Here is a 144,179-nt window from a genome sequence, read left to right as displayed (position 1 = left end):
ATCTGTATTCTGAGTTGATACACAGTTTAAATTTCTCGGAAATGTATTAGATTACTGTATGCTTAAATCCTGTAGAAACTAACTGCAGTTATGCTTCTCACTGCTCATGCTTACATCAAATTTAGACCTCTAAATTCTCTTTCATGCTTTAGGCCATTCATACTTGGAGTGAATACTTTGAAGGGTATCAGCATTAACTTCTTATAAGCATTTAAGTAACTGCCTTCAAGAACTTGCAAGCTATAGTACACAACTGGAAATGTGTCTCTTAGTAAAACTTAGGGACTCGTTTTTTGCAGCCAGTGAGAGTCTCTGAGTACACAAGTCATAATGCCATGCTGCTAGAGTTGCATTTTGTCAAATTCCCCTACGGCCAAGTCGACTTTGCTTTTTAGATCCATGAATTGTTGTGCAAGACAGATAATTTCAAATGATATTTTGTATATTCATCCAGATTTGATTTATCTCACATTTTAGTGCCAGCTCATGTTACATTCAACAGTTTATATCTTCCTAGGGAAATCCCCAGTTTTAAATTTATCGATACTAAAGGTTAGAAAGTCAAGTTTATGCATTTCATGCACCATGCTCAGTTTAAGCAAACAACGTGATAGTTGGCCTGCTTGCAAAAGTCACCCTTTCTTTATTACTATACTTTTGATTGAATATCTATTGTTTGTTCTCAAACAGTTCCATTTTTGTTCGGAGTTCCATTCTAACTTATTTTAAGCATAGGCTGCAAGGGAGACTGGTGCGCTTCAAGCTGCAAAGAATAAATTAGAGAAGCAAGTTGAAGAATTAACTTGGAGACTACAACTGGAGAAACGCATGAGGGTAAATTCTTTATCTTAAGATGCTGCTGTGCCCTATTCTTAAACCATAAAGGATTTATCATCTAGAACACACAATGCACTAGAGGAACTCAATCTTGAAATAATGCTGTATGATGGACTTGGTGAAAGCTTTTAAGTGTTTGAGCATGAATCTAATACTGTAAATCCTCATATGAGTCCATGTTGATCTGTTAAGCTGAGGACGGAAAAAACAAACTTTTTAACTAGAGTCATGTTTTTCAAAGAAAAGCTTCGGAGCAGGAATAGGTACATCATACATGCAATTCTATAATCATATTTGACGAAGGAAACACAAACAAAACCACTGCTGATTGGAATCACATATAGACTCCCTATTTAGTTGAACTGGTAGCATGAAGTAAAATGGACCACAATTTATTGATGGGCCTAGTTGACTAGAAGTATTTGCTTCTGTCAAAGTGGAATAGGAATATAAGAAAATGGTACAAGAATAAGCTAATTCCGTCTCTACCACTGTATGCTTTTAAGTGTCTGCCTTCCAGTTTAAACAATATAATTTTGTTTTTGTAGGCTGACATGGAAGAAGCAAAAACACAAGAAAATGCAAAACTGCAATCAGCTTTGCAAGAAGTTCAACTACAGTTCAAGGAAACACAAGAAATGTTTGTCAAAGAACGTGAAACTACAAAAAGGGCGGCAGAGGAAGTTCCTATTATGCAGGAAGTTCCTGTTGTTGATCATGAAATGATGAACAAACTTAGTGTTGAAAATGAGAAACTAAAGGTAGGTTTGTTGAAACAAGGGAGTTTCAAGTGTAAACGACTTTCTTGTATTCACAGGAGCTACTTGCACTCAGCTCTTGATGCTCCTTTTTGTTTTTGATTTCAGTCTTTGGTAAGCTCTCTAGAACAGAAGATTGATGAGACAGAAAAAAAGTACGAAGAGACAAGCAAACTTAGTGAGGAGAGGTTGAGGCAGGTGTTGGATGCAGAGTCTATAATTGTTCAGTTGAAGACTACTATGCAAAGGTTTAATGAGCTTATGTCATAACTCATAAGTAGCTTGAATGGATAATCTTATGGCAATTTTATTTTTATACAGATTGGCTCGTGAGTATAATTCAATGTAATTCATTTCTACTCATTGCATTTTCTGGTTATAGGTTCCAGGAAAGGAATTTTGATTTGGAATCTGAGAACCAGATTCTTCAGCAATCTCTGTTAGCCCCTGCCAAGCAGGTTTCAGATCATTCACCTAGTCTGTCTTCCAAGGTATTTGCCTTTAAAATTCAATTATTTATTAGTTTCTTTCCTTCCCTCTTTCCCTTTGACAAATTCTGCCTATCACATTGACACTATTATGTAGGTGCAGATAGAAGAAAATGGCTACCACCTCAAAGAAGAAACTAGAACCAATGTAAGATACTCTTTTCTTGTCATCCTGCAACATCATGTGAAGTACAGGTGACAAATAGGCAGGTTTGATCAAACTTGGGTAGGTCAAATCTATAAACGGAGCACTATACAACCAACATAATAGTTTGGTTGGGTCAAATACAACAACAACAGCAGCATACCCTGTGAAATCTCACAAATGCTGGGGAGGGTAGAGTGTACGCAGACCTTACCCCTACCTCATGGAGGTAGAGAGTGTGTTTCCAGAAGATCCTTAGCTCAAGTGCAGCAAAACCAAATTGCATCAAATAATTGGTCATAATCCATCCAGCCTAACATGACCCAACCTTTTCTCCTTTTTATTTTGGCTTTTCAGAAAAAGTGTGTAAAATCTTATATACTCCCTCCATTTCAAAAAGAGTGGTCTGGTTTGACTTGGCACGGAGTTTAAGAAATTAAAGAAGACTTTTGAATCTTGTGGTCCTAAATTAAAGTTATGTCAAATGTACAAAATTGCCCTTAATCTTGTGGTCTTAAACATGCCACGTGGAAAGCAAAAAGTAAAATGTTACCAAAAAAGGAAAGAGGTCATTCTTTTTGAAACTGACTAAAAAGGAAAGGAGGTCATTCTTTGTGAAACGGAGGGAGTAATTATTAGCTCAAGTCTTCCAAATTTACTTAATTGTTAATTCTCAATCTCCAAACTTGATTTCGTATGCTCGGGTTTGTGTTGCATTTTGACCTGTTGCGTTACACTATTTTGATCCATTTTGACTCAATAGTTGGATGAGTCATTCTGTTGCGATCCTTGGGTCAAATAAAAAAGTATCATACTTCAACACGTTTGAATTAGGGCGGGTTGAGTGGATTACTAGAAAATGGCTTGATTTTTCCACACTAATGTTTGGTAGTTGTCAAATTTCAATTCATGCTCCATGCTTATGAGATGATTGACTTTTGCAGGATCCACCAGGTTCAACACCTGCTAAAAAAGTTGAAACCCCTAATAGCAAGTCAAGGAAACCTCCTATTGACCGACAACGTGTATGTACTTCCCTGGCGAACCTTTTGTGTCAAATTTCTTATTGTTTGGTGGAGAAACATTTTATAAACTGATATCTTGGTGAACCATGCTGCAGGAAGACATTGGTGCACTCATTGACTGTGTGATGAAGGATGTTGGATTCAGTCAAAGCAAGCCTGTTGCAGCTTTTACCATCTACAAATGTCTTCTTCACTGGAAATCTTTTGAAGCAGAAAAGACTAGCGTGTTTGATCGTTTAGTGCAGATGATTGGTTCTGCCATTGAGGTAACTAAATAGAGAATTGCAACTATTGACTTTGAAACAGTGATAGAAACAAAGCAGTAAAATGTGTTTACCCAGTTATATTGAAATTTGAAACTAAGATGGAAAATAGCTCAAAGCTTCAACAGAATTTCATTAGCTATTCCTGATTTCACTCAACTACCTGCTGTCAGCATTTGATAAAAAATCAAATAATCGACTTGCTTCCATCTTTGATTGTCGCATAGCATTTATATAAATTATTGTTGGGAGAGTGTCACTATGATATTCATCAATAAGGCTAGCAGAGTTATTACTTATTCCGAAGAAAAAAGATTTATCAGTGTTATAATCTCATTATCATATTATTTGCACCAAAACATTTGGATTAGTTTTAGTTATTTATAGCAGTTCGATACTCTTTTTGATGTGATTGATATTTCATTGGTGTGATGGAAAATCATATGATAACATGTCAAGAAAAATCATTTAGTGGGTTCTCAAGAAGCAAGAAATTCATACCAACTATATGAAGGATATGTACAAAGGAGCATCACGGTCTAAATAGTTGGTGATAGAGGAGGATTCTGTAAAAATGGGTTTACACCAAGGATCTACCTTGAGCCTGTTACTTACTTGGTGATGGATAATTCTATGGTGCATGCTTATTGCTAAGGATGGAGTGTTAACTGGCAAAAACAGCGAGAAAGTCAACCAGAAATTAGAATTATGGAGAATCACTTAGTAAGGGTTTAGGATAAATAGAACTAAAACAAAGTATATCTCGCTGCAAGTGTAGCCCCCATAAGAAGAATGAAGGTGAAGTGAGATTTGACACAACTATGGTGCCTACATTAAAATAATTAAGACTGCAAGAATTTCAACTCCTTACGTTAATAACTGTGAATACCATTATAACCTGCATTGTTACTAAAGCATATATGAGGAATGTTGTCTGTGTCATTCTGCTGCTTTGTGATGAAATCTTATAATCTTCAAAAATGACTCCTAAGGTGATAAGAAGACAGAAACGCGATTAATTTCTTAAATTTGGAGGTTCATGTTTCAGTAGACTTAATACAAACTAGAATATGATGAGAAGTCTTCTAATTGCAGAATCAAGATAGTGATGACCACATGGCATACTGGCTGTCAAATACCTCAACATTGTTATTGTTAATCCAAAAAAGCCTGAAGCCAGACAGTGCAGTTGGTGCGACTCCTACCCGTAAACCACAGCCTGCAACATCCCTGTTTGGGAGAATGACATTGGTATGAGAACTTTTCATGTTGAGTTAGTTCTTCTTTAAAACTGATTTAGAGTACTAAAATCGTAGCTATAGTAGTTTTGCTCCCATGCATGTACTAACTGATTTTGCTGTTATTGTTTTCAGGGATTTCGCTCGTCCTCTTCTGACATCAATCTTGCTGGAGTAGTGCACCAGGTTCAAGCAAAATACCCAGCTCTGCTTTTCAAACAGCAGCTTACAGCATATGTTGAGAAAATGTATGGAATTATTCGTGATAACTTGAAGAAGGAGTTAGGGTCACTTCTTTCCTTATGTATCCAGGTATGTTGAATTTTACAAACTGCAATCCACCGTCTTCAATAAAAAAGGCCTTCCTGCATTTCTTCATGTTTCTTCTTGCTTTGTGCTTCTAAAACTTCAGGATGGCTCTAAGATGATATTGCACAAATAGAAATTTACAAATCTTTTCAACTTAATTTTACTTCTTGATTAACTTTTTTGCATGATTGTCAATATTCTCCTCTAAGCAGAACCCTGGTAATTTAACAATTATTACATGATGCCAAATAAATGCACTCATCGAAGGAAGAAATAGTTCTTCAATTTTGTGGTTTAGTCTACAAGCATAATAACATGACTAAACCTTAATCCCCACTAGTTATCACTGATATTGATATTTGTTTCCATTTTATTCTAATTTTTCCCCTTCGTCCACATACATTTCGACAGGAAAAAGCATCACACAGAAGTGTAAAATTCTGAATAATTTAATAAATTTGAATTTTTGAAAATTGTGAAAGTTATATTAAAATGAAAATAGTGGGGAGAGTACAAAATTTTCCTCTTATACAGGTGAATTTGTTTTATGTGTTTAAAATGTTTCCCTTCTACTGTTTAATGGGATAATATTGACGGGCACATCGTTTTATAGCATTTCAATTTTTTTTGTAAATTTTCTTCACTTCTATCTTTTTTTCGCCTGTTTTTAATTGTTTCTTATGATATATTTCAATTTATCACTGTGTTTTGCTTTTCCTTCTAAATTTTTTGTACTGTGGAGCAAGGTGGACATTCTTTTGTCTATTAAAGCCTTCAGCTTTTCGCATAATAATATATGATATGTTGAAAATTCAGGCACCAAGGACCTCCAAAGGAAGTGTGCTAAAGTCTGGTCGATCCTTTGGCAAAGATTATTCAATAAATCACTGGCGAGGGATAATTGAATGCCTTGATTCTCTTCTCTGTACTTTGAAAGAAAACTTTGTAAGGCCTCACAGACCTTTTCCTGTTTCACTATCTTTCTAGTTATAAGGAAAGCTAATATTTGCTGCCTTCCATTCTCAGATGCCTCCGATTCTTGTTCAGAAGATATTTAGTCAAGCCTTTTCATACATGAATGTACAGCTCTTTAACAGGTGACCGGGTTTTTTTTATCTAAGTTGTCTTTAGTTCTTTGTCAGTTTAAGCTTTCTAATCTCATTTAAATTATGCAATCATAGTTTTCTTCTTCGCCGGGAGTGTTGTACATTCAGTAATGCAGAATATGTTAAATCTGGCTTGGCTGAGCTAGAGCTGTGGTGCTCCCAAGCAAAGGAAGAGGTAATTTATGGTTCACTGTTATCACCTAAATGAAATTTTTTGGATCTAATTCCTTTTTTTTTCCATTTATTCCTGGCTTGCAGTATGCTGGCTCATCCTGGGATGAACTCAGACATATACGACAAGTTGTTGGATTCTTGGTAATGTTAATATATTTCAATCTTTCTTTTAATATTTTTTCTTCCAGTATCATTGATTAGAAGTAGCCACATAACTTACCACAAACCAAGTTTTCAACGCTGACCTATGCTGAAAGAGTAGGACATGGGCCAATTTGCATATCCGCGCTGCAAGGTTATTAAATGCTAGATTTTAAGAACCCTTACATATTCATTTATCTCTTAACATATATTACATGGATATTGACTTCCTCAACGTGTTGCCTCACTATTATTTGATTCTGGTAGTCTAAGCTGTTCTGGTTCCGTCAATCTATCTAAATGTGCCATCTGTATTTCCTTTATCCTTTTTTATTTTTGGGAAGTTTTCTTTTAATCTCAGATGAAAGTGTTTGAGCAAGTAGATATGGTTTATTGTGTAAGAAAAAAGTTCTGAGACATCGTGTCTGGAAATGAATTAGTAGTAAGCGGGACTGCTGAAGTTTCCCTGAGTTTTTTGGTTAGTTACTAATTTCTTGTGCTTCAATATAAGCATTATGGCTATTATGACTTGGCTGTTGCAAGATAATTGTTGCTTTTCCTTTTTTCTTTAGAACTTGCTTATGTCTATTACTATACATATGCAGTGCGATCCACAATTGATATGGAGTTTTCTGTTAATTGTTACTCTTTTGCAGGTTATACATCAGAAGTACAGAATTTCGTATGATGATATCACTAATGATTTGTGTCCTGTAAGTCAATTTTCTCCAACAACATTAGCTCTGAGTCCAGTGTTGTGAAATGCATTTGTAGAAGTATTAAAATTTAAGATCTTCACCATTTTGCAATTTAGATATGAAGAGTTCTTTGTCAAAACTTTCTTCTCTACCAGTCCAGGACAGAACTTGGTTTATCAATTTATCTTTTCTGGTTTCCATTTCATCGAGCATAAACCATATCACCTTCCTTAAAATGTGAAATTCTGGTTTTACAGGTTCTCAGTGTCCAGCAACTTTACAGAGTATGTACTCTTTACTGGGATGACAAATACAATACACGAAGTGTCTCCCCAGATGTAAGTTATGCGTGGCTGATGGTATTTTTCCGATTGAAGTCCTACCTGTGCAGGTTCATATCAGTCATAGTTGAATGTTGAGGGAATTTCTTTTGTCCTGACAGGTCATATCTAACATGAGGGTACTTATGACAGAGGACTCGAACGATGCCAAGAGCAACTCTTTTTTGTTAGATGATAACCCAAGGTGAGAAACTATTCAATGTTTAGAAAAGTTATGTCATCCTCTGCCAAATTTGGCACAAGCAATTTTCTTGGATGCTTCTATCATGATTTTGCCTTATATTATGTCGTTAGAAATATAACCTGGAAGCTTTCTTTATGTACAATGTGGGTTTTGTAAGTGTGCTCTTTATTACACAAAAGCATAAATGAAGCATAAAGGAACTTCTCATATTCCTCATTCTTTTCCTATTGTGCTCGGACTCTTCAAAAATGTCACCACGTGCGTGTCAAATCCTCCATAAGTAGTGCATTCTTGGAGGATCCACCACGGGAACGGCATCATTTTTTGAGAGAGTTCTTTTGTATTGCCTTAAAACATCCACCAGTTCCTTATCAAAAAAAACATCCACCAGTTCCCTTCATTCAAGATTATCAGAGAAAATCATAATGGGAGCCCTCCATACTTCGCCATCACCCGTAACACCATTTCCGGGATAACTCCATTGTCCAGGGTTGTGAAGTCTCTCTATAACACAAGAATATGATCCTTGCACATTGAACACCAACTTATACAATCCAATTTGTCCTCCTTTAACTGTTTGCTGTAAGGGTTGCATTCTATGTGGTACATGATTTGATGGAAATAGCTTTATTCGGCATTTTTGTCTTTCACACTCTCTTCTGCCTGTCTTCATGTCTACCCTCTTCAGTAAGCAATCTCAATAAGATCTCACCGTGAATATACTTGTACCCAGCCATCTTGATATATTTCTATCCTCTGGATTTTCGGATCCACTTCCACCCATGATAACTCTCTGGATCATATTTCCCAGGATAAACCTCAGGTGCTTCTTGTGATTAAGATAGCCATGGTTGCAATAATATCATCTGTAAAGCTTACACCCGTGGACACACCTACTTTAAGATTGTATCTCCACACCAAAAATCCAACCAAAAATTGTACCTCTAATTCCCGGCATGAAGCCAATGAAGTGGAGTCCTCTTTCCTTATAATCCCTTCCCATGCGCTTACTACATGCCTATCATATTCATATCTCCATAATCATGTCCCAGTCATGCTATACTCTCTCTGCTCCATTTTATATGACACTCTGTTTGAAAAAATGGCATGTTTCTATATTAGGAAATTTTTAACTTTGAACGTCAAAACTTTCCCGTCCTCTTGCTTTATGATGAAAGGCCACAAAGCATTGCTTTCGGATTTTCCAGAGAAAAGAGGGATTGAACAGTTTTCCCAAAACAAAGGATTGATTGAATTATCTTATTTAGGACAATTCATGGTTAGTCAGAAAAACAAATCTAATGGATTTACCTAGGTTAGTTTATGGGCTTATCGGTCAGAGCAAGCACAACACTCGTACTCCTAATTACATGCTTTTATAGTCAGAGAAATGTCGTGACATCCTTAAGACCGTAAGTTGTAAGGGTAATTTTGGCATATGCCTGAAGTCTGTCTTTCTTTCTTAAACTCCATCTATAATCAAACTTCACCATATAAAATGAGAAACGGAATCTATTCTCCGTATCCTAACCCTTCATCCCTTATAGCGGGGTTTGTTATTTTCTTTCACTCCTCCATGTTCTTATTTCTGTTCCCCTATTTTCCTTCTTATGGAAGATCTCTCATCATTTTCTCTTATTCGCGTTTACTTCTGTGGGCATACAAAAAATTAACAAAAACAAAAAGTACTAGAAGTTCCCTATAATTTCTACTGGCATATAAACGTTAACCAGTCTAAAGGACTCCTAAAAACATGACCTAAAGTAAACGTGCTAACATGTCTGAGTTGATTCAAGAAGCTAATTCTAACAAGTGCATCTTTTCAACTGCAGCATCCCATTCTCAATTGAAGAAGTTTCAAATTCACTTCAAGTCAAGGATTTCGCAGATGTCAAACCTGCAACCAAACTTCTTGAGAATCCAGCCTTCCAATTTTTACATGAGTGAGGCCTAGGAACACCAACATTTTCTCGTGTTTGCATGAAATATTATTGTACCATCCTCGACAGTCATCCTCGATTTCTTGTACATTCATCTTTTCCTAGTTCATTTTTTTTACCAATATATCTTTATGTAATATAATTTTCTTGTGTATAGTTATAATTCATAGCAAAAGGTGTAGTGTGTAAGCAATTGAGCTTTGTATCCTATCCAATTTTGGTGGGGGCAAAGAACAGCACCAATTTTTTTGTACTTTTTTTTGAGAAATTAGGACAAAAGCATATTGGTTATATTGAATGGTGTAAATGTTTTGTGTATTCTATCCAATTTATATTTGTAATGAAAGAGGTAGCTATGGGGTATTGTTCTGAAGATTTCTGAGAACAAAACACCACCGAAAGCACTATTCGTTTGGCCAGAAATGGTCTTGTATCGTGTCTCACCATAATTTCCTGAATGATATGTCGTGTGAGATTGTTCGTTCATCTTCGTTCAAGAGTTTATGAAAGTATGTCCGTTACCTTTGTCTAATGAGTGCCTTCTGTACCAATATTCTGCCCTCGTCGTCTTTGATGTACTTCACTTGATCTAAGTTTCCGACCTTCCTCTCTATTCACAACCTCGTTCAAATCCTTCCAAAAAGTTAAAAGCCATTTTTACCTTTTTCCTTATTATAAATTATATAATAATAAATATATATATTTATATAATATTCTTTATTATAAATAGTGTATTAAATATCAAAATATTTTGTCAAAATCTTTAAAGCAATAATTGATGATTCTAATTCTATAAAAATGATTAATTATTATATTATCTTACTACTCTCTGTCAAACAATACTTGTCCATTATGAATTTTGCACATTTCTTAAGTAACTATTACTATATCATTCTTTGAATATAATAAATACAATGTCTTAAATAATAGAGAAATGACTATAATTAATGATAAAAAGTAAATTATCCATTGATTTAAAGTAGATAAGTATTGTTCTGACATCTCACAATAATATCGTGGACAACTATCGTTAGGCAGAAGAGTTAAAAAAAAGAAGGTAATTTTACAAAGAAAGTTGTGTTGATTCCATCTTTTTTTCTTGGTTAAGCGCAGGGGAATTCTGATTTAAGCTTTGATTTGTAGATTCTTGTGCCTCTTATTGTTGCTAGGGTTTAATATTCTTCAACATTGAATTTGAATTTTTGGTATAGAGTGCATGTGATTTTAGGTCTTTTTGGTATAGAGTGAATAGGCTAAAAAAATCTTAATTTATCACCATTTTGCGAGTTTTATACCTAAACGAGTTTATTGACCCAAGTCTTGTGATACTATTTGGTAGTTATGAGGTTCTGATTAAGAGTTAGCTGATATCAGAAGAGCAGATTGATACAACTTTATTAAAGAACGTTGTTGATGTATTTGTTGGAATTGGAAGGGGCAAAATAATGGAGTATAATGTGAATGACTTTGAAGATGCAATGCTTAGAGATTCTCGAAAAGTTTGCAAATTGGATCGTGGAAGATTCTTATTCAGATTATATATTGAAGATTCCACTCATTTTTATAATTTTCTCCGTAAAAATTATAATTTTTATAGTATTGAAGTGCTGATATGTGTGTTCTTGCACAGGCTGTAATTAAGTTCAGGCTCATTCTGCCAGATGATACCATAATACAACCGTCATCTTTTATATCAACATTTCACTATGACGGCCATTTTTTGGAGCTGATTATCAAATTATGTTCTCTATTAACAATATTTCGCTATAGCAGCCAAAATATATCGTTTGGCTGTAATGGGTTTAACGCATAACACAGGCAGATGTCTGCATTACTCCCTTTGATGTTAAATTCTTCGACAGTAAAACATTGGCAAGGTAAAATTTACTTCGTCTCTACCCAGTTTTACATTTCATATTGAGATGCTAATAGTCTTGTTGTTATCTAAACCTCTGGCTCTCCAACATAATTTTACTATGTTGTACTCAATATTTTGAACACTTAGTCTTTTTAGTGTTGTCAAAGGTGTGCTTAAGCCCTGAGACAAGGCTCAAAACGTATTGAGCACTCCACCTCACTTTATGTGCGCTTCAGTGTTGTCATCAAGGTTCTAAGGCATTCTTTTCCTTGCCAATGAGCTTCTTCTGAAGAGGTGGCACTAAACATAATGAGTGATCTTAGGTGTATTTATGCGCATAATAACTAATTTACCCCATATATCTAGCCAAGTTCAAGAGCAAATTTCTCTTTTGAATTGCATTTCAATTTATTGTGTTTCCTCTAACCAAGATGATTAGGTGTCTGCAGGGTGATAAGCAAGCAAAGGAGCTAAAAAAATGAAAGCATCCAAGATGTTGGAAAATAGAAGTCGAAGTTGCTAAGGAGAAATGACCAAGAAGCTGGAAAAATACACTACGAGGGAGCACCTCCACGTCGCGGAGTTGAAGCCAGAATGTGGACAACGAATTTCACAAAATAGTGGAATGCACGATGGAAGCGCATCGCGGAGTTGGCTCAAGCTATTCGAAATGTGCAGCGAGGGAACAGGTCCGCGACGCGGACCTGGACTCCAGATTTGCACCACGTGTTTTATTTCAGACTATTCCAGATTTGCATCACGTGTTTTATTTCAGACTATAAATAGTCCAGCTGTATTATTTTATCATTATTCAGTTTTTGAAAAACGGGAGAACACGATTTGGGCGATTTTGCGGACTATCTCTAGGGCTTTTCTTCTACTCTTTCACTTTGGTAAACACTTTTATGATCCTTGAACATTATTTGATGATGATTTATTCTATAAGTAGTTAAATTCCCTTATTCTAGGGTTGTAGCTGCGATTAATGGCATAATAGTATTTATTTCTAGCATGAGATGGGTTTTCTTATGATTTATGCTTGCATTCTTGTTTAACTATTTTGATGATTGATCAACATTAAAATAAACTCATTGTCTGCTCTTGAACTCGGAAGACGAATAGAGGGATAGACCAAGGAATGTGAGAAACGTGTTCATTCTAGGGTAAAACTTAGAGTGTTTCGTATATAGGATAGGATTATACCGATATGCCTCATTTGGTTAATGTACAAGATGATAGCTTAATGCTCCGCTATTGGTTCATGTCTATCCCCGCTCATCGATGTAGTTAGGTTGTCAGTGGTGGTAGGCGATTAGAGGTCGGGAGACCATGATCGTAAATTTAACCTTGTGAATCAATAATGAGGTTAACCTGTCAAATGCTAGGATAAGTTATTATTGTGTTTGAAATCAGTGCATGCTACAACCCTGGAATATTTCCCAAATTGTGAAATCCCCTTTTTTGTAACCGATTTAATTGTTAGTAATTAATAATTACAACTGTTTAACTTAGTTGATATAAACAAATTCCTGAACTCGTCTGTCGCATAAATAAATTTATTTTAATTACAATAAAGTTAGTATTTGTTGATTTGAAGTCCTTTGGGTTCGATAATCCGGCTCGAAAGAGTCGTTATACTACTTGAGTGACCACGTACACTTGCGTGTGCTTCTGGACGCAACAATGAGCCTCTTCCAATTCCAACAAATACATCTTTAATAAAGATATCGATTGAATGTATGAAAATATTTCATATAAATTGCTGAGAGGGATGTGGAAGATGAAAAAAATCTTTAAAATGAGTTAACGTGACACAATGAGTTCATAGTAATCCAGAGGTTTTGTGAACACTCAATATATTAGGTATGAAACTTGCGAAATAGTTTACATGTGTACAGTCACATGAATCTCATTGGAAGAACTTTTGGAGCGTGATGTTCATATAGCATGTCTTATTCATCCGGGATGTATTTTTATATGAGTTCAAGGTGGTTTTGTGAACACCCGATATATTAGGTGTGAAACTTGCAAAACAATGATAATTTAAATTTTGTATATGAGGAAATCGAAATTGTAATAAAAGATTTCTTCTTTTTGCTTTAGCTAGTGTGCATTGATGATGTTTTTCTTCTTTATCATTGAAAGTTGATTGACACTATATGTTCAGATGATTATTAATTGAGAAGTTTTTTTTAATATATAATCATGGCGTTTAGGCCAACTAAGATGGTTTGCACATGTGAAGAGGAGGTGCGCGGATGCATCAATTAGGAGGTGTGAGAGGTTGGTTGTAACAACTAACAAGTTTTAGGGGAGGTAGAGGTAGGCCGAACTAGAACTGGGGGAGATGATTAGACAAGACATGACACATCTTTAGCTTATTGTGGACATGGCCCTAGATAGCAAGGTGTGGAGGCCGAGGATTAGGGTAGAAGGTAGTAGGTAGCTGAGTGTTATCCCACATAAACTTTTATGTGGGAGAGGCAGGGGCTCAGTCTTCTCTTCTCCGTATTTAGTAATTTTAGTTAATAGTCGCATAGCATCTTATTCTTCAATTTTCACAACATGTTGCTTCTTTTGCTTTGGGTATCTAGTCATTGCGATGCTGATATTATGCTTTCAATCCTGCTTTGATTACATTTTTAAAGTCGAGGTCTATCGGAAACAACCTTCTCTACCTCACAAAGGTAGGAGTAAGGTTTCCATACATCCTACCCTCCCCAGACCCCACTTGTGGGATAATATATTGTTGGTTTTGTTGGTTTTTGGGCCAACTCATGTGCACCTCAATTAATATCACGTGGTACCTCTGTCCACCAAGGGTTCAACCAGCATTGAGTGCTACGGGTAACTTTGTCCACAAGGCTTGGACAGAGGGGAAGAAATCACCTAGTTTTTTGCCTTTCCTGAGATTTGAACGACCTCATGGCTCTCAATAATCCACTTTATTGCAACTCTTGGATGCTGGGAAGTTGCTGCTTTTTGCTGTCACCTGCGTACATTCGATGCTATTTTTCTTGAAAGTCGAATTGGCATTGCTATTAGTAGTTGGCATGGAATTGCTTTTTTCCTCTATTAGTGCTTGTAATATGGTGTGTGATTATATGTGTGGTTTTTTATTTGTCATTTTCAGATTGCGATAAAATGCCTGCTTCCATAATTGAAATGAACCTGAAGAATATAATTGAGTTTGAGGAAGGATGGCATTTTATACAGGAGGCAATCGAAAAAGTGAAGAGAGTTCTGGAAGGACAGACAGAACCATTCAGGGTTGACGAATGCATGATGTTATACACGTATCCTTAACATTTGTTGTTCTTGAAGTTTGTCTTAATAAATGAAATATTATTTGTTTGGCCTGTACACACTGTATTGTATTGGTAATCTTTAAAACGTGGTAAACCTGCACTCTTGTCGTGGGAGGAAGCAGAAGCGTATTCAAGATTTTAGTAGCTTTTTACATATATATAAAATCCGTGTTGAAAGTCTTGGAGCCGAAAGGTTACATCTTCCCCCAGGATGAAGCTTCTCCTTAATTTGAAGAGTAGACTTATATATAATATGTGTTCACAGAAACCTCCTTACAGTTACGCTTCGCAGCTGTATGATAAGTACAAGGAAGCACTTGATGAATACATCAATTCTACGGTAAGAAGCATTAACTTTCTCTCTTATAGTCTATGTTGTTCAGATTCTTCAAAAAAACTCATTGTGTGCATGTTGGATCCTCCAAAAGTAGTGCATTTTTGAAGGATTCAACATGAATGCTACAGTATTTTTGGAGAGTCCGAGCAACATATCTTATCATAATCGCTGTTCAATTTTATTGAATTTATTCTAGTTGCTTTGCTAATCGCTGTTCAATTTTGCAATCTGTGTTTGTATTCTTTATTAGGTTCTGCCTGCTTTAAGAGAGAAGCAGGATGCTGAGTTTATGTTGAGGGAGCTTGTGAAGAGATGGGAGAATTATAAACGTATGCTCAGGTGGCTCTTTATATTCTTCCATTATCTTTCACGGTATATTGACCGAAGATTGCTACCTACACTGAACGATGTTGGTCTGACATGCTTCGACAATTTGGTTTGTTTCTTGCCAATCCTAACTTTGGATAAGAATTCATCATATCATTGTTGTGTGGTTAACTTAATTCTGTTTTTTTGTTGACAATAGGTTTATAAGGAGTTGAGCAGTAAAGCTATAAATGCTGTTATTATGTTGGCAAGTATCATATCTCTTATTTTTAGTTTTCATTTTTCCCGAGTCTTGTGATACTATATGCTAGTTATGAGGGTCTGATTTAAGAGTTTGCTTGTGTCAGATTGATAAAGAACGCGAGGGTGAGCAGATTGATAGAGCTTTATTGAAGAATGTTCTTGGTATATTTGCTGAAATTGGAAGGGGGGAAATGGAGTATTATGTGAGTGACTTTGGAGATGCAATGCTTAGAGATACTGCAGCTTATTATTCTCGGAAAGCTTCAAGTTGGATTGTGGAAGATTCTTATTCGGACTATATGTTGAAGGTACAACTCATTGGTTATTGCTTTAAATTGCCAGAGTAAATTGTGATACCCATGCTTTGCTAACACAGGTGGAAGAGTGCTTGAAGAAAGAGAAGGATAGAGTGTCTCATTATCTCCACGTTAGTACCGAGAAAAAACTTCTGGAGGTCAGACCTTCTTTATGTTGAAAATCTTCCTTTAGTTGGATTTGTTTTCGATGCTGAGACCAAATTTGTGCTGCAGAAAGTGAAACACGAATTGTTGGTTGTGTATACCAATCAGTTACTTGAGAAGGAGCATTCTGAATCCCGTGCTTTGCTCAGAGATGAAAAGGTATTGGTTACTTGTTTTGCTTTTCACTATTAGTTTTCTGGTAGTTCTGATTAAATGCTATTTGTTGCTCTCTCTCTCTCTCTTTGGCCTTCCGGCTTGATACGAACCAGATTGTGCAGAAATAGAAAGAAACCCTAAGTTCTAAGAGCAAGAAATAAAAGATAGAAGATAGACACTAGTACGGAACTAATAGACAATAATGACTAAATGACAACCCTCAAGAGGAATGCAAGCAAGCTACCCCATCAAGATTGACTAGGGGTAAATACACAGAACAGGCACAACGACACAATTATCAGGGGCGGCGCTCTACCACTGAGCTAATAGCCCGTCGTGCGAGATGGGGCCCGCTATGCCAAAAGCGAGAGAAACCCCATCCCTCTATTTCATTTTTCCGCCCCCTGTCGCCACACGGGGGAACATAGGGACGTAAAAAAGGGGGTCCTATCAACTTGTTCCGACCTAGGATAATAAGTTCATGAGCTGTCTTATTTCACCGTCGAGAAAGGAAAGAAGACTTTCATCTCTAAGTTTAACTCAAACGTAGCTCCCTTCTTAGTAGACCTAAGAGGTCTATAGAAAATGTGCCCCAAAGTGGCAACTGAACAATGCAAATAGGGCAAAGTACTCTGCCCGCGATGGCATACAGATAGCATGTGACATTCTCGGTCCATATGCAATGCTGATGATGAGAATCCGGATAGACTGTCTTGTATAGTATATGGACTGTATGTGGATTTTCAGGTCCGTATGCAGCACCATGGATGCATGACCAGGCTTGCTAGTGTTTCAGGTTTCCTTTTGCTCCCAAGTAAAGGTTCCCCGGTATGGATCATATGAGACCTTCACGGACCGGGTTTGGCTCCATTATGTCCGTGACCGTCTCTTCCACCTCTCCTCAGCTCCGAGTATTCTTTTAGGTGGCGCCTTGTACTTCCATTTCAGCATGTTGGCCTTCATCCCTTCCTTCCAAGCACCTTCTAAGTCTCCAAGGTTGCGGCTTGAAGTGAAGTCCTTGAGCTCCTTACCTCGGCAGCTCGGCTTGGTGTGCAAGTACTCGAGGCATTGAAGGCATTCCAGCAAGAGCTCTTACTCTAATAGAACTAGGACCGTCAACTCCAACTATCCTTATAGATAGGAGAAAGTCACCCCCTCTCCTTAGAGTCAAGTGGTTTTCACTCCTTCAAATCCATTAAATTGGGAGGCCTAATGAGTGACAATGGTTCACAGTCCGACTGCTAATTCAAGCTACCTTTCAAAGAGATTTCGCATCTACTTATTTCGGGATGAAGACATGCCAGCCTTACGATCTTGGGAAGTATCGCGGCTAATCTCTTTTGTTCGCTCAGGTAGAGGATTTATCTCTAGTATATAGACTTCTCTGCAGAATTCCGAATGAATTGGAACCTGTCGCTAATATGTTTAAACAAGTACTTCTATTTTCTATGACAACAAAAGGATTAGTTTTTTTCTTTGGCGTAACATACGCGGACTATACATATTCTGCAGTATGTCACTGCTGAAGAGATGGACATGCTCACTTAGTAGAATGGATTATTGCACAATTACACAAAGGCAAAAAACGCAAAAAAGCTCTAAGGTCCGTGGGGCTTTAAGTGCAAAGTGCAAATAAAACTAGGACTTTAATGAAAAAAGTCGCAAAGGGAGAAAAAAATACAAATATATATGTTTAGTTCAAGACTAATAATTATAAACATGAATTACAAATATATGACCAATTTTTTTTTTTTTTTTTTGATAAAGTGAAATATCAATTGTTTAGTGTCACCTCTTCAGAAGGAGCTCATTGGCAAGGAAAAGTTTGCCTTAGAACCTTGAGGACAACACTGAAGTGCACATAAAGTGACGCGAAGCGCTCAACACGTTTTGAACCTCGCTTCAGGGCTTAAACGCGCCTTTGACTACACTAGTTGTTGTTGTTGTATCTTCTTTATGACTGGGTAATAGGTAGATTTGTGGAGCTATTGCAGATGATTGATGGTTTCAAATGCACCACTTCAGAGGATGACACTTTTAGATGGAAACATGATAAGGATGGCAAGTTCGTTGTAGGTAGAATTTATAGGAAAGACGTATCCAGGACGCTACCATAGTTTTGTATGGCTCCTACTAAAGTTAAATGCTTTGCTGGTTAGTAATCAGGAAGGCTTGCCTCGCTCATGAGATCCTACCAGATGCATTCTACGCAGTGAGGCTAGAGAGACAAATAACCATCAGTTTCTCCATTTTAGCGAAATATTTTGGTGTTAAAGAACATTGTATAGAAAATGCAGAACAATTAGTAGGTCTTTTAGGATTACTGTAATTTATCTCTTCTTTTTGCTTGTTACTAATAATCTTATAGTTATAAAGTATTGATATGTGTGTGTTCTTGCACAGGCTGAAAGTTCGGGATCGTTGTGCCAGATGATACCATAATGCAACTGTCATCCTCTCTTTCAGCATTGCCCTATGAAGGACAGATGTTTTATGTTGTGTTATGTTATATGTTTGCTATAACAATGTTTCGCTGTTAGAAGCCAATATTTCTCTATAACAATATTTCGCTATTTTTCATGACTCTGTAGATGGATGTGTAATGTGGATGTCTGCACTTCTTCCTTTTTTTAAATGCTTCAATAGTAACAATGCTTTAAGTAAAATTTACTTGGCCTGTCCAGTTTTACATTTCCTATTGAGATTCTGATAGTCTTGTGGTTTAAATAAAGAATGATAAACAGGTTGATTACATAATGCATTCAATTAACTCTTCTTGGGATATCTATACAAATAGCTGGACGCTGGTTATTTTTTCTAGTCGGTATATATATATATACATATATATATATATATATATATATATATATACTTGAATAGGAAAACAAGTGGACACACCCACAAGGAAACTCATCTCGAAACCAGCGAGTTGCCTAAACCCTACCTTGTTGTCTTGCTTGCTTTCGGATAAGAAAGACCCGTCACTTTTACCTACCTTCCTAGCTTTAGTTGCCTTAAGGCCTGCCTTTCTTTCAGAACCTTGTTACTTTTAAGTTGTCTTTTTGCCTGAGGCTTTCGGACAAGAAAATACTTGCTCCAGTAGGTTAGTAAGCTACCTCTTCTGCTTTCAGGCAAGGGTAGCTCCGAAGGGAGTATATATATGATCTGGTTATTTTTTCTAGTCCATGTTCACATATATCTTCTGCAAGTACAAATTCATTAAGCCTATGAGTCCATGTCCAAATATGTCATCAAACATATACGACTCCATTTTGCCTTTGAGTCCATGCCCTAATATATCATTGACAAGTATGATTTCATGGCTCTGTTATGCTTTTTGTTAGTCCTACGGGCGGAGCAACGTGGTTGTCAGGCTGTCTAATTGGACATCTTTTGTCGGAAAAAAATGTCATAATACCAGTAAAATGATACATGAAGTGATTAAATAACATATTCTGAATACCCTTAACACAACAAGCTATTGTAGCCTAGTGATTTCAGACACCTTGAATTAATGAGCCAGCGTTTGCATGTTCAAATCTCACTAGATATTAGTTCATATTTCCAATGCTAATTACTAAGTCATTGTCAGAATACTTTTTATTTCGACATATAATATTACTAAGTTGCACTACTTATTTATAATGATATATCAATGTTTTTTTTATTGCATTTCCTTGATAATATGGTATCATTGTTTGAATGACTAGCTTGAATACTTTATTGAGATAATGGTTAAAAGCATATTTGAAGAATTATTTTTTTTAGTTTCATACTTGAACTATTAGGTGTTTGCATTTCCATTTGAATTATCACCAACTATGTATCAAAACACATCTAGAAGTTGACTAGATCAAGTGTTTGAATACAATTGGCAACTTAATTTGTCCATAAACTTTCGTGCACATAGCGGTTTACTCATTAATTCGAGGTGTGTTTAGATAATAACTGATGATAGTTCAAGTAGGTAACGCAAACACATGATAGTTCAAGTAGGAAAACTCGCAAAAAGGTGATATGTCAGGTGTGTTTTTTATCACTCTCTTAATTTTTATTTTTTAAAATCCAATTAATTCCTTTAATTATCCGTGTAGAGTGACATTTGACACCATTTTTAAACAAAAAAAAGTGTATACCACACACCATCATGTACTAGCCAAGGTGTGTTTTAATAAAAGTTGATGATAGTTTAGGTAGGAAACACAAACACCTAGTAGTTTAGATAGAAAACTCAAAAAAATATGATACTTCAGCTCTGTATTTGACCTTGGTATAAAGAAAAAAAAAGTAATATTAAACATGTATAATCAAGTTGTGTTTAATATTTGGGATATTTTGCAAACTCCATAGTGATAAGCTGTAATTGTTGAAAAAAATGTAATTGTACTTTGTGCCAGCCCATGAGATTTTCACATGATCAAATTATGGTTTGAATTTTGGTCCATTACTGGACCACTACTCACTAATTTCACAACAAGAATTTTGGATTACAGGCCCAGTGTACAAATCAAATATTAATGAAGAGTTAAAATATTTAGTGGATGACTCATACCACTTGCCAATTTATTTTTGTTTTGGAAATTTCCTTGTTCATATTAGAATCAACTTTACACAAATTAGATGCGGATTCAAGATATTTAGTTGATATAAAACATGGGAAAATTATCTAATTATATAAGCATTTCTACTGTATTTACTAAATCTCTTTATAGTTTGAAATAATTGCATATTGGTCTTACTAATTAATAATTTCACACCAGATTTCAAATCTTAGATTCATGTGTTTTTGCCACTAAATTCACTCTGAAATAGAGATACATAAGGAGAAAGGTGAGTGAGCGAGGGAGAGAGGCGAGCAAGAGAGTGTGTATTTTAGATACATGTGAATCATACTTGATACATGTATTAGGGACTGACATGCAGATACATAAGAGAGGCGAGCGAGAGAGTTATAGATACATGTGAATCTACTTGGATACAATGTATCTAAAATAAATTACACCCAATTTTGACTTCATATATCTGAGATACATGTATCTTGATGTGCCAAATACATGTATATATGAGAACCGAATTCTGGCACGAATGGTAATTTCAAAAACTCAAGGGAAGGTACGTAATTAGATCCTAAACTAGTGGAATTTGTGTCGTAACATAGATAGACACCTAAACTTGGCCTCAGCTGGCAACTAAATACCTCAATTTTGTGTTGAAAATGCATATCTAGAAGCCTTAACTTGGTTTAAGTTGGCCCCCACAAACACACCAACTTTGAGAATGAACTCACTTAAAGGTATCTAGATGTGCATTTTCAAAGATAAGGTGTCTATGAGACGCACCTATGTCGAGTTGAAGTGTCTAGATGGTCACAATGAAAGTTGGGGTGTTCAACTCTCGATGGAGGCCAAGTTAAAGTGTCTATCTATATATTATGTCTTGTATATTTATGTGTTTCTACATTAATCTCAAGTTAGTATAGTAATAACCAGACGAACGGATTGAATTCCGTGATAAATATTCTTATACATTAATCAAAAATTTCAATACAAATATGTGGTCTAGGGCAAATGTTAATTAATTCACATGACAATATCAATAAGCATTGCACTAGATCTGCCCTCTCACACATATCATCATGTCATAAAAAAGGCTAGTAGGAGAAGCTTCGATGAAGACAAGGACAAGGACAAATATCTTGTATGAGCATATCAAGTGAAATGTATGTTATATATATAATTGAATAATTTTAATCAAGTGATGAAATGGTAAATATTAAATTTGAACTAGATCAAATTAATTGGTATGTGTACATTTAATTTCAAGCTAAATTGAGTTTCTTTTACCTAAGGATATTCAACAAGTGAAAATCCCCATTTAAAGTGTTTATGTCATGGGAAACTTATATAGCTTGATATAATCCTTATAGTTTGTTTTGATATATGAGCAAAATTCATAAAGAGGTCCAAGTTGGTTGTTGAGTAGAGTACGGCTAACTGAGAGTCCTTGCCCTTTCGGTTTGCTGGTAGAATGGGCATAAATAGCCTTTTTTGGCCAGGAAACTATCTAATCTTGTTTTGGATCTTGGTGAGTGTTGACCAATCTAAATGAGGAAATTAGTGAGTAAAAATCAAATTCGAACATCTCGAACTCATGAAGAAGTAAATGACAATAAAGAAAGTGTGTGTGCATTTCTCACGCGATTTTGACCATTGACATGATGGGTTGTGAGTTGTCAATATATTAATACTATTATTCATAAGTTTAAAATTTTTGAATTCGTTTTTGTCTCTAAATGAAAAAATACATGATAATAGAAGCATGTCGATACCAAAATTGTCAAAGCATGCAACCAATCAAAATAGGCTAACACTTGGCACTTTTATTTATGGTCCTAACCTTGTGAATTTCACCTGACTAAGTCAAATAAATGTCCTGTAAATGGTCCTTTCTCTTAGTTTGAACAATGCTAATAAGGTCCCCTCCCATTTCCCATATACATACTTTCACAAGGTTTTATATTCTTGTTTTTTTTTTACTAGGTGACAATAGAAAGAATCATATGTTCATATTTATGAAACCAAGTTACATGCCCATCATCACTAACTTTGCAATTTAATTTATCAATATTTTATTCAAAGTCAAATCTAAAATTTTAGTGTTAAACTTTTGTGTCGATGTAGATTCAGAATTTTAAGAAGATAAGTACAATACTATATGTTCAAACGCTCTTGCTTAATGCATGAGCTTCCATTGCCTCACTTTTTAACTCTCCTTGTGTCCTTCCACAAGGTTGTCAAAAAGAGTGAAAGGGGTAGCTATCATGGTGGAGTCGTTTCGGTTATATGCCACGAGGTTTGTATGGACAAAGGGAAAATGAATCATCGTCGCTTTTGAGCACAACAAGCTCTCTATCATCTATCTTATTGTATTCTATCCTCTTGTATTGTACTCTATGTCACATCAAATAAAAAAGACGCATTATTTTATCCATCTATTTAAGAACTATTACAAAAATGTTGAGTTTAATTGAATCATTGGACTATATGTTATATCCTCCACTACTATTGGTTTAATTATATGAAATTTGCGGGATTTTAAAAGAATAAACTAAAGAAGAAAGAAAAAATACGCAATTAAAATCAAGAGTGGATGGTAAAAATGGCTAATTCAATGATAAACTTGATAGATGATCTGATAGTGCAAAAATCTTTTTAATTTTCAAGTATCCAACTATAAAACAACAAAAATGTTGTCCCCATCATAGTCAACTAAGTTACATCAATATAGATTTATTTGACATACTCCAAAAAAAGAATCACCCCACCCCATTTATAGCATATAATTTTTTTAAATTTTTTTTATTCAGTCTTAAGATTTTTGTCTATTTTTGGCAGCTAAGGGATGAAGATGATAAGACTCAATCTCAAGAAACCCCAAGTTAGTCACTTTCCATGAGTAATTATGGCATTGGACTGATGCACAAAATGCCCAAAAATCTATCCATTTTGGTAGTTCTTTTATACGCGTGATAAGATGCAATGTCTTAATATTAAGTTTGAAATTAAACTTATATTGTATTTGGTTGATACAATATAAATTTTATTTCAAATTCAATTCTGAATATTTTACCTTATTCCATTAAACTTAGAATCATTTTATCTCACCTTTTAAATGAGATAAATTAATCCTAAAATAATTTAATTCGCAAATCAAATAATATTTTATTTTACAAATGCAAATTTATCACGTTCAAAGTTTGTGGTCATTTCTTGACACTCTTTAAGGAATGGTCCATCAAAATATATAATTATTTTAGGAGAAAGACTCACCTATCTCTTAGATTAAAGATTGATTGTGACCACTGGATTAAAAGTAAGAGTTTATGTTTTGTGTACTAATAATATGCAACTGACTTATAATAACATCACATTTGATATATAACCTAGAAAATAAAGTAATAATATGTTATAATCGATCAATATATACAAAACGTATTTTATATACTATCTGTATTTATAACTTAAATTACCACCTTTCTCAGCATGACTACCTATCTCACATCCCTTATAGAGTAGAAATGAATTAAAATCTAAATGTTTGATTACCTTTTTGTAGTTAATCGCGGGTTGGTTTGGAAAAAAAAACTTAGGTTAACACAGAGATAGATTCAAGATTTGAATATACAAATTTGAATTGTAAATTTTTATGCGATTTATTGGTTCTAAATTTTATCATTGCTCAATTTGATAAATTAAATTCGAAATCTATAATGTACTTATTTATAAGTTTGTGAACATATGATGATTTGAGTTAAAATTATTGGGTCTTACTGAATCTGTAACTTATATACCCTACAACCGACTATGATTCAATGAAAAAAGGATTGAGATTTTGTTAAAGATTGTTTTTTTTAGGAACAATCCGAAATGAAATAAAGGCCTTTTTAGGAATAGAATATCATATTCTTGATCTGAGGATCTATTGGAAGCAACATCTTTATTAATTATTATTTTAAATTCTTAAAGCGATAATTATTTTGGGACTGAGAGAGTATATCTTAAGACATAAATGAGGATAAAATAGTCAAAAACTCCTCTTAATTAATACTTCCTCTGTTCCAAATACTTGTCATACTTTTCCTTGTGAGAATAAAACGATATGAACTTTGATCAATACTTTAAGGCGTATTTTTTCATCATATTGAAATGAAAAATATTGTAATTTATAGCACTTCTTATATAGTTATTGAATATCAAAATTTTATTTTTAAAATATCAAATTAATCTTATTTAATTTAGCATTGAAAATCAGTCAAATTGACTTCAGAAAAGCGAAATGTGACAATTATTTTATAACGGATAAAATATTTCTTAAAAAGAGTGTAAAAGAAAAACATGACAGATAATCTGAGATGGGAGAGTAATAAATTATTTTCAACTTGGGAAAGCTAAAATTAATATTCATGCAGTTAAAGTGCTAAAACATGGGTTTAGAGAATTATAGTTAAATCATTAAACTAAAGTTTCAACTATAAATCATACATTAATAGTGGACTAAAAATAGCATTAGTGCTATGCATGATTACGGCAAGCATCATGCTTCTAATTAACATGGGATAACCATTTGACTAATCATGACCTCTAACAACTAATTTCAACTCAAAATCATACACTAATTAATAGTAGATAAAATAGCATTTTAGTGCTATATACAAGGCAGGTTAATTATATTATGGCAAGTACCATGCTTCTAATATAACATGGGATCACCATTTTACTAATTAATACTCATCAGTTCATTTTTATCTATCACGTTTTATTTTACGAGAGCTAATTTAATGCATTTTTGAAATTAAATTAGTTTAATATTTTAAATTTAGATATTTGAGAATTATACTAAAAGTATTATAATACATTGCAATCCTTCTCATATTAATATGATGATAAAAAAACATCTTAAATGTTAGTCAAGGTCCATACATTTTAACTCTCGAAAATCAAAACGTGACAGGTAAAAGTGAATGAAAGGTCTGAACTGGATCATTGTTTAGTCTAAGAGTTTAAATTGGCAATTTTTTTTAATTTTTTTTTCTTATTTACTCTATTTTAAAAATATTATCAATTCATTCATTATAAGTGGTCAAATTTGACTGCATCGCTCTTTAAGGTTACATGATTCTTTCAAATATGTATGCACTTGTAACTGATAGCTTGAAATGTACACAAAATATTACCTTTTACTGAAATAATTTGTAGTTGTTACAAAAAGTAAATAAAAATTGAATCAATTATTACAAGAGATTAATTTACAAATAATTTTTCCAAAATCATATCAAAAAACTACAAATGAATATTTTTCCAAAATCACATTCTCCTTGATAAAAAAATTTAAAAAAATTCTCAGAAATAATTAAAGAAATATATTTTTATTATTTTGTTATTTACTGTTTAGTGTTCATATTAAAATTTAATTAGTTTAAATTTGTATCGCATAAGATTCAAATAAATAAAAATGCTTCTAAATAAGATATTTTTATAACAGAGAGTTGAATTCGAAATTTCTGATAAAATGGAGGAATCCAATAAAGAGATATTCTTGTATTACCACATGCTATGCCTTCTTTTCTTTATTCTTTTAACCCTATTTAATAAAGTAATTTCCACTTGGGAAGATAAAACTAATATTAATGCAATAATTTAAGTGCTAAAATATGGAAAGAGTTTAGGGGGGTGGCACCTAGGCTTTAGAGAATTAATTATTTTTAAATTACTGAACTAAATTTCAACTAAAAATCATACACTAATAAATTATTCCACCATATATATAGAGAGATCATTTAATTATTATAGTATTAGTTCTGTTGTACATGCCAAGTACCATGCTTCTAATTAACATGGAACAACATTTGACTAATTATAATCTCTTACAACTATTTTATCATGAATAGTTAATACCAAAAAAATAATTAACAACAGATAATTTTATAACTAAACGACAAAATTCATCACTAAATAGGTTTCCTCATGAATAATTATTACGAGAAAAATAAGAATTAACATAGATGAATTTTAAAGCTAAATAGTAAATCAATCATTTGATCAATTTTCCACATTAACAGATAGTAATAAAAAAATAAAAATCAATGACAAACAAATTAAGGTACTGTCACGATCCAACCCACCGGGCTGTGCGGGCACCTACGTACTACCACCTAAGTAGGAGAATCCTCATATTCCAACAACTTAAAACATGTGGAAAGTTAAATAAACGGAAATAACATATACTAACGAAATTCTTAATTAAAAACCTTTAAAACAATTTCGAGTTAAGACTTGTAAAGTAATTAACACTCCCAATGATCTAGTCTAAACAGCTACAAGAGCTACTAAGAGTACAACTGGACATGATAAATAAAAGACACAGCTCCCACCATGCGGAAGGAAGAATAGAAGCTGCTGGAGAATTTCTTCGTCTTCACCTAATGAAACCTCACCGATCCTGCAACCAAACTATGTCAAAAGACATAGCAAGAGTAGTATCAGTACAAACACACGTACTGGTAGGCCTCATCGGTCAACCCGACGCCCACCGCATAATATAAGAAACCAACTAGTAAGGCCATGCAATAAAACCACTCGCTTCTCCACCTTTACCCTCTCTTAAAATACTTTCAATGTACACCAGTACTCTGATTACTAACCACCTTCTCAATCAACTTACTTACCAGGTTCTTGATCATGGCCTAATCGTTCTAACACATTAGCAAATCCCCAATTTCACCCACAAACATTCCAACTAACCGCTCACTTTGTACCTTTACTTCCTCGTCATATTACTCAACCATGGTCACATAGTACACTACATCAAAATTCCTTACCACTAAACCCAATCTCTTTCCCCAAGGTGAAGTCCACCTAAGCATATTTCATCACATACACTACCTCTACTTCCCGCCATTACGACACACGAACAACTCTTACTATCCATTTCTCGCCCTTTGAACACTTTACCCTTCCACTATACCCAACAAAAATCATTGTCTACCCTCAGTTAATCCCATGATACATGAACCAATTCATTCATGTTACTTCAACACCACAACCCACACACCCTAGGATACACCCAGACATTCACGCGGATATTACCCAAGCGCAAGACACGTTCATATCTTTTTCACAAATCGCCTCATAGTTTATTTAACTCTCTTATCGATTTCTAGTCAGGACCTTCTTTTCTCAACGAGTTCTACAATACTCGTGCATTTACAACTTGCATAATTTAAACCATTTGGCTAACACATTGCACATAATAAGTTTCAGACACACATTTATAGTACACGTAATCACATCACATTCAAACAAGTTCAACTTTACATTCATAGTTAATTCGGGGAACAAGTAGCACACATTCACATATTTCAAGTTACAACTCACAGAGAAGTCCAAATTATTAGCTAGTTCACTCCATGGATGATCATTAACCGATCATTCATGTATTTATATCGCCCCTAAGGCCAGATACCAATTGGAACCTTCTCAGTTCTAATTCATCTTGCTTGTGTTCCTTCAATCGTGACCATGACGTCTGGTCCACTTTGTTGAGATACCGATTGGAATCGGGAGATACCAATTGGACTCAACTAATACCACAAGTGACACTTCGCACGAAAGGAGAGAATGAGTGGAACAATTTTCTAGAATGCTTCCTAGCCTCTTGAAGATTATATGTGGACGTCAACACACTAATCTGCATGAGCCTAGTCCACATTTCGCTCTTATACGGGGAGACCGGTAACTTGGCTCTGATACCAATTTGTCACGATTCAACCTATCGGGCCATACGGGTACCTACGTACTACCACCTAAGTAGGAGAACCCTCATATCCTAACAACTTAAAGCATGCGGAAAATTAAATAAACGGAAATAACATATACTAACGAAATTCTTAATTAAAAACCTTTAAAAACAATTTCGAGTTAAGACTTGTAAAGTAATTAACACTCTCAAAGATCTAGTCTAAACAGGTACAAGAGCTACTAAGAGTACAACTGGACATGATAAATAAAAGACAGCTCACACAATGCGGAAAGAAGAATAGAAGTTGTTGGTGAATTTCTTCGTCTTCACCTAATAAAACCTCACCGATCCTACAACTAGACTATGTCAAAAGACATAGCAAGAGTAGTATTAGTACAAACACACGTACTGGTAGGCATCATCGGTCAACCCGACGCCCACTGCATAATATAAGAAACCAACTAGTAAGGTCATGTAATAAAACCACTCGCTTCACCACATTTTCCCTCTCTTAAAATATTTCCAATTTACACCAGTACTCTGATTACTAACCACCTTCTCAATCAACTTACTTGCCAGGTTCTTGATCATGGCCTAATCATTCTAACACATTAGCAAATCCCTAATTTCACCCACAAGCATTCCTACTAACCGCTCATTTCGTACCCTTACTTCCTCGTCACATTACTCAACCATGGTCACATAGTACACTACATCAAACTTCTTCCCGCCATTACGACACACGAATAACTCTTACTATCCATTTCTCTCCCTTTGAACATTTTACCCTTCCACTATACCCAACAAGTTTGCTTAACACACAGAACAATCAAATATAAGTCGTCATAACCTATACCCACTAAGTGCAACATATATAAGTCAACACCACCATATAATCATATGCATATATCAGACATGTACAATATTATCAACATTTACGAACAACGAACATCTTCATATTTCTCAAGTTACACAATTATGCAAATAATTGGTCCTCTCATGGAACCCAAACCCAAATAGTTTGCATACCGGAACATAGTATCTGATCCAATGATTATGTTGAAATGTGGCAACCGATCCAATGATTATGCCGGAACGTGGCAACTGATCCCATAATTATGCCAGAACGTGGCAACAAATCCAAGTTAGGTATGCCGAAACATGGCAACTGATTCATTCAACACACCACAATCACAAGTATATCCTCAAGATCATACATTTAAGTCATGATTTCATGGTAACCCTCATTCATCTATCTCATTTACAACAAGTGTGATCAATAATGCAACATTCATATACGTACATGTATCATAATGAAGCAAGAACAAACATACATCACACAATCATAGAATCACAACCATTACCTATAATGGATTATTCATCAATGCACATGATGCAAACCCTAATTCGACCATACTCAGCCCTAATTTGTCGTCTAAGGCTTCTTTCTAGAGTTTAAATCATAAATCATTCGGTGCACGAAGGCCTACGCATAAACTTCTACCATCGATTTACATATATTACGCAGTGAGCACAAATTTAAACTACTCAATTTATAAAACCTAGCCTACCTGGGTGCCAAGCAGCTGCACGGAGGTTTGGTCTTTGATTTTTGTTTCCAGAATTCGTGACGGTGATCTTGACCGAAAATTCGCAATCCATCGACATCTTTGCGCTAGAAATCTCTCTCTCTCTTCTTCCCAAGCTTGCATCAGCTTTTTGGGGGTTTCTAAGGTATTTTACGACTAATTTAGGTATTTTAGGAAGAAGGAGAAAATAGAATTTCGCGTTATTTACGTTCTGCCTCGCCTACCCCGCTATGGCGCCAACTTACCCCACCCTGGCGCCGCCGCCCTAGCGGCAACAGGCCCGCTCTGGCGGGACAATGGCCCAAATTTTTTCCAGAGTTTTGTTTCTCCTAAATAACGACGGTTCGGGTCGTTACAGGTAGTTAAACGGCAAAATTCATTGTTAATTTGGTTTCCTCATTAAAAGTTATTTTACAAGATAAGTTTTAATTCCACCATATATATGAGATAGGTCATGTCATCATTATAATATAAATGATGAAATAAATAATTTTCAGACAAAATAATCATGCATTTTATTTTGGCGAAATGGTCTGGTGGACCCTTGTACTTGTATGTGTTTGTATTGTGAACCCTTCTACTTACTCATTTGTCATCTGAACCCCTGAACTCATCAAAACGCAATATTTTAAACACATTTTTTTAGTTGGCATCCTATGTGGCAATTACTACTAAAGAGCGTGTGACACACACCTATTAGGAGCGTGAGACCCTTTGAAAAGGGTCTGACAGTCACATTAGGGCTTTGTAAAGCCATCATCTTCCTATTTGCATTTAACACCATTGTTGGACAAAATTTGAGGTTTTCTTGGCCTCTTTTTCGATCTTTTTCCCAAAAATTTCTTCTCTATCGTATCTTGTTATTATACGGCTCTCTTTTTCTATGAAAAACACCATGGAAGCATAACACTACTACCGAAATATCTTACACTAACATTAGGCACAAAAATGCAAAATCCCCAAAGAATTTCAACAAAGTCAATGTAATTGATTAAAACCCCAAAACCAAACAAAGACACAAATAGAGATCAAATCCAAACTAAATAACAAATAAAATTGGAAAACCTACCTAGATAAGTTGAAAATCAAACAAAAAAACTACAAATAATTTTTGACATTGACCCCTTGTTTCAGTTCCAAACCAAACCCAAACTTATTGCCTTCTTCTCGTCCTCCTCACCTTCTCCGACCAAACTACCTTCATTATCACCATTTCCGACAAGCTTCAACCAACAACTATAAATGAGAACCAACAACAACAACAACAACAAAAAACCCAAACTAACTCTGCCAATAAGTCTCGACTTTCACAACACCGCCAGTTGTGAACAACTAGAAACAATCAGACCACCCAATAGACCCCCACTTTTCCTTAGCGCCACCGGTCACCACCAAAACCCCAATCCAACATAACCCAAAATCAACTCCGAACTCCAACGAGATTGCGAACAACCAGAAATCGTGCCAACATTTTTTACTTCAATGGAAAGAGTAGAAGAGGTTGGAAAAAGGTAAAGGGTAAGGAAGATAAGAAAAAGTTGAAATGAGAGTTGGGGATGGAGATGCAGATGGCAATGGCAAAGAGAAATAAAAATTGGAAAGAGAAAGTGTAGGTATATTAATCAAATATAATAAAAGGAAAAATGACATGGAGTGACCATATATACATGTGTCATTTTATAATCATACGTGTCATTTTATAATTATTTTTAAAATTACGTGGCAGGTGTTTGTGATTACACACACAGTTGAGTGGTAAAAAACGTGTTTAAAATATTGCGTTTTGATGAGTTCAGGGGTTCAAATGACAAAGGAACAAGTAGAAGGGTTCACAATACAAACACATACAAGTACAAAGGTCTACCAGACCATTTCGCCTTTTATTTTTAAAATTATTATTCCTTATCCCTGGTACGAAACTATAGTTAATTTTGTCAAGCTTTTTCTTGTTAAAGTAGTCATGCAAAGGTTGGATGATCTGGAATTTATGTGTTGGCAATGATGACTAGGAATTTAATAGTAAATCATTGATTAAATTAAAATAATGTAATTAAATTTGCATATAGAGTGAGAGAATAATGATCGTGAACTTAAACCAACACCATAATATATAAATATGCTCTGGAATATTTCCATTTATATATATTTATATGAGGTGTGTCCGGTAGGACGGAAATTATTTTTTCAGAAATATCTTTTAATTTTTCATGTTTGTTTATAAGAAATTTGATTATTTTTTTTTAAGGAAAATAAATTTCTTAAATATGAAAAAAATGGCTTTTTTAGTGAAAATATAAAAATAAGTTTCCACAAATAATATTCCACCTATTATGTCTTCCTCATTTTTCAACACAATTTATCTTCACCTCATCTCTGTAACCCCACGCTCTTTTCAATCTACCACTACTCTTACCTCCACCCAATCTCCGATAATATTTGTTTAGATTAAATACATATATTTTCTTTTACTTGCGTACTATGCGTACACATGAAAAAAGTAATAAATTTATTTATTTTTCTGAAAATTATTTTTTATCAAATTGAACACATTCTTAATTAAAGACAAATTCAAAATTTAAATTTTAAGAGTTCAACCTTCTCAAAATTTTAATATTGAGTTAATTATATTTTAAAATAATGTTCATAATGATTATATTTATATTTTTTGATAAATTTTTATTATTAATTTATATTTCCTATAAAAAATTATGAGTTCAATTGAATCAGAACCATGATACATGCATTCTCACCTGCCCTTAGCCTATGATTATATTGACTAAAGGGGAGGTTGTAAGACCAACGAGAAGACATTGATTTGTAGGGTTACCTACTTAATGATTATATGATTAATTAATCATATAATCTTTTATTTTTCAATTAAAAAAGATAATTTAATGATTAATTAATTAGGATAAATAGCTTTATTTGGCCAATTTTTTAAAGGCTAAAGGTACTTTTTCTTCTTTAAAAGAATTTTTTTTAAAAAGAAATATTGAAATATTTGGCTAATAGTTTGTTTTGTTTTGAGAAGCAGCTTTCTATTGTTGGAAGAAGCTATAAATTATTTATTTTTCCCAAAAGCAGAGAAAAAAATAACTTTTTTCAAGAAAAAATATTATAAATGTATATTTATTAAAATATCTCTAACAACTGAGAAGGCGGAGAAGAAGATGTCGAATGTGATGGAGAATAAATTAATTTACACAATGATAAGTTTTGAATTTTAACTTCAACTTTTAACCTAATGATAATTTATTTAAATTTTACCACAATAGAGTATCACGTGAAATAAATTTTATATAAAAGAGAGAGTGTAGTATACACATGATCAAATATTAGTCGAGATGCGTTTCTCTAATCATTGAGTAATAGTTTAGGTAGCTAAAAAACTCATACTTCCAATAATTCATATATGAAACTCATAATAATAATTTAACTGTGTTTTTAATCGTTTTCTCTAAAAAATAATAATAATAATAATAATAATCTATCTATATATAATAGGAGAGGAAAAAGTGCCACATGTCAGCACCACAAAATTTCTAAATATAATAAATAATAATTTTATAAATATAATAAATAATAAATAACAATTTTAAAAACTAAACAAAATTTTAAAATAGTTTTTAAAATTCATGTACGTTACAAGCTGTTGATGTGGTCTCCTTTTGAAAAATAATAATAAATTGAATTTGTTTATTCCTTATAAAATGCAAATTAACTATTGTTTTCATGTTTTAATTTAATAAAACTTCTCACGTAATTTATTTTTATATTTTTAAAAATAGAATAGAAAAAGAATTACAAAGAAAAATCACTAAAATTATTACTAAAAAAAGTCAGAATAAATAAAAAATTTATTAATATTTTCCGTTTTAACAATTACAATAAATATTTGTAATCATTATCCATATCCTACAAATTAGTAACTGAATATGAAACTGTTCTATGATTAGCATTAAACTTAAATACAGTATATCAGTTCATACTAAACTGTTTTTCCTTCATTTTAAAACTCTCTTATGATGGTCAATCATTTAGCAACAAATAGATCTATCACTACGTTATATATTTAGTGTTTGATTGCAAGAACTTAAAGCTATTATGAAAAGAAAAGCGAAAAAGGTACATTTACAGTTAATTCTATTTTTGTTCTGTTTTAAAATTTTAAATTTTTAGCATTATATTCTCCAATATGAGAATTAGAATTACGATGACTATTCACATTCAAGAATTTGATACGGTCATCATCATCCTCCTCCTTATTTTTACATTCATGTAAGAATTTGTTTGAAAAATTTTCATATTACAATTTTATAGAACTTTTTTATTTTCTCTACTATAAACTATAATAAGTGCAAGGAGTTTTACTATTAAAATGGTACAACATACTTTGATTGCGGATAAGCTAGGTGAAGAATGAAAAAAAGGTTATATAATATTTTTAAAATGTTGATGTATATTGTATATTATTGAAATTTTTAAATAAAATTATTGTCCAGATTCTATAGAAAGTTTTTTCATAATATGATGTAACTTAATTTCCAACAATTTTGAATATCATATTAATTTCTACCTCCTGAAAAGTAAATGAATAAGAAAAATTTGTTTTTCTTAAATATTTTTTGATTGGATGAAATGTGATTATGTGTTTTACTTTGATTGTTTCTTTTGATTTTGTAGTTTTGTTGCTGCATTGCAAATCTTGCTAACGGGTTGGAGTTGTAAGTTCTTTAATTATTTTTTTATTGGTTTTTAAAAAGTAGAAAAATTCAGAAAAATATATATGTTATTTAATAATTAGTTAACAGTTAATGAATGTCTAAGTCCATTAATTTTTTCATAGCTTTAATTAGAAAAATAAATTACTATTTAATATCACATTAAACTTTCATTGTATCTTAATCATATTTTTTGTTTAATCTTATTCTCTCCGTTTTAAAAAAATTAAAATGATAATACAAATTTTGTTTTTTAAATCCGTATACAACACTACAAGCAATAACTTTTTTGGCATAACATCTACTAAGTGACTTATAATTTATTTATTTTTTCAAAATTTATGTAGGTACACAAAAATTTGGATATCAAGAATTAGACATTTGCTTTTGCCATATTTATACATAAAGAAGGGTACACACTCTTATTATACTATTTGTATAACAAATGCATGGGTGATCCAAGAGATTAATATATATAATCATTATTATTTATTTCATTTTTTAAATTCTTTAATTCAAATTCCACTCTCTACATTATTTTTAATGCTTGTGTCGTTGAATTCAAAAAGTAGAAATTCTATTGTTTAGAAGATCTTAGAGTATAAAAGCAATACAAGAGTTATGTATTCATAATTGTTTTTTGAGAATTTAACAAGTTTGTTACGTTATTAATTCATGTCTCTTTTTGTATAGATTTACAATCTTAGCATAAAAAAAATTAGTATGATCACAAATCTAATACAAAAATTTAGCAAATATGATTTTAGTTAATTAAAAAATACATGCAAATGATCTCAAATTTTTGTTGAAGTTATCTAAGATTCTATGTTATCTTGGTAGAGGTTAAAAGATAAACTATGGGATGTAACAGAATTAATGTAATGCATTTTGGGTAGAAATAGAATAGATGTAAACTCTATTTTTATGAAAATAAGAAACAATTATTATATGTACATTGTGAAATCATGAAATGCTCGGCTTTCTTTTGATTACACATATGTGTTCAAGGCTCATACCGACAAGAGGTTAAAGATGTCAAACCTTCAAAAATGCTTTGTCGGGAAGGTAAAGACTAAATAACCCCAATCTTTTATATGTATAGATTTTTTTCATATATATAAAATAAAAAATTAATCAATAAATTCCTAATTTTCATCATATGTTATAGTGATAGTAATTATTAAGCAATTTTAATTTATTTTTGACTTATGATAAGAGTACTAATTCTTTTGTAATAATTTTCACAAAATTTATCAAAATTAAATGCATTATAATAGAATATTCCTTGCAATTTTGATATATTGTAATGTTATTCATTGGTCAATTGAAAATTAACTATGCTATCATGACACTTAAAATATATAAAGTGCATAACACAAATATAATGTGATGCTATTTATTGATTAATTTATTTGACCAATAATATAAAGTTAATAAATAATATTAAAGAATTGAAATAATAGATAATGTGATAACGATATGCAAAAAATATTTTTGTATAATACTCAAAGGTTATTAATGTGATAACGATATGCAAAAAATATTTTTTTATAATATTCAAAAGTTATGAACATGACGTTACAAAAATATTACTTATTATAATTAGTAAATGATGAATTTAGAAAAACAAATTTTAAATAAGGATTATTCCATTCCAAGTGGCAGCCTAATACCAAGGCACTTGGTAGTTTTAGAACAAGACTAAAACAAAACAAAAAAATAAATAAATTTTATAATTAAAAATTCATTTAAAAATGTCATGACAAAAAAACAAAGAAGAAGAAAACGTTAATAAATGGATAGTTAAAATACATATGTAAAATTTAAAAAAAAGAAGAAGATATATATCGAGAAAAATAAACTAACCTAAATTATCCCTAAAATTTCTCACCCATTTACCTATATCTGAGTGTGTGAGAAAAATCAACATAAACGTTTTTGAATTATCTTTTTGCTTAAAAGAATAAATTTAAAATATTATGAAACTGTATTTTGCAAAATAGTGCCACATGTTATCATCAAGATAATTCTCAACTTTTCAGTTTGAATATTTTAAAAAAAAATTATCTTCAAAACAAATAATTTTATAAATAATTATGTAAAAATTTGTCAAATAAAATTGTAAAAAATACCAACCGGAAGTTATATATTATTAATAATTTGCAGATTTTCTAAAGAAAAAAATTTATTAATTAAAAAGATACTAAAAAATTTCATCAATTTTTTTAAAAAAAATCTACATCGATAATAATTTGAAAATTAAAATATATTAAACAAAAATAACGTTATGGACAAAAAATAATAATGTCAAACACAATTGATTTAATCAAAATAAAAGAAACAAAAGATATATTTCAAATTTTGTTTTGCATCTTTAATAGAAAAAATAGAACATTACTAAAAAAATGGACAATTTTAATTTTAATTTACGATACTTAAATCATAGGAGAAGACTTAAAAATTACTATTACTCTCAATTTTTTCATTTACTCTCTCTGCGGATAATTAAATTCTTACTCATATAATTCTCTATCTCAAATTTTTTGGTTTATATAATATGCATTATTTTATTTTTTGTAGTGCCTAAATTTTTCATATTTCTTGATACCAACTATGCATGTGAGGAGGTTGAACACAACATTTATTATATCGAAACGTGTGAATAATAAAATATAAAATTATTAATAAGTGAATAATAAAATTTATAAAATAATTTTAATTTTAAAATTATGATATTTAAAAATATTCGCGCAACACACGGATATGAATACTAGTAATAATAATAATAATGGTGGACAAACTTAGATCTTTTCATTTGGTAGGATGACAAATTTGATTTTTTTTTTCTTCTGAACTTTGTCAAAACTTTTAGGATTGAAATAAGCAGGTGTAATGCGGAAGCTAGCAAAGCAAACCTCGAAAGACCATGAGTAAGAAGACAAACGAGAAGCACACCAAAAAGAGACAGATTTAACGTGGTTCGGTCAATCGACCTACGTCCACAAAGGAGATGAGCAATCCACTATAAATATGAGAGTACAAAATATAGAGAGAAACAACCTCAAACAAATCACTCGGAATACAAGGAGGTACACAAAATTCTCCCCATAACCGCAACTCTCAAAACCTTAGGACTACATTGTGAATGCTAATTAAGTTAGAAGGAACAAACTTTTATTTATAATGTCCTAAAACCTTTCCTACAAAAAAAGGACTAGTCAAACTATTAAAACCTTTTCCTAAAAGGAAAACTTATTTATGGTAAGAAATCAGGGCAAATAAACCCTAACAAAAACAACTATTATTTGATAGTAGAAGAGTTTCATGCCACTTGTTTCTTGTCTTTACCATAAGGTTTTAATGAGAAACTTCACACCAACAAAACTACAAGAGGAAATATACATATATATAAATAGAAATTTTTGAAGTTAGTGAGGGAATGTATTTTGTACAAAATTCCAAATAAAAAACTTGTAGTACTTTAAATAGAACATGGTACTATGATCAAGTGGAACTTCAAAAAGTTTTTGGGTCTTATAGCTAATTATTAGATACCTAGGAATAGTTTTTTTTTGGATTAATAATTATAAACTTTCTGCTGAATAAAGAATGACAGAGTTGGCACCTAAAGCTTCTAAGAAACGCTAGACACAGGAGTTCGTGTTAGTACGGGGCAATTATATATTACATTTTAATCTCAATTTATCTGTTATAAATAAAATTTGGAGAGTTAATCAAATTGTTTATATAATTTTTTTAGATATTTAAATTGTTAATTATTGTAATTTATTGGTTTTTTAATGTAATTTTGAAGTAAAATATGTTACTCCTTCCTTTCGAATTTATGTGACATTAATAAAGTTTTGAAAGTCAATTAAATTTTTATATGTCTTTTAACTATTTTAAGTTGTCAAATTTTTAAATATATAACAGATTAATAAATAAATTAAAATGAAAAGTACAATTTTTTCAAAAATATCCTCGACTAGAAGCAGGTATATCAACGGACAACTGTCTGCTTCTAGCCGTTTCTATATAATAGCAATAATCCACTAAGTTACAAAAAAATAAAAAATATGGTAGATATTGACAGTATTAAGAACCTTAACATGATTAGTGCATTACATTAAATTTAGTTAGGATATAAAAAATAAAAAAAAGACCCTCAGCTTCTCATAATATGTACTCCCTCCGTTTCAAAACATATTTTCGTATTTTTCACTTACATACCTCTTAATAAAATATTAATTAAGAAGGATGTTTAACTATTACTTTATTACTATTTATGTTTTAAGAGGTTTTTTTTTATTAATTTTTTTTGTTCTATTTATGTGTTATAATTGACGCATTTATAGTCTTCAAAAATAATTACTATCACGAAAAAAAGGTATTTTGAAATATATACATTTTAATAAAAACGACAAATATTTTGAGATAAATTGGGACGGGAGTATAATTTTATATTTCTCCAACTTTATTTTGCGCGTGAACAAATTCATTATACATTTCATCAAAACCAAAACTTTTTCCTATTTAAATATTTATCCCTTTTTTATTATATTATTAGCTTCTTAAAATATTTAAGTTAACAATAGCCACTAAAAATATTCTGCCCAATTACGCGCTTGCTTCATATAGCCGATCCCAAAAAAGTTATGAAATTAAAAAATATTTATACAATTAAATCCTTTGTTTAATTTATATATTGCATTATATTTATTGGTGGCCTAGAATAAACGATACGTAATTATGTATAACAGATTCCGTTACATTCCTAGTGTGAAAAATCAGTGTATATAAAATTTGATAGTGTAAAATTTCTCTATATTTTTTATTAGTGCATATAATAATAATTTTTTATTTGAATATTTTTAGAGGGGAAGAAAATAATAATGCAAAAAGTAATAGCCCTGGCCTCCAAATGTTCAACTACCAAGCTGGCCAAAGATGGTTGGTGGGGATCAAGAATAGGGATTGGACGCGGGTGCAACATCGAGTTTATCCGAATTTAATTATTTTTTGATATAAAAAATAAATTTATGTATAAAAAAAAGTTAGAATTATAATAAACAGTATGTACGTCTTAAATATAGTGAATTCAATACTAGCTAGAAACCGTAATAATTGAATAAATTAATCGAATTTAAATTTCGAATACCGTCTCTTCATATATATGAATCATATCCCCATCAAATCATACATAAATATCAGTATAATGTTATCTCAGATCTTCTTTTTGATCTTCTATAATTTCTTGGGGTCCTCCTTTATTTTATTCATCACTTTTTTTTGGGTTTTAGGGTTTGGCCACTTATGGGTATAGAGCAAAGTTGGAAGAATGATGAATTGATGTGGTACTTTCTCTTCTCTTTTTTGGGGCTTTTCCGTTCGGTATCTGGTATCCGTATTAGAACTTGATTATTTTGGATTTGCGTTGTATAGGGCCCCACTTGGGGGGAAGCGTTCCCTACCAAGAATTTTTCCATACACAAGACTCGAACTCAAGCCTTCTGGTTAAGGAAGGAGCAGTCTCATCCGCTACGCCCTATGGTGATGTGATACTATCTCATTCCAAAGCCATCAGTATTATTTTGTAATGTTTAATAAAACCTAATAAGAAAGGCCAAAACCCTAGCTAGCTCTCGAATCCTGTCATGAAAAGAAGAGAAAGCTCCATAAAACCAAGCTCATGCACATGCACCCCCCTCTTTTTAGTTCTTTCCAATGAATTTGCATTTGAGAGGGACAAGTGGTGGGGGTCATGAAATAGGCGCATCGATTCAGAATTTCGGGAAGATAGATGAAATATTATACGAATATGCGAGTTCAAAATTTTAAAATTTTTATACGTTACTTTTGAAACTCATTGCAATTTAATTTGAAATTGTAGGTTCACAAATTGTTTTTGTTGAAATTTTAGTGATTTCTAACATGTATATGTATAGTTCATGTCGAAATAATGAAATTAATTAAACTCACATATAGACTGTTTGTTACATCATACACGGCTACTTCTAAAGATACTTGATTTGATTATATGAAATTATACGAATTACAAAAATTAGAATGGAGATTTCAACGCGTCACAATAGATTTCGAGTTTCAAGTTCTGAGAAGATAAAACCCCTCGACAAAAAAGCATTTTCTCTTACATGAATCTCGACAAGTGAGGCTTGCTCAAGTGGAAGATTTGAGTCACATTGATTTTTTTGACTATCATGGTTCTGCAATTTAATTCTTGTTTTTTTCTTTATTTGGTGTTATTGGACTAGATTGATGATTGTTTCATGTGTTGGTGTTTGGAGGCTTTATTTCAAATTTGAAATCATTTGAAGTAGCGATATAATGTGGCTTAATCGAAATTGAAATTACAAATTCAAAGAATATCATGTTGAACAACACAAATATAAATCATGTCAATCCAATTGGATTTGAATAACATAACAAGATAGGTCAAATGCAGATAACACAAAGTTATATTAATCTAACAAAATTTGGTGAACAATTGAAAACACGCATAAAATCATGTCAGTTCATAGAATTTTTGTGAGTTGTCCTACAAATTTGTCATGACCTACCAAACTTAAAAATATTTTAGTCTAAACATTTTCATTAAACTTGAAAAGGCCATTAATACATAAAAATCCATACAAAAATATCCCTTTTATGCAAATCACCTACAAACTCTACTTACTTGCGCATTTTTCAAATATGTTCTGAAACATGAGTTTTTTCCGATTGAAGGTATATTAAAAATAATATTTTTATCTTTTAAAAATAGAAATAAGATTTATATACAATTCATCTAACTTTTCAAATTTCACTTCACTGACGAAACTATACTGAGTATGATATTATTATATTATATCCACAAACTCTACTAATTGTCAAAGCTAACCATCTCCAATCCATCTCTATTTTACTCTCCATTCTCTATATTTGGAGAGTAAAATAGAGAATGGGCACTCCAACCCACCTCTATATCACTCTCTATTCTTCATATTTAGAGAGGTGAATTGTAGTTCTCCAAATTTGGAAAACTACTATTCACACTCTCTATTTCACTTTTTGATTATTTTATTATTATTTATATTACTTCTAATTAACATATTATTTTACATTTAATGTCATTAATTAAATATCTAATATTCACAATTATTTTTAAATGTAATATAATATTTTTAAAAATATATTATTTAATATATACTACTTTCATCCCGAATTAATAGTATTTTAATTTTTTCTAATTTTCATCAATAATATAATTTGATTTTATTATTAATTTTCACTAAATAGAATACACAAAATTAAAATGATAAGATGAAATTTTTAGTTTGAAAATACAATACATATTATGATGATTTAAATACAAGATAACAATACAATACATAACACAATAATTTAAATACAAGATAAAATACAATACATAATATAATAATTAATTCGCGATAAAACATGAATCATGCCGAAAAGATGTTGAACGTGCATTCGGAGTTTTGCAATTATTGCAAGACCGTCACGTTTTTGGAGAAAGGAAGTGCTACATGATATAATGACTACATGTATTATACTGCACAACATGATAATTGAGGATGAATGTGGTCCTAATGCACCAATTCAAGATGTCGTAGAGGCTCCAACTCCAACGGCATAAATGGGGGTAGATGAAAATCTCCGATTTGAACAATTTTTAGCTAGACATAAAAAAAAATTAAGGACAAAAAATGCTCATTTTAAACTCCTTAATGCATTAATAGAGCATTTATGGGTAATGGGAGCAACGTAATAATTTCAAAAATTGAGTATTTATGTAATTGTATTTCACGTTTATTTGAATTTGTCCATTAATTTGTATATTATATAATACTTTCTTGCAGTTTATGTTAATTTAAAATTTAGAATAAAATATAATTTTATATTAAATAAAAATTTTGAAAAAATATAATTTTATATCACATGAAAATTATATAAAGTAATTATTGGGAAAAAATAATGGATTTATATTATGAAATAAGAAAATAAAAATGAAATAGAAATAATAATATAATATTGAGGAGAGAGAAAAAGATTCATTTTTAAAAAGTAAAATAGAGAATAAGGTTGGAGTTGATTGTCTGAAAAAATAAAAAATTCTATATTTGAAGAGTAAAATAGGATGTAGGGTTGGAGATGCCCAAGAAAGATTTTTGGTATTTGTTTAAAGCAAATGTTAGGGAAGTAGAATGGATAGAGAAATAAAGTGGGGTCAATATACTTGGCAATCAAGGTGGTGTTAGCCATGGGTTTTCAGCTGGCAAGTATGGGCATATTTGTGGCTAAAAACTCAAGTTATTACTACCCTAGGGTAGCCCTAGGATGGGGTCCAATATAAAATATACTTTATTATCAATTATTTGTTATAACAGGTTAAAATAAAATGGATAGTATATAAATTATTTATACGGTCAGAATTTAAGTTGATAAAGAGAAGTCTTGAAATAACGATAAAGTATTATATGGTTTATAAGTTATGAGTTCAATTCAAACAATGAAATCAGTCATTGATGCAATATAAAATAGAATTAAATCGAACTAGCTACCTAAAATAAGGCATGCAATGTAAGATATACAATATTATCGGTAATTTGTTATAACAAGTTAAAATAATTTGATAATATACAAATTATTTATACCGTACTGTCAGAATTTAAGTTGATGGAGAGGAGTTTTGAAGCAGTGATAAAGTCTCATGCAATTTATAAGTTATGAATTTGAGTGATGAAATCAATCATCGATAACGTTCCTTTAAGATATGGCTCTTCCTTGGACTTTGCATGAACTTGTCATATTTCGTACATCGAACTATCTTTTTTACGAAATAAGCTAATCCAACTTAGAAATGATCTCCTATAGGCCCCAACTTATACATATTTGCTATGTCCAAGTCAGCTTTCTAGCTTGACCTTCTAAAGACTTTTTCATTATTCTTGAATATATATAAAAGTGGAGTATAGTGTACTTCTAATATTTTAGTATATGATACAAAAATAGTTTATTGAATTAATATTAATTTTGAAATAAAATAATAGTTGTCAGAGTTTAGCTTATGATTTGAGAAGGACCCCATTTGAAAAGGCATTAACTTCCCACCTTCTATCAAATGCCCCTGTCATATATCTCACTACCAAAACTTCTATTTAAACACCTTCCACCCTCTCTTTACTACATTCAAATCAAACTACTTCAATTCTTCTCTTCTCTCTCTTTACTACATTCACAACTTCAAATACACATTCACTTATTGATCTTGCTGCTACGATCCACTGATATTCAGTTCTTTACTATATCGTGTTCAAGTACTCATCCACCATCATTGCTCAATCAAATTTTGAATAAAAAAATACGTTCGTGTTCTGCTTTCAGAGTCAGCCCTCAACATTTTCACTAGAAAAAAAAAAAACCAAATTCCTCCTATTTCAAGTCATCAAACACTATCATTGCTTGATTAAAATCCAGAATAGCAGAAATAGGTTCGTGTGCTGCTTCCAAAGTCGATCACCAAATTTTCACAAGAAAATACCACTTCAAAAACAAACTTAAACCAACTTCCTCTTCTTTCAAGTCTTCACACCACTACCATTGCTCAATTAAAATTCAGAATAGCAAAAATAGGTTCGTGTTCTGCTTTCAAAGTCAGACATCGATTTTTTCCACTAGTCAAAACCATTTCAACAACAAACTCAAACAACCTTCCTCTTCTTTCAAGTCTTCATACACTACAATCACAAAAACACGCTCGTGTTCTGCTTTCAAAGTCTGTCGTCGAATTATGGTTAGCTTTAATGGTCAAGATTTGTTTTCTAGTAGATGTGTATGGGTAAATGGTCCTGTTATTGTAGGTGCAGGGCCATCAGGACTAGCTGTTGGTGCTTGTTTAAAAGAACAAGGTATCCCTTTTGTAATCTTGGAAAAATCAGATTGTATTGCATCTCTATGGCAAAAAAAAACTTACAATAGATTAAAACTACACCTCCCTAAACAATTTTGTCAATTACCCAAATTTCCATTTCCACAACACTATCCTGAGTACCCTACAAAGAAACAATTCATTGATTATCTTGAATCATATGCTAGAAAATTTGACATCAATCCAATGTTTAATGAGTGTGTTCAATTTGCAAAATATGACCAAATATGTAAATTGTGGAGGGTGAAAACTATTTCACCAAATGGATTAGAAGTTGAGTATATTTGTCAATGGCTTGTTGTGGCTACAGGGGAAAATGCTGAGAAAGTTGTGCCTAATATTGAAGGATTAAAAGAATTTGGAGGTGAAGTTATTCATGCTTGTGATTATAAGTCTGGTGAAAAGTTTAGTGGGAAGAAAGTTCTTGTTGTTGGTTGTGGAAATTCTGGCATGGAAGTTTCTCTTGATCTTAGCAATCATAATGCTCATCCATCATTGGTTTGTCGTAGCTCGGTAAGTTATACACACTGACAGTAGTATTAGTATTTTGGGTTAGTAATTCCACTTAATATGGACGATTTATCTCTAGTTATCTTTCAAGTGACTTGATAATGTAAAAGTCATTTTACACAGTATCTTTTATAACTGATAAAGTACAAGAATTTGCACACTATTAGGTCATACAAAAGATAGTAGTCATAAAAAGTGAGATTAGTTACCTAAAGGACGAGACAGATAACCTATTACAACATGTTAAAATATGTTAAATCCTTTTTGTATTTTCTTATAACAAACAATAAAGTTTGGATTCTAATGGAATTTTGTTCTTTTTTTCTTCTTCTTCAGGTTCATGTATTGCCAAGAGAAATTTTTGGGAAATCAATATTTGAATTGGCTATGTTTATGATGAAATGGTTACCATTGTGGCTAGTTGACAAAATTTTACTAATTTTGACATGGTTCATTCTTGGTAACATTGAGAAATATGGACTAAAAAGGCCAAAAATTGGTCCTTTGGAACTCAAAAATACACAAGGGAAAACTCCTGTTTTGGACATTGGTGCATTGGAAAAAATTAGATCAAGAAAAATCAATGTTGTCCCTGGAATCAAGAAGTTTTCATGTGGCACCGTTGAACTTGTCAATGGTGAAAAACTCGAAATTGATTCTGTTGTTCTTGCTACTGGTTATTGCAGCAATGTCCCTTTTTGGCTAAAGGTGAGAAAATGTTCTATTTTTCTCAATTTTTTTGGATTCTTCTTTTTTATTTAGGCTTAGTACCTCAATTAACATGTCCGTTCTCACCTTCACTTGGTCAAAACACGTCTTTTCATAAATTAAAAAGACCAAGTTAAACAGTGTGTGTTTGAGAATTTGTGGAAGTTAAGCGGTCATCACTAGAAAATCGTGCAAGTACGAGTGTCAAATTGAAAAATATTGAAACTTTTGGATGCTCCTTTTTATTTATGTTTAGGTTTAGTACTTGCACAAACTTCTAGTGTTGAACAGTTAACTTGATGGATTCTCAAACAGACACCTTAGCTAGGTCTAAACACATCGTCAATAAGACCAAGTTGTAGTGTTTGTTTGAAAATCAGTCAAGTTAAGGGGTCGGTACTAGAAAGTCGTGTAAGTACATGTGTCAAATTGACTTTGAACTTTTTATGAATGATTCTTGAATAGTTGACTGATATTATTTTGTAATTTTTTTTATATAGGAAAGTGAATTCTTTTCCAAAAATGGATTCCCAAAAGCACCATTTCCAAATAGTTGGAAAGGAAAATCTGGGCTATATGCAGTTGGTTTCACAAGGAGAGGGCTATCAGGTGCTTCTGCTGATGCTATCCAAATTGCACAAGATATTACCAAAGCTTACAATGAAGATATTATGCAAAAGAAGCAAAAAATCTCAACCTTGTGATTTAATTGAATCATATAGAGATTAATTTTGTGAAAAAATAGGTAGCATAGATAGATTAGCCCTCTCCAAAATCCCAAGTTTTGGTATAGTTTGGGAGTTTTTGTATTATAAGTTGTCAGATCCTCCAAAAGAAAAAAGGTTAGGTGAAAAGAAATTGCATAAGTTGTCAAGTCCCCCCCAAAAAGAAAACAAGTTCTTTTTTGGGGACGCGGTGTTTGGGTTGAGTTTCCCGAGCATGATGAGGTGGTCTAGTTTTTTTTATTTTCCCTTTTCACCCCTTTTTCAACTTTGACTTTAGTGTTCACTTATGTTGATATTTTTGTACATATTTGTACAATTACTACTGATTATTAATCAAAGTGACAAAGATATTTCTTTATTGTTCAAAGTAGCCTTGGTATGATTTGATTGTTCTGAATTTCATGTTTATCTTTAACTAATTTTGGTCTAATGATATTGAGGAGTGTAGCGCGTGATATGTGGATTTGACTGCACGTCATAGGTCTAAACTCTAACGTCGTAAATAATTTTTTTGTATTTAAATGAAAAAGAGTAGAAGGGCGGATCCATCACGTTTCATAATATATCTCATTGGCTCTCATGAATTTTTCGATTATATTGATTTTTTGTTAAAAATTGTACAATTGCTAGTTGATTAATCAAAGTGACAAAGATATTAGTTATTGTTCAAAGTAGCCTGGGTATGATTTGATTGTTCTAAATTTCATATTTATCCTTACTTATTAGCACTGGCCCTAAAACTTTGGTCTAATGATAGGAGTACACCTGATGTATGAATTATGCACACGTCGTACGTCTGAATGCTACCACAAATAAAATTTTGATATTTAAGTGAAAAAAATAAAAAGTGGTGGCAATTATCACGCCTAGTTTCAAAATACCTTGGGAATTTCTCAAATTATCAAAAAGAAATTAAATTAGCAATGATGTAGACCACAAAGATTGGGAGATACACTAGATAAGTCTCAAATATAAAAAAAAAATGAAAATTTTTTATTCACAAGTCATATTGGTGAAGCTTTGAATGAAATTCAGAAAAACTTGAATGAAGAAAATGACTCTTCAATTTGCTCACTTTATGTGCATAATTTTCAATGCAATAAATAGAATATGAATTGTATTACAAAAGGAATGTCCTATTTCAAGTTCTTTTCAATTAGTCATACTCAGTACAGTTATGAAGTTTTTGGATAGCAACTAGTCATCATTTCAACACCCTTTGACACATATATGCATTTACAAAAGAAGATTTTGTTGGATACCTTAGAAGGTGAATTCAGAATTTAAATCGGTTAGTGAAATAACACGAATACATTATTCAATTATTTGAGATAATTATAAGTGTGAACTTAATAAAGTATAATATTTTAAATATTTTTTAATCCATATATAGTTCAAGTAGAAAGAAAGAAGTATGTCGCTGCACATAATGATCAATATCGGCCCCATATCATGATTATGAAGTGTTACGATAATCATATTTTTTACATCGTCAATGGATAAGAGTTATGTGTTTTTTGAAAATTACTTTTAAGTATGGATCATGGTATATCCAAAATGATATGACGAAATTATGACAAGAACTTAATTATAAAGGAATAGTTGATCAGAATCAGTTTGAAAAGAAAAGAGTGAATTCATCAAATTTCTCCAATTTTCTTGAATTGTACCTATAGTCAAAATAGTTATGAACGAAGCAATGGTGTCGTTGTATTTTATTGTCATATTATTAGACAATGGCACGAAAAATAAATATATAGTTATTAAATGACACGATCATGTTTTCTAAAATTACTTTTGTATGCATCATGGCATATACAAAATGATATGACAAAATCGTGAAAAGAACATATATATGAAGTTAGTTGATTAGAGTTACTTCAAAAAGAAAAGAGTAAACAACTCATCAAATTTCTCTAATTTTCCTAAATTGTACCTATAGACGAAATACTTGACCCAAGAACAATGATGTCATTGTATCATATTGTCGTATTATCAGACAATGGGCGCAAAACATACATATATATTTTTAAATAACACGATAATATTTTTTACATCATCAATAGACAAAACTTAGTACACTATTTTTTTCTAAAATATTTCTGTATGCATCATGGCATAATGATGTGACAAAATTGTGAAAAGAACTTATAAGAAGTGAGTTGATCAGAGTTACTTTAAAAAGAAAAGAATTAACTCATCAAATTTCTCCAATTTTCTAGAATCGTACCTATAGTCGAAATAGTTGTATCATATTTTTGTATTATTAGACAGTGGCACGGGAAATATATATTAATAGATAGATATTTAATGGTATGATCATATTTTCTACATAGTCGATAGATAAAGCTTAGTATACTTTTTTCATTTTCTAAATTACTTCTATATGCATCATGGTATATCCAAAATGATATGAAAAAAATGTGAAAAGAACCTATAAAGGGATAGTTGATTAGAGTTACTTCGAAAATAAAACAAGTAAGTTTATCAAACTTCTTCAACTTTTTTTGAATTGTACCTACAGTCGAAGTCATTGTATCATATTGTCGTATTATTAGACAATGATACAAAAAATACTCATTTTTTTCCTTTCTAAAATTACTTTCGTATGGATCATGGCATATCCAAAATAATGTGATAAAATCATGAAAAGAACTTATATGGAGATAGTTGATCAGAATTACTTTGAAAAGAAAAGAGTAAGCTCATTGAATTTCTCCAACTTTAATTTCTTGAATTGTTCCTATAGTCAAAGTCGTTGTATGATATTGTTGTATAATTAGACAACGGCACGGAAAATACATATATAGTTATTAACTGACACGATCGTATTTTCTACATCATCAATAGATAAAACATAGTATACTTTTTTTCTTTCTAAAATAACTTTTGTATGGATCATGGCATATCCAAAATGATATGATAAAATCATGAAAATAACTAACAGAGGGATAGTTGATTAGCATTACTTCGAAAAGAAAAGAGTAAGCTCATCGAATTTCTCCAACTTTCTCAAATTGTACCTATAGTCAAAGTCGTATAATATTGTTCGTATATAGTTATTAAATGACACGGTGATGTTATCTACATCATCAATAGATAAAACTTAGGGTGTGTTTGGTATGAAGGAAAACATTTTCCGGAAAATGTTTTCCTTCATACCAAACACACCCTAAGTTTTATCTATTGATGATGTAGATAACATCACCGTGTCATTTAATAACTATATACGAACAATATTATACGACTTTGACTATAGGTACAATTTGAGAAAGTTGGAGAAATTCGATGAGCTTACTCTTTTCTTTTCGAAGTAATGCTAATCAACTATCCCTCTGTTAGTTATTTTCATGATTTTATCATATCATTTTGGATATGCCATGATCCATACAAAAGTTATTTTAGAAAGAAAAAAAGTATACTATGTTTTATCTATTGATGATGTAGAAAATACGATCGTGTCAGTTAATAACTATATATGTATTTTCCGTGCCGTTGTCTAATTATACAACAATATCATACAACGACTTTGACTATAGGAACAATTCAAGAAATTAAAGTTGGAGAAATTCAATGAGCTTACTCTTTTCTTTTCAAAGTAATTCTGATCAACTATCTCCATATAAGTTCTTTTCATGATTTTATCACATTATTTTGGATATGCCATGATCCATACGAAAGTAATTTTAGAAAGGAAAAAAATGAGTATTTTTTGTATCATTGTCTAATAATACGACAATATGATACAATGACTTCGACTGTAGGTACAATTCAAAAAAAGTTGAAGAAGTTTGATAAACTTACTTGTTTTATTTTCGAAGTAACTCTAATCAACTATCCCTTTATAGGTTCTTTTCACATTTTTTTCATATCATTTTGGATATACCATGATGCATATAGAAGTAATTTAGAAAATGAAAAAAGTATACTAAGCTTTATCTATCGACTATGTAGAAAATATGATCATACCATTAAATATCTATCTATTAATATATATTTCCCGTGCCACTGTCTAATAATACAAAAATATGATACAACTATTTCGACTATAGGTACGATTCTAGAAAATTGGAGAAATTTGATGAGTTAATTCTTTTCTTTTTAAAGTAACTCTGATCAACTCACTTCTTATAAGTTCTTTTCACAATTTTGTCACATCATTATGCCATGATGCATACAGAAATATTTTAGAAAAAAATAGTGTACTAAGTTTTGTCTATTGATGATGTAAAAAATATTATCGTGTTATTTAAAAATATATATGTATGTTTTGCGCCCATTGTCTGATAATACGACAATATGATACAATGACATCATTGTTCTTGGGTCAAGTATTTCGTCTATAGGTACAATTTAGGAAAATTAGAGAAATTTGATGAGTTGTTTACTCTTTTCTTTTTGAAGTAACTCTAATCAACTAACTTCATATATATGTTCTTTTCACGATTTTGTCATATCATTTTGTATATGCCATGATGCATACAAAAGTAATTTTAGAAAACATGATCGTGTCATTTAATAACTATATATTTATTTTTCGTGCCATTGTCTAATAATATGACAATAAAATACAACGACACCATTGCTTCGTTCATAACTATTTTGACTATAGGTACAATTCAAGAAAATTGGAGAAATTTGATGAATTCACTCTTTTCTTTTCAAACTGATTCTGATCAACTATTCCTTTATAATTAAGTTCTTGTCATAATTTCGTCATATCATTTTGGATATACCATGATCCATACTTAAAAGTAATTTTCAAAAAACACATAACTCTTATCCATTGACGATGTAAAAAATATGATTATCGTAACACTTCATAATCATGATATGGGGCCGATATTGATCATTATGTGCAGCGACATACTTCTTTCTTTCTACTTGAACTATATATGGATTAAAAAATATTTAAAATATTATACTTTATTAAGTTCACACTTATAATTATCTCAAATAATTGAATAATGTATTCGTGTTATTTCACTAACCGATTTAAATTCTGAATTCACCTTCTAAGGTATCCAACAAAATCTTCTTTTGTAAATGCATATATGTGTCAAAGGGTGTTGAAATGATGACTAGTTGCTATCCAAAAACTTCATAACTGTACTGAGTATGACTAATTGAAAAGAACTTGAAATAGGACATTCCTTTTGTAATACAATTCATATTCTATTTATTGCATTGAAAATTATGCACATAAAGTGAGCAAATTGAAGAGTCATTTTCTTCATTCAAGTTTTTCTGAATTTCATTCAAAGCTTCACCAATATGACTTGTGAATAAAAAATTTTCATTTTTTTTTTATATTTGAGACTTATCTAGTGTATCTCCCAATCTTTGTGGTCTACATCATTGCTAATTTAATTTCTTTTTGATAATTTGAGAAATTCCCAAGGTATTTTGAAACTAGGCGTGATAATTGCCACCACTTTTTATTTTTTTCACTTAAATATCAAAATTTTATTTGTGGTAGCATTCAGACGTACGACGTGTGCATAATTCATACATCAGGTGCCCCCTACCAGCCCCCACCCCCCCAAAAAAATTTAATTTAATTTTTAAAAAATATTTTCAATTTCAAAAATTATTTTCTACTCTAATTAAAATAAAAGATATTTCTCAAAAATATTTTTCATTCATAAGTCAAACACTAAAAATATTTTCTACTCACCAACCAAACATGAGAAAATAAGTCAAAAATCAACTTGTTTTCCAGGAAAACATTTTCCATGGAAAACATTTTCCTTCATACCAAACACACCCTTAATATACTTTTTTTTCTTTTCCCTTAAAATTACTTTTGTATGGAACATGCCATATCAAAAAGAATAGACAAAATCATGAAAGTAACTTATAAAGGGATAGTTGATTAAAATTACTTCGAAAATAAAAATGTAAGCTCACCAAATTTTTCGAGTTGTACCTATAATAATCAAAGTCATTGTCACGTCCCGAGCCTACATCCTGGACGTGGCTAGCACTCGAGAACCATTGTTGGCCCCAAGCGAACCCTTGGCATGGCTTACTTACTCAGCAGAAGATTTAGACATAAGAAAGAGAATCCAAATACAAGATAACTCAACATGTCTCAAATTGAACTCATAATGTTTTAAAAATAAACATTTAACTTAGACAAAATGGCAACTCAAATATGAACATAAGCCAATAACAAAATGATGACGAATGAACTAACATCAAACTGACTATCTATGAAGCCTCTAAAACAACTGAGATGGATGTCGGGACAGGCCCACGACATCCTAATGAACTAAAAATAATAACGTAAATGAAAAAAGGGGGAAATCCTCCGGAAGCAAGGAGGCTCACCAACAACTCTGAAGCTCAACTGGATCAACAATGCACTAGATGCTGATCATGGTTACCTGCGTCTGCATCATAATAAAATGCAGGCCAACTGGCATCAGTACATTGAAAGTACGAGCATGCGAGTTGGAATGCTAAACACAACATAGGTTTGAAAAGAATCTGAAAGGAACTAAAGAACTTACCTGGCTCAACTCAACTCAACATAACTGAACTCATTTCAATATAAAGCAGTTTAAAAACAAGTGCAATATAAAGAAAAATTGTTTAAAACATTATGTCAACTCTGTGTGTATGCAACTATACATATAACTCTGAGATGTATGTAAAAATACAAATAAACTTATGTATATAAGAATACAAAATACTGATGTGGGAGTTTCTCTAACCGACAACCATCACTTAAGAGCTATAGTGATGATACAACACTTTATCTTACGCTGCCAAGGACCATCCTATACCTTGCTGGGGGTATAGGACCTAACTCACTAAGTGGATCCACTAGTTTATGCTAAAAAGCACTAAGGGTTCATCTAAAAAGTATGACCCTTTTCTACCCATGATGACTACATGGTTTATGGGGGTTGTGGGTTCCCTGATTTCTCCCCCATATCGGTGCTCAATACTACTCCCAAAATATGATACTAGCTCTTTATGTTTAAAACATACTTCTTTCTGTGGTTTGAGATAATTGCTCAAAAACTTAGCTCAAAGGCTATCTTGAAAATCAAGGTTTCCTCTCTTGCTTTATTGTGAAAGCATTTACTCTTTAACTGAAAACTAGCCAAAAGGCACTTTACTGAAAAACTAGCTTAAAAGCTCTTTTGGAAATCTCAGTTTCCGTTCTTATTTAAATGTGAAAACATTTTAAACTCTTTTGGGAATACATAGTCCCCATATACTTTTGAAGAAATGAACTTCAATTTTACTCTTTACTCAACTCAAACTCAAGTCTTAAAACAAAGTTAAAACATTTGTAAAAGACTTTTGAAAGACTTTATGAACTTCTCTTGACTTGACTCTTGACTTCCCTTGACTTGACTCTTAACTTCTCTTGACTTTGATCTTAACCACTCTTGACTTGACTCTTAACTGGTCCTTGAATTGAATTATGTATTTAAGGATTGTGATCTGTGATTGGAAAGATTTCATGATGTTTAGGAATGATTTTAGATAGCTAAACATGAGAAAAGACCGAAAAATCAATATTTGAGGGTAGGTACGTGACGCGGAGGGGTATTTAATTTTTGTTTTCGAATATGACCTTTGAGGCAAAACGGTCTGTGACGGTTCCGCGACGCGAAACAAATTTTCCCAGTTCTGGGGACTAGCTCTGCGACGCACCACCACTACCAGATTTCGTCCGACAAAATTTCTTCTTCGTTTTTCAGCTCTAAACCCTCTAAACTCCATAGGTTCTTTCCCCAAACACTTAGAATCGATTATATGTTCAAAGTACATCAGATTCTACTCAAAAACACGACTAAAAATGTGAATCAATCTCAAGAAACTCCAATCAACACAACCCACAAAAATTCAAATGAAATTTATCAAGAACTCAAGGATTTACTTTCAAATCTAATAACTTCGCTGAAATTTAATCATGATTGGCGCGTGGGTGAACTAATCCAACGCTATGTGATCTCACATACCTTGTAGGGATCACCCCCGACGAAATCCACAAGCTAAACTCGACGAACTTGACGATTTCCTTGCTCCTCCTTCTCTTTTCTCCTCTTCTTTCCTCTTCTCTAAAACGAACTCTTTTCCAGAAGCGTAAAACTGACCAAGTTCAATTTAGACCCTTAATTAATTCACTAAAACGAATTTAATTAATTGGATAAGGAAAAGACTGAAATACCCTTCAAAAATCCGGATTAGACATTTCCTTATTTGAACAGCCCAACTTCCAAAGGGCATAACTCACTCATATGAATTTGGAATCGCGTAAACTCAGCGGCGTTGAAAAGATTATTCCAAGAGCTTTCCAACCATATCTGGAAGTACACCTAAATCATCCTGAGCTAGGAGTTATGGCCGTTTGAAGTTGACCAAAAACTCACTTTTCCTAACTTAAACAAATTTCTAGATTTTTTATTAGAGAAAATACATAAATTCCCTCCTGAACTTGTCTGCACAACTTACTTTAGCACTTTAACTATACAGGTGTTTGTTTACCCCCCTAATTTAATTTGAAGTGAATTTAATCACCCCTTAAAGGGTGACGTGGAAAATTTTGTATCACTAACTTTCTATAAGCGCGTGAGACAGAAAGAAAAAAAAACACATGTCATCTTTTTATTGGACGACATATTTAATAACTTATTTTTACTAATTTTTAAATATTTTATTTTTCAATTAACTTCTCTTCTCTGTAGTTTTTTTTTTGCGTCTTCTTCTTCCTTTCTTTTTCTTTTCTCAAGACTCTTTCTCTTTCTTATTCTTTTCATTCAGTTAAAGGTAAACATTTACTCATTTACTCCCAACTGTAACTTTTTTCACATTTTTTCTTCTTCTTTTCTTTTCTGATTTTAATCGTTTCTTTTTTTTTCTGTTTTTCTTTGACAAAAATTTTTGGTGTTTGATTCATTGACACTATTTTCGACATCAAAAAAGATTATTAGATCTATGAGTTTAAAGAGTTATCGAAAAAAGAACCCGATTTCCACTAAAAAAAATTCAAAGATATTGTTGACAAAAAATTGATTGTGGAGATTTCGTCCAATTCATTGATAAATCAACATTTTTATGTAAATAATTTTTTAAATTTTCGAGGAAGGTGGTATGATGTAACTAAAAACTGAACTGGAATTGCGATTGAAATTTGAATTATAATTTGTAGATTGAGGGGTAAATTCATCGATGGGTTTAGTTTTTGGCTCAATTTTAGATATAATCATGGTGGGTGTAGGAGTTGTTGGTTTAATGTGGAAATTGATGTCTACAAATGGAATATTGAAACCTATTTTCTTACGAAAAGAAAGAAAATTGGAGAAGTTTTTTTTTTTTTTTTACATAAAGAGAAAATTATTATATAATGGAAGAAGAAAAGTTGAAGAAAATTTCACTGTAAAAAGAAGAGTTGTTGAGAAGGTGACAAACATTGGGGAAGACAATTAGTGATGAAAAAAAAATTATTATGGAGATTTAAGTAATTAATTAGAAATTTAGTTAATATACACGTGGACGAATAAAAACGTGTGTGACTCAACAACACCCAGCCTTCAACTGGGCTAGTGATGGGAGGGTTGAAAAAAAACACTTAAAAAATGTTAAGGGGGGTATTTAAATTTCATATAGTTAAAGTGCTAAAGTAAGTTATGCGGACAAGTTTAGGGGGGATTTTATGTCTCTTCCCTTTTTATTATTTCCAAAAATAACTATTTCCAGTTCTTAGCTCCTTCCTAGCTATTTCAAATTGCGAGATGTTACAATCATTGTATAATATTGTCATATTATTAGACAATGGCATTATATATATATATATATATATTAAATGACACAATCATGTTTATTACATCATCAATAGATAAAATTCAGTTTACTTTTTTTTTTGGATCATGTCATATCCAAAATGATAGACAAAATCATGAAAAGAACTTATAAAGGGATAGTTGATCAGAATTACTTCCAAAAGAAAAAGGTAAGCTTATCGAATTTCTCCAACTTTCTCGAATTGTACCTATAGTAGAAATAGTTATGACAAAGAGAGTGGCATGCCAGTGAAGCAACCAAGATAAAGACCTTTGAAGAAGAAATCAATTTGTTCTTAGCTAAGAATAATTGAAAGTGGTCCTAAAATATTGATTGGAAAACCAACTTGCCAAATATATGAAAAATTATATTAAACATGCATTTGAAAATAGATGGATAGGGTTTCTTCATGAAGCTGATGGTCTAACATATTTCTATACTACACTATTTTTTTAGTTATTTTTTGTTATAAACTTCACAATCTCATTTACTAAATTTTGACTTTTAATTAATATTATAATAATACTAAAAATAATAATAGATTCAACTCTTATTCTTGACGCACATGTACCGACTCTTCCCTTCTTTGGGAACTCTTTTGACCGTTCATAATTGAAATTCATTAGTTTGATTAAGTCGAATTTGCATTGAATAGTCTTAGAGCCCTTATGGTCCATTAGGAAGAAGCGGAATTCGAAAAGATGATAAAAGAGAGTTGAGCATCTACATTTATGAGATGAAAAAGACCACTATGCGAGTCTGAGAAGAAATGGATATATTCATGGTTTCTCCTACATTAGATGGTTGGAAAAGCGAAATCAAGTTCATTAAGGGGACATAAAACGCTCCCTAATAAAAAGTTTTTTTCATTTTGGAACTCGAACACGTGATCTCAAATTGAGGGATCAGTAGAGGGATGCCAATGATACCAAGAAGTAGTTCATTTCAAGAGAATAAAACGTTATCCTTTGATTAATGGAGGAGGAATCTCAACTACGATATCCTTAATTAGTTGTTAAATTTGAAAACATTTTACAGTTGAATCTTCACTTTATATCACATCAAAAAACAACACCCTCAATTGAATCTTATCTTTATTAGTATAGTACTCTCTCTGTCCTAATTTATATGGCATGTTTTGAATTTTCAGAGTCAAACAATCTAATTTTAATTGTGAATTCAGTCATAGAATCTATAAATTTTCTGAAATAACCTTTACATATTTAAAAATTACATAAAAAATAACACAAATCCCAAATATTGATAATTCAAAATATTTTTAAAAAAAAATTGAGTATTTCGAATCAAGAAATCTTCTCGACTTATATAACATAAAATGAAAAAAAGTTGTGGCGTCGCCCGGACTCGAACCGGAGCCCTTCAGTGTGTTAGATTGACGTGATAACAAACTACACCACGATACCAACTTGTTAATATTTTTGACGCTTTTATACTTATAATATACAGTCTTGAAATTACATGGAGGTGACTTTTAGAACAATGAATTTTGTAACACAAATATATGATTTGAGTCAAAGCTACTAAGTTGAACTCGTAAGAGAATCAATACTAATTACACAGGAAGTGACTTTAATAATCAACTGAAATTGCAACAATAAGTTGCTAGTTCAGTAGTAACTTGAGCACTGCGCTATTGAGTCGCTTACGGATTCAACTCAGTAGCTTTTGCTCAAATTATATATTTGTTTTTAAAGTTACTTAATATGTATAATTTTTTTTAGATATAATACCTACATACCTCTCTAAACTTGACGTGTTTTATTTAGATCCCTCTTAAATTATTAGTAGTTTTAATTATCTTCCTACTACGCTTTTGTATCCATAAATTTAAAATCCTAGCTCCGCATATATATATATATATCATTGATCATGAAATTACCACCGATAATTGACATGGCTTCTTCATTTCCGTTTTTTTTATTGCTTTGGACAAAAAAAAATTCTTGATGAATTGAGGATCTATCATAAACAACTCATCTATCTCCAAAGTAAAAGTAAATATGCGTAAACTCTATCCTTCCAAATCTCACTCGGTAGGATTATACTAAATATATAATTATTATTTTTTGTGTAATTGTGTTTGTATATTCGTATTGCCTTAAAAACATACTATTATTTAAGTAGCAAGTAGAATATTTTTTTTGGAAAAACATCACACATAGAAAGAAATAATTATCAATTTATTAGATTACCAAAGAGTGAAAACAATTCTACCATGGATTCATATAACTATATTTTAAAAAGTCGTATGTATACATAATATGAATCGAAAATAATAAATTTAGTTAAACTTATAGAATCTATTCTAAATCCATCTTCCGATACATAAAGAAAACATCAAAAAACAACCCACATGATTCTCTCAATTCAAGATCGATCGATTGTAATGTACTTTGGATTTTGTTTGATTTTAAAAGTTGTTTGCTTCTTCTTTGTTTTTAAGGTAAGACATCACTTACCAACATTGACAGATAAACACATGGGCTATAGTAAAAAATTGCCACTTTCTTATTCAGCTTCCTCATTTGTGGCAATTATTTAGCACAGAAATATAATTATTGCTATATTATATTCAGCTGTAACAATATAATATAGATTTTTATAACCAGTACTTTATATATAAATATCGTTAAATACTTAAGTAACTCTAGATGTATACAATGTCATTAACTCAATTATCACTACAAAAAATTGGATTATCCAAAAAGATGCTTCAAGCATCCTCCTTGTATGCACTACACTAAAAATGATTTTTAGTGATAATTAATTAACGACGCTAGTTTAATTGTTGTTAAATATACATTTGTAGAGGCAATTAACACTTTTCGTAAATTAAATGTTCCTAAAGCCTATAGCCATATTAGATTCAATGACAATTAAGTAATGTAGTAAAGGTTTTAGCACTATTTGTTAATATATATATTTATTGCCGCTAAAAGCTGTTTTTGTAGTAGTATTAGCTAAAACATCTGCCACCCTATTTTTCTCTCTTAACACGAGCTTGAATACTGGAGCCCCCAACTTCTGCATCAATACTTACATTCAAAAATGATGTTATTATAAAATAGGTGATCATTCACAAGCATAAAAATAGCATGTGTTGAGTCTGTATGATATTTAATTTGTCTAGTATCATTCACAAGTACAAGTAATTAAACACTTAAAGTTGAATAAGTAGACACGCATCTTACATAATATAATATAAATCAGTTCGAGTATATCTCACGTATGACTACGTAGGACATGTGTAACTCCTCAAGTCCCAAAGGAGGTGAAGGAAAGATTAGACCAATTAAGATGTAGAGAGCTCAAATCCATTTGAGTCCTTTCTTTTGTAGAAGAAAAAAGAAAGAAACTTGAAATATGTTGTTTCAATATATAACTTTTACTCATCTTCCCAAGGTTTTGATTTATCTCTATTTAATTTTGATTATTTTCGAAAACTATTTATGTGAATGAATTATAAACAACAATTGGGTCATTCTAGATGGGTTTTTGGGATTAGATTTGTGAAGTTTGAAGCTTATGTATATCAATGTATCTCCAGCCATATTTATTTATGTATATTGATAAATAAAAAGTTGTATGTGATATACATTGTTTACAGTCAAAAACAATGTGCCAAAAATGGAGCTTTCTGATGACCTGTGATTTGTTTTTATACTTATGTATATCTTCTATGTATAATAATATAAGTGTATTTTATGTATAGCATGTATATCTGTGTATATCCATAAAAATATTTGTGAGGTATATGATAAAATATTATGAGTGGCTAAAAGTCTTTGTTTTGGGGCTGTAGCTACGGATAATTGTTGAACATTGATTGTTTTGAATTAATGTTAAGTTATCGCTTAAATTACTTTTATATTCTTGTTCTAGTATTTCATGATTGGCCACCATTGAGATAAACATATTGTCTATTCTTGAACTCGAGAGACGTAGAGGTAGATAGACCAGAGAATATAAAGAGCTCGATCTCTCTTGCATATCACTTGTTCATATTCGTGTTCAGAATTGACACCCGGACGAACACCGAACTTGGTTGCTAAATAAGATGAAAATTCTCGCCAATTGTGTCTATCTATCCCCGCTCAACGATGTAGTTAGACAGTCAATTGGAGTAGGCGATTAGAGGCCGAGAGATCATGATCATAAAATTAACCCTGTAAATCAGTAATTTGATAACCTTAGTTAATTCATCACATAAGATGCAATACGTGAAACTCTATACATGCTGCAACCCTGAAATTGTTCCTTTAACTATTTAAATCACTGAAAATCAAAGTTGTCCTAGTTAGTTACTTTAATAATTAAATTGTTCGCATTAGTAGTAAACAAAAATCACCATCTCTTCAAAACACATTCTTTAAATTGTGGAAATAATAGTGTTAATATAAATTGATCGTAAGTCTCTTGGGTTCGACAACTCGATTCTAAAAGGAACTATATTACTTGTGCGACCACGTACACTTACATGTGCAATAGGGAACAACAAAGCATCTATATTTTCCCATGCACCTCCAATTCTTATTAGGCTTCTATTTCCACGCTAAGTGTTGCTATTGCTCATGTCTATGTTAGTTCCCTCATTGTTCAATGGAAAAGATCTAGACAAATTTATTTTGTTTCCCTTTTTCCATCTTTTTTTTGTACCAAGAATTTTTTACAAATTTTTACATACTATATTTGTATTAATATCTTTAATGTAGATGATATACTCGTATATAATCGCTCAATAATAAAATTATATTCATTGTGCGAACGAATACATCGAAAAAATATCTATTTTGTATATTGGTCCAAAAGTTGACTAGCCCACCCAAAAAAATATCTATTTTGTATATTGGTCCAAAAGTTGACTAGCCCACCCAATTTTTGATTCCCTTTATTGTATTGATGACCCATTTTATCCACTCCTTTGCTTATGATCCAAGTTCATATATATGAGTGGTTCATCAATATGTTTGTTAAATCAAATTCATCATTGCAATTGTAATGTTTGATAACTGAAAAACTGAACCCTATTCATTCTTATGATTGATCCATAACAATAACATCTTCAGTATTGTAACGATAACGATAACATATTTAGTATAATCTCATATATTTGAATGTAGAGACTAGAGAGAATAGAGTGTATGCATATCTTATATAAAAATGTTGTTTTCGATAGATACTTGACTTAAAGGAAAAACAATCCAAAATAATTTTTAAATTTTTTTTTAAAAAAAAAGTCACGATAATACATAAAACAACAAATAATAATAAAACAATAAATTAGTCGTGTGTAAGTATTTCATAGAAACATTGTTTTATATTAGTTTAAACCAATTGCAACATAAATTATTTATTTTCATTTATCACACGTTTAATATGCACAACTAGGTGGAGTTGGTTAAAAAAAAGTTACATGATTTAAAACTTTACACTATATAATATAATTTAAGTATATTCTATAGTTGAAAAACTATTATTTTAGTGTTTAGACTTTAGCATATTGATTTTATGACAGTCATAAGAAGTGAAAGCACTGTCACTCGTGTTCATTTTTTGGTAAGTTATTCAGAAATTTGACTTCACGTTGAAAAATTTACTTTGAAATTAAAATGTTCTTTCACTAAAAAATAATTTACACAAATTAAACGTATTACTTCTAATTAATCGAAATCTTTTATGATAGTCAATCATTTGTGCTTATTTTCTTGATCTCTTAATCTAAAATCACAATGTAAAGTAGAACTTTAAAATATACTAATTCTCTTTATTAAAAATGACTTTATTCCTGACTCAAATTTGATATCGCTAATTAATGATAAATTGTCATTTGTGCTCATTGATGCTTAAACCAAACTCTTTTGGAGACAAACACCAACTAATTTGCCAACCTGTAAAGATCAACCTAATTAATTCTGTAATAATTATTACTCCAAAATTAATTTATATAGTGGGGACACAACATGATGAAACAAAAATGACAATTGACAACCTTATTGGTTTCTTTTATTCCCCCATGTTATACTAAAGGCAGCCTATACTAAATATGTTGTACAAATTAGTGAAGAAAATATTCTTTTTATTCCAAGAATAATGTTCAAAGTTCAAGTTATGATAGTGATCAATAGGGAATGCACATAGTAATAATACATAGATACTAATCATTAAATATTCTTTTATGGATGTTTTAATTAGTAGCTTAGTGTGAAAGATGACTAAAGAAGCTTGAAACGGAGTTGTATGAGGCACAAGTCTCACATATAATTTTCTGAAAAGGAAATAATTATATCTATTGAAGTTTTGATCAAATACAAAATTTCATTTTAGGGTCATCCATAATTTTATCATTATTTATGGAAAAGAACTTCGAGACAAATAAAGATCAAAGCTGTATTAGTTATTACTTTATACTAATAATATGATTTTATAATATCAGTTATTCCGTTGATTCTTCTTCAAATAAGAACTAACGATCGTAAATTTCACTAATTATATATTTAGTTGCAGTAATTCCTTTTATGAATTACTTCTTTTGACGTCAAGATGCCTATGAAATCAACTAGTTTATGTTTGACTATTCGAAGCTCATGTAAAGTTGGTTATTTGACATTGTCGGCAAAATAGATTTTTTCCTATTAAGAGACAAATTGATACACAATTTGTTAATTAGTAGTTGTTGGTAGAACAATTAATCAGTGTGTTGCAGTTGGACAGTTGCTTTCATATTTGATATGTGTACTCAATTCAAGCTCCCAAACAAAAGACTATGGTCCTATAAATATTATAATTAAATTATCTCTTCTTATGTACTATTTCCTTCGTCCTATTTTATATGACACTTTTTAAATTTTGAGATTCAAATAAGTGTATCTTTAATCGTAAGTTTTTTATAGATCTTTTAAACATTTTGAATTATCAATTATCGTGACTTATAGTACTTTTTACGTAGTTTACAGATATATAAATTTCATTTAAAAAAAAACAGAAGATTCCATGCACAAATTTCCGATCAAACTTAAATTGTTTGACTCTCGAAAAATGAAAAGTACCACATAAATTGAGACAGAGGGAGTGATTATGTAAAAGAAAATTATATGATTAAATTATTTAAAAGATAACAAGTAATTTTATTTAATGATATTAATTTGTAAAAAAATAATTTTTATATTTGTTTATAACTGATAGGATTGATCTATTCATAGGCTGATGTAGAATATGCGTTACGAGTTCAACTGAATTCAATAATTTTAATTGAGACTTTATGTATGTAGAAAAAAATATTTACTATAAAATATAAGATTTACAAATCAAATAAATTAAATAGTTATTGAATTCATTTATAATAGAGTTTATTTATGATAAGCGATGATAAATGATTTGATTATATAACTTCAAAATGCGCGTGCATGCTTGTATATATCTTAAGTGCATTTTCAAATAATTAGAGATTTAGAGTGGATCATATATTGAAGTTTCAATTTATGTTTTATACACTATTAATATATAAATTACACTTTATCAGGTAAAATATAAAATTGTTAAAAATACTATATTTGTTGATTTAATTCTTTACACCATCAATTTATAAAGTTAAGAAAAAGATATTTTTAACTTCTTGCAAACTTGATAAAAATACTATATTTGTAGATTAGTTTTCCCCTTCTTAAATTTCCTAACAAATGGTATTCTTTTTTCTCCTCATAGCCACAAATATTATACTCTAATTTATATATATTCTTCCATAAATCTAGCAACACCCAATTATTAATACCCTAATTCTCACCGTCAAAAAATAGAGTGCGATTATTCTACTCATAATTAAATTTTTTGATTTTAAACATTGAATACGAAGAGAATTCCTAAAGAGCATTATCATTCTCGAATAGACTTTATCCAACGTAAATTTAAATTAGTTGAACTGCAATATAAATATTGAATATTAGACCTGAAACAAAAAAAAAATTAAAAAACTTCTAATTTCTTTTATTATTATTAAATTTTCTTACTAATTTTATTTACTCTTTTTTTTAAAAAAAAAGTTTTAACTCTTCACCTTTTTCTCTCTCTCACTTTCTTCTTCAGTCTCCACAGTTCAAACTTCACTTTCTCTCTATCCACCATTTTCATCAAGCACCTTTTTTCTTCTCACAGATCTGACCCGTTTTACCAGATCGGAGCTCCGATAACCCGACCGGCCATCTCCAATGGAGGCGGCGCTTGAGCTGGCGCGTGCAAAGGATACGAAGGAGAGAATGGCGGGTGTAGAGCATCTTCATCAAGTTCTAGAAGCTTCGAGAAAAACCTTATCGCCTTCCGAAGTTACTTCACTTGTTGATGTCTGCTTGGATCTTCTGAAAGATAACAATTTTAGGGTTACTCAAGGTGCTCTTCAGTCACTTGCTTCAGCTGCTGTTTTATCCGGTGAGCATTTGAAGTTACACTTCAATGCGCTTTTGCCAGCTGTTGTTGAACGATTGGGCGATGCGAAGCAGCCGGTTAGAGATGCAGCTAGGAGGTTGTTGCTTACTTTAATGGAGGTATGCATTTGCATGATCAGAAGATAGGCTGTTTATTAACCGGAATTTGATCCTTTTTTTTGGGTTGCTGAATTGATGTTAATTTGCTAATGATGTTGAAATAAAAGAATGTATATGCAATTATGTTGTATTACAGGGATGTTTGAAGTAATTTAGTAGTACTCCAACTGTTTTGACGTGGCACCGAGTTTAAGAAAGTAAAGAATACTTTTGAATCTCGTGGTCTTTAATGTAAAGATATATAGAATGTACTTGAATGCCCCTCAATCTTGTGGTTTAAACATGCCAGGTGGGAAGTTAGAATTAAAGAGTCCTCAAAAGAGGAAAGAGACATTCTTTTTTACATGGACTAAAAAGAAAAGTAAGACAACAAATTGAAACGGAGGGAGTAGTAATTAATAAGGGTGGGATCAAATGCTGGTTGTGTTTTAGGCGTAGTTTCTTTTGTGATTTTCTGAGATTTGTGCAGGTTTATAAGTATTATGTAAGGGGATTAAGTGTATGGTATTGAAATACAGTGGTCTATTTTGCAATTGAGTCCTATCACAAATTTGCTTAGAGTAATTTAGTCTTTAATTAATAGGGGTTGGTACAAGTGCTGGCTTGAAATTTATTTTTTATAGTGTTGGAGGAATAAACATTTGGGTGTGGTTGTGGAGTTGTTGAGCTGAAATATGCGAAGAGAAAAGGATAAAGATAACTGATTGTATATCCAAAAACAAGAAAACTAATTGAATGTTCAAAAGGAACACTGCAGTGGTCAAGAGTCAGTATTCGAGCTGCATAAGACAGTCCAATCTCAGTAGCCTCAAGGCCCAGTTGGTCTGTCCCTAGTCCTTGGGACTGCGTGCAGATAAACAAAAAACAAAAAATTGTATGACTTGATTTCTTTAGTAGTGAGAATTTCATTTTCAGGTGATCTGGGTAAAAGGTCTAGATATATGCTGTGTATTCATATTCCTCTCATGTGCGCACTCATACCGACAGTGATGATAAGAGAGGGAGAGAGAGAACAATGCCAAACTACTGTTAGACTCTTCTATAATTTGGAATGTTAATATCATAGTAATCACCAGGTTCGAGACGCACCACCTTTGCTGATCATATGACCAACTCAAAATGATCTTTAGTTCAAACCAAGCCTTTCAAAATTATGGTACATGTTATTGTAATGGAAAAACTAATGGTGTATGCGTTAATACTTTTTTCTTCTTGCAACTAAGATACTTCTCACAGTATAGTAAATACAGTGTCATAGTCCTCGAGAACTGTGTGAAAAAAAAGAAATTTGTGTAATTTGTTTTTTTAGTAGTGAAAAATTAATTTCAGATGATTGGGGTAAAAAATGCAAGATATATGTTGTGATTCATATTCCTCACATGCACGGGCAGCTGCGCACTAACACATCATGATGAAGAGAGAGAGAGAGAGAGAACAGTGCCACAAACTACAGTTTACTCATCTATAATTTGGAATTTTACTATCATACGTGATACGTATCACCTTGTTGATTGTATAATCAACTCTAAATGATCTGTAATGCTAACCAACTCTAAATGATCTGTAATGCTAACCAACCCTTTCAAAGTTATCGTATATGTCCTCATAATGATAAAACTATTGGTGTTTGTGTAAATACAGTTTTTTTCTTGCAGCTAGAATACTTCTCACTTCGAGAGAATATTTGTTTTTCTAGTTCATTCAATTATTGTTTTTGTTTTAAATTTAGCTGTTGAATATACTTAGTAATGAGAAATTCAAACAGTTATTGGATATTTATCACTCATATGTTGATTACATGAGCATCACAAATCATTTAATCTCTCTTTTTCTAATCTTTTTTTTGGGTATGATGAGGTAAAAAACTAGAAATGATTTGATTGATTGTTATAATCTGTACAGGTTTCTTCACCAACAATTATAGTTGAGAGGGCGGGGTCTTATGCTTGGATGCACAAAAGCTTTAGAGTTCGAGAAGAATTTGCTCGTACTGTTACATCAGCAATTGGTCTTTTTGCATCGACAGAGCTGCCCCTTCAACGGGCTATCCTTCCTTCAGTATGTTAATATGTATTTGGTTTGGAATTTCATTTATTAGCACATATATAGCTAAACCTTACACAGAGTAACCTGTATTTTTCTTTTTGAGAAGATAAAAGGTGTAAACATACTTTTTCGTTGTTGCTATCATCAGATTTTGCAAATTTTGAATGATCCTAATCATGGAGTGAGGGAAGCAGCCTTATCATGTATCGAGGTAGCTAAACTGCTATTTTTTTTTCCACAATTTCTTGTGTTTGGTCGAACTGCCTTTCCTAATTAGTCTCCAGTGCCTTGACCAACCAATTATTTGTGTCTTTACAGACTGACTACTCTTCCCATTTTCTTTTGTTTTATAAATATTCTTCCATCTTTCCTCTTTGCAGGTGATGTATTCAGAGGTTGGACCCCAGTTCCGTGATGAGCTTCAGCGCCATCATCTTCCTTCCATGTTGGTATGCCTTTAGCTTTAGATGATTTCATTCTAGCAAATAAATTCTTTTTTGAATATCCCGTGTGATCAATTTTGAGTCATCTTCCAATTTTTACTTGGTTAATAGAATGTGATGTAGTGAACAATAGTTCTGCTCAGTGTTTGTTTTGACTTGTTAACTGATTGCAGCTAAAAGATATTAATGTGAGACTTGAGAAGATTGAGCCCAAAAGTTGCTCTATAGATGGAAACTCAAATAATTATTCAACTGGTGAGGTGAGATCTGCTAGCCTTAGTTCTAAGAAAAGCAGTCCTAAGGCAAAACGTTCAACAAGAGAGGTGTCTCTCTTTGGAGGTATGTACATGCACCATTATGTGAATTAAACTTTCATTTCATGTTAAGCTTATTTTAGCATCCAGTTACCATGGTATTGAGCTAAATGTTTTCAAGATTGCTTTAGTCAGCCTTCATTTTTATTTGTTGCTTACATGTCCTATGTGCGTGTTCTTTTTGTATAAGGGTTATCACTGAACAGAAGAGGGGGGGGGGGGGGGGAGGTAAACCATAGTTGTGCAGCAGGTTTATGAGCATAGAAAAATGCTTGCCCTGTTATGAGATTATTTGTCTACAGAACAGAGGCTGTCTCTCAGAACACCTTATCTAAAAAAATTATTTGTCTATAGACAGAGGCCGTCTCACGCGCACCAAGACCAATTGATGACACATACCCATCTCCGATAAGTGATTCAGACATGGAGTTCTCCTCCCATCCTATCAGTGACTGTCTCTCTCTCCCCCTTGGTATGATTCAGGCAACCAGATGCTGCAAAATCCTACAGTTATTGAAACATCCAAGTGGATTCAATTAGTGCGGGAAAGGCAATCAAGGCATTTGGAGTTAATGTAAATGGGTTCGAATACAAATCCTTGATATGATGCTTAAGAATGAAGTAGAGGAGACAACTTCGACAAAAAAGCAAAAATTAAGTGGTGGAGAGAAGAAATCAAGAAAGAAAAGGGATGTTGAGGCCAAAAGATTGGTGTGCTTGGTCAATTATGACGGGGGAAGGAGAAAGCCAGGGTAGGAAATACCAATCATTTTCAAGATGAAAGTCATAATAATAGGTTTGTAACACTAGGGTGAGCCACTCAACAGTAGCAAAATACACGAATATTTAATTGTGCAGAAGAAGAAGAAGTTCAGAATTTTTGTTGTTTTAAAATGATAGGAAATCCCTCTACTTATAGACAACAAAGGATAGTGTGAACAAAAAAAAGAAAAAGAAAAAAAAAAGGGTAGTGTGAACAAATGCTTATTGTGCCTTATCGAAAATGTCACAACTCTTTGGAAAAGTTACAACCCTTCGAAAAGGTCACAACTTTTCATAAAACATAACTTTTCATGAAAGTCGCAACTCTTCATATTTCATTCAAAGCTCTAATAAATGACATTGACCTTTAGTCTATATTGTACCACCCCTACACAAAAAAATGATTAACTCAAATCACCAAAGGTAAAGTAAGATTATCAAGAAACGATAGTAATGCATGCAACAATACAAGTATACATAGGATAAAGGAGAACCTTTCACAATTTCAAAATTAAAAAGAAAATTGTCAAGGTATAACTGATAAATATTCATTTGAGCCCAGCTAACTCACATAGTTTGGTCCAATACTTCATTCTGGTACCAGTTGGTTAAACTTAAGTTTGGCCTGGTATTCCTATCTGGAGATTAGTTGCTCAAGTAAGTTCAAAGGGGGGCTGATATTTATACATATGAAAGATTTGGTGGAGGCTTAATTTGTAAGATGGTGGTGACGGTTGTGAAGGTTTTTGAGAGGAGGGGAAGGCTAGTTTTGGAAATAAATAAATTAAAAGGGAATCCTGGTTTGTGGTGGCGCTACATTGGTGGGCCTAGAGTTCTCTTATATATATATATATAATGTGATATTTGGTTGTGAACTACAAAAATAGTTGTGTTTTTAGTTATAACTTGTATTTTCATTTGCAAAAGGAAAAAATGTACGAAAAGAAAAAAATATTTTTCTTTGAATTTTTCCTAGAGTCTTTAGCTTTGTTTTGATGTTTTTCTAGTCTAGAAATATTTAGCTTTTATTTATTAAAAAAACAAAGAAGATAAAAAAAATCAAAAGATTGGGACCAAAGAGTTTGTCACTGATTATTCTTTCCTATCCGCTTCAAAGCATATTTCATGGATTGGATAGGAATATTCCAATCTTTCTCCCCAAGTTACTTCTTTTTATCCCAAATATACGGGGTTTTAGGATTGTTCTAAGAAGGGATACACATTTTAGACTAATCTTAGATAAAATTAATAAATAACATTGTAAAGATTTGGTCAAATCAGAAGTGCTTATAAGTTGTAAATCATAAGTTGTGGGTGGCCAACTTATAGCTTATAACTTATTTTGGCTTACAAGCACTTTTGATGTTTACCAAATGCGTAGATAAGTTTAAAAGTGCTTATAAGCACATTCCTTGTGTCTTAGATTACTTATGAGTAGATAGGTGGTAGGTTTTGCTTCTCTGATAACTAGTAATTATTACTGGAATACACCTTTTGTGTAATTCCTTGTTTATGTATATTACCTTTTCAAAATAAAGTGTGTATAAGCTGTTGAATGAGTAGTTATACCCATACAAAGGATATTGCTGAATATTGTTGTTGACGTTAAAGAAGTGAAGAGGTTTCAAAGAATAGGCAAGAGAGTGAAATCATGAGGAGAGTTAGATTTTTGTTTTAAACAAAAGGTATTTTAGAGATTACATAGAAACTATTTGGGGTACCATCTTAAAAGATTTGATTAAATCGGAAGTGCTTATAAGTTGTAAAATCGTAAGTTGGGGGTGACCAATTTATGACTTTTAGCTTAGTTTGGCTTATAAGCACTTTTGATGTTTACCAATCACGTAGATAGTTTTAAAAGTGCTTATAAGCTGGTTTGCCTCCTTAGTTTTTATATTGTTAGGTTTAGGTCAAAATTGTGTATTTTTTTTTTTTGTGGATAATTTCCAAAAGACCCTTATGTATTGTCTTGGCCCCTTGCCTCTTCTTTCATGCGGATTTGCATTATCAATGTCTCAAGGGGGTAGATTAACGAGTCCGGAGTCAAAAGGGCAACAAAATTTTTCGAAAATTCCCAAAGGGCAACAAATTTAAACACCGTCTAAATCAGGGTTTTCGCCACAAGGCGCGGATACCCATGCGACTTGTAAGGCTCAGCCGCCATGAGCCTTGCAGGGAATCCAGCCTTTTTCTAAAAAAAAAACTTTTTACTACTCTTTTATTGCTATCAATTCTTTTTGTATTAATTGTTTGCCCAAAATTTCCACTAGTCTATAATTAACGGATGATTTTGAATGTGTGATAAAAAACATACTAAATTATTTACATTGAAAATTAAAGGAAAGGCACCTCTACTACAATCAATGACAGGCTAAAGCTTACTAAAAGGGTAAATGCACCTCTACTACAAAAAGCTCATGCATCCAATTGGGAAACAACACTAGCTTGTTATCATAATTCTTCACTCTTTTTTTACCACTTGGTAATATTGATTTCTTTTTTTTCTTCTTCTTTTGTCTGATATCTAAAAGATAATAGTAGTACTATTAGTTACAATTAAATAAAAGCAAATCTTTCAGATTATATTAATGACAACATGTTAGTGCTTGGCAAAATTAACTAATCCCAAAAATCAACAGATATATGAAAAGTTAATCAATATGAAAACATCAGTATAATCTTATATGTGGAGTCTGGGTAGAATCGGAGGTACATAGATTTTACTCTTACTATTAGGAATAGAAAGGTTGACTTTGATAGACACTATACTCAAAATAAATATTTTCGAAACATGATATATATATATATATATATATATATGACAAGTTCATAACATTCCATTTTTTAACTAAACTCAAAATGATTTCAAGCCACTAGCTTTTCTTCCTCAAATTTCCTTTAATTTTCAATGTAAATAATTTAGTATGTTTTTTATCATACACATTCAAAATCTCCGTTATTTATAGACTAGTGGAAATTTTGGGTAAACAATAAATACAAAAAGAATTGATAGCAGTAAAAGAGTAGTAAATTTTTTTATTTTTTTTAGAAAAAGGCTAGATTCCCTGCGCCTTGTAAGGCTCATTGTGGCTGAGCCTTACAAGGCTAAAAGCTATCAGCGCCTTACAAGGCGCATGGGTATCCGCGCCTTGTGGCGGAAACCCTGATTTAGACGGTGTTTAAATTTGTTGCCCTTTTGGTTTGATAAATAATTTTGTTTCCCTTTTGGAATTTTCAAAAAATTTTGTTGCCCTTTTGGCTCCGGACTCGTAGATTAACACTCATCAACAGTGTACTGGATTGTATTCGCAAATGCTGTACCTTCCTATAGGGGGTAGATTAACACTCATCAACTGTATACTGGATTGTATTCCTACATACTTCTCGACCTTATTTCCAATGCCAGGTAAAGTGCAGAGGAGATTAGATCAAATAAGAAGGATCTTGCTTATGAGAAGACAACAATCAGAGACCACAAATTTCACTTTGGTGGTCAAATGGCCAAGTGTCATTTTATGAAAGGAGCATATAGGACTGAGTGCAATAGATCAGGCATTACACAGTAAGTTTATGATAATGAAATGCCATTGGAAATATAATATGGAGAATCCTTTTTTTTAATAACCGTGGTGTCTGAGCCAGGCTTGCGCACACCTCGACTAATTCCACGAGATACCTGCCACCTCTCACCAACAACATGTACTAGATAACTCTGTCCACCAAGACTAGGACAGATGGGAATAAATCACCTAGTGTTTTCGTCTCTGCTGGAATTTGAACTTGAGACCTCATAGTTCTTAACCCACTTCATTGACCACTAGGTCACACCCTTGGGTTATAATGTGGAGAATCCTAGGTTGTGAAAGTGGAAAGCAGTGAATAATGCCAAGTATGGTGTGAGGAACAACTGGTGCACAAAGCAAAGCAGATCATCTTATGATACGTGCCTTTGGAAGGATATTTCCAGATTGTGGGATGAAGAAATTAACTCATAAGTCATGTTTGGGAGTGAAATTCATTAAATTTTGGAAAGACAAGCATCAGGGGACTGTGGCACTAAAAGATGAATATCAGATCTTGTATCACTGGCAAATAATCAAGACTCCTTTGTAGAATAGTGCTGGCAGAACAATTCATCAGCCCTACATTTCTGGAGGAATTTTCAAGACTAGAGATGAATGATCTGATGTAATTGTGTGCTAAGCTTGCATGGCTTACTGGAAACATCAGCTGAAAGATAGGTTGGAATGGGAAGATTTTAAAGATGGGTCATTTACTGTGAAGAAATCATATGCTCATCTCTGTTCAGACTTCAAACAAGGAATTGATAGACAATTGGCCATGGAAACTAATTGAAGAAGTAAACTGCCTACTAAAGTGATTTGCTTTGTCCGGATTACTTCATCCAACACATGCCACATCCAAGACAATCCCAGCAGGAGAAGTATATAAATAGTGAATAGGTGCTACATGTGCCGGTTGAATTCTGGAAGTGTCCAGACACCTATTTTTGCATTGTATAGTAGCATATGATATTTGGAGTATGTTCTTCTCTATATTTGGACATCATGTGCATATGAAAACTGGTGTCTAGTGAGTTGGAAAATCCATCAAAAAGGTTTGAGTAATGGTACCTGCTGCAAATTTATTATTTTATTGGTGCATCTGGAATGAAAGGAATCATAGATGTTCTGTTAGGATCTCAACTATTACTCATGTACTCAAAGAAAAATGTCTACTGTATTAATTTATTTAGCTCAACCAGGCCCCTGTAACTAGTTGTGATCAACTTTTGGATAGTGTTTGCTGCTTAGTTGTAGACTAGATTTTGTATATGAGCAGGCCTCTCTTCCCTGTAATCTTTTGCATGCATCTTCTGGATGCTTTTTAATGAATTTCCTCTTCATTAAAAAAAGAAAGAAGTTATTAAACAATTTTTGCTAACAATGGTAATTTGAGCAAAGAAATGGAACAGAAAGAGAGTTAATATGCAGTCAAATAATAGTTCTATGATTACTTGTTAATATGAATTTAGTTTGATCTCTCTTCTTGTGCAGCAGATGGTGATATTACAGAAAAGCCTGTCGACCCAATTAAAGTGTATTCAGAAAAAGAACTTACAAGGGAATTCGAGAATATTGGCTCTACCCTTGTACCAGAAAAAGATTGGTCTGTCCGTATAGCTGCTATGCAGAGAGTTGAAGCACTTGTTATTGGAGGTATTTTACCAACTTTGCACCTCCAAGTAACCTTTCCCTTCGTGCAACTCCTCCTTGTGGTCTTATAGTGGCATCTTTCTATGTTCTGTCCTTACTAATTAAGACAGTGCAGTTGATAACGCGTGTTATCTTTTATTCTGTTCCATTAGGTGCAGCTGATTATCCTTGTTTTCGTGGACTTCTAAAGCAACTTGGCGGCCCTTTGAGCACACAGTTAGCTGATCGGCGATCCAGCATAATCAAACAGGTTTGGTCCCATAATACTGGCTACAGCTCCCGCTTCTCTATTTGGTCATATATTTTGCCTGTGTGCCTGTGGGATACTTTTTTCTGGGAAGTACGTGTCTATTGGATACATTTTCTTTTTATTTCTTGTTTGTTGAATTATGCTGTGCTACCTTTATTAGCCCGACTTTCATTTACCATGATGCACTTGTCTGAAATGTCTTACTTCTTAGGCTTACCTCCTTATGGACCAATCAGATACAATAAAAACCTGTTAGAAGTTGATTTTAAATTCATCTTCCCATATCCTAGTCACTAGTATAGCTGCTAATGGCTTGTTAAAATAAGTAAAAAAAATATCCTGCTAATGTCATATATATCACAGAAATTTTATCATTGCAGTTGCTTCTTTTGTTTTAAGGGGTCATTTGTTGTTATTATGATTAAGATGTTTGAATGTGAATACACATTTGAATTTTAAGATGTCTCTAAATCTGAACACTAAATCTAAACACCGAATGATTAAGACTGTTTGATTTCTTAATATTCGAATGTGTACAATTTATTTGTTTTTAAACATAATAAACAAATTCAAATAAAAAAGTGATTAAATATTATAGGGATATTTTTAGAGACCTTCCTTCACGTTTGGCTTCATAATTCTAACCTCCCTTGTGGTTTACAATATTACCTTACCTCCCCTATTTTGATTTTCTTTTAGCATATTTATATTATTGATAAAAAAGATTATGATCCGACTAATTTGCCCGTTCTTATATAGTCAACAACTACAACAACATATCCAGTGTAATCCAACAACATGCCCGGCAAAAGTTTAGAAAGCTCTCTAATCTTATATTTTGTGAATTAAACTTTTGCCTTGCCAAATTAGGTTATAATTAAGGATATTTTGACCCACAATTTTTCATTAAATGAGCAACAAGGGAAAATTAAGAACCACGCCGACGTTGGGAAATCCGTGCAAATACTTGATTCATAGCCCGAAAGCTTTATTCTTAGTTTAAATTAAAATAATATGGGAGACATCTCAATTGTGTAGAGAGCACTTCCAAGTTGATGTAAATGCAGAGAGCACCTAAACTGAACATTAGGTTTATATCATCCTTTTTTTTTTTATGACAAGGGAAACCCGCAGCCGCTACCCTTTGGGTGCTAGGTTTATATCATCCTTTTCTCCTTTCAGTTTGAAACAGCAACTCTTTATAGTTAAATTATGATCAAACAAGTCCGAGCATGGCACCTAATTCATTTAAATGAGCACTGTAAAGTCAACGTGGACATATTGAAGTGTCTTTTTACATGTGTTGCTGTATGTTCTAGTTCCGTCTAGGTTTTCTGTTCTAGGAAGTAATTGCACATCTACAGAAGTCTTGCAGGAATCAAATAAAGTCTCCCTGTTCTTTTCTGTTGCATTTATCAGGTGCTAGGGCTATATCTAGACGTGGAAGAATTTACATTCCTAATGCATATTCTCTACAGTTCTCTATGGATACAAAGAGCAACTCTTTAGAGTTAAATTATGATCAAACAAGTCCGAGCATGGCACCTAATTCATTTAAATGAGCACTGTAAAGTCAACGTGGACATATTGAAGTGTCTTTTTACATGTGTTGCTGTATGTTCTAGTTCCGTCTAGGTTTTCTGTTCTAGGAAGTAATTGCACATCTACAGAAGTCTTGCAGGAATCAAATAAAGTCTCCCTGTTCTTTTCTGTTGCATTTATCAGGTGCTAGGGCTATATCTAGACGTGGAAGAATTTACATTCCTAATGCATATTCTCTACAGTTCTCTATGGATCCAAAGAGCAGCAAATCTTCTATGAGATTTGGGAAACCAATATAGTCAAATATGATAAATGATCTGCTAAGTAAAGCGGTGTAGACAACTAGACATTGTACGTTGGTCGTTATTTGAGTAGAAAGGTGGAAAAAGAAGAGTAACTGAGAGTATGTGCAAGTTTCTCAAATGGATATCGTCAATATAGATAAACAACTGCATGTTCTTACCTTGCAAGGAGAGTGCTTGTTTAGCTGTTTAGCTGTGCGCTTTGTGTATTGTTGATGGGTTAGTTTAGACTTCTGTTTTATTCTGGATTTCTATGCATCACCATTTACTAAATGGATTATGTTCCAAGTTCCGAATCCATGAAGACTAATCCACCGTCTTATGTGAATGGTAGGCATGTCATTTACTAAACTTCTTATCAAAAGAGCTGTTGGGAGATTTTGAGGCATGTGCTGAGATGTTCATTCCGGTGAGAAGAAGTGATCTAGTTATCATATGCTTATACTTCTATCATTTTACTAGGGAGAAAGGATTACATTTTCTCTAACATGCGCGAGGCTATGACATCCTCATTGAACTTCAGGTTCTTTTCAAGCTTGTTGTGATAACTGTTCTTGTGATTGCAGAATCTGCTGATAACTGCATAAAGACGGTAATGTTTTATGTGCTGTTTGAATCTGTTTTTCCTTTGCCTGTACTTGCAGTATCTGTCAATCATTTCCTGCTGTTTTTTTATTTCAGATGTTGCGCAACTGCAAAGTTGGTCGGGCACTTCCTCGTATAGCTGATTCTGCAAAGAATGACAAAAATGCAGTACTTCGTGCAAGGTTTGATACTGCCTCTTCTAATTTACAGATCTTAATTTTGATTTAGTTCTACACAGTGCCTGTTTATTCTTCTGATTATTTTCGATGACAGATGCTGTGAATACGCACTTCTGATCCTTGAACATTGGCCTGATGCATCTGAGGTACAACGTTCGGCAGAGCTCTATGAAGACCTTATAAAATGTTGTGTAGCCGATGCAATGGGTGAGGTATGCTTGTTGAACTCTGACTTTCATATTTTTGCATAGTTATTTGCATGTATACCTTGCCATTTGCAACACTCCCCCCCTCCTCTTTCGATTCAAGATCTGTTTTTGGTAATTCATACTACTTGGCTACAACAACAGGTACGATCAACTGCAAGAACTTTGTACAGAATGTTTGCAAGAACCTGGCCAGAACGTTCTAGGCGTTTGCTGTCGTCCTTGGATCCTGCTATCCAAAGGGTACTCTCTTTTGTCTTATAAATTGCTCCCAGCATCCTTCCATAATAGATAATGGGCATCTTTTCTAAAAGTCTTTAAGGCTGATGTTGTGGACTAAAGTGGAACCATCTTGCAGATCATAAATGAGGAAGATGGTGGTATTCATAAACGACACGCTTCTCCCTCTGTTCGAGAGAGGAGTTCACACTTCTCACTTGCGTCTCAAACATCTACTTCACATCTACCTGGTTATGGAACATCTGCAATAGTTTCCATGGACAGAAGTGCCAATTTATCTTCAGGAACGTCCCTGTCCTCTGGGCTGCTTTTGCCACAAGCAAAACCTGTGGGAGTGGAACGTAGTCTGGAGAGTGTACTTCATGCCAGCAAACAGAAAGTTTCTGCTATAGAAAACCTGCTCAAAGGTCTAGATGTATCTGAGAGACGTCGCTCCTCTAGTTTGGATCTAGGTGATTGTTTCCTCTTCCATTATTCTTCTGCATCTTAAAACTTGATGTGTTTAAGTAGTTAAAGATTTGATGAAGAAAAGCTTGATGTGTTTAATTAATTATTGACATCGTGAAAGGTTGTCAGTTTTATGATTCAGATAAAAATATGTTTCAACTACTGCCATAACTTTTGAGTATCATTGAACAGCTTAAAATGTTTTTATATTGTACCCTAGTGCAGGAGTTGACCCGCCCTCATCTCGTGATCCACCATTCCCTCTTGCTGTTCCTGCATCAACAAGTCTTACTAATGCTTTACTGGTTGATGCACCATCTGCTATGACTAAAGGAAATAATCGCAACGGTGGGTTGGTTTTGTCTGATATCATAACTCAGATCCAGGCCTCAAAGGATTCAGCTAAAGCATCATACCGAAGTAGTGTGGATCATGATTCTTTTTCGGCACTCAACTCCTACACTGCAAGAAGAGCTTCTGAAAAACTACAGGATAGAGGACTTGTTGAAGAGACTGAGCCGAGGGATATTAGGCGGTTTATGAACTCGCATGTTGACAGACAATACTTAGAGACATCGTATAAAGATGCTATTAGGGACTCCCACATTAATCACGTTCCCAATTTTCAACGTCCTCTCTTAAGAAAAAATACAGCAGGAAGAACGTCAGCTAGCAGGAGGAGTTTTGATGACAGTCAACTTCCTCTAGGAGATCTATCTAGTTATGTGGATGGTCCTGCTTCACTAAATGATGCATTAAGTGAGGGTCTCAATTCTACTTCAGATTGGAAAGCCAGGGTTGCTGCATTTAGCTATCTCCGGTCTTTGCTACAGCATGGCCCTAGAGGTATTCAAGAAATCACTCAGAGTTTTGAGAAGGTTATGAGATTGTTTTTCCAGCATCTTGATGATCCCCATCATAAAGTTGCACAGGCAGCACTTTCAACTCTTGCAGATCTTATTCCTGCTTGCAGAAAGCCATTTGAAAGTTACGTAGAGAGGATCTTGCCACATGTTTTCTCGCGATTAATTGATCCCAAAGAATTGGTGAGGCAGCCCTGCTCAACTACCCTAGAAATAGTTGGCAAGTCATATGGTATAGATTCCCTTTTGCCAGCTTTACTCCGTTCATTAGATGAGCAGCGTTCCCCAAAGGCCAAGCTTGCTGTAATTGAGTTTGCAATTGGCTCATTTAACAAGCATCCTTCAAATTCTGATGGTGCCGCTAACATTGGCATCCTCAAGTTATGGCTTGCTAAGTTGACACCATTGGTCCATGATAAGAATACCAAACTGAAAGACGCAGCTATCTCGTGCATTATATCAATGTACACACACTTTGACTCTATTGCAGTTCTAAATTTTATTCTTAGCTTATCAGTTGAAGAACAAAATTACTTGAGACGGGCTCTTAAGCAGCGCACGCCTCGTATAGAAGTGGATTTGATGAATTTCGTGCAGAGCAAGAAAGAAAGACTACGATCCAAGTCTTCGTATGATCCATCTGATGTTATTGGAACATCATCCGAAGAGGGATATATTGGCATTTCAAAGAAGAGTAATGTATTTGGAAGGTACTCTGCTGGTGCAGTTGATACTGATAGCATCAGAAAGTGGAACTCTCTTCAAGACCCAACCTATATGACTAGGTCTATTGGCCAGTTGTCTGATGGTACTCAAGACTTCTATCATGGTGTGGAAACTGGTCCCAACACTGATATTTCTGTTTCAAAAGCCAAGGATTTGAAATTTGGGGCCCTTACCTCAAGCGAGAATGATGGATATTGGACAGCATTGGAAAGCAAGGACAACAGCTCAAACATAGAACACACCTCCACTCCTCATCTGGATGTCAATGGGCTAGTTGATTCAGACCATCTACAGATTGCTCTTGATGCTGGAGCTGATAACGGGTCTTCATCTGACATGGAGCTTAATCACCTAAAACTTTCTGCTCTCCAAATAAATCCAACTCTGGAAACTGGACCGAGCATCCCTCAGATTCTTCATTTGGTGAGTTTGTGTGGTTCATCTGTGTCTATCAGGTTGTGCTATATTGTCACATTTCATTTCAATAATGAAGAATCTTGTAGATCATTATTCAAGTGTAATTTTGTATGAATTTTTTTTTGAGACATAATTTTGTATGAATTTGAGCATAAAATCCTTCAGTATTCTTACCCTGCTCTTTCTTCCACTTTTGGGTAGATTTGCAATGGTGATGATGGTAGTCCTGCTGCTAACAAGGGTGATGCACTTCAACAATTGGTCAAAGCTTCTGTTGCTAATGATCGATCCATCTGGAGCAAGGTAGATTGGCATCAAAATCTGTCTGATATTTAGTCAATTAATGTGGATTTTCAGATTCTTAACATAAGGCTTGGGATCATAGTCTGATTTAACTGTTTTTCTGTTAAGTATCCGTTAATTTGTGTCCTTGAGAATTATTTCTTCTAATAAAAGGATATGGATCTCATGAGGTGTCATTTTTGGTTTTGAGCAGTACTTCAATCAGATATTAACTGCTGTGCTTGAGGTGTTAGATGATTCTGAGTCATGGACAAGGGAACTTGCCCTATCTCTGATTCTTGAAATGCTGAAGAATCAGGTTTGTAGGCTGTATTTTCAGTGATCACTTGTGGATGTCCCCTATGATCTTCCCCTTTCTAAAATAAAGAGGAAAGGTTGTTTTCAACACATGTCTTACCTTTTCTTTTTCCATTATCTGTTTGCTTAATCTTGTGTTGTTTCAGAAAAATGCTATGGAGGACTCTGTTGAGATCATAATTGAAAAGCTGCTCCATGTGACCAAGGATGATGTTGCAAAAGTAACTTCCGCTTGGCCGAAAATATTAAGTATGTTGTAACTTTTCATTTCCCTCTTTGCTTAATGTGTTGCAACATCGTTCAGGTTGCAAATGAAGCTGAGAATTGTTTATCTACAATTTTGTCCCAGTACGACCCATTCAGATGCCTAAGTGTAAGTGCTAGAGTGAACCTCTTTCCTTTGATCATGGGTAGTCGTTCTTGCATTGTCTAATATTTTCTGGTATTGCAGGTTATTGTACCTTTACTTGTCACCGAAGATGAGAAGACTCTTGTAACTTGTATTAACTGTTTGACGAAGGTGATTTGCTGATTAAGTCTGTTTCAATTTGTCCAACTTGCTTAATTTGGTGCTTTCTTGGCTACATTAAGTTTGGACTCTTTATTCCTTTTCTTACATATTTCTATGTTGTGCTTAGAGTTGAAATCATCCGTACACGACTGTTGGTTGGCAAGGGTTATGTTTTGTTGCCTGCATACTATCTTGTTGATATCCAGTCAAAGGAGGGAATTTTTCAGCTTTGTTTTTTCTTTGCATTGCATAAGCCATTCAGCATTTATCTCGTCCCCATCAGTTATGAATATGTCCTTGTTCTCGAAGCAAGGTAGATGTTATTGAAGTTGTCATGTTGATATGCAACTATTAGTTCTAGGCACACATGATAACTCATGCGGTACCATTGTAATTTTACAATATTTCTTTACTAGCAGCATGTAGTGAAATTATTGGTGTACAGAATTGTCAGCGTCGAGGTATAGTTACACCTTGGGGTCTTATTTTATCATAGAAGAAGTTATGTCATTCACTAATATATCCAAGCTTGGGATGCTATCATTGAATTGGTTTCTGATGTGGACTTGTTATCTCTTTGTTCAGCTTGTTGGAAGGCTCTCTCAGGAGGAATTGATGTCTCAGCTTCCTTCATTCTTGCCTTCCCTGTTTGATGCTTTTGGAAACCAGAGTGCTGATGTCCGCAAGGTGACTATCACTATTTTCCTGTTCTTTCAGCTGTTGCGTTTAGTTAGAAAACCCTAAAGGAGTAGCAGAACTAAAGATATTCAGTAATTGTTCATCTGCTTCACATCTAAGTTTGAAAGGGAAGTAGGAAATGATATGTAGCTTCTGTAGTATGCTTAGATGTGCATATCTTGCTGTTTTGTTTACATTTTGTGGAGATAACTAGATAGCCTGAAGGGTTACTCCTCTACCTGCCAGTTTTTCCTTAGTGTATGATAGGTTGCAGGTTGGTGTTCGGTAAAGAAAAGCAAAAGCTATTTGTTCGATTGTTGTCCTGCATATGTGGACTAGAATGAAGTGTTCCTCACGAAGTACTTTAACAATACTTCTCTTCTGAAATTCTTTTTTGTTTTATTTGTATGAAGTTACAAAAATGTTAGCCAACAAACTATTGAGTCATGTTTCCTTAACTTGATTCTCTTTTCTGTTTCCTGTTTATGGACTTAAAATGTGGTCACTGTATACGCGCGCAAATGTTCTACGAGTCTCTAGGCTGGATATTATAGTGGTTCATATGTATTTTCATGTTTATATTTTTAAATCTCTTTAGCTGTATCTTGATATGCATAATTTTTCTTGGCTGGCAGACTGTTGTATTCTGTTTGGTTGACATATACATCATGCTGGGCAAAGCATTTATGCCATACTTGGAAGGGCTGAACAGCACACAGTTACGATTGGTGACCATTTATGCAAATCGAATATCACAAGCCAGAACAGGTACTCCGGTAGATGCAAGCCATAGTTAGGTTTTTTTTTTTTTTTTTTTCGGTATTCATTGTAGGTATAGATGTGTGTATTTGTGAGTTAATATTTGATGTCTTTTGTATATCTGTGTGAATGTGTATTTCTTTTTTGGTGGGTGAGGTTGTATTCTTCTTTTTTCTTTTCTGCTAATTGGTTGGTAGTTTTGGAGTGAGAACAATTGTGATATTGTACACAGTGAACTTTGAGCTCATAGTGAAATCTACAGTTTTTTTGGACTATTGTTTATATCATTTTAACAGGAAACAATACAATTTTGCACCTTTTATTTAGTTTGTTATTACTTGAGATCATTCATGTTATATTACATTATATTTGTGATGGCATGAATAGGCTATGTTGAGCATAGTACATCAATAGGCATCTCTACTAAATAAATTTCACTCAAATTGAGATGAAGCATTTGAATACATGATAAAGTGTTCCTATTAGACACTTAGGATTGATATTTTGAGCGGAGTTTCAAGACAATAAAGAAGTTGTGCTTCTCTCCTGTACTCCCAACTCCAACTCAGTAGAGCTCATTCCGGATAAGCGAGTGAATTTCAAGCTGGAACTTGGATTGCTGACTAATATAATATCCTATCAAAGAAGATGAACTTTCAAAATGAAAAAGTAAACTAGTAAGCTAGCTTTGATAAGTTAGGGTTCAATTTTTGCATATGTTTTGGTGAGTGTAGTTATTCAGTACATGTACACGTGAGGAAACATGTGTACTTGAAAAATTTTATTGACATAAAAAAATTATTTTGGTTCTGTTTTCATCCAAACCGTGAACACCCCTAATTGAGGCTATAAATCCAAGAGTTTTGAATGTGTATGTGTGTTTTGAACGTCAACATTTCACATATTTGGAACGACTTCTTTGGACTAAATTCAGATAGATATGTATACAATTTATTCATATATGATATTTATACCAAATTATATGAATTTAGCATGTAGTTTATTGCTAAATTGAGGTGAGAACATGTCAACCAACCTTGCTCAACTGATAAAAGTATATTATAGAAGATATGTCACAATTAATAATTTGACGTAAATATTGAATGTGAGAAAGTTTTCCTCGATTATATTATAGAAGATATATCACAACTCTTTTGGATATTTGTAAATTTGACGTGCTTAATTCAATTGGACCTGAATAGCTAGCTCAAAGAAAGGAAGATTTCATGTTTTATTTCATTCATGGGGTTCTTCTCACCCTTCTTTAGGTTTAATAATAATCACAAAATAAGAATGATGTGAAATAAAATCAATAGGGAGAAGAGAGAATTCGAACAGGGAAAAGGGGTGATGAGAAAAATGGCAGCCAAGAAAAACCGTGCCCCAAAAAATATGATGTAGATAATTTATCCTAATATAAATAGTAATAGTTACTTCCACAACTTGAATCGATACTTATACGCCACACAAAGATAACTTTATTATAAATGTAGACAAAATGATCACACTAAAATAATTAAAATTGAGCTCATGTGTATGAGAATACAAGTGTATTCACTATTTAATCATTTTGTTTCATTGCAACATAAATACTAACTCTTATCCATCTCCTTTTGATTATAGTTACTCCCTCGTCTTATATTATTTGATTCATGTTAACTTATGATATTTTCTTACATCAGTAATTCGATAACTTCTCTTTTGATCTAAGGGACTATAGCAACAATCTCTCCAAGCCAAACCCCCTACCACAACATGAGGTGAAAGCTTTAAGGAAAAGGTCTACGTGTATCTTATCCTCTTCAAACCCTACTTATAAAATTAAACCAAAGTATATTCTTGTTACAAACAAATTCAATTTCTAAAACTTTCCAAACAAAATCTCAATATTAGTTTGGGAAAAATCCAAACAAATATAAATATCTAGATTAGGATATAACTTGAATTACAAGACTTGCAAATTGTGAGAGTGATGTGTGTTATGTTGTTTGATAGTGATAATAATTTTAATATTAATATTTATCCATATTCCCAACACAAAATGATGAAATGTATAAATAAATATAAATAAATTGTCACTTGGGTCTACAAAAATATAAACACCCATGTGCTACACTGCCACTTCAAATTTTCTTGGGGCAAATACTCCCCCCCTTGCATTAACATGCAAAATGGAAAATGGGACCCTATTAATAAATTGAACTTCTTTACACTTACAATAGACAAAAACTATTATAGTGTGGTCAAATCTATCACTATTAGAGTATTAATCATTGAATTCAAAATTTATAAATTATATATTTAAATCAAATTTATGTAGCTTACTTTAATTATAGGTATAATTAGTAAATTAATGAAGTATTTAAGAATTATTTCATATTAAGTGAATTTTTGGAGTTATTTCATTGTTCAAAATAAATGAATTGTTCAAAAATTTAAGATGGATATTCGATTTTTTTTTCATATTTATCCTTTTCTTTAATAAAGTTTGATATTTTTTTAGAAAATAAATTACACTACTTGCAAAGTTATATTTTAATTTTACGAAGAATATTAGTAAAAATATGATTTAAATTATATTTTTGAATCTTTTTTTAAATAAGCACGCATTACCTCATAAGTTCAGTTAATATGGAAGAGATGAGTTAATTTATATCTAGCATTTTGCCAAAAAGAATTTAAACAAAGAAATAAATATCATTCGTGCACTCCATCAAATAAGGTCAATTTCGTTGTCAGGTGCATGTATTTAGAGATAGTAAAATTCAGTCGTCTATTTGATGTTTTATCTTTATTTTTTATTCACTGTCCGAATTCGCACCGACTAATTTCATAGAATAAAAAAATACTTATCACTTTATCACAATCTTTGTTAATTATCTATTTGACATCAATATATGTATTAATGTAAATATTCAGATATAGCATTTTTTTTTAATTCTTGAATTTTTTCCCCAACGTTCTATATTTGATTTGAGGCCTAATTAATTGGAATTGATGAATATAGAAGTTAAGCTTTAGTATAAATATTTTAAAAAATTTACCTAAATACACAATATATTTTATCATATTCTCTAAAATTCACTATCATTTGAAAAAATTACAAAAATTTCTACTCTCTTATTCTCGGATACATCACTTTATGCGATGTATCGATTGAATACATCACTTTACGTGATGTATCGAGACACTGAGGGATGTATCTAAAATTGGGACGTTAAATGATGTATCCGAAACTGAGACACGATGTATCGGGACATTGAGGGATGTATCTCAAATCGGAACGCTATCATATCATTTTTGGAATGTATTCGGATTTCACCAAATTTAAGGATTTTTTGTTATTTTAAAAAAATATAAATAAAATATAATTAGCTCTTAATACTATAAATTTTGCTTAAAATTTCCTAAATATTTACAAGCTCAATCATAATCTTTGACAGTAACCCTATTTGTAACGTCTCTGTTCTTGTACAGGACCGCATTCCTAATTTGACTTTTTGTATAGTAAAAATAAAAGTATTATTCCTTCCATCCATTTTTAATAATTATGATTTATTTATTTTTAGAGTCAAACAATAATAATTTTAACTAACATTTTATGATACATTTTTTTTATCTTATTGATATGCAAAAACTGCAATTTATAGTACTTTTCGTATAGTTTTTGAATATCTAAATTTTTTATTTAAAATATCGAATTAATGTAATCTAATTTCACTTTGAAAATTAGTCAAATTGACCTTCAAAAAGCGTAACATGACAATTAAAAGTGGACGAAGGGAGTATATGAGTTTCATGTTTCCCTAAGTCAATTTATAGAAAAACAATTTTAATGTGAGATTATGTTTTATTAAATATAAGTAGTGTAGTGTATGTGTATGCAAATCTATTTCAATCTATAGAAAAATTATTTTCAATAGACCTACGACTCAAGATGAAATAGTCCAAAGTAATCTAAAAAAAAAATGAAATTACAAGAAACAACAAATAATAACAAAAACAATACGATAATTCTAAGGACAACAAATAGTAACAAAATTCTAATATTTGAATGTGTACCTTTCCCATATCATTATAATATAACTAAAGTAAATTGACTAAATGACAATTTAAAATTACTTACTAGTAGTTCTAATTATTAATGATATTAAGCACATGTACAAATTACAATCATTAGATCTATTTTTTAAGAGATTGAACAAATTAACTAAGAGTTTCTTTTGATTTAAAATAATAAGAATCCGTAAGAAGATATCCTTAACAATGTCCTAATTGGCACTAATTTGACACTTTCTGCTGAGATGGTATAGTAAGTGTGATACACTCACTGAACGCGTGTGAGAGCCTCATTCTATCAAATTTTAATTTTTTTTCTTCTTCTTCTTCCCCATTTGGCTACCATTTTTCAAGCTTTAACTCTTTCCATGGTGAAATAAATTTGAGGATGCCACAAACAAAAAGTGAATTCTAGCTCCCATAAATTTTAAGCTTAAATATTTTCACTTATTTTTTTGTCCTTCTTCCTCCTTAAAATAATTTGAGAAAAATCAACATAAATTTTAAGAAAGAAAAAACACACTCAAAAATGGCAAGAAATCATATTTTCAATCATCAAATCCTACATTCACAACAAGCAATTTTAACGTTCCAATCCATTTATATGCTTTGTCACATCATAATCACGGAAAGAGTCCAAATCAAATAGATAAGCTATATAATTTTTAGTAGAAAGATTGGGACTCCATATTTATGTACTAAAGCAACAATTTTTGACTTCACTGACCCAGAAATTCAGGAAAAAAAGAAAACCTCCGAAAAAGGTCAAGTAAATGCATTACCCATTCACCAAATCAAGCATTCAAATATCAATCTATAAGAAGAAAGACATTCTTATCTCACAACATTCACAAAGTGACAAAAACAAACAAAAAAAGCTTTGGGTGGAGAAGAAAATCTGGGTGAGAGAGAGGGTTTGGGGTTTGAGGTGGGGCTGGGGTAGTGGAGAAGACAATTTGGGGTGGAGGTGTGCGTATACTTTTCTTTTTATTAAAAGTGGTTATTTTTTTCAATTATTTAGTTAAAGAATTGTCACATGTCAATGAGTCATTGGTAGTTTTTTTCCTACTCAAAATTCATCATTTAATAATTATTTTTTTATATATGCCACATGTCTTTATTTAATTCGTCACTTTGACACGTCATCAGCGAGTGTGTTACACACACCTTACAAATTTGACAGATTGCCGAAAAAGTGTCAAAATGACACAATTGATCATGACATGAGGTGTCTAAAATGAACAAAGCCTAGTTAAGGTGTCTAAGTGAAAATTGATGCTAACTTTAGATGGCCACCGGTGATTAGGCCATTTATTTATTGATAGTTATACTGTTATATACAGTATTGCTCCAATCATTGATAACATAAAGATGGATATGGGGTTATTATTATTTTAGTACTCCAAAACAAATATATATTGAATAATAATTTAGATATATTTATAGATAAATAGATACCAATATTCTTGTCTCCTTAAGGCCCTACAAAAAGAATTTCAAACAAATTTTTGTATATGATATAAAGTGAATGATTTAGATATGCACCTTATCATGTATACATAAAACACTTCTGACCTAACTATAAATGGCATAAAAAAAGTCATACGTGAATCAAAAACTTTTAACGGTTTAATAATTAGGAAAATCACCTAACGGAGTAAATATATGTTATGTATTTATTAATATAATGAAAGTTTTTTAAGAAAATAGTTTGAGTTTTATTTAATTTGTTTTGTATTTATTTTCTTGAAATTTTATTGATTTGCTTTATATCAATATTTTTGTTTGCTCTGTATTTGTTTGGAGAAGGTAGAGTGCACATAGATCTTATTACTATCCTACGAGAATAAAGAGACTATTTTCAAGAGACTCTCAACTCAAGTGTGTAATAAACAGGTAATAGAAGAAGAAAACATAACAGTGAAAATAAGAAAAACAATGTACAGTCGACAAAAGAAGCAATAACAACAATAAAAATAGTATAGTAATCGAAACCGAATAAACAACATAAGACGATAGACACAAAAAGCAATAACTACAAGTATACGACTAGTACTACGATAGGTACTAACAAGCCTAAACCCTTGCATATAAGACAACACTCTATTCTTACTAACCTTCTACCCTAATACGAGATCTCCACTCCTTTGCGCCCTACACAACGTCTCGCGCCTTTTCACTAGGGCATCTACACACCTCTTCTTCACAGGTCCAATTCATCCAAATCTCGCTTCCCTCATCTTATCTGTCATCGAAGCCACTTTTACCTATTTTTAAATTTATACATTATACAAATGTCACTAAAAACAAAATGTTACTAACTAAAAAATTTTACTTTTGAGATTTGGACATTTGAAACTTCTAATTAAAGTAGTGTGATGTTTAAGTTAATTTGATCACACCTCAACTAATTCTACGAAATATCTATCATTTCCACCCGCGAAAATCAACATGTTGTCATAACCACAATTATTAAAGGTATATGTATTCTGATATATATTCAATCTACAACTTTTAAAATATAACAAATTAAATGTCTTAATCTTTTAAAAGGTCTAAATTATCAAATTTTAATTTGACATCTGTCTCTTGATAAGGATATGTATTATTAGGAGAAATATGTTGACGTTTGATTGGAGTGAAGGGGGGATGACGGGAAAAAAGATATTTTGTAGCATCAAAAATCAATTTCGTCTCTTTGCTCATACTCTGTCTCAGAATAAATAATCTTAATAAAAATTCTATTCATTAAAAAAATTAATAAATATGATATAATTTATTTAAATTATTTATATTTAAGACATATTTCTTAAAAGTTAAATATCATTCAAGAGAGAATATAAGAGTACAATTAAAAAAAATTACTTTATTAATTATCTTGAATTTCTAAGATAATTTTTATTTAAATAACACTTATTTTGAAACGGAAGACTAATAGTATTATAATGGTAATGCCAGCAAAGAGATATTAAAGACAAGAAGGCTTGACCAAAAGGGTTACGATGGAGTGGTAATCGAGTCTTCTTGGATACGAAATTGCTATTGTTAGAAAGCACGAGTTACCCCCAATATGTTGGTGTTACCCCTAAATGTGAGACTTCTCAACATAAATCCAAATTTAGTCAAACTTACCCAATATGTAGACGTCATTTCTAAATATAACATTTCTTAACGCGAATTTAAATTTAATCAGATTTCAATATAAATATCGAACGTAGACAAGAAATAAAGGCCGTGTACTCTTTAACCGCTATCTACTCATTGACAGTCAGTCACTTTGCACCTGATTTTCAATCATTCATCATTGCTCAGCTCACTCTCCATTTTTATTGTAATATTTTAAAACATGTTTTTCGTCAAATTTTATATGAGTTAGTTTAATTTAAGACAAAATTTAAGAAATAATAAAAAACTGAAATTTATTATCTAAAATAAGTTATAGATATTTGTGTGACTATAAATCAGAACATTTTAAAGTAAAATTGTTAAAGTACTTAATATAGAAATATGTCAAATTTTTTTAAATTAACTAAAATAAAAAATAAATCATATAAACTAGTAAAAAAATTTAATTTTATTATTATTTATTGACAAGAAAAACTGTAAATTATAATACACGTCATATAATTTTTAAATATTTAAAATTTAAATTTTGGAACGTCTATCTCACTGGATACGCGTAGATATCAAAATTTTATCGATTGTTAGATAAGATTAAGATGAGTTCAATTCATCTCCAAACTTTTAAGGTTTGTTAAAAAAAAATAAAGGCTATTTTATCCTAAATTTAGCCCATGCCACAAAATAGAGACATTTCTTTGAATAGCCATATAGAATATTTCATAATAGCTCATAAAATCTTAGATATTACCCGTATTTATAAAAAAAAATCAAGTTATCACATTTCAAATATTCCATAAAATTTTGAATATTTACAAAGAGATCAAGATATTGCATTTCAAATATCTAATAAAATGTTGAGTATTTGTAATGAGATCAAGACATAGCATCTCAAATATTTCATAATTCTCGATACTCAAAAAAACTAAGACAACATGAATATTATCGTTCTCAGAGCTTACGTTGCTTAATAATTTTGACAATCAAATATACCACGAAAAGTTTCATATCATCTTAAATTCAAGAAATACGCCACTAACAACTTTAAAATCATGAAAAATATTTAGAGAAACAAGTAACAAGAAACAAAACAAATTATAACAAAAAAAAATTGTAATTACAAATTTACATGAATAAATTTTTTAATCTAACCTAATATAATTTCAAAAATCAACCTACTTAACTTATAAGTAATAAATAAAAATATCACATAAATTAAAATAGAAAAATATAATATGAGGTAAATATTCAAATGACCAAGCTAGAATATCTTTTGCGCACAATCAAGACTAGAATAAATAGGAAGAATTATCTAATATTTTTGTCAGACAGAAATTTAAAGTCGAAAACCTTATGACTCTCAACTACTTACTATTAATATTATCATAATAATATAAATAAAATAATAATATTTCGAGCTAGCTAAGTCGGTAGCAAGTCAAAATTAAAACACACAGATATTATAGCAAGTCAAAAACTACTAAAACAATTCTCACAACAGCAGCTCAAAACGAGTTCATATAAAAGAAGAACAAATATTTAATTGAATTAAATCACAAGATGAATTACTGCGTTGTTCCTGATTTCAAAATGGATGATGATTATTCTGATATTGCTTCTGCTATTTTCAACATATCGAAGAAATCTACAATGTAAGTTTTACATCTAAGTTTTGTTGTTATTTAATTTGTAATAAATTCTGATCGTGAAACACGATGAACAACAGAATTTGTAAGCACATAGTGGAAGTTTAATTTGTATATGTGAGTTGATTTTTCTTCGTTCATTTTCAATACTGATCCTGAAACGCCATAATCAACAGAATTATCTGTCAGTTGAGTTTTCTTCATTCATTTTCAATACTGATCGTGAAATATCATGAGCAGGATGTTAAGCTCATAGTGTAATTTTTGTTGTTGTTGTTGATTTTTTCGATACTGATGGTGAAATTCTACTAGCAGCAGGATGTTGAGATTCGAAATTCGAAGTGAAATTTTTGGTTTATATGTTCTTAGTTTTTTTGTTTTTTTTTTTGGATTTTTACAGAGCAGATGAAGAAATCATGGAGCTAGTATGGCAAAATGGTCGAGTAATTATGCAAAGCCAAAATCAAAGATCTGTAAGGAAATCTAACCTTTTTTCCGAGCAATCCGCCGTAGAAGAAACGGTAGCAGCTTCAGCTCCACTGTATATGCAAGAGGATGAAATGAACTCATGGCTTCAATCTCCACTTGATGATTCCTCCTTCGATGATTTTCTAAATACTACACCGAGTTGCGCCGCCGTGACCTCCGCCGCTGCACCGCCGGGAGAAATTGGTACTTCGACTGTAGAGATCCGTCCGCCTCTAGCTCCACCGTCTTCACGGCCGGTTAGATGTACAGAGGGTGAATTACCACATCGATTACAGAATTTTGGGCATTTTTCACGGTTGCCTGAGGGAGCAATTTTACGAAATGGTAATACATCAAGTTCTCGCCACTCAGTTAGGGCATCGACGATTGTGGATTCAAACGAGACTCCGGTAGTAGCAGGACCGGAATATATGATTTCACGCGTATCAGATGATGTACCACTAGCTTCCGCCGTGAATGTCAGAGGTGTGGAAATGACGGCTATGGCGACAACAAGCGGCGATAGGGAAGTGACGACGGCATGCGAGTTGACATTGACAGCATCTACAAGTGGCTCAGGAGGTAGTGTAAGCACCAGATCAGATCTGCCACAGCCGTCGTATAAGGAGGCGGATGCGGCGGCGGAGGATCGGAAACGGAAAGGTAGAGAATCGGACGACAATGATGGTCAGAGTGAGGTGAGTAACCAGTGAGCTTCCGTTTACTACTACGTAAACAAGGATTAATTAATATTTGGTTAAAATAAGAATTTTAAATTTTATAATTTTTAATTAAAAATATACTAAATATATCAAAATATAATTTGATTTTATGAATTTAAACATGTTATGTGAAAAAAAAAAAAACAAATAATAGTATATATTGTTAGCTCTAATTTCTTTCTTAATGAATAATAAGGATTAAGAGTATGTTCAGTCGGGACTCGGGAGAAAAATAGTTTTTCATTTTCAATTGGTAAAAAAATTAATGTTTTTTTTTAAAAAAAAACATGCCCTTGCATAATCTAGGAGTTATTTATTGTAAGGTATAAGATATACGTAATAATTTTGAAATAAATATATGATTATGTTATTGTGTGTTTGATTAGAGGTATTAGATAATTTTAAAATTATTTATTCTACGGTTTATACTATAATAATGAGATAAGTTTTTTCACATACATAATACAATAATTTATTTTAAAATAATTAATTTCAAAATAACTTGTGCACGATCAAATTGTCCCTGAATGTAATATTATAAGTAGAACATGAGAAGAATAAAATGTCTAATGATCTTATTTTTTATACTAATGAAAGTAAGATTATTTTTTATAGAACTTTATTCAATTTATGTGACTTACTTTTCTTTTTAGTCAGTCTAAAAAAGAATGACACATTTCTATATTAAGTAATAATTTAACTATAAAATATCTATTTTATCTTTAATGAAATTATTTATAATTACATAAATTTCTATCATTTATTTTAGACCACAAATTTTAATTATTTTTTTTTTCCTTACATTTTGTGTCGAGTTAAATTACCTTACATAAAATAGAACGGATAATAAATATTTCAGTTGGCAAGAAGAAAGCCACCTCACCCTCATAGTAATGCCAAATGGGTCGTTATGAACGTGTCTTTCTGCACCACAAATTACTTGCACGTATTTTCATGATGATTGTAAAGAGGTCGAGTAATCTGCTTGTAGTCACAGTCACAGAGTACAAATTGTAACAGTCCTCCCAATTCATTGGCTACTTTTTTATCTTCAAATATTATTATACTCTTTTTGTATAATATATGAATATATCTTTTAATTTGAATTTACGTGACATCTAAGTTCTTCAATATTAGATGACACAAATAGGTACTTAAATTTTTATAAAATTAAAAAAAATAGATATATATGTCTTATGTGGCATAATACATGTATAACGCTACATAGGACAAAAAAATGTTATGTAGGACACTACTTAGGATGAATTTGTTTATTTGTTCAATTTTATATAAGTTTAGGTATCTTAATTGTGCACACTCAAAGTTGGAGAGTGTAAATGTCAGCTGAAGCCAAGTTAAATAACATATTTTTGTATTATGTGTTGGTATTAAATATAATTCTTTTTGGATGGATAAATAATTTTCGATAGACCTTTGACTCAAAAGAAATTGATATGATAAACTACTTCATCTAAATCACTTTATAAATATGTGTTTTAATTTAATTAAATACATAGTTTTATTTTTTAATTTTATGATTTAAGATTAAATATTTGTATGATATAGGAAAGCCTTTTTAAATCTTGTGAAAGAGTGTCGAAAGAGAGAGTAACAAATTACTTAGGTTCTTTCATTATCAATATTTTTGCCTTTTACTAGTATTTTAAGTAAAATAGTTGTTTTGTTTATATGTCACAAAGTATCATCTTTATTTTTTTTGATAGATAGTAAGTTTACTTAATTAGGTCTAATGTTAGCTAGGAATCTTGTTAGAAAATGTAGAAAATTTATAGTGTTAGTAAAGGTAATACTTTCATTATATTGGAAGATAGTAACAGTAGTTATTGTTGTTGAAACTACTGATTCAGCTATTTCTTTTACTATCGTAGGATGTTGAATATGAATTTGCTGATGCAAGGAAGCAAGTAAGAAGTTCTACATCGGCAAAGAAATCTCGTGCAGCAGAGGTCCATAATCTTTCTGAAAGGGTATATATATACTATTCTCAGTTTGATGGTTCAAAAATTGTGATTTCATGTCAATATTTGAGTGTTTTCAATAATGCAGAAACGCCGAGATAGAATAAATGAGAAGATGAAGGCTCTACAAGAACTCATACCGCACTGCAACAAGGTTTTAACATCATCTTTAAATTGTTTTGTTCATCATAGTAAGTCTGTTGTTCATTTCACATTTTAAGTTTAATTTCTCTTTTATCAACTAATTTCAGTCAGACAAAGCTTCAATGCTGGATGAAGCTATTGAGTACCTTAAATCATTGCAATTGCAAGTACAGGTATACTTGTTAACATTCTTTTCTTTTTTGTCCCCTTAGTTGTTTCATGCGTCTTTAGATATGAAAGTACTGAAAATTCAAAACATTTTATTTTTTTATTCAACACTGTCTTAGACTATTTTTTTTTCCAAAGATTGCACTATTTTCTGCATATACAAGTTATTAATCTACTTAGAGCATGAACACAGACAGAGCTAGAATTTAGAGTTTATGGATTATGAACTTGTTGTCATAGTTACTGGGTTTTTTTAACTAAATACTAATACATATTTAATAGATTTCCTAATTCAAATACAAGATCTAAACAAAAGTTATTGGATTTGTCCGTATCGATAACTAATACTATCCCTCCGCCCCTGGGTATGAATACCATCATTTTTATCTAGTATTGTGACTATTAAGTTTCATATTGATGATTGTTTTTTTTCTTTTGGTTTCCAATTCGGTGTCCAATATTCGCATTGGATTCGCGTCGTGTATGCGCTCCCTACCACATAGTAAAGATTGTTTTGTTGGCTTATTGTGCTACTAGGTAATTGACCCGCGCTTCACGCGGGCATAAATAATCTTTCTAAGCTTTTGATCAACCTTCTCAATAATCAACTATTATAAGAAAGGAAAAAAGTGAATTGTAGTAGGTTTTAAGAACATTTCAACAGAAATTAAATGATTTTACATTATCACATATCTCAAGAATTGTAAATATAAAATGAATGATTAAAAACATCTTGATATCTAATCATTTTTATCTTTTACATAATTTATCATAATATATATTTGCTGATATAATTGTCTTGTTAAAATTGAGTGATAATTTTATGTAGCGATGAAGTATCACTTTTTCTATTTTTTTGTACATGAAAAATATAGAATCTGATAATTTTATGGTTAGAATAACTCCTTGTTAAAAAAATATGTGAAAGTTTTCGATAATCAATATTAGTTATAAACAAGTTAAGACCGATAAAAAATGTACACCAGAACAACATAAATAATTTTTGTAGAAACAATCTACTTGTTTGAGGTCAAACGTTCAGTACTTTTCGTTATTGTTACTTTGTTAGTCTAACAAAATTTAGAGAAGGAGAAAAATAAATTTGAAACAATAGCAAAATAATATTGTTGACCCTTTTAGAAATTCATTCTTCATCAAACTGTTGCTCTGAAGGCCCTTCTAAATACTTTACCAATGCAACTTTACGACTTTTTCAGAAATATGTACGTATAATTGTTGCATTATGAAAGTATAAGTAGATCAAAATTTTGGATTCGACTCATGTTAAAGAAATATTCTCGAACATGAAAAAAATAAATGATGGGTCTAACCTAGATAACTCAAATGCTCAACAACGACTTGGGACATGAAGGCCAACAAATCTATGTTAATAGACATATATTTTGTAGCTTAAGATATTACTTTTATTTATAGTAGGTTTTCTTTCATATTCTTCAAATTAAGCTTGCCGAAAATAGTCATAACTCACACTAAAAATATTTAGAAGAGTCGAATGAGAAGGAAAAAAGAAAAACATTAAAAGGACGAAAGTTATGTCCAAGTGAGATCATATACATACCAAACGGAAAATAGTCAATTTAGGTAGACAACAAAACAACTAGAAAAACATATATTAAATGGAGTAAACTATTAGATATCGAATGATGATAACAAATCATTCTAACCAGAAAACTTCCTATGTTTTGAAATAGCATACCTCAAAAAAATTGACTAACACTTCAATCAACTTTCAATTCTTAAAGTACTCATAATAACCACTGATAAAAATTTAGTAAAAATAGATAACTTACAATATAAAAGCCAAAAAATATGGGCATGCAAAGTTATTAACTCTCATTCCATTATAGTCTGTTTGAAAAAATATGACACTTTTCTATGTGTGGAAGTTATAACTTTAAACTTTTTAGTTTATCCTTAATTAATGAAATGTTCTTACAGCCATAGAATTGTCATGGTATGTGTAAGACAACAAGTGTTAAGGATTTTTTCTGTGTCAAAAATCTCTCTTTCTTAAAAACGATGCTCAGTCGAACACCGCTATACAAAAATACATGGAGTGTCCTTTATTTCAGATTTATCACTTATTCCTGATCCTGCATTGTGATGTAGTAAACTAGTAATAATGTCAACCGAAATCCTGATTATAAGTTAGCGTGTGTTGCATCTTCAATTAAGCTCCTTGAAAAACGTTAAGTGGTCCGTTTAGGTTACAGTTTGATCATAGCTGCTTTACTGCAGATGATGGCCACTGGATGCAGCTTGGTCCCTGTGATGTATCCTGGAATCCCGCAATACATGACAACAATGGGAATGAATATGGGCATGGGGATGAGTATGGAAATGGGCAGGAACCTGCCAATGGTTTCATATCCGCCGCTAATGCCAGATCCAGCAATGCGGAATGCAGCTGCAGCAGCACAAATGACTCCTCAATATCCTCTTCCGGCATATCATATGCCTCCATTTCCTGCACCTGATCCATCCAGAATCCCAGTTGGGAACCAGGCAGATCCTCCGAGGCTATACTCACATGTTGGACATAATATTAATCAGCCAAGACTTGCGAATTTTAGTGATCCATATCATCAATATTTTGGTCTACAGCAGGCACAACCTATGTTACTCCAGGCAAGTCCTTGTTCTTCTCACTCTTTCTATTTATTTATAGTCTTTTCTTTTCACTTCAGGTATACGTTGTCCAAAGGAAACCAACTCTTCATCACTTCCTCTGCTTGATTTTATGTAGATAATTGCTTAGGTAAAAAAATTCATTCCTGCTAGACTTTTTTCGTGTCTTATCCATTGAGGGGAATGGAACTCGCACTAAATGCCGCGAGAGGTGTCATATCCCCTATGTGAGCGAGTCTGTCCTACTGATCTCCTATGTTCAAAGGGAGAGGTGTCATATCTTCTCCGTTTGAAACTTTTATAGTTTTCATGGGTCTAAATGATTTTGGAATTCAGTAGCAGGTCCTGCACCTTTTAACATCTCAAGCTCGGTATTGTAACCTCAGTACCATTCATATCCACCTAATCATGAGATACTGATGAAACCCGACTAACTTAGATTCAGGCATATTTATCTCATTGTCATGATACCTATGTTCGTGTTGAAATTTTCACCTAGAGTTTCGTCTTGCAACATAAAGCAGACTTTAAACAGTGCAAGTACCGCTAACAACAGCTTCTTTCATTGCCTTAATTTATTGCGTATTCTTCCAAAAAAAACTTTTGACAATAGACAGTATTGAAATGTAGAATCAGGGAGTGGAACAGCCGAGCAGCAGTAAACCAGAAGAAAGTGCAGGGAATCATCAATCTGGTAAGCATACAATTTAGATGGTCACATTTTACACATTACATTATTGTGGTTCTTGTACCAAAGTTGAAGATGAAGGAAAAAGATTTCTCAATACTGTTGGAGGCAGAAGCGGATCTAGGATTTCTAGAACATGGATACAATGCTTTAAGGAGAACAAAATTAAGTTTTAATTGGGAATCAATCCTTGTTCTTCTAGGTAAATAATTCAGTATTCAACCAAGTGCGTCATTCAACTTTTTTGGAACATGGGGTCAGCAGATAATATTAGACCAATTTTAGGAAATACAACAACATACAAGTGTGGTTTAGGGAGGGTGGTGTGTACGTGCCACTTTACCCCTACCTTGTGAAGATAGAAAGGTTGTTTCTGCTAGACCCTCGGCTCATCAATTTTAGGAAATTTGTACATAAAATACCTACTTTGACAGAAAGACAATGAGTTCACGTGCACCAAATTTGGGCAGTAAATCCGCCCAAGGTTGGAAGGTGGCAAAATCAATACATCTTACACTGTCTACTTGTTATGTTCTAATTATATACGTCAAAGCAACAAGAAGATAACCAACATGAAACTTTTAGCTTCTTTTTCTCAGCTCTCTAGCACAAGTTCCCCAGGAAGATGCTAAGAGATATTCTCTCTTCTAGTTAGACTAAGAATTTATGATTATTAGTACCAATTTCCAGATACCGGTATGAACTTGAGATTTTACTCAGTTTCTTCGTGTTTGCAGGTTGATTACAAGGTGGATCAACCACGAGAGCTTTCTCACGATCAAATTTTGTAGTGTAAGTGAAACAAGAAACAAGAGTTGAGTCTACTCTGGCTGACTACTAGTCTACTACAGTATATAACATAACTAATTTGTAACACTATTATGATAGAACTAGTATTGATTCCTATATGATAGTTCCTCATAATCTTCTCTTAAGAGAACTAGTATTTGTTGAAGTGTGTCACCATCTCATATAAAAGAGAACTTACACTTTTACAACTCTTACTATTATATTCATAACTTGGTGAACTCATCGTTTACTTTGTAAGTCATCATGTCCCTTATGCCTTGGGTGACATGTGCTACAATAGCCAGGATAAAGGGTGAGCTAACCCCAAAACATGATCTCAGTTCGGATTGCAAGCTGCAATTCATCTGTATGAAGCCAGAATCACTAGTAACCGTTAGTCAAACATACAACATGGCCTTGCACAAACAGCCTGCCATACTATTGGAGCTGGCTATAGAGACCATGATAACTGCAGGTTTTACCATACCAATAAGAGGTGGTACTAGTCTTAGCTTCCATCCTCCACCACCCTTGGAATACAGGACAATATTTCATCTCGACTTTCAACTGTTTTTTGAAAGGAAAAGAACAGCTATATCGATACACTTTGTTTAGAATACAAATACAAATAATTGGAAGCAGAAGCAGAGGGCAGAAGAGCATTGCTCGCACAGCTAGAAGGATATCTGAATTAGAACTGACTGTAGTTGTATCACTAATATTTTCAAGTAAAATGTAAGATTCGAGCAAAATCTTCTTGGTAGATACCCCCAATAACGTATAGATAGCTTCTGAACAACGGGAAAGATCTTCCTTCGTTACAGCACTTGAACGTCTTCATTAACTAATTATGGACAAAATCTGCAGTCACATTGATGTTAGTCAGGCAGTAACAAAGAGAAGGTTGAATTATAAGATTTATTATGGTTAACAAAATAGGATATAACATACCTTTTCACTGATTATGCGAAATTCTTCCTTTTCCATTGCCTTGTCAAGTTCCTGACAGACGATAATACAAAAATTGAAGCAGCCATTAACATACCTTTGGTTTTAACAAAAAAAGTATCAGTATGAGCAAGAGACGATGAATATTTTATTCCGCCACGAAAAAATTACTTGTTTCTTTCAAAAGATTTCCACAATACACCTGTTATAATCATGCGTAGGATTTAATGATTCCTAACGATGAATTCTATCTCTTACACCATCTGCATTTGGTATGGATATCACTTGGAGATAAAAGGAACAATGGTTTTGGTTGTGTATCTACGTTCAATCTACAGTAGACGAGAAGGTTCTATCAGAAAAAGTATTTATTTCAGTTATTTTCTGTTAGCATTTCGACAAAATTAGACATATTGTCCTTTGACTTGATTTCCTACAGTAATAAATATTAGAGTTGCACATAATCGGATATTAAGTAGGGCTATGGTACTTACCTTTGGTTTTAACAAAAAAGGTATCAGTATGAGCAAGAGACAACAGATATTTTGTTCCACCACAGAAAAATTACTACTTGTTTCTTTCAAAAGATTTCCACAATACACCTGTTATAATCATGCGTAGGATTTAATGATTCCTAACGATGAATTCTATCTCTTTCACTATCGGCATTTGGTATGGATATCACTTGGAGATAAAAATAACAATGAACAAGAAAGAACAATGGTTTTGGTTGTGTCACTTGTGTATCTACTTTCAATCTACAGTAGAAGAGAAGGTTCTATCAGAGAAAGTATTTATTTTAGTTATTTTCTGTTAGCATTTCGACAAAATTAGACATTTTGTCCTTTGACTTGATTTCCTACAATAATAAATATTAGAGTTGCACATAATCGGATATTAAGTAGGGCTATGGTACTTACATTCTCTGCATCCAAAGAAGAATCCAAGTTGTATATGAGTTTTTGAAGCTCTTTGTTCCGTATAGCCTCAAGAATTTCTGAAGAAGAAGCTGCAGCGAAGCTATAAAATGTCATGGGGGAAAGAACGATTCAAGAAACAGAATATTAATTTGGCACATAATTGAGAAGTTCCTTCGATGCTACAAAAAGTGCAATTTCTAGTATAATAAATCGGTACTCCTCTTGGGAGGATTGGCATAAACGTGCCAATCAATGGGCTGTAAATCTGATTAAAGAATTTTTTATAACAGTAGTGTCCTAGCTAGCTTGTGCTTGACTAATTTTACGAGGTATTTCTACCTCCCACCAATACAGATACCAGATAACTAAAATCCACCAAGGCTTGGACAAATGAAAGGAATCACCTAGTTTTTTTTTTTTTTGCTTCTGGGAATTAACCTAAGACGGCATGGTTCTCAACCTACTCTATTGACCACTAGGCCACATCCTTAAGTTACAAAATGATAAGCTGCCCAAGCTTTGACAATAATTGTTAGCCGTGGCTTATCCTCCTATGATAAAATCACAGCTGTCTCATCAATGTGCCAAGCCGATCATCAAAAGTCGAGACTCCTCAGATAATTACGCTAATCCCCTCTCCAAAACGGAGACATAGATTATGGATGTGACATGAGCAAAAGCTCACTATTGAAGCGGAAGTTTGTGCATTTCTCAGAACTAGAATACATAGTAGGTTACATTAGAAAGAAAAATCAGTATCTCTTATCAAGGTGAAGTTCTGAAGTGAAAACAATGCGTCAAACATAGATGCTGCCTCATCCCCCCTTCCATACATCCTGATTTCGCCTCTGGTCTAAATCTTCAAGACGTAGACTTGCTTCATATCAGGAAATCATATAATTTCAAAATGATTTAATGCAATGAAGCAAACTTGACTTTTGCATAAAATCATATCGCAATCACACTGGAAGCGAAATGAAGCCTGAATCATTCATGTTCCTCAAACTACAGCATTGTTGAAACTTTTTTTTCAGTCATATGTATAACTCTTTAAGGGAGGGAACAACATAATTCTTGTTCTCACTACACAATTTTGTGACATACCTATAGACTCTAGTTGCGACTGATTGACCGCTTCACCTGGCTCATCAACATAGATTGGCTTCTCCACACGCAATGCTGGAGCAGGAGCTGACAGAGATAGTGTGAGGCATGTTACATTCTCAATATTAACATATTAAATGAAAACAACAAATAGTGCCAAAATTCTACCAGCTGAATTCTCACTTTTCACGCGGACAAGTTGGAATCGAAGTGTAAATTGTTTACACAAGTCAGTTTTTAATGGGAAACAATGGCAAGAGGGAAAGTGACGATAGCTTGCATTTCATGCAAATACAAATATCTAGTGCTGTTTGGAGAAAAACAGAGAAAACAACAAAACAGTGCCTGAATCTCTTTAGCTCACGGAACTTGACCACATTCACATTATGTCCAAAACCAGCAATTACAAACCCTATGCACAATACACAAACCAAATAAGCGCCCTCCACTGAAACCTCCACAATTGCTTCCTCCCATCTACCCAGCAACCTCCTCCTTTTGCATCCATTAAACCATCAGCTTTTAAGAAATACCCAAAAAGTGGATCTTCACTTTCTTGCATCCTTTTATAGATCTCTTAATTTATTTAAGGAAGATGTACAAGATACTGATAATAAATAGTTCAATAGCAAGATGTATAGTGCGGGACTATGATAGCAAATCTAACCCAAATAAGGATGCTACATCGAAGAAGTTGTAAGCGGCACTAGTCTAATAACACAACAATTACAACTACACACATATAGAAGGTCTGGTTTCTCTAGAAAAGAAGAGGAGCCTTGGAACAACAGTAAAGTTGTTTCTATGTTTCTATGTGACCTATACGTCATGGGTTTGAGTCATGAAATTAACAATGATGCCCGGATCAAGTTAGGCTGCCCACACTAAACCCCTTGGGTGCATCCCTTCCTTGAACCCTACAGGAATACGGTGCTTCATGCACTGGACTGCCTTTTTTTTCTTTTTCCAGAAACTCGTTCGTCAAAGAGAAGGCTTGTCAGGTATCAAAGTTATCACCATAAATGCAAATGGCTATAGAACATAATGCACCATCACCCACAAAAAGGATAGCTAACTGACAAACAAATGATACTAACAAAGACAATAAACTTAAACTACAGTTAGTGAGAAAAAATATATGCATATCATTCACATTCTTATTATGGTTATACAAAGATACAACAAGAAAAAAAAGTTCCAACTTTCTATTAGAGAAGCCATCCTTACGAAGTTTTTCCTCAGAAACTGGTTCTGATTCGGGTTCTGATTCTGGTTTCCCACATGGAATTTCTGCATAACCCACAAATAAGCTCATAAAAAGACCAATTTTTATACTATAATATACAAAAAACACAAGTATCGCCCATAAGAATAATTAGATTCACAGAATATGTTCATAAAGAACATACCTTTATGCTTCTTGAAACAAACCAAAGAACAACTGCAAGATCAAAACAACCAACAAAGAGAACTTATAGGTTTATCAATACTCAAATCTCTAGTAACAAAACCCATAAATTACAACCCAATAAAAACTACTACTATTACACCCTCAATCCCAACAAATTGAGTTCACTGAATTCACAGGCAATCCAATATTTAAGTTTTATGAGTTCAACCTTTAGCTATAGTTTGATAGCTAGTAAAGAGGCAACTTAGTTACACAGCGCTTGGTATTTAGTTAGAAAAGTAAGTTATTCATGTAAAAAAAAGTCTGCAATTTAGAAATCCGCAGGCATAAGATAGATAACTAACAACTGCATAATACTAACCAGCTACCAAACGACACCTAAGGTTCTTTGCAACGAATTCATGTATAAAAGTCTGCAATTTAGAAATCCGCACAACTAATACAAATACAAGTTATGAGAAAATTTATGTATTATTCTATGTCTGACATAAGATAGAAAACTGACAGCTGCATAATTCTACCTAGCTACCAAACGACACCTAAGGTTCTTTGCAATGAATTCATGTATAGAAGTCTGCAATTTAGAAATTCACATAACTAATACATATATAAGTTACAAAGAAATTTATGTATTATTTTATGCCAGACATAAGATAGATAACGGACAGCTGCATAATTCTAACCAGCTACCAAATGATACCTAAGGTTCTTATCAACAAATTCATATCTATTTGCTACAATTATGTTTTTTTCTACACATAAATTTATACTCTGAATTTTGTATGAATAATCTATATCCATTCCCCTTCCGTTTAAACTAAAAAAAAAAACTCAAAACCCAGAATTAAAATTCAAATAAATTTCAGAGATAAAAAAAAAGATGGAAATATTTACAAGGGGATGAAGCAACTGGGACACTTGTATTTCGACTGTGCTTCATCACATACTTGACATTTTTTGGATCCCATTTCTTCTTCTTCTTCTTCTTCTTCTTTGTTATCGAGGTTTTAGGGGTTTTTTGGAAGAGATGGAATGTTAAATTGCAATATTGGTCCCTGACTTTAGAGTTTAGATTCAATCAGGTGCTAACAATTTTATCAAATAACACTTTGAGTCTGCTGAATTAATTATGGGCCTAAACTCGAATTCGGGTCTAAAACCTTTTAAAATATATACTTCTTCTTCACTTTGTTTTTAAACCATTTTCTCTTTCCGCTGAGTTGTGACTAGTGAGTACCTCTTTCCTCTAATACTAGTCATTTTCCGTAATAGGTATCAAGTAATTTTATTCAGTCGTATAAAATGAATCCGCTAATAGTATAATTATCACTTTTCATAAAAGGTATAAGTTATTTTATCCACTCTTATGGAAAGAATTCGCTAGTATTTTTCAATTAATTCTACGGGATACTAATCCCTTTCCGCAATAGGTAGCAAGTAATTTTATCCACTCATATGGAAAAAATCTGCTAATATTTTTCAGTTAATTCTACAAGATACTTGTCACTTTTTCCAATAGGTACTATCGTGTCAATATTTTCAACCACTTAATTGACCATTAGTCCACGATAGATCTCTTAGTTTTGGTTTCTCTCAGCCATAGCTTGCATTACTAAACCTTAATTTTACAATTGGTCCTTGTTTGGTATGGAAACCTAGGTTTCTTGCTAAAAAAATCTTTCTGTGGCACGTTGTTATTGTTGATTTTTTTGTTATGTTATGTGATTAATTTATTTCCAGTTACTTAGTATAAATTGATCGTCTCTCTGCCTGTTTAAGCTTTCCAACTATTTTGTTGATCGAATTTTTGCAGCTCAGATTGGGGAAAAAGTGAGACTGCTTCAACTGTTCAAGGTAATTCTTTCAATTTTTTCGCTCTGATGTTTTATGTTTAGTTCTACAATGCTAAATGGTTGTGTTTTATATGTCATACAATAGTGTGTGTACTTTAAGATGATAAAATTTGGAGTTTCATGTAGAAATTTTGAAAAACAGATGCCTAAAATAAAAATAAGTTAAACAAAGATCAAATTGTACAGGCACTAGAACAATCATATTTTGATGCCAAAATAGTCTAAAAATAGTCCAAGGTATTGTCTTTTCTTCACCCATTCTTCTCCTTTTCATTTTCTCTTTCTTTCCTCCTTTTTTGCAGTCATTCGTTGTTTTTGCTAAGCGATTGCAGTAATCTTCATCAATTCAAGCTTTAAAATTGGATTTTGTTGAATACTTGTTTGTTCATGCCTGTGAATTACTCTGATTTTTGTTGTTGGTTACCTGCTGCTTCTGTTCGTGGATATTTAAGTTATGTATATATATAATTTTACTTTAAGATAGAAGGAAGGTGTTTGATCGTTTAGACTATAATGTACTAGTATTAATAAATGCTTGAGAACATGCTCCATAATATAACAATGACAACAACATACCTAGTGAAATTCCACAAGTGGGCTATGGGGAGGATAGAATGTATATATGCTCTCGTACGTATGTAGAAACATCTTCGCCAAACAGGAGTTAAGCTATGTGTCCAAGTGACTAATTTTTCCACATGAAAAGAATCTCCCATGGTGGAGTGACTTCATTGATAAAACTTGATACCATTCCAACATTACTACCTATTTCTTTGAAGAAACTTAGTAAGGTTAAGGTTGTTTGGTCATAGCCTAATGAAAGGAGCAGATTTGACAGTTTTTGGTGCATATTGGATCATTAGAAGTTTGATGCCTAAAATCTTGATGAAAATTTGGATGTACCAAAAGACAAGTATCATGACAAATTTATAATTTGGATGTACCAAAAGACAGTTTCTGGTGCATATTGGATCATTAGAAGTTTGATGCTTAAAATCTTGGTGAGAATTTGGATGTACCAAAAGACAAGTAACGGCAAATTTATAATTCTAAAAAGGATCATAACCTACTTCATGTTACTTGAATGACCTTTCTTCTAGTTTAAATAAACATTTATTTCTTCTTCAGATTATGTACAATTCAATCATGTCGGAAAATAGTTTGAGACGAACTAATGCTAGGTGAGGCGATGATGCTCATATTAAATTTATTGAGTTTGTGAACAAGAGATTGGAAGGAAATAGACCAAATGCTTATATATCTAATTATGGATGGAGAAGGCAAAAATTGAAGACCACCCCAAAATAGGGGCAATCCGAGCAAAAAACTCAAACATTCAATCCAAAAGTAAATTCATATTAAAATCCATTAATCTTCAAGCAATGCACTTCTCATATGAAGAGTGTCAAGTGCCAACTCTGTTATGATTTTGGTTAGGTGTTAGCTTGTTCCTTTTTACTCTCCCGTTAAACTTTATATCTTTTTGGTTCATAGGTATGTTCTAAAGAGTTCTTTGCACGTGGATTTGAATAAATTGAAGTGGGAATGGAGTGTGTGGTTCAGGGAATTATTGAGACTCAAGTAAGTTCTTGGAGTAATGATAAAACCTCCCGCTATTTCTCTTTTTTCCTTACTTAATATTTAGGAAGGTATGCTACTTGTAAAAAGTGGTCCTGCTATACTACGGCACTTAATGAAACAATTTTTGGCACTTGATTATTGAAAAGATTTTGACAGTGCTAATCATACTTGCAGCATGTTGAGGCCCTGGAAATTTTGCTTCAAGGGCTTTGTGGTGTACATAAACAAAGCTTAAGGATCCATGAACTGTGCCTTAAAAGTGTTCCAAACCTAGGTAAGTGTGTTTTCTCTTTGAACTATTATGGAACTAGGAACTAACCCAATGGTCATGTATGTACTGACGTGATTGAGGCAAATGCTCGCAACCATCTATGCATTCGTAGGGAGGTTTTCTCACCTTAGAGTTTGTATATAGCTGATATTTTCTTTCTTTTTTTCTATTGTCCATCTTATTCTAGTTGTACTGCAGTGCTGCATGTCAATTATTGAATGGAATTAGGTTCAAGTATGTTTCACTCTCAGTACATCTGATTTATAGGTCGAGACCACATGGTTTTTGCTCATTAACTTGTTGAGTGCCTTGTTTTCTACAAAAGTGTTACCTATCATGGTTTTGTCGATGATACAGATGTGATTCTTTGCGATGATGTACATGTGATTCTTTGACATGTTGACGAGTGTAACACCGGAGTATTAAAACAATGCTCGTTTTCTGTTAAAGGTAGTATGACAGATGTTGATCCCACAAGGATTGAGTTTCTACTATGCTAATTAGTATTGCTCAATTACTATTTGAGTAATCAGATAAGCAGGCGGAATGTTTATGACTAAAATAAAATATAAATAAGAGTTTTTATGACATGAACAATGGTGAAAGAGTATGCATCAGTTCATTAAGGACGAGTAGAATCTAGACTTCACTTATGATTAGTCTATGGTGTTCATTGTCCGCCAATTCAATACTGATCTCTAAGTTATAAGTGCCTCTCTCTATTACACTCAATATGTATGACCTTAATTATTCCTCTCGTTTATAGTAATATCTTTTTTCTTTTCTTTTTTATAACCAAGAAATCCGTCTGTGACCCGCCCTTTGGCTCGCTTATAGTAATATCTAAGGAATCAGAAAACCTTAAATTCAGAGCACCTTCAGCCAATCACCTTCCAAGTCACAGGCGTATATCTCGATTACATCTAACTACCATAACCTTCTTGGCTAAGTGTATTTCTTTTTATTATACAATTAGTCAAGGTATCATTGTGCCTTAAATATGGAAAATGGTTGATTAATTAACCTTGAATCCACAAATAGATATAGACCCTTGTGGTTGTCTACACATCATCACAATTCATAAGTATGTTTAAGACTGATTTCTCCTCTTGGTTAGACAAGGAAAAAAGCAAATTATGATCATTCAAACGTAATTGGGAAAATAATGGAGTCCAACGACCTCTCTTGACCAGAAGTTTGAGTTGCAGAAAAAATGGTTTTAATCAAATTAATAATAAATGTAGGGAGAGAATTAATCCATAGAGTTAAAATTATAATATCCGTCTAAATCCAACAACAACAACAACATACCCAGTGAAATCCCACTAGGTGGGGTCTGGGGAGGGTAAAGTGTACGCAGACCTTACCACTACCTCGTGGAGGTAGAGAGGCTGTTTCCGGAAGACCCTCAATATCCGTCTAAATCCAACTAGCAGAAAGTTACTCTATAGTGGCGTTCAATCCAAATAATGAAGTATTAAAATCACAAAAATTACAAAGAGAGTAAAATATGAGAAGAAAAACTCCTCAAACCTTCAATCTCTTCCTTTGAACTCTAATTCTAGTGTTGGATCTCTCTTCCCTGCTCTATGCTGTCAAGGGTCGTGCAAAAACTTAAGGATCCTAGCTTAGGATGAGTATTAGGACTTGAGAGGTTAGGGTTCAAACCACTTGAAATTCCGAAATTGCGCACTTACAGTTCTCATTCACTAGGTAGTGTGCAATTAGCAGCAGGGCGTGCAAGGGAACACTCACTCCCTTGTGTTTGCAAAATGTTGGTTCTCAGGTTGCACAATTGTGTACTTCAAGTTGTTTCGGTGGCCTGAGCACCTGATCTTTGAGTTTTTTACAGCCCAAATCCTCTCCAATTGCTTTCTAGCATGTCGTGCGACATTACCTAGACAAAATGAGCAAAAGTGAGGATTCACACTTGATATCTAGTTTTCACCTAATTGAGAAGCATAAAATGGACCAAATATTGCTTGTATGATTAACTATTTATACTCCAATCACATGTCATATCTTGTGTAAAAATCATTTATGCATTCTCACATTTTTTCCTTTTCTCCTTTCCTGCTCGTTTTGTCTTTGGGTTATTTTAACCATGTTATCTGTTGCTTACCATTCTCAGGCTTAGTAGCATCAGACATACGGCTCTTATGTGATCTTGAGCAGCCAGAACCTGCATGGTAAGAGATCCAGTTCGTCCTGCGCCTATCTCTTGGGGCACGCGAAGCCTAAGTTTTTTTTTATGTGATTAAATATAGGACTGTTAGACATGTTGGTGGTCCGATGAGAGGTGCTGGTGCTGAACAAATCTCAGTCTTGGTGAGACCAATGCAAGAAAGCAAAATAAGCAAGAATGCATTACGCTTATTTTATTCACTTGGCTACAAGCTAGACCATGAGCAGCTGAGAGTCGGTTTTGCATTTCATTTCCAAAGAGGTGCCCAGATAACTGTAACAGTTTCATCCATCAACAAGATGTTAAAACCTCATGCTATCGATGATGCAGTGCCTGTGACTCCGGGCATACAGCTAGTTGAAGTGACCGCACCAGCTTCATCTGAAAATTACAATGAAGTTGTTGCATCTGTATCGTCCTTCTGTGAATATCTTGCACCGTAAGCATCTTTATATTGGTTTGTTGTCCATAAGAATTGGCTAGTTGTACCTGGTATTATATATGATCATCTGGTGAAACATACAAATGGTTTCTTTTGTTTTTCAGGCTCCTTCACTTGTCAAAACCCGGTGTCTCAACAGGGGTTGTTCCTACTGCAGCTGCAGCTGCTGCATCTCTCATGTCTGATGGTGGAGGCACAAAGTGACTGAAAAAAATGTAGTATTACTCAGTACCATTTTTCTGTCTTACATTTTTGTTGCGGTTATCATAGCTGAAGGAGGAGACGTATTTCGCCATGCTCAATGTTTGTCCTTCTGTAATTGACGTTAAATACCTGATCATCGATATGCAACAGTGCTCATGCATAGAATAGAGTTATAATACCCTTTGGTATTGAAATTGCGAAAAAACAAAGCACAGAAGTGCTCTCTTTGATCTATAATTGTTTCTCTTTTCTTGTTGATGTGTTGTGCTCAAAGCACATGAGATGTTTAAGTGTTCTTGGTCTGTGATTATATTTGGTTCTTTGGGCAGTAAGCTCAGTTTTAAATACTGTCTTATGTGAATGTTGAAGATTCCGAATGAGGTTATTCCGAATATTGTCTTAAGATTAGGAATGAGAATATTCGGAATAAAGAGTAACTTTTGTGGTAGACATACTTCATGTCTCCAATCATTGAGGGTGATGTCAAAGAGTTTTGGCTAATGGTGGTAGATATGATCTGTCCAATTCGAACAAGTTTGAGAATGATCCATTTATTATTGACTCGTTCAATTCATCTCATCTTAAATTGATATGTCATCCAAATTGACTCGTAAGAAAGTTTGTCAATATATTTTTTTGTTTGATATATCATTTATAGCCACAAGAAAGAAAAAAAAGAGAGTTGATTTTAGGTACTTACAAAATTATAGAACAAGCTAACAAATTAAAATTTAACAAGAATTGAGCGAGTTGAGTTATGAGTTATGACTCATTTTTTTAGTTCATTTTAATAAATTTTTTAGCAGGTTATTAATTCAACTCATTTTAATCCGTTTAAATTTAACCTAACTCATTTGTTTGACACCCTTAATTTCAGTCACTAAAATATCATGTGTAGATCTTTCCAAATTAATTAAGCATTGCATATTCTTGCAGAATTATGAAAATCGCAGTGTGGAAATAGTTAATGACTGATATGGTCATTTACAACTTTTTAAAAAAAAATAAATTAAATTGTCGTACGATAGCATGACCTTTATATTGATGAATAAAAACACAAAGAAGAAATCATAAGCTCGACCTACTGTTCCAAATCGCAATCAACAATTGCTTTGCAAAAAATAACGCTTGGACAAAAATTATACAAATATACAAGTTTTTAGCATGAGATAAAAAAAACAATTATAACATCTCATCTAGATCAATTTTATACAAAATAATTTTTCATCTAATTAAGCCTTAAAGACTTTATTTGTATGAGATCAAATGTATAAGCCTGAATGACTTTCGATGAGAGGTGACCATGCGCAAAAATAATTCACTCCTCATTTGTAATACTTCATTTTGCTAATCACATTTATGTGTGACGGATTTGAACTTTAGCACGCCTCTTGCTTCTTGTTGTTAGGGGTAGATGAACAGAGCAGAACGACTTCTTGCTGTGTTGTGCCTAGTAGTACCCGAAACATTGACATTGAAAGAAGTCTCTCAAGCATTTAAAAAAGAACAAAGACAAGGGTTAATATTGTGGTCTCACTTATAGGTGTCATGTAATTAAAAAAATATATATATCACTTGGATCTACTTATTCACTATCATTTTTATACCTCATTCTAATTTTAGTTGAGATAAAATGATGAATAAAAACAACAACTGAAGTAGGTAAATCATTTTAGTTGAATCGATCAATATTAAAATACAAGAAAAGAATAAAACGTTAACGGTGTGTGAAAGGTAAATCTTTTATTAAATTAATACCGTGTAATAATAAATAACACAACATTCAACACTAGGAATAATTGGAAAATATGTCAATTAATACATTGCAAAAAGTTCACACAAACTCAAACCAAAATTACAAAAAAAAATATTAAAAATTACTTTCTTAATGAACTTTAATACCCAAACTTGCATGAAAAATATAACTTCAAATTATAAAATGAACTCATGAAATATTCTTCTCATGGTCTCATGGCTTTGGAAGACTTGCACCACTACAAGATCCACAACCACCACCCGACCCCCCTCCTCCACCAAGTCCACCACCACCACCACCCAACCCACCTAGTCCCCCAACACCACCACCCAACCCACCTAGTCCCCCAACACCACCACCCAACCCACCTAGTCCCCCAACACCACCACCCAACCCACCTAGTCCCCCAACACCACCACCCAACCCACCTAGTCCCCCAACACCACCACCCAACCCACCTAGTCCCCCAACACCACCACCCAACCCACCTAGTCCCCCAACACCACCACCCAACCCACCTAGTCCCCCAACACCACCACCCAACCCACCTAGTCCCCCAACACCACCACCCAACCCACCTAGTCCCCCAACACCACCACCCAACCCACCTAGTCCCCCAACACCACCACCCAACCCACCTAGTCCCCCAACACCACCACCCAACCCACCTAGTCCCCCAACACCACCACCCAACCCACCTAGTCCCCCAACACCACCACCCAACCCACCTAGTCCCCCAACACCACCACCCAACCCACCTAGTCCCCCAACACCACCACCCAACCCACCTAGTCCCCCAACACCACCACCCAACCCACCTAGTCCCCCAACACCACCACCCAACCCACCTAGTCCCCCAACACCACCACCCAACCCACCTAGTCCCCCAACACCACCACCCAACCCACCTAGTCCCCCAACACCACCACCACCCCCCAACCCACCTAATCCACCAAGTCCACCATCACCACCCCCCAAACCACCTAATCCACCAAGTCCACCACCACCACCCAAACCACCTAATCCACCAAGTCCACCACCACCCCCTACCCCACCAAGACCTCCTACCCCACCAAGTCCACCAACACCACCTACCCCACCCCCAACACCACTAAATCCTCCAACACCACCAAACCCCACAAAATTCTTTTGATCAACAAGTCCTTTCTCACTTGGCACTTCTCTAGCTCTTGTGGTACAAACAATTGCTAATAAACCAAGAAAAATAAAAACCATTGACAACTTATTAGCCATCTCTTTAATATACTTTTTTGTCACCCTTAATATCTTTTGCCTTTTCCTATTTTGGTACCTAAGTGTATTCCTTGAGTATCCTTTTATAGGTAAAAATGTATTGGTATGTTGGTGGAGAAGGGATGCAAACATTAAATGGGATTCAATGCAATATATAATAATATCATGCATGGGTCTTTTTTTTATATGGTCATTCTTTGAACAAAAAAAGTACTTCTAATTTGAAAATAAGTAAGTCATTTTCTTTCACAACTATCCCAAATTCTTGTTAGGTCATAACATTACTCTAACCAACACTTACATTATTATCAATCTATGATATTAAAATATTCCATCAAAATACTATCGACAAAAATAATAATCTGATGCACGAAGCATTTCATATTTATGTAGGATTCAAAGAAGGATCACATCTAAAGGGGTTAATGTAGGTAGCCGACCCTGAGCATCATCAATGGTTGATTCTAATAGTACTCAGTTGAAATAAGGAGCGTATAAAGATAACTTTATCGTTGCTTCATGCAATCATGCTCTCCTTCCTAATACTATATTTTATTTTATTTTAAATTAAAAAATTCGAAAATGACTTTCGTCGTATCAAATACAACCCAAATATTTACTACCACTAATATTTATTTTTTTAGGAAATCTCTGCTAGCTTTAATTCATTTACTAACAAGCTTAGCTGGGAAGTATGGGCCAAAACAATGCATTTAATTTACGCAGGTGATCAACTTATAATAAATTAAATGACTATATGCAAAAATAATATTTTTTTCTTTGTTTCACAATATAATATTTTGATTTAGGAAATTCAATTGAACCTCTTTGATCATTTAACTCCGCCCTGTTTGCACCGGACGGGGAATTAAGATTTCTTGACCACTTATAAAATAAATAGAAGAAAAATAATTTTTTCAAATTTCTTATACGTAAAAATAAAAAAATTCTATCGAAAATATACTTTTGATTCTTGATTTTTGGCCAGCAAATGGATCTAAGGACTGAGGGAGCCATGTGAAACCCATTTGGTAATATATCAATTTGCTGGTGGTTGTGAAGTTAGCATTCATTTCTTTCATTTTGAACATTGATGAATTTAAGTTTTATATATATATATTATAATATAATATGTAATAATGGTTTTATTTTTTAAGCTATTATATCAAATTGATGCTTAAAAACCCCAAGTTAAAAATTTGAGGAATATTGGAGGTGATTTGAACTTATTTACACATGTATATCACAAACAAGTTTAAGCAAATATGCATTGGATATATGAAGATACGCAATGGAAATTCATGTTCTACGTAGCGTTTTACGTGGCAATTCGCTTCCTATGTGAGTGTTCTTCGTGTATTATATCACGTAGGATGTGTGTGTCAACTTGTTCAACTTAATACAAGTTCAAGTGTCTACTAGTGCACATCCAAAGCTGGAGTGCATAAATATCCGTAAAACCAAGTTAAAAGAGCACATTTATGAATTATGCACATTATTTCTATGTTTTGAAAGCTCAATAATATGGTCATAACTTGTTCTTGGGGGCATAGCTATTTATAAGGGAAAATTATGTGAAATGGCAAACATATAGTTTCAATTATTTTTAGTCCATGAATACAATTTTCGCAAAATTCTGCTATTCGGTTTCGTAATTGTATACATTCATAATTTTGTATATGCTTACCCTAGCTATTTGTATACGATTTATGAATAAACATTAATAAATTACCCTATTTGTATATTGACAAGTGAAATATACAAACGGAGATCTAAAGAATTCCTAAATGTATAAATATAGAGATTATATATACTTACCTTGTTTGTATATTCGCAAGCGAAATATACAAACGGGCAAGCGAAATACACAAACCGCAACCTCCATTTGTATAGACTTACCTTTTTCGCAAACGGAATATACAAACGGGCAAGCAAAATATACAAACCGCAACTTCCATAACAAAATGAATTATAGCTATAGAGCCTTATTATGTTCATTATTTTTGCTATTTCCGAAATTTTTCTCTATTTATAAAAGTTCTCATTTTTGTCAAAGAAGAATAGGCCCCAACAAAGCCCAAAAAAAAAAAATCTTTATCCATGATTTTTGAAAATGGGCCCTTCCATAAAACTGGGCCTATAACCCATCCATAATGGGCTTTTAGCCAAAGTGGACTCCTCCGACCCGACCCGAAAAAACCCATGTCTCCTTTCCATCTCTTTCAATCTTATTAATTCTGTAAAATTCAATTTCAAGAATCAATTTTTGTAGCCTCACAAAAAATGTCAGTACAATATATCTGATTTCTGCTCATAAAATTCATAGTATAAATTTTTGTATATATATATATGGCTTCCACAGTTGCCTTTCTTTCAGTGCAATCCCCAAAATGTTACAGAATAAATCAAACATTTCTTTCTTCAAATTCCCTTTTAAAGTTGAAAAAGCAAACATCTTTGTCTGCTAGACAATTCAAGTCTCAAGCAACACCCTTAATTTTTGCAGCTCAATCCAATTTCTTCAAAGGTACAATCTTTAAATTATGTTGTATAGAAACAATTATGAAGAATTTTGACTATATGAATTGTTTATTTGCTTTATTCAGAGTTCATTAGAGTATTCTTTAGCTAGCGTTTGGCGATTTTGGAAAGCTACAATAACAACATAATAAGTGTAGTTACACAAACCAACATGGACAGTGCACTGGTGGGAGTGCTTCATCCCTTAACTAGAGGTCTCGGGTTCGACCCCTGGGTATGGAGAAAATATTGTTGGGAGCGCCACCCCCGAATGGGCCCTGCACTGCGCGATCTGAATTTAGTCGAAACTCCAATGTGAGATCTGGACACCAGGTGGGAAACAAAAAAAAAAAAAAAGTGTAGTTACACAAAGTGGGTCTAGAGAGGGTAGAGTGTAGACAGACCTTATCGTTACGTCAGAGGTACAAAGGTTGTTTCCAATATACCCTCGGCTCAGAGGTATGCAGATTTTGATAATCCATCTTGATCAACTTGCACGTACCTCGACTAAATATGACTTTAAGATTTTATATGCAGTATCATGTACTCCTTACTAGTGGAAAAGAAATAGAAATGGTTGGGGTTTTGAATTAGAGGACAAAGGGTCGGTAACACACCTAATTTTAGTGTGCGTTAGAACACTAATTCGTAGAAAATTTTGAAGTAAAATGTGCATACTTGAACAAAAAGTACTATAATCACATAACTAAACGTTTAAAAATGTTTGGGAAGTGTCATCCATAACGGGTGCGTTAGCTTTAAAACTTGGAAAATTTATCAGAATCTTCACTAAAATTGCTTGAGAAGTAGTTAGGAAAAATATATTTACTCCTCAATAGTGATAGCACCTACTTGCAGCGAACACCTTGTTTGTATTAAAAGACCATGCTGGATTATTAAGTTATCAACTTGAGAATCATGTGATAGTACTAGTAAGAACTAGGAAGGAGTTGAATCAGTTAGGCATGTCCAGTGTTATCAATAGCGAAAAGCGTAAAAAAGCTCTAAGTCCGTCGGAGCTTTAAGCACAAAGTGGAAATAGCGGACATAAAATGTGAACTTCAATGGAAAAAGGCGCAAATGGAGGAAGAATATAAATATATATGTTTAGACCAAGACTAATAAGTATAAGCATGAATAACAATATATGGATAAAGAAATTGAAAAAAAAACAATAAAGTGAAATATTAATTGTTTTAGTGTCACCTCTTCAAGAAACGCTCCTTGGCAAGGTTTGTATGTCTTAGAGCCTTGATGACGATACTGAAGCACGCATTAAGTGAGGTGAAGTGCTCAACATATTTTGAGCCTCACTTAACGTGCCTTTGACAACACTGGGCGTATTAACCTTTTTGTTCAGTATTTCTCGGTGGTATTGGAGGAAGTTTTTTACTTTGGTTATGGATGCTATCATATTAGTTGTATAGAGTTGTTTGTACTTGTGCGTTAAAAATCATCATTGTATTCAGAAGCAGTTTGACCATAATGGTTGCTGTTGCTTTCTGCATTGAGACACGCACTTCTTATGCTTCAGGAGGAACAAACTTCAAAATGGAGAAAGAACTTTTACATATTTTTTCGTACTTCAATTCTTATCCTTAGGTAGTGCCAATGCACAGGGTCTTTGTGGGCAATTGTACTGGAAGTTAGTACTCCATAAAAGAGGGGTTTTTTCCCCACACATTTGGACGTAAAGAACAAAATACTATTTGCATCCTTTTGCGTCCTGTTTTGGGAGAGAATTATAGAAAGTTTTAGTTAGGTAAAAGAACATATTTTAGTTAGCTCTGTATAGAACAGTACGTTTTTCTTTGCTTTATTTTATTGACATGTAGTCTAATGATTAATCCAATGTGTGCTGAAATTTCAATAGTTCTTCAAACTGCATGGAGAGTTGGAAAGGATGGAGTTGAAGCTGGAACCAACATGGTACCTGTAAGTCATAATGATGAGACAAGAACATGTCAATCCATTTACGGAATTGCATATACTCTTTTTTTTTTTTATGTTAGATGTCATCCCCAACTTGTTTGGTACTGAGGCGTTGTTGTTGTTGGTGATGTTAGGATGCCATACCGAGACCAATAGCCAGGATTTGTGTGACGGTAGTCGGAGCGGCCTTTGCTCTCTTTGCACTCAAATCATTCCTGTCGACAGTTTTCTTTGCGTTGGTACGTTTCCAGCCCTTCATTGCTGCATAGATTGGAAAACGCAGCTACTAATTCGGAATCACAAGTCACTTTTTTGGTGAAATTTATCATTGTTGCAGCCATGGGTGGAGCTAGGGTATTAGAAGGGGGTTCATCTAAATTCCCTTCGTCAATAAATTACACCATATATAGTAGATGTTTTACACTTCTTTATATTTTGAATCTCCTTAAGTGAAAATCTTGGTTCCGTTACTGGTTGCAGCAATTAAAACTTCTGGTATTAGAAGAGTTGGGGAGGGGACATTATCCACCGAGTTTCAAACCTGGCATTACTCGCCCTTGGGGATCAACAAGATAAAAAATATATATATAATTTCTGATATTAGTTAGTGCACGGTTCCTTGGTCAAACGATAAAAGCCCAAAAACCTCAATTTGATCCTTCTCTAATGTGGTTGGAACATTCAGAAGTTAGTCAATGCTCCATGCCAGCTTTTCGACATTGTTCATTGTTTCCCTTTTTAGCTTTTCAAAATAGATTTTCAAACTAACTTTTGTTCATTGACAACAAGAAGATACCCAATGTAATCCCACAAATGGGGTTTTGGGGAGGGTAGGATGTACCCTACCTTCGTAGGATAGAGAGGTTGTTTCCGATAGGCTTTTGGCTCAAAAGGCCATATATTCAGCTGGGAAAAGGTTTAAGCTGATAGAATCTGATAAAACCTTTTGTACATTGACGACTAAAATAATTTCCTCGTTAATGCACAGGCGATGATGGGAGTCATTTACTTTGGATTCATAGCCTTGAACAAGGACGATGGTCCAAAAGGCAGTGGAGGCACTGCTTCTGCTGACGATAGTCTAGAAGAAGCAAGGAGAATAATGGAGAAGTACAAGTAAGAAATGCAGAAATGGATCTCATCGCGGTAACTATCAACGTCTCTGGCTTCTTTAAAAATAGGTAGTAGGCCTTCAAATCATTTCATAAAAGGAATCCTTTATATTCTTAAATGTATTGGTTTGTAAGGTAATGTTTTAAACAGTTGATTGTAAATTTTCTGAGTTTTGTATATCTCACATAATTTGATCTGAAAAGTTGCATTATTTCAGTTTAATGGTTCTTGCTCTTTACCATAGTCAATGACAATACTGGCACAATGATACTTAAATATGTCAATTTGCATGAATACTTATTTGCATTAGGTGTTTACACCAAATCGATTCAACTTGTCATCGTTAAGTGGTTTAATGAAGTGAAAAATATGATTTAACTTATCATGGTTAAATGACAAAAGTGTGTACGAACACATGACATGCATATATATGCTGACTGGAGCGAGTGTACAAAGAGTGATTTTCATTTTACGAGACTAACTTTGAAAATGGGTGACGTTGAACTTTAAACCTCGCTTGTCAAACTTTTGACGTTAAAGATTTGCCCTCCTAAGCAAGTGAGAGTCAAATTTAAAACCACTCATTTTTAACGTCATTGATTGTAATTTCTTGGATAATAACTTTTGACTCTAGTAAAGGATTAATCGAATATAAAAGAGATTTATATTTTCCGTTTAGGAAAAGTAATGGATAGTAAGTGTGTTGTTCCTTTCTGCAAGGAAAAATAAAAAACTTAAATAAGGTAAGAAAATTAAGAGAAATAATTAACACTGTTGGTCATCAAGCATAAATAATATAATATAATATAATATAATACATTAATTACAAATTATGGTATAACATGTACTAATACTGAAAATAGCATTAGTTTTGTTACGCCTCAATCTCAAACAAGTTAGGACCTGTTTTATGAATTCTCATCTATTCAGTTATGCTCATCATATCATCATTGTATCATAAAACATGAATGAGGATAAATTATAGTAAAATTTGGAATGGTCATTACAACCCAGAATCTTCTTAGATGAAATACAATAATTGGGGGGAAGCAATGTGAGTACAAGTGAATTCATGGAAGAGTGATGATTACAACAATAATGTCTCAATCTCAAGCAAGTTGGGGTCGTCATGGAACAGGTCATTATTTCTTTCTGGCATAAGAACACCGATAATACATATAAATTATACATAGTTACAACAATGGGAATACAATAGTTACTAGCTAAGAATGCACAAATACAAGGGCACAGAGAACATCCTTTACCACTCAGGTCTAGGAACACCCAAAGCAGCTTCTTAGTGAAAAGGTACTTGTGGGTTTAGGCAATTGCGGAGGCTCGCTTTTGGTGCGTGATAGCTGCTTAAAGAAGGCTTTTACTGCTCCAGTGACCCCATCTTCGTTCTCCATAGCTTTGGCTAGCTCAATCGCCCGCTCCTTTACCTGTGCACCATCTCACTAGTTAATAAACCAATTATCGAGCTTGCTCGTGATTTAAACATCCGAAATAGTTCAATAATGAAATAAGAGGATAGTTTTTCAGCTGAGTCAGTTTTTTTTTTGTTATCGTGTCAAGTGTGTGACCATCTCACTAGTTTATATCAGAAAGCTTTTGAGCTTTTGCTCATTGGTTTAAACATCCGAAATTGCCTACTAATGAAATATGAGGATTACGTTTTCAGAGCCGAGATGACACATGAAAATCTCACCAAAAGTCAAAGTTGTTTGTTCTCTGTTGAAATGTGTGACCATATCATATATAATAGCTTAAGTCGCTAAAGAGAGTAAACTTCTAATTTCTTACTTGCGGACTTGATTCTTTTTAATGAGCCAAGCAAATGGAAAACATTTTAATAATAGGTGGCAGCGAGACTAGAACCAAAGATCTCTGCCAGCTTTGTTACCATGTTGAAATGTGACCATCTCATAAAAAATCTGAAGCTGTTAGGAAAGTACACTTTCATTTACTTAATTATGTCTCCAACAACCGTAGACTATTGTAAGGACTTAAGCAAGCACTTAGCGACACAAGTTTATCAGATTACACTACAGGATATGTGCTAAAGATTTCAGTAAAGTACCTCTGGATTAAGCATGAATCTGATTGCGTGGACCAGCCTATCAAGTGTAAATTGATCAGCTTCTATGGGTAGAGGGCCTACACCTCTGGCATGCACCCTTTCCCCCCAAAATGGCTGGTCACCAAAGAAAGGGACAATAGTTGTTGGACACTGCAACCGAATAAAGGTGATAGGTTAAAAGTAGAACCAAAAGATATTAGCAATGAAATGAACATACATAGTTTGAAACACTACCGCAGCTTTAAGACCAGCAGCAGTTGTTCCAGCACCCCCGTGGTGCACCTGAAAGGAAAAGTATCAGGGTAATTAAGGGTTTTATAAAAAAACTAGAGTTCCTGAATCTCACACTTATCTCTACAACATTGACAAACAATCTCTAACTGGACCAGAAAATGCTGTTTTAACAATAACTAAGCCTTAACTTTAACTAGTTGGTATCATGTATATAGGTCCTTTAATTTCATCATGTTATGTTGTTCTAAGAAAAATCAATCTATTTTAACGAGCAAAATACACCAGTAATGGATTTGGACATTATTAAAGAAATCAATATTAAAGAAAGCATGATGCACTGCCAAAGAAAGAGAAGTACAATCTTTGTAAGAAATACTAAGGGAAATCTTTCATTAATCATAAATTGATAAAAGAGAGAAAAAAAAAGGAAGCTCCTGATCTTATGAATAAGATTCTCAACTCTCTAAATGTTCCACTCATTTCATTTCCAAACAGTCCAGCATATACACAAGCCCAAACTAATGATCCAGATTCCAGCCTCTTACGACTCTAGCCCAGGCAAGTTGCTAAGTCCCGATTCAAATCGATTGTTAGTCTCCAGCTATGTTTCCTTAAGCCACCTTTTATTTTATTACGAATAGCTTAAAGAAGAAGAAAATAGTACTCCCTCCGTCCTACTTTATATGAGTTAGTTTGACTTGACACGTAATTTGAGAAAGAAAGAAAGACTTCTGAAACTTGTGGTCCAAAATAAGTGATAGGTGTTTGTGTGGCTATAAATCATTTCATTAAGTGTAAAATAGGCATTTTAAAGTTGAATTGTTAATTAATATAGAAATATGTCATTCTTTTTGGGCCTGACTAAAAAGGAAAGTGAGTCATATAAATTGGGACATATGGAGAAACAGATATCTTAAGCTTAAAGAAAAAAAAATAAAAAAATCAAGGTAGTAAAGACTCACCACAGCGGCACACTGTAAGAAAAGCCAATCATGGGGAACATTGTCGAGCAAATACACAAAATCTTTTGGTTCCGCCACTGAGGACACAAAGAAAAGCAGGTAAATAAGCTGAGAATATCTTTTCAAAGAGATGATCTACAAATAATCAAATCCACAAGTGCTATAGAAAAAATGAACAGGTTAATCTCATAAGCAGAACAAAGTAAATGCAGGAGGGAACTTACAGGTTCCAAGGCCACCCCATCCTTTATTAATGATTCCCCTTTGATTAGTGACTTCAAGTGCTTTAACAATTGTGTCAGTCATTCGCTGTGGATCTTGAACAGGCTGAGATTTGAAGAAATAAGTTAAAAGTAGAAGATGGATCTGAAGTCAGGATATCAAACAGAAATTTGATTTTGTAGGACGAATTAGTATGAAGGATATGTAGAATTATTTGAATTGTTTATTCAAAATGCTTCAAAGGTAGTTGGTATAGGAGACCCTTTCCTGGTGAGCCTGCATACATTTTTGTGTTTTATATGCACTTAATGTGGAGAATAGTGTCTGAAGTGAAAGAATAGATTGTTGAACACAGTTCAAATTACACATATGTCTAACCACCGGAGTCCAACTGCAAGGGTACAACAACAAGAAGTCACCACAGCCCATTTTTCGAAAGCTTACTCAGCAGAACCAAGGAAGCGGCTGATGGTTACATGAGGAGAGAATTCGTTTTCTGAGTTTTTCCTTTTTATTTTTGTTCGATTGAGGGAAGGGGAGAAGAGGATAGGTAGAGAAAATATTATAAAGAAAGCAACGCGGCTCCAGGAAACTCACAAGACTACCAAACCCAATGTATATGGGCTTTGGACCAGCTTTAAGCCAGTTAACAAGTGATTCTGGAGGTTCATAGCCCGTCACAAGATCAAGGAAGCAAAATCCCACCACATCAATCTTAGGTCCCCAATCTGCAAAAGTCAGACGGTATAAAGCTAGAGTTTTAACTTTAATTAAGAAATCATGGCAGGTCATAGGAGAAACTGATTATGAAAAGGGATTTACCATATATTATCTAAACTATGAACTATTAGACCTTCAGAACTAAGTTAAAAGTCGAGAAGAGAAAGGACTTGTCTATCAGATTAATAGAAAACCTGGAGAATGAATACCTTTTGGTTTAGGAACAAGATGAGGACTCCAAATATATGCATGTGGGATATCCAACTCGGAGATGTGTGAACCACTTAAGTATGTGACTGGTCGTAGTTTCAATTTTGTCTTTCTAAGATCATTTATCAAGTCACGTATTCCTAGCCAAATCAAGGTGTCAACAATCTGATATGATAGCTGCACAGTTCATAAAAGAGCAAACGTGAACAGAAATCAACCATTTTCTTTCAAGTGGGAAAGATGGGAATGGGCGTTAGAGAAAGAGAACAGCACTGCATTGCAACATCAAAGAAACAGTAAACACGAGACACAAAAGGCAGATGCCAAAACCCAACTTACCCTATATCCAGCTGGTTGCTTAACACGGGATAGAGGATGAGGAAATTCAGAAGTTGGCCTATAAAAAAGATTAAATGATACTTAGTGATAAGTAAAGACCAAAATCTTACTTATCAGCAAGATATCTTAATTAAGTGGATAAAAATGAAAAATTAAATAGCTTCTGAAGCCTCTATTACCCAAGCAGACTTACGTCCATGGCATTGTGAAAAATATATGAATTGGGATTTGCAATGCTTCTGCAACATGTACATGCCCTGAGATGGAATTCAATGTTAGTAGAACTTACTACTCTTTCATCACATGAACATTTATATACATCGGAAATGTTTGATCAGCAAAACAGCTTTGCAATGGAACCCCCAACAGGTTGAAATGATCTTCTATGAACAAAATAAAACTAAGCCAAGCATACATAACATTGGAATATGTTATATTGTTGCCTCAAATGCCAAACCCAATGGCCACAAACATGAATATCAACTAAAGATTCAATTGTATTAGCTGTAGCCCGCACACAACCACCCTTCAGATCCAACTCCATGCCTTTAACCACAAGAAGTAAAACTAGCAGGTCAATCATGTGTATTTACCATTCCACAATAATGCTTCTAAACCAATGAACAAAATTAACTACTATTCGCCATAACTAATCAAGATGATATTTCACATATCTGAAGTAATGGTAGATATGCACATAAGACGCATCTTCCAAGTTTAAAGCGAAATACACACCTTGACTACACACTTGTCAGTCATCAACATTGTTAACTGAACATATTTGCTGGACTAATATGTGACTACTACTTTTATACATTTAACTGCTGAGTTCAGGAGCACCAATCCAACATAAGAATTTAAACAAAATCTCCAATATGGCAGTCATTTTTTTTTTCATTGTATGCGAATAACTGTTCGAGTTAATAAAATTCTCAGAGACAGTTTCTTTTCGGTGATTACAGTCTCTCTGATTGCCAAATGGCGTACGAGTGAATCTGTTCTCCATCAAATTGACGGAGCAAAAATTGAGATATATTATAAACGTTTTTCCCACATACTGCAAAGAAAAGAATACACCACAGGGATTGATATACAGAAAGAGAGCTTACCCTACTATATGGGATAATATTGTTAGAATACTAGGACTATTCTATAGCATATGTAAATATAGTAGGTTGCTTGATTTCCTCCTAGATTTACTCTAGCTTGATTTGATATTGATTTGTATTGATTAGTATTGATTTCCTTTCCTTTTTAGGACATGTATGCTTAGCTACTTAAACCCCAATAGCTTGTGGGAATAATCAAGTTGAGTTCTCTCTCAAACTCTTGTCTTCTCACATGGTATCAGAGCTTTCTTTAGTGAGAAAACAAGAATAATAAGAGAACAAAATTGCTATAAAAACAAAAAATCCAGCAAAACCTCCACTGTTCTGCGATTCTGACACTCTCCAGGGGTATTGTGCATATACCAGTACCACCATTACGATCGGAATCCTCACAGCTTATGGTGTTTTTCAGCCACTTTTCTGGCAGTTTTTTCTTTCAGCAACTTTTTCCAGCAAGACAGCAAGCAGTTCTCCAGTTTTCCAGATCTGTTCTTCAGGTTTTTTCCCCAGAACTTACTTTATTTATTGAACACTAATAGATCTGTTTTTCACGTCTCTTGGATCCGATATGTTTAGCACTAAATTTGTGAGTTCCACCAACCCAAACCATGGCATCACCACAGAACCTTTGACAGGTAGTGCAAACTATTTATCTTAGTCCTCCTCTGTTCAATTATGGTGCAAGGGACAAGGTGTTCAGGATCACTTGGTTACACAGGCCGCCAAGGATATTACTGAAAAAAGATAGGGGCGAATGGGAGAAGATTGATGCTCAATTGTGTAGTCTGTTATGGAAATCAATTGATTCAAAGTTGATGTCATTGTTTCGACCATTCCAAACTTGCTTCTTAGTTTGGGCAAAGGCTCGTGTGCTATACACAAATGACATATCCCGCTTTTATAATGTGATTTCTCGGTTGACTAACCTTAAAAAGCAGGACTTGGATATGTCAACTTATCTTGGACAGGTTCAGGCGGTTATGGAGAAATTTAATGAGTTAATGCCCACTACTCCAAATGTTGTAAAACAATTAGAGCAGCGTCAGAAGATGTTTCTACCAGGTTCGTGCATGTATTTGGTAATGTATGTTGATGACATAGTTATCACATGCAATGATGATGAGGGAATTACCAAATTGAAACATCACCTTTTCCAGCACTTCCATACTAAGGATCTTGGTCGATTAAGGTACTTCTTGGGCATTGAGGTTGCTCAATCCAAATTAGGAATTTCTATTTCACAAAGGAAGTATGCACTTGATATTCTTGAAGAGACAAGGATGATAGATTATAGGCCTATTGATTCTCCAATGGATTCATATGTTAAGCTCCTACCAGGTCAGGGCGAGCCTCTTAGCGATCCAGGAAGATATAGAAGGCTGGTAGGAAAGTTTAATCATCTCACAGTGACTCGAACTAATAGTCATTGGAATGCAGTTATTTGCATTCTTCGATACATAAAATCTGCTCCAGGGAAAGGACTTCTTCACGAAGACAGAGGACATGAGAAAATTGTTGGATATTCAGATGCAGATTGGGCACGGTCACCCTCTGACAAACGATCCACTTCTGGATATTGTGTTCTAGTTGGGGGAAATTTGGTGTCTTGGAAAAGTAAGAAACAAAATATGGTTGCTAGATCTAGTGTAGAAGCAGAATATCGGGCTATGGAAGTGGCAACATGTGAACTCATTTGGATCAAGCAACTACTAAAAGAGTTGAAATTTGGAGATAATAAAGGAATGGAACTTGTGTGCGATAATCAAGCTGCACTTCACATTGCATCGAATCCAATATTTCACGAGAGGACCAAACACAAAGAGATTGATTGTCATTTTATTAGAGAAAAGGTACTTTCAGGAGACATAGTCACAAGATTCCTGCGGTCAAGTGATCAGTTTGCAGACATATTCACCAAGTCCCTAGCTGGTCCCAAAACAAGTTATATATGTAACAAGCTTGGTACATATAATTTGTATGCACCAGCTTGAGGGGGAATGTTAGAATCCTAGGAATATTCTATAGCATATGTAAATACAGTAGGTAGCTTGATTTCCTCCTAGATTTACTCTAGCTTGATTTGATATTGATTTGTATTGATTAGGTATTGATTTCCTTTCCCTTTTAGGACATGTATACTTAGCTATTTAAACCCCAATAGCTTGTGGGAATAATCAAGTTGAGTTCTCTCTCAAACTCGAGTCTTCTCACAAATATAATTTATATTGTCCAAGCATTGTTCACTTTATTGTCCATTCCAATAAGATAAGAAGCTTACTATGTGCTTTTGAGTCAGTACCTGAAATATTTATCAACCTTCTGGAGTAAAATCTTTCCATTCTTTCTTATTACTTATAATCCTATTGATTCAGCCTCTTAAAACAACTTGATAAAAAAAATCAGCATATATGAGAGTTTGACTATGACGAATATAGGAAGGAAAGGGGCAAGCCAGTATATAAACAAGGAAATGAATTGAAGATGTAGATAAACTACTAATCTTACCATATGCTGGGGGATTAGCAATAATTGCATCTGCTTTGAAGGGAACTCCTGTATCCATATCAGGCTCTTTGCAGGCTGGAAGTAGAGAGTATATAATCTCCTTCATCTGATTTCTCTGAACAGGGATTTCTGAAGGTCCGGAAGGTAAGAATCCTTTGTTTTTAACCATGTCTGTGGATGCAAGAAGAAGAAAATTGACATCATGTGGTTGAAACTATACATTTGATGACTGCAAGCATAACAGATGACTACACCAGATATACATTGCCAGATAGACCAGCACAAATGCAGGTATGAATTTTATCTCACAAATAATATGTAAGAAGATGATATATCATATACTATTCATCAAATTCATGTCTCAGTGAAATCACAAAAAGTAAATCTGCAGGCAAAGCAAAGCTATGGGCGATTGATGCAGTCGTTTACTGCAGTGTGTATAAAGTGACAACTTCCACAGAACACATCAGTAATAAGTTAAAGAAAAAGATGAAGTGCATCTAAGCAATGCAATAAGATGCTTATCTAAATTAGAAAGATAATAAGAAGTTGAAGTGCATGCTTATCATTAAGTTCTCCTTTGTGATTATTTAATGTCAAGGTTCTCCATAAGCATGTAAACCAAGAAAAAGCTGGTTCTCCTCCATTTATTTCAGGCTGAGCACAGTGGAAAAAAGATTACGATGAGCAAGCTACTTAATCTGACAACCTAGTTCAATTTTTTTATAAAAATAGGAAATATCCATTGACAAATGAACAGCAATCATACAAAGGACAAGCAAAACAGAAGACCCGAAATAGATTGCCAGATCAGTTACAGCACAACAGGAACTTAGGAACATACATCCAGCCAAAATTTTTGGATCACCCCCAAGGGGATAGAATTCCAATCCAGCACTCAAGACAAACTCTTTGAAATTTGCATGGGTCGCCAACCTCACTCGATGGCCAAAATCCTGCATCAACAGTTCTGTCAAGAAACTAACAGACCACATAATAATCTTTCCACTATGACTTGGATTGACAAATCAGTACAAGTTCTTTTTTCAGGAGAAGTTATCAAATCAATTCCAATTTCTACAACAAAGTTTGGGTCAGACAACCAGCAGCAATGAAGCAAGATTTGGACAGGGTTGAGAGGGTGCAGGATGTTGAGTATCAAGATCTAGCATTCAGAAGGCTGCGTCTTTATAATTATTAGCATTGCAGCCAAAATGAAAGGATGGAAACCAGGAAAAGAAAATGTGGCATGGCCATGTTTCCATTGAAGAACTTAATACATAGAGAAACACACACACCTGTCAAAAAGATCTGCTAATCCATTCTCACCAAATTGAAATGCAAAGGGTACCTATGTACGTATAGACAACCTAGAGACACCACTTAGCTTGTACATTTACAATCTGTTTGCCAAATGATATCGAAGTACCTGCAGACGCTTGCCAATTGCAGTAAAGGGCTGCACGTCACCACGTGTTCCTACAATAAGTATTACAATCTGCATAGGTGGGAAATATTGAAGTTCTGTTGCATCAAGAGGTTCATCCTCAACTGCAGTAAGTACACTTTCAGATCCAGTTCCAAGTACTTCGGTGGTTTCAACATCACCCGGGATTTCAAATTCCACAGTACCATCATCTTTGACAGTAGCTATTCTCTTCAACAATTTGAGCTGCAGCATTTTAAGTGGTTAACACACATCTCACAGGTAACTGAATTTTTTGTCCATCCTTTTGATAAGATAAACAAAAAAGGTATTACAAAATCAAGTAAATTAATCACAAACAACAGAGGATAGAAAAACAAAACAATATAATGAAGCCATAAACATAAAAGATAGATAACAATGAAGATATTCCATTTTGGCTCTAAGATATAATTAGATGTCTATGAAGAACTATCATGCTTATGAGACTAAGAAAATTAACCCTAACTGCCATGCTTTAATGAACATGGAGCAATAGACTTTGACTGCATACCTTTATCCAGTCAGCAACAACCCCTGTGTATTTAATTTTCTATCAATCATGATTTAGCCTGGCTGACCAACAAACATGTAATTAAGAAAAGTTATCTTTGGTATAGAATTGCTTGATTCGTTATTAAGTGTACACACTTTGATTTTTTCATTGGTAAGTGCGCACACACTACAAATTATCACACACAGGTAGCGAGTCTGACCTTGAATTGAAGTGAAGAGGTTGAAAAAGGGTAATAGAGCTCCTATTAACTACAGGTTGTTTCCTGTTCTTTTGGGAGCTCCACTAACAGGACTTATTACTTGAGAAAACCCAAATAATTAACTCATAATAGAAAGCTATGACAATAGACAAATATTAGCAAACGACTGTGTCTAGTTCTTGCAACATAGTTTTTGCCATGTCCTGAAATATAAGTAGTCATGATCTCCTGTAGTCCAAGGATTATCAGGTTCGATTCGACACCTCTTTTTCTATTTAGGCCTCTAAGTGACCTCTTCAGGGACTATGCTTTTAAGTCAAATTGCGCTAGTATGTATAGATTAATGTAAGAGTACGATCACTCCTCTTTCTTTAGGCCTCCAAGGCCCCAATAGTTTGCACTAAATAGAGGTCTTAATTTTTAATTATTCAGATCTCAATCATCAAGTCTATTTGTTTCTTAATCTCAATCTTTTCTAAAAAAACTAGTAATGTTGTATTCCTCAACATTAAGAACATGCTGGCAACCCAAAAAGAGAACTACAAAAACCAAAGAAAAGTATTACAAAGAGCCTTAAAGATCTACTCTTTGTTCACCTTCATCTATACATCCCTATTTACACCAAAAAAGAAAGGATAGAATACAATTCCATTTAACTTTCTGAATGGAATTAAACTTATCCTCAAAACATCCCAGATCCTCTCTCTCTCTCTCTCTCTCTCCACATTGTCCACCATATGCAGTCAAGAAATGCCTGCTTTGTAGCAAGCAACCATATAGGATGGACATGCATATCTTTCCTGCCAATATTTAAGAGTCATCACAACGCTACAGTGGAATGCGTTTGCCGAAAAGCAACATCCCAGATTCTAGATAACAGATGAAGTTGGCAATCAGATTGTTTGGATAGAAAGTTACAATAATAGGCTTAAAGAAAGGAACAATGGAAAAGAAATGCAAGTTATGCTCAACAGATGGGACTGCAGAGAAAAGAAATAGAGACTAATAAGAGTGCAAAAAAATTATGGCATGGTATATTTATCATAAAGGAGAAAAAAATAAGCTTGATGTGACATGATGATATCATTATGCATTATACCTTCTGCTGTTCAGAAATTTTATTATCAAAAATTTTTGCTGCCTCTTGAGCAAATCCGCTACTATGTGTCGGTTTCTCAGTTTTTGATCTTTCCAACTTAAGATGATCTGTAGATGATTGTGGCTTCTCTGGAGGCAACGTATTTACTCTTGTAAGTTCCATCCCAGGGGTCCCTAGCACATTAAATTGCAAGCTTGCAGTCAGCTTCAGATGATCCGTTTCAAAAAGCTTCAGAGGTCACACTAATCAACTGCATTTCCAGTTGCACGACTCATGAACAGTAAATTTCTAGTGGTTATGCATAATGTAGAACTAGAATTTGGCATTGTAATAGTTGGTGAGACCTATCTGAAGAAATTCCATCGTATTTATCAGATCAAAGACATGTTTTTTCTTCTCTTGTTTTTTTCAAATTTAAAAGGGAAAAAGGTGTGTTGTTGCAAATTAAAAAATCCTCTCTTCTCATTGACTATCAAACATTGAAAGAACAAGATTAGGCAAGAAAAAGCTTACCCCTGTAAATGTTCATCTACTTTGTCTACAAGAAGGGAAAAAAAAGAACTTTTGACAGATATAAACGACACAAACCTTTGACTTAAGCGACAAGAAAAAAAAGGTTCAAGAGCTAAGCATATCCAAATTAGTACCCTCCGTCCCATTTTATGTGATCTTCTTTCCTTCTAAGTTTGTACAAAATAAATTTGGAAACATTTTTTATCTTGATATCACCATTTTGCTCTTACTAACATGACTTATCAAAACACCACTGAATTCTTTATTAGAGGAGACTGATAAAGGAGCATGTCGAACACTCGAACTCTTACCATTCCTTGTTGAATTGTTGTATTGTTAGTATGGTCAATGTTGGTACTTCGCATACATTATCTTATGTATCAAAAGACTTTCCTTTACTTCTTTTCTAAAATGCTTCTCTAGTAAAAAGCATCATATCAAATCAGATGTAGAGAGTAACATGTATTGAAGTTCAGAGAGACGGCTGGGCACTGCTACATAATAACATCCACCACTGATTCTCAATCACGAACAGAAAGAATTTAAACTTGCAAAGATTCCGCTAGCCAGTAGAAAATATAGATAACCTCTACAACAACAACATACCCAGTGTAATCCCACAAGGGGGATCTGAAGAGGGTAAAATGTACACAGACCTTACCTCTACGGCTCTACATAATATAGATAACTTCTAATGCTTGTTAATTCTATTTTTACATAATATCATAGTGGAATAAGCTTAAACGGAGTAACATGGATAGTACGGATCCATTCATGTAGCTGAACCTAACTTGTTTGAAATTGAGGCATAATTGTCTGCCTGTTTGCTTGTTATAGTTTTGGCTACTAAAATGCTACTTACAAAATAGCCTCCACAATGATAGTCGTAAAATATATAGTAGTAGTAGTATAAATATCAGATTACGATTAGCTTAAATGGAGCAACATGGACAGTACTGATCCAATTCATATAGCCGATCCCAACTTGCTTCTAATTGACGCACTGTTGTTGTGTTAACTAAAATGCTACAAAATTGCTTCCACAATGACAATCCTAATATATAGTAGTAGTAGTATAAATATCAGACTACGATAAATTTAAATGGAGCAACATAAACAGTACAGATCCAATTCATATAGCCCCGATATCTCAACTTGCTCGAGATTGAGGCACAGTAGTTGTTTGTTCGCTTGCTTGTTTATAGATTCGGCTACTAAAATCTACAAAATTAAACAAACCTGAAGAATTAGTAACGCCATTGGAAGCTGAACCACCAACTGCCTCCTCTCTACTGTCCACGTCAGCACCCGCACCAGCAGTATTAATGTCATTTTCCTTCTTAACGGTGACGGATACTTCGCCGGAACTAGAAGAAGAGCTCCGCCGGTCGAAATTCGTCGACGGTTCAGCCATCGGCACCTCCGGCGAAGTTTGCTTCTGATGATCCATATTCTCCAAATTCTCAGAGCTCAAGATATTCTTATTTATGAGAGTGGGACCAAAAAAAATAACTTTAACATAAATGGAAAGGAATTCAATGGAGGACCAATTTTATTTTATTTTTTTGGGAAAACGATACGATATACCTTCAATTTTGTCCTTTAATGAATGTGACTCATATATATTTTTATTATTATACAAATGACGCACATATATCATTAAATGAAGGATACATATGGGCTCATTTTGTAACGATAGAGATATATATGAGTCATTTGTATAACGGTAATTGTAAGGGTATATATGAGTTATTTTCATAACAAGGGCATATTAGCTCCAAATGACAAAATTGAAGGGTATATCAAGTATTTTTCCTTTTTTTTAGTTTGGCCGTATTTTATCATGAAATTTAAAGAAAGTAATTTTTATTTTTTAATATTTGAAAGTTGGAGTAGTTTTTGCTTTTTATTTTGCAACTCAGCTATAAGGTCTACGTATATTTTATTTTTCTCAAACGTTAGAGTAGAAGTTTATTGGATATGTGGTTACTATTGTTGTTTGAGAGTTGTGTTTGGTGATGCATACAAATTGTTTATTGTTTTTCAAATACTTTGAAAATTTTGAAATTCAATTTCAAATTGAGTTTCGAAATTTAATTGTCAAATACTTACTTGCTCGTTGTGGATTTTATATGTTCTGATTAATATGAATATTTTATCATAATATTCATATTGATTGATGTATAATCTTAAATCTTGAGAAATAATTGGAGATTAAGTAAGTAATGTTGAAGATAAAATATGAAATTTATTATAGTATTTTCTTAATATATTTAAAATGACAAATAAAAGTGAAAACTTATTTTTGAAATATTGAATATATAAAATTAAATGGAGAATGTTTTGAATTATTATTTTTTAACAAATTTTATATTTTAACTATCAATTGTTTTATTTTTCTAAAATATTACCGGTATCTATATACTCTCTCCGACCCATTTTATGTGGCACTTTTCAGATTTCGAGATTCAAAGAAGTCTATCTTTGACCGTAATTTTTTATATATATTTTAAACATTTTGAATTATCAATTATTGTGACTTACAGTGGTTTTTACGTAGTTTACAAATATAGGAGTATAAATTTTATTTCAAAAAAATTGAAGATTCCATACAAAAAGTTTTGATCAAACTTAAATTGTTTGATTTTCGAAAAACGAAAAATATCACATAAATTGAGATAGAGAAAGCATTAGAATACATACCTTAATTATTAAGTTGTTTTCAAAGTTCGAAATATTTTTGAAATTGAGAAAGACAACATCGTCTGAATTTGTGCTGGCAATTAACAAAAAAACAAAACATATATAAATATAAAAAGAATTCAACGGAGGACAACGAATTTGAGCTGTAATTAACCCAAAAAAACAAAACATAAATATATTTGCACGTTTCCCTTTCTTTTTTTTTTGATGATCCAAAACAAATTTCTTCCAGTTCATTTTTATTTATTGATTTGAATATTACACATTTTGCAAAAGAGAACAATTAATGTAAATATTTTAACACAATAGTCATATTAATTGATATACAGTAAAACATCATTAAATTAATACTCAGTTAATTAATATTAATAATCTCTCTAAGATATTTTTCTCTAGTTGGGACTTGGGCCAATTGAAAAAATCAATCATTTCGATAAGATAATAAAATAATATATTTTCATAAGACTCATATATAAATATATGGCTTCATTAATATTATAAATTAATAATTATTTAAAAGTACAAATATATCTAAGACAATTTTGTGAAATATGATTATATTGTTTTTTTTTTTTTTTGTTAAAATTTAAATTTTGTTGAAGCTCATCTCTAACTTTTCATATTGTATCCAAAAGTTTCCATGTAAATGTGGAGGATATAGGTTGTTTGAGAAGAGAGAGTTGTTGGTTCCTTATAGTCATTTCTTTTTTCCACTAGCTAAGACCAAATTCTCATATGTCCCTTTCGCCATTCCAACCACCTTTTTTTATGTCAAAGACCAGAAGCTAAGTGCAAATTCTCATTGAATCTCGGTTGTTCTTAACAACGATGTCTATTTATTTAAGTTGTCTTTTCGAACTGTATCATAAAATTGTGAAGAGTTCTAAATGCAATAAGTGTTTTCTTATGCATAACTGATTCCAAATGTATTGTATATCTTCAAATTTAGCATCAACATTGTCTTTTACAATGGTATCCACAACTTCTTCTAAGCTTAGGACCTATGAACATGTATCATTTTCATGCATCCAATATGTTATTAACGTTCATTTTTGTTGCGATAACTGAGATCATTAATTATGACATCAAGTTCATGAATGACGTTTTCATAAGTGGTTCATTCAAATTCACTGAGATTTCATCTCCGAATGAATTTTGTGTGTCAACAGTTTAAAATAATAAATATTAATTTATCGATTAAATAATATCTCTACAAAATAATAATATTTTATGGTCTCACCTATATTAATTTAGTGAGGTTTTATTGTATAGTTACTCTTACATCTTAAGAAATGATTTGGAATTAAGTAATTAATGATGAGGATATAACATGAAAAAAATTAATTATATTATCCTGATATGTTAAATGTGATCAGTAAAAAATAGAAATTTATTTTTAGGATACTAGACAAGTAAAAATAAACAAAAGTATTTAAATTATTATTTTTTATCAAGTTTCACAATATAACTATTCGTTACTCCAAATTTTTATGAACTATAATTAATATTTATATATTAAAAAACATTTTAACTATCAATTATTTCTCTTTCTTATTCAAACTATCACCATCGATTTTTATTTTTTTAAAATAATACATTGATTCTTGAACAATTCTTTTTCTTTATCGTTTTGAAAGACAAGTTTGCAATATTCTTGGGGTCTCTTTTCCTTTTAATTAATTTTAGTAGTCATTATTCTTGATCTCATTATCTCCATTTTAACAAAACAAAAGTAATTTTTTTTCACAAAAAAAAAGAGCAACTTTTGTGTTCATGGTCCATGCAAAATTTTATTTAAGTTTTCATATTTGCAAAATGTACCTTCAAGTTATCGAAAGTGCGTATAATTTAAATTTAGTTATAATATATTGAAATTTACGAGTTTACTTGCTTCAAATCAATTTTAGATATATATAATTCATATTGAAAATATTATATATATATATTTTGCCTAAAATTTAACTTGTTGATGTCTAACTTTCAACGTTTTTATTTGAAATTAAAATTAGATCTTTGTCTTAGTGCATGTGCCAAATCTGTTGAACCCCAATGTAGAGCTGTTACGGAGATTATTAAAAGATTCTCGATTTAAGTAAAACAAATTAAAAATTTAATTAAAGGGTGTTCAAAGTCAAACTAATAATTAAATATATACTTTCTTTGTTTTAATTTATGTGATATTTTTTGTTTTTCGAGAGTCAATTAAGTTTGACCGAAAATTTGTTGGTGGAATCTTCAATTTTTTAAAATGAAATTTATATATTCGTAAACTACGTAAAAAGTATTATTAGTCATAATAATTGACAATTCAAAATAATTAAAAGATATATGAAAATTTTACGATCACATGTTTGAATCTCAAAATTCGAAAAATGTCACATAAATTGAGACGGAACGAGCAATATTTTAATATTTTCAGCACATGAGATGTCCTGGATTTGCAAGTTTTCCGGTTGGCGAATCTTCACTACAGATTTTTTATTTTTCCTTATTTTTGTTGTCATGAGTTGGAATAATAATTTTGTTAGTAGAATAAAATATTGTGAAAAAAAAAATGTTTACGAATTTGAATGCTTAAAACTTTAAATTATACTTCATTAACTTATTATTATTTTTTATTTCCTGCATGATGTCTAATACTTGTGTTTTTTTTTTTAAGGTTTGATACATTTTATTACTTGTTTTTGATACTACCAAAGAACAGGAATTAACGATAGAAAGTTTATTGTTAATTCTATTAAACAATGAATTAGTGATAAATTATCATATACTATATATAGTTACAAATAATATTAGCGATAAAGTTTAAAACTAAATTTTTACTTTTATTTATGATAGTGCAATTAGTTTGAAGTTGTGGTGAAAATTTTCAATTTGTGGCAGAGTAATAACAATAAAATGATTTCATATGCGGGATTCAAGATTTTTTTACCAAAATAGTCATTATTAAAATAAATTCACATAATAATACAATTTTTTGAAATTTTACAAAATTAGTACTCCTTCCGTTTATTTTTGTTTGTCATGTTGCACTTTTCGAAAGTCAATTTGGCTAATTTTCAAAGTTAAATTAGATTACATTAATTTGATATTTTAAACAAAAAATTTAGATGTTCAAAAAACTATACGAAAAATACTATAAATTGCAATTTTTTTGCATATCAATATGATGAAAAAATATATTATAAAATGTTAGTCAAAATTTTATAGTTTGACTCTAAAAAAGGAAACTATGACAATTAAAAGTGGACAAAGATAGTATAAACATATTTCTAAGTAACGTTTTAGGCTATATTTTATTAAAAAAATTAAATGGCAAAAGAAAAAAATCTAACGTCATTTCAATTATCTTTTTTAATCTTTTATTCTTCTTTATTTTTATTTTTTTTATGACAAGGGAAACCCACAGCCGTTACCCTTTGGGTGCGCAAGGGTAAAACCCCCGCTCCTATGCAATAGCTGGCAAAACACATAGGAGAGGTAACCCGCACTAGGCAAGCCTAGTGCGACGAGCTCGACCTAGAAGGCAAACCCCTTGCTTTCGCTGGCAAGGAGTTTCGAAGAGACCTCCAACATGGAAGTCCCAAACTCAAACCACTAGGCCACTCCGAAGGGTATTTTATTCTTCTTTATTTGATGGACCAGATTTTTGTCTTCTGCCATTGAATTCAAAAAAAATTCAATGTCTGCTTTTCATATGGCTTGATATGAGTTATTTGATTCGAGGATTTTTTGAAAATAGTTTTCCTATTTGTATAAGATAGGGATAAGACTGCATATACTAGTCAAACCTCATAAAATTATAATAAATATATTATTATTATTAAAAATGTGTGTGATGAGCATCTGAAAATAATTATTCTTGAAATTCTATATTTTTTGTTACTTATTTCATTTTGACTGGGAGGGTTCTATTAGATATGGATTTTTGTTTATTTATTTCATGACCAAAACATGGATTGATACATGTTACACTACGTTTAATTAATTCCTTATGGTTCATGTATATTTCTATGTTATTATTGTTCTTGAATCCATCCAAGGCTTGTAGCTATAAACCTTGTTTGGATGGTTATTCCGTTTTATTTCACAATATATTGTATTTAAGTCAAGATTTGTTGGAAATAATCTCTACCATCTACAGAGATAGGGCCACAGGGGTAAGGCATGTTGTTGTATTGTACTGCGTACTATTATTTTGATGAATAACGTTGTGTTGGTACATAATGTCATATATCAACATATTATTTCATAAAAAAGCAAAACCAGGGGAGGAGAAGGTAATGATGCGATCATATCAAATCGGTCGTTACATAAAATGAGACCTTGATGGTGGTACCTTTATCCTTTCATTTTGAGTTGTTGTGTTAAAATTTTATATCGATCAAATTCTTTAAAATTCTTGACACTTCTATATTGAATGTTCTAAGAATAATGTAATTTTGAAAAGTTTGACACGCGAATATAATATTTTTTTTGAAAAATCCGAGCAACATACATGTTGCAAGTTGTAACAAGGATTCTGTTATTCCCTAAATCTTGATTTGTGCTGTTTGTATGTCCAGTTTGTTGCACAGGACTTAGAATTAGATGCTAATATTAAGATATTGCTTCTTGTCTGTTAATATAAAATATTTATTTTTGAATTGTACAAGTACTAATTATTAGTTGTTGAATCAGATAATTAATTATATTTTGATAAGTAACATGCACATACACCTTGACACAATAGATGAGGAATTACTCTGGATCTTCTTTTTTTGCGCTATAATTTTGCAAAGTCGATTACTATCCCTTTCCATTGTGCATTTCTCGAACTAAAAAGACGACTATAGAATTGAATTACCTCTTCAAAAAACTGCTTGATCCATACCTTTCACCCACAATTTGGGCCTATCCACTATTATTCTGAGTTCGGAGTTAAAATGGTCACTTTTTTCCTCCAAAATACATAAAGGGCCACCCATTTTTAAAAAAAAAAAAAAAACTGACAATTCACTCTTAAGAGAGCGAGATCATTTATGATTTTAACAGCCGTTAACATATCCAATTTTCTTTCTTTCTTTTTCACTGCTCAGTCAGCGAGAAATGTTAAAAAAAATTCTAACATAATTGCTGCTACAACAGTGAGTTACTTACAAATTCAATTTTTATTTTAAATAAAATCACTGCTCCTAAAAAAATAATTTAAAACATAAAATCGCTGCCCTGCAGCAATTTCCTTTAATTTTTTTTAAAAACATAAATCATTGCTCCAGCAACGATTTTAAAAACTTAATTTTTAAACTAATATCCTATAGACAATTTTGATTTTTTCCTATGTTGGTTTAGAATATGAAATATGTAATGGAAATACATTGGAATATTATACTAATTAATAGTACTTCTCATTTGCTATCAACTCTTAACAAATCAAAGTGGGAATTAATAATTCCAAATTTATAATTAATTAAATTGACCCTATGTTGATTTAGAATATAAAATATGTAATGGAAATACATTGGAATATTATACTAATTAATAGTACATCTCATTTGCTGTCAACTCTTAACAAATCAAAGTGGGAATTAATAATTCCAAATTTACAATTAATTAAATTGATTCTATGTCGATTTAGAATATATAATATGTAATGGATATACATTGGAATATTATACTAATTAATAGTACATCTCATTTTCTGTCAACTCTTAATAAATCCAAGTGGGAATTAATAATTCCAAATTTATAATTAATTAAATTGATCTATTTTAATTTTAATTTTAATTTCAAAATTAACCAATTTAATTCTTGAAAAGCAAACATGATCACTTTAAGACATTTGACTTGGCATTATCCAAGCTAGGATTGCACACTGGAAGCATAATCTCTCTTAATATTCTAAATCGACATAGGAAAAAACAAAATTGTCTATAGCCTACTAGTTTTAAAATTAAAGTTTTATAAAACGTTGCTGGAACAGTGATTTATGTTTTTTAACTATAGGTAAAGCGAGTTTTAAATATATTTTTTATGGAACTCGTTGTTCTAGTAGCAATTTTATTTTAAAAAATAAAATTTGTAAGTAACTCACTGCTGCAGCAGCAATTTTTTTGAAAAAAATTAACATTTCTCGCTAATTGAGCAGCGAGAAAGAAAGAAAATTGGACGTCGTAGCGGCTGTTAAAATCACAAAGGATCTCTCGCTCTCTTAGGAGCAAATTGTCCATTTTGGTTTTTTAAAAAATTAAGTGGCCTTTTATATGGAGGGAAAAAAATTATCATTTTGGCTCTAGACTCCTATTATTCTATGGCTTCCCATGACGCACACACATACCACACCTAATGTGAAATCTTCCTCGAATTGTCATATCAATCAACATGTGATCACTCAAGAGACGGTTGAGTTATATCCCTTCCCCGTCCCATCGAATAATAAAATTGACTAATCCTAAGTCATCATGTTTTTGAGGATGCATGGTACCGCACGCAACCCAACCACATCACCTGATGATAAGAATTTAATATGGACACGTGGTAGGTTGTGTAAAGAAAGATAGAGTCTACAGGTCTGGAGCAGCATCAGATCCAGGATTTTTTTTGAGGAAGTTTGAAGTATAAAGAAGTAAATACGTAAAAATTACAAGATGAAAAATCGAGTGACATGGGAGGAAAATATTAATTTTAATCGGCTAAATTTAACTTATATTGTCATGTTGTGTTTAGGTTCTTCCTATTTTTACCCTGGTCCATCGAGTTTTTAAAATTTCTAGTGTCTTTCCTTTTATTTTGCAGTATTCTACTTTTTAGAATTTTTTCTAAATTTTGAATTAGTGCACATTTAATCATATGTTACTTTTAAAAATGTGTAATGATCGAGTTACTAATATATATAGTGCATATTCAGAGGATAAATAAATGACATCGTCGATTTTTTTAGTTCATTTAATTCAATTTACTAGGTTAATCATTTGTTTTAAAAAACAAATTATGAACAAATCAAATAAGTTTAGTTTAGTTTTAATCTCTTTAGAATCGACTTTAAAATAGTAAGAAAGCGATACAATGAAATTAAGAAAAAAAATCAATTAAATAGATTTTATTAAAAGAATATTCACAACTTTTAAATTTTTCCATTCGATTAATCTTAATTTACTTTATTTTATATAATAGCTTTCTAATTCAATTTTGAATTTAATAACAATTCATCATTTTCTCAAAGAGTTTCTTTAAGTTAGTACATGAGAAGAGAGTTATGTAGAAATAAAATGAGCAATATAAATAAGAAGAATAAAAGACAAAAATATAAAAAATGTGGCTAATAGATTTAAACAAAGATAAATTGAGAAAAAGATATAACATAAAAAGAAAAAACAAAAACAAAAACAAAAACAAAAATAATATAGTTTTAGATTGAATCCAAAAATAATGAGGCCTTTTATTGGGTATTCTAAGCCCAAAACTTGAGCCCATCTCAACCTTTTCAAAGCAAAAAAAAAGAAGGTTGAAACCTATTGCACTCAACAAGAATTGAACTCGAAACATGCAGTTGAACAATGAACCCCCTTGCCAATGAGCCACACTCCTCTTTTGGTTGTTGAAGGGGTTCATTTTACTATCTATATGCTTAAAATCAGAAGTTTACCTTATATATACCGTGTAATTTTTTCGACGAGAGGGTTCGGGTGAACCTCTAAGCTCCACCCTTGGTTTGGAGTACAATGTTCCTTGTGTCATCCATCACCATTGTTGTTTGGTGCTTCTACTTCACAAAATTAGGAAGAAATATATAGACGTGAAGCGAAAAAATAAATTTTTGAACTGATGCAATGGTGGAAAACAGTTGAAGTTAACTTTGTGTTAAATTATAGAAGTTCATGTACATGTAGACATTGAAAATTTGTGAGACTCTGTAAGATATGTTCAATTCTATTTGAGACTCTTCAAGATGTATTCAATTCTTGTTAGAATTTTGGAGGCTACTCTAATCCTAAACTCTAGCTTATATCTATATATATAAAGGGTGTTATATTCCCTTAAAGAGACATCTTGAATATTTCACAAATTCATAGAATATTTGGGATAATAGGACTGAATCTGATGAGGAGTATTGTAGGGGTGTACAAAACCGAATAGAAAATCGAACCAAATCGCAAATCGAGAAAAAAATCCCGACTAGTGGTTGGTTTGACTTGGTTTGGTATTGAAAAAAAAATCTGACTATATTTGGGGTTGATTTTGGGTTTTAAACTAAAAAAAAACAACTCAACATTATATATATAATTTTAAAATTTTATTTTATACTTAAAATATTTACTTAATATAATTTTAATATTCTTATACTTTTCTATAGATTTTATCTTTTAATTATAGTCCACAAATTGTTGGTAATTATAATAAAGCTTAAATCAAAAATCAAATTAATAATAATGCAAAAAGAAAATCAAAGTCAACACTAAGAATGACAATATTATTGAATATTTGTTCTTTGCCTCTTTGGTTTTACATTGGTTTAGACAATTCAAATACATAATCTAATTTTAATTTCCTTTAATATTTAGTCATGTAACTAATACTTATTAAACTTATTTTAGCATGATTTAGTACTTTTAAATTATGATCATTTTCATTATGACTTGTTTAATTTACAATATTTGTTTTACGCGATTTCATTATTATTATTTTTTTGTTGGATATTTTAGTGTCATTACTCATATCATATTTTGTGTTATTTTCTTAAGAAACACCTTAGATAGCTATATTTTGGTAGGACTAAAGAAATATTTGAAGTACAAGTAAATTATATGTTTGTATGAATACTTTATCGGAAAAACCCAAAAAACCCGAGGTTAAAAACCCGAGTTTTATTGGTTTGGTTTGGTTTATAGATTTAAAAATTCGACACAAATGGTTTGATTTGATATTTGAAAAATCCGAACCAACCCGGTCATGTACACCCCTAAGGAGTAGATTATTATGGTTGTTGTTTATCATAGAGATGTTTATTTGTTTGACTTGGTACAGTAATAGTTATTTAGTCTTGATTTGGATTATGAAGTTTCTCCCATGTGACAAGGAAGTCACAAATTCAAACCTTGAAAACAACTTCGGGTAGAAATGTTGCATACAATAGGCCCTTGTGGTCAAGCTTTTTTCCAGACTCTACGCATAGCGGGAGCTTTAGTGTATCAGACTGCCCTTGTTTTGAATCATGTTTGAGTTTTTAGACTTGATTGAATAAGATTTGAATTTTAGATGGTACATAAGTAGTTGTTTAGTTATTTGAATGGAGCGTCTATAAAAAATAACCTCTCTACCTTCGAGTTAAAAATAATCGATCAATGCATAACGGACGGCTTAAGTCAGCAATTCTATATTTGGTAAGAAGTCTTCCATAGATAGTCATATCCAAAATGAATGTCCACTAGGGAAATTCATAATTGTAACACACCAAGCACTTTCATTTTTCACAATCAAATTGCTTGTAAGGTATTATAAATAAAACTCAATGATAGTTACGGTAATTAAATGCAGATTCAAGATTTAAAGTTGATAAATTTTAAACCTTATTTTATATATTAAAACTATACAAAAAATGCAAGAAAATAATATATTGCCAATAAATATAACATAAATTTATCGAGTTTATGTTAACCCTCAATTTAATCATAGGTAATAAATTACATGACTTTGCTTTTCATTCTAAAATATAAGGGTTAATTTGCATATATAGCTAGACTCTTTAGGTGTCAAATCTGAAAATATATGAAAATCAAAGGGCCTATGTGCCTTCATCTTGTGAAGTTGAGGGTGAGTTGGAAAAACAATCGTCATTTTGTGCAGGTTCAAATTAACTCACTGCTAAAAAGTGTCCAGGTTCATTATTAGATCATCTTATTTATAAAAATAATAATAAAATTTAGCTTATATCTAGTGACAATTTAAAATGAATTTTTAAACCATAATTGTGCAATTTAACCTATAGTAAAAGATTATTTTGTTCCTTTTTAAAGTTATTAATTCCACAAATTATGAATAGCTAACTTTTAAATATTTTAAAGTAATCTAATAATATATCTATAAATGTACAAAATTTAAACTCATTAAAAGATATAATACATAAATATGTCATCAAATTTGGTCTTGGGTCTCATTTATACCCTCTGATTTTGTGTATGTACAAATAGACAGTTAACCTTATATAAAGTTGAACAAATAGACACACGCTTCCAACATGACAAATTGTATCCTACGTGGTGTCTTACGTGTACTATGCCTCGTACTTATGTATCTACTTGTTTAACTTTATAAAAGTTTAAGTATCTACTTGTCCACACCCTAAGTTTGAGGGAATAAATGTGAAATAAAATCAAGTTAAAAAATATACATTAATGTATCCGTCAACTTTACGATTTAAAGCTGTCGAAAAAAACAACTAGCTAAGTAATATAGACGGATAGTCATCTAGGTTCAATCTTGGAGCCCCCAATGATGAATTATTGGTGTTGATTGGGAAATTTTGTCTCCTATATATGTTTATTAATGAATCTAACACCAGATTCATGGATCTTATCACTTTAGCTTTTTACATATTAGTATCAAAAAATCAAATATAGAACTATATATTATACACACTTACATTTCTATTGAAGAAAAAAATATTAAAGACTATATATTATAAAAAGAAAGATGGATAAGAAAGAGGAAGAACAATTTCATGTATTTTATAAGGTTCCTTCAGGCGATGGGCCTTATGTTAGAGCCAAACATGCTCAGGTAATAATTTTGGTTATTTTTGCAAAAGTGTAATTTTCGATTGTATAATTTTTATTTCACACTATCAGATCAGATAGACTTACTTGTAGTTGTTCATATAGAGTTACTATATAACATGTTAAAGATTTACTGATAGTATTAAAATTCTTTGTATTGATAAATGGTTGATCAAGCCATATATGCTCAGGTATAATAATTGGTTATTTTTGTAATTTTTATTTTTTTTAACTATTAGATATCCTTACATGTAAATGTTCATATAGAGTTACTATATAACTTTAACATTTACTGATAGTATTAAAAAAATTTGTACTGATAAATGTTCGATCGAGCTAAATATGGT

General features: G+C 32.5%; 11 protein-coding genes and 1 long non-coding RNA gene across 16 annotated transcripts in view; 8 read left to right on the top strand and 4 right to left on the bottom strand.

Annotated features, from left to right (window-relative positions):
• The window catches only part of LOC102584489 (myosin-6), a 24,244-nt gene extending 14,202 nt beyond the window's left edge, over positions 1 to 10,042 (top strand). The window contains exons 23-39 of one of the 3 annotated variants that reach the window (XM_006364491.2): positions 736 to 834; positions 1,386 to 1,598; positions 1,704 to 1,843; positions 1,978 to 2,086; positions 2,187 to 2,231; positions 3,173 to 3,253; positions 3,349 to 3,519; positions 4,612 to 4,767; positions 4,890 to 5,066; positions 5,880 to 6,008; positions 6,090 to 6,160; positions 6,245 to 6,344; positions 6,428 to 6,484; positions 7,141 to 7,197; positions 7,440 to 7,520; positions 7,625 to 7,707; positions 9,540 to 10,042. In XM_006364491.2, coding sequence (XP_006364553.2) covers positions 736 to 834; positions 1,386 to 1,598; positions 1,704 to 1,843; positions 1,978 to 2,086; positions 2,187 to 2,231; positions 3,173 to 3,253; positions 3,349 to 3,519; positions 4,612 to 4,767; positions 4,890 to 5,066; positions 5,880 to 6,008; positions 6,090 to 6,160; positions 6,245 to 6,344; positions 6,428 to 6,484; positions 7,141 to 7,197; positions 7,440 to 7,520; positions 7,625 to 7,707; positions 9,540 to 9,654 — 1,884 coding nt within the window. In that variant the 3' untranslated portion in view covers positions 9,655 to 10,042. Of the gene's footprint in view, positions 1 to 735; positions 835 to 1,385; positions 1,599 to 1,703; positions 1,844 to 1,977; positions 2,087 to 2,180; positions 2,232 to 3,172; positions 3,254 to 3,348; positions 3,520 to 4,611; positions 4,768 to 4,889; positions 5,067 to 5,879; positions 6,009 to 6,089; positions 6,161 to 6,244; positions 6,345 to 6,427; positions 6,485 to 6,845; positions 6,963 to 7,140; positions 7,198 to 7,439; positions 7,521 to 7,624; positions 7,708 to 9,539 lie in introns of those variants that run through there. The other 2 variants (XM_006364490.2, XR_001471989.1) reach the window with 2 other exon arrangements.
• A 4,580-nt stretch (positions 10,043 to 14,622) lies between these two features.
• Positions 14,623 to 18,795, top strand: LOC102592316 (cullin-1-like). Its single transcript, XM_015303984.1, has 8 exons — positions 14,623 to 14,801; positions 15,054 to 15,153; positions 15,401 to 15,586; positions 15,677 to 15,724; positions 15,825 to 16,028; positions 16,097 to 16,174; positions 16,251 to 16,340; positions 18,741 to 18,795. The coding sequence occupies exons 1-8, from the start codon at positions 14,650 to 14,652 to the stop codon at positions 18,777 to 18,779; spliced, it is 897 nt and encodes a 298-aa protein (XP_015159470.1). The 5' UTR covers positions 14,623 to 14,649; the 3' UTR covers positions 18,780 to 18,795.
• Positions 18,796 to 44,166: 25,371 nt separating this feature from the next.
• LOC102584151 (probable indole-3-pyruvate monooxygenase YUCCA8) lies at positions 44,167 to 47,199 on the top strand. The gene is made up of 3 exons (XM_006364488.2): positions 44,167 to 45,403; positions 45,737 to 46,108; positions 46,609 to 47,199. The coding sequence occupies exons 1-3, from the start codon at positions 44,753 to 44,755 to the stop codon at positions 46,810 to 46,812; spliced, it is 1,227 nt and encodes a 408-aa protein (XP_006364550.1). The 5' UTR covers positions 44,167 to 44,752; the 3' UTR covers positions 46,813 to 47,199.
• Positions 47,200 to 64,709: 17,510 nt separating this feature from the next.
• Positions 64,710 to 82,565, top strand: LOC102583830 (CLIP-associated protein-like). 2 transcript variants are annotated; one of them, XM_006364487.2, is made up of 21 exons: positions 64,710 to 65,192; positions 67,095 to 67,250; positions 67,387 to 67,449; positions 67,619 to 67,687; positions 67,855 to 68,020; positions 73,818 to 73,976; positions 74,126 to 74,223; positions 76,402 to 76,476; positions 76,591 to 76,659; positions 76,749 to 76,834; positions 76,926 to 77,043; positions 77,182 to 77,280; positions 77,396 to 77,729; positions 77,950 to 79,736; positions 79,932 to 80,033; positions 80,227 to 80,331; positions 80,477 to 80,551; positions 80,635 to 80,703; positions 80,782 to 80,850; positions 81,427 to 81,528; positions 82,155 to 82,565. In XM_006364487.2, the coding sequence occupies exons 1-21, from the start codon at positions 64,860 to 64,862 to the stop codon at positions 82,314 to 82,316; spliced, it is 4,296 nt and encodes a 1,431-aa protein (XP_006364549.1). In that variant the 5' UTR covers positions 64,710 to 64,859; the 3' UTR covers positions 82,317 to 82,565. The 2 variants fall into 2 exon arrangements, with proteins under 2 accessions (XP_006364549.1, XP_015159473.1); XM_015303987.1 differs by having other exon boundaries at positions 73,815 to 73,976.
• A 5,639-nt stretch (positions 82,566 to 88,204) lies between these two features.
• LOC102583275 (uncharacterized) lies at positions 88,205 to 91,676 on the bottom strand. Its single transcript, XR_368697.2, has 2 exons — positions 91,592 to 91,676; positions 88,205 to 88,604 (listed from the first exon to the last, which is right to left on the bottom strand). It is a non-coding gene; the product is annotated as an uncharacterized lncRNA (long non-coding RNA).
• LOC102583507 (transcription factor PIF1-like) lies at positions 90,858 to 98,968 on the top strand. Its single transcript, XM_006364486.2, has 8 exons — positions 90,858 to 91,109; positions 91,504 to 92,269; positions 94,183 to 94,281; positions 94,361 to 94,426; positions 94,524 to 94,589; positions 96,844 to 97,233; positions 97,864 to 97,927; positions 98,659 to 98,968. The coding sequence occupies exons 1-8, from the start codon at positions 91,018 to 91,020 to the stop codon at positions 98,661 to 98,663; spliced, it is 1,548 nt and encodes a 515-aa protein (XP_006364548.1). The 5' UTR covers positions 90,858 to 91,017; the 3' UTR covers positions 98,664 to 98,968.
• Positions 98,969 to 99,076: 108 nt separating this feature from the next.
• LOC102582946 (zinc finger HIT domain-containing protein 3) lies at positions 99,077 to 104,139 on the bottom strand. Its single transcript, XM_006364485.2, has 7 exons — positions 103,988 to 104,139; positions 103,092 to 103,123; positions 102,910 to 102,972; positions 101,683 to 101,769; positions 100,579 to 100,667; positions 99,662 to 99,712; positions 99,077 to 99,571 (listed from the first exon to the last, which is right to left on the bottom strand). The coding sequence occupies exons 1-7, from the start codon at positions 104,059 to 104,061 to the stop codon at positions 99,551 to 99,553; spliced, it is 417 nt and encodes a 138-aa protein (XP_006364547.1). The 5' UTR covers positions 104,062 to 104,139; the 3' UTR covers positions 99,077 to 99,550.
• A 365-nt stretch (positions 104,140 to 104,504) lies between these two features.
• Positions 104,505 to 109,939, top strand: LOC102582609 (mediator of RNA polymerase II transcription subunit 18-like). Of its 2 annotated transcripts, none has more exons than XM_015303993.1 (7): positions 104,505 to 104,523; positions 104,907 to 104,947; positions 106,441 to 106,527; positions 106,702 to 106,801; positions 108,930 to 108,987; positions 109,066 to 109,422; positions 109,530 to 109,939. In XM_015303993.1, the coding sequence occupies exons 3-7, from the start codon at positions 106,492 to 106,494 to the stop codon at positions 109,627 to 109,629; spliced, it is 651 nt and encodes a 216-aa protein (XP_015159479.1). In that variant the 5' UTR covers positions 104,505 to 104,523; positions 104,907 to 104,947; positions 106,441 to 106,491; the 3' UTR covers positions 109,630 to 109,939. The 2 variants fall into 2 exon arrangements, with proteins under 2 accessions (XP_015159479.1, XP_006364546.1); XM_006364484.2 differs by lacking the exon at positions 104,505 to 104,523 and adding an exon at positions 104,569 to 104,738.
• Positions 109,940 to 111,598: 1,659 nt separating this feature from the next.
• On the bottom strand, positions 111,599 to 112,639 carry LOC107058364 (glycine-rich cell wall structural protein-like). The gene has a single exon (XM_015303983.1). It carries the CDS (start codon positions 112,637 to 112,639, stop codon positions 111,599 to 111,601), a length of 1,041 nt encoding a protein of 346 aa, XP_015159469.1.
• Positions 112,640 to 114,901: 2,262 nt separating this feature from the next.
• On the top strand, positions 114,902 to 118,426 carry LOC102582274 (uncharacterized). Its single transcript, XM_006364483.2, has 4 exons — positions 114,902 to 115,166; positions 117,033 to 117,094; positions 117,226 to 117,330; positions 118,080 to 118,426. The coding sequence occupies exons 1-4, from the start codon at positions 114,989 to 114,991 to the stop codon at positions 118,209 to 118,211; spliced, it is 477 nt and encodes a 158-aa protein (XP_006364545.1). The 5' UTR covers positions 114,902 to 114,988; the 3' UTR covers positions 118,212 to 118,426.
• A 736-nt stretch (positions 118,427 to 119,162) lies between these two features.
• On the bottom strand, positions 119,163 to 131,890 carry LOC102581945 (sterol 3-beta-glucosyltransferase UGT80A2-like). The gene is made up of 14 exons (XM_006364482.2): positions 131,618 to 131,890; positions 129,866 to 130,038; positions 128,015 to 128,257; positions 127,430 to 127,541; positions 126,586 to 126,756; positions 123,165 to 123,228; positions 122,972 to 123,029; positions 122,632 to 122,809; positions 122,300 to 122,430; positions 121,705 to 121,807; positions 121,481 to 121,557; positions 120,519 to 120,566; positions 120,285 to 120,434; positions 119,163 to 119,646 (listed from the first exon to the last, which is right to left on the bottom strand). Exons 1-14 carry the CDS (start codon positions 131,826 to 131,828, stop codon positions 119,479 to 119,481), a joined length of 1,887 nt encoding a protein of 628 aa, XP_006364544.1. The 5' UTR covers positions 131,829 to 131,890; the 3' UTR covers positions 119,163 to 119,478.
• An 11,746-nt stretch (positions 131,891 to 143,636) lies between these two features.
• LOC102581615 (protein SULFUR DEFICIENCY-INDUCED 1-like) overlaps positions 143,637 to 144,179 on the top strand; it is a 5,103-nt gene continuing 4,560 nt past the window's right edge. Inside the window, exon 1 of the mRNA XM_006364481.2 lies at positions 143,637 to 143,836. Within this exon, the coding sequence (XP_006364543.1) occupies positions 143,750 to 143,836 (87 nt within the window). The 5' untranslated portion in view covers positions 143,637 to 143,749. The remainder of the gene's footprint in view (positions 143,837 to 144,179) is intronic.

The sequence above is a fragment of the Solanum tuberosum genome, unplaced genomic scaffold, assembly GCF_000226075.1.
Source record: "Solanum tuberosum cultivar DM 1-3 516 R44 unplaced genomic scaffold, SolTub_3.0 scf00504, whole genome shotgun sequence".
NCBI lineage: Eukaryota > Viridiplantae > Streptophyta > Magnoliopsida > Solanales > Solanaceae > Solanum > Solanum tuberosum.
This window is presented reverse-complemented; position numbering and strand designations above follow the sequence as displayed.

Coding starts and splice junctions, on each gene's coding strand:
- LOC102592316 (XM_015303984.1), top strand. CDS start 14,650: ATGCCTGCTTCCATAATTGAAATGAACCTGAAGAATATAATTGAGTTT. Junction 15,587..15,676: donor TGACATGCTTCGACAATTTG/GTTTGTTTCTTG, acceptor TGTTGACAATAG/GTTTATAAGGAGTTGAGCAG. Junction 16,341..18,740: donor CTTTGCTCAGAGATGAAAAG/GTATTGGTTACT, acceptor GTTCTTGCACAG/GCTGAAAGTTCGGGATCGTT.
- LOC102581945 (XM_006364482.2), bottom strand. CDS start 131,828: ATGGATCATCAGAAGCAAACTTCGCCGGAGGTGCCGATGGCTGAACCG. Junction 127,542..128,014: donor CAATTGGCAAGCGTCTGCAG/GTACTTCGATAT, acceptor CTGTTGATGCAG/GATTTTGGCCATCGAGTGAG. Junction 121,558..121,704: donor ATGGGGTGGCCTTGGAACCT/GTAAGTTCCCTC, acceptor TTGTGTCCTCAG/TGGCGGAACCAAAAGATTTT.
- LOC102583830 (XM_015303987.1), top strand. CDS start 64,860: ATGGAGGCGGCGCTTGAGCTGGCGCGTGCAAAGGATACGAAGGAGAGA. Junction 73,977..74,125: donor TGAAGCACTTGTTATTGGAG/GTATTTTACCAA, acceptor CTGTTCCATTAG/GTGCAGCTGATTATCCTTGT. Junction 80,034..80,226: donor ATCGATCCATCTGGAGCAAG/GTAGATTGGCAT, acceptor GGTTTTGAGCAG/TACTTCAATCAGATATTAAC.
- LOC102582609 (XM_015303993.1), top strand. CDS start 106,492: ATGGAGTGTGTGGTTCAGGGAATTATTGAGACTCAA. Junction 106,528..106,701: donor AGGGAATTATTGAGACTCAA/GTAAGTTCTTGG, acceptor TCATACTTGCAG/CATGTTGAGGCCCTGGAAAT. Junction 108,988..109,065: donor GAGCAGCCAGAACCTGCATG/GTAAGAGATCCA, acceptor GATTAAATATAG/GACTGTTAGACATGTTGGTG.
- LOC102582946 (XM_006364485.2), bottom strand. CDS start 104,061: ATGGGATCCAAAAAATGTCAAGTATGTGATGAAGCACAGTCGAAATAC. Junction 103,124..103,987: donor CCCAGTTGCTTCATCCCCTT/GTAAATATTTCC, acceptor TTGATCTTGCAG/TTGTTCTTTGGTTTGTTTCA. Junction 99,713..100,578: donor CTTCTTTGGATGCAGAGAAT/GTAAGTACCATA, acceptor ATCGTCTGTCAG/GAACTTGACAAGGCAATGGA.
- LOC107058364 (XM_015303983.1), bottom strand. CDS start 112,639: ATGGCTAATAAGTTGTCAATGGTTTTTATTTTTCTTGGTTTATTAGCA.
- LOC102583507 (XM_006364486.2), top strand. CDS start 91,018: ATGAATTACTGCGTTGTTCCTGATTTCAAAATGGATGATGATTATTCT. Junction 91,110..91,503: donor ATATCGAAGAAATCTACAAT/GTAAGTTTTACA, acceptor GGATTTTTACAG/AGCAGATGAAGAAATCATGG. Junction 92,270..94,182: donor ACAATGATGGTCAGAGTGAG/GTGAGTAACCAG, acceptor TTACTATCGTAG/GATGTTGAATATGAATTTGC.
- LOC102582274 (XM_006364483.2), top strand. CDS start 114,989: ATGGCTTCCACAGTTGCCTTTCTTTCAGTGCAATCCCCAAAATGTTAC. Junction 115,167..117,032: donor TCAATCCAATTTCTTCAAAG/GTACAATCTTTA, acceptor AAATTTCAATAG/TTCTTCAAACTGCATGGAGA. Junction 117,095..117,225: donor CTGGAACCAACATGGTACCT/GTAAGTCATAAT, acceptor TGGTGATGTTAG/GATGCCATACCGAGACCAAT.
- LOC102584151 (XM_006364488.2), top strand. CDS start 44,753: ATGGTTAGCTTTAATGGTCAAGATTTGTTTTCTAGTAGATGTGTATGG. Junction 45,404..45,736: donor CATTGGTTTGTCGTAGCTCG/GTAAGTTATACA, acceptor CTTCTTCTTCAG/GTTCATGTATTGCCAAGAGA. Junction 46,109..46,608: donor ATGTCCCTTTTTGGCTAAAG/GTGAGAAAATGT, acceptor TTTTTTATATAG/GAAAGTGAATTCTTTTCCAA.